The sequence below is a fragment of the Thrips palmi genome, unplaced genomic scaffold, assembly GCF_012932325.1.
Source record: "Thrips palmi isolate BJ-2018 unplaced genomic scaffold, TpBJ-2018v1 HiC_scaffold_18, whole genome shotgun sequence".
NCBI classification, from domain to species: domain Eukaryota; kingdom Metazoa; phylum Arthropoda; class Insecta; order Thysanoptera; family Thripidae; genus Thrips; species Thrips palmi.
Window position 1 is genome coordinate 8053553 of NW_023144627.1, and position 139967 is coordinate 8193519.

The following is a 139967-nucleotide window of genomic DNA, read 5'->3' on the forward strand; positions in this document are numbered from 1 at the left end:
AGGCCGAAGCCTGTCGGCTGCTGCCGCCCGGCCAGGCCTAGCAGCCTTGGCGCAGCCTTGGCGCAGCCTTGGCGCAGCCTTCCAGCGGTGGGCCCCAGTACGAGCAGAGCCGGTCCCTGCATGACGTAGTTTCCTTACTTAGTGCGCGTGACAAGTGCTAACCCGCCAACATGAACGCCAATCCAAGATGTCAATCAACTTAGTGGGCCCATGGCTGTGTGTGTTTGCAGCGGCTTTGCTTCATTCGCAATGTAAGTTTCGTTCGTTTCGTTCGGGGAACGGTTTGCCCGACAAACACTTCAGCCTCGTCACAGTTCCGCGGCACCTCACCGGCACCTGTTTTGGTCTGCACTCTTTTCACTTGCGAGCAGTTTGTGCCCCATGACAATGGTTAGTCGAAATTAGGGTCCAATTTTCGGGAGTGTGAACTACGTGACACGACTTGTTCATGGATTCCAGGTTATGTTTACCCTGGGTCACCGTGGGTCCTGAGGCCATGTCGAGAACGTCGAGAACTCTAGTCGTCTGTTGTTTTGGGCCACAGTTTGGCGAATTCTGTGATGACCGGTATGTTTGCCGAACTCGGTCCGTCGGGTGAAAATTTTAATGCACGGCTGCGGTGGCCCACAGTCACCGTGGGTCTGTCCCGCCGATAGGACCGCATCTGAGCCATGGCCCGCTACAGGGCTGGGTAGGCAATCCCGGACACTGCCCTGCTCGACGGGACAGTATCACGGAGTCGCAAGGCGTCCGCGGTCCGCGTGTTTAACCAGCGGGTGGAAACTCTGTTGCCAAAAACGGCATGCAAAGGTTTTTTGTGCAGCTTAGATCTCGGAACCCAGAGGTGGTAGGTGAAATCCGAGGTCATATTTGGAATCCTCATAAAATTTCACTCGGCGTAGGACATGTTTAGTGCCAGGGGCAAAGGAAATGGTCAGTCATTTTGCCATGAGAAAGTAAAAAAACAGGTGAAAAACGCTCTGGGACCAGGATCGAAATTTACGCTTTATCCCGAAAATAGCTATTTGGTCATGCTTAATGTGAGACAACGGTATGGCCAATTCAAATTCTGAGTACAGATATGAATTCAGCGTGCTTTCGTGTGTGCATTCCACCTATAAGTTTCAAAGAAGGAGGGCCTGTACCCTTTAGAACACGCAGTCAACGGCAGACTGTTTTGTAATTTTATGCAATACAATCGCTGCATACCCTCTCACAGTTTCACGGCAACGGTTTTCTGTTATTTTGGTGTGTTGACCACTCCCAGGCAGCGTAATGCACAGGAAATTTCCTCAGGATTTAGAAAATGACCTCAGAATTTACCTACGAGGTCCCGTTCTCTTGCATTAAGTGTTACCACAAAACAATGCAACGTTTCGATCATGGTCCCACAACGTTTTTTCTCCTTTTTTTCTTTTTCTCTTTGCAAAATGACCGACCATTTCCTTGACCTCCCGCTCTAAACATACCCTACGCCGAGTGAAATTTTCTGAGGATTCCAAATATGACCTCGGATTTCACCTACCACCTCTGGGTTCCGAGATCTAAGGTGCACAAAAAACCTTTGCATGTCTTTTTCGGCAATAGAGTTTCCACCCGCTGGTTTAACCAAAGTCAGTCAGAAAATAGGTGAGAGGAAAGCCCAATTCAAGCCCAAAATAACCTGAGTGGTGAAACCCAGGCGCGCTGCGAGATTGAGAGGATTCGTGCTACTGGTTCTGCTTGAGTTTGGTTCAACTTCGCCAAATATAAAATTTGTCTGGGGTTCCCTGTCTGCACCGATAAACGCTCGATCCTAGCCAAACGTTCAACCCATCCTCTAAAAACCGCGGTTTTTCTCTCGAGGCACGGTAGTTCCACCAAATCACACTTTTTCTTTCTTAGTTTTCCAAATGCGAAACTGCTTCAGTAGACCCCGGCGACAGCTGCTGCGAACCTTGCAAGCTACGAATTTCTTTTTTCAATAACCGCATTCCCACTGCCTGCTCGTTGGCTGACGGCGCTGAGCTCACGCAACTACGCATGGTGTGTAGACATTTTATTTTAACCTTTAATAAGAATATTGATTTGTAGATTTAATGTTTGATTTTTATCTTGTCATGATTAACTACTCTGGTAATTTCTGGAATAATAACTCTTGATATATTTAGGTGGACCGAAAATTGTGTTTGTTGAATGTTGATAAGCAGCTTATTTATATTGGTTTACTTAATGAACTAAACTGACTTATTGAGTGTGAATGCAAGTGTGTGTGTGTGAGAGAGACCCCGGCCCAAGTCCCACTGATAAAAAGGCAACAATAGCAAGTTTTTTCTGTACCTGCTTCATGGGAAGGACAAAATCTTAGTGATGATGTTGACTTATAATCAATACCAATGATTTTTTGCTGTCTTATCCCTGGAAGACCGCCTTTTTTCGAAAACAATAAGTTGTTGGTTGGAATATTGCTCGCCGAATCTGCTATTATTGACCTGTGCAGCAGATATCGGAAGACACTTTGCTATTGTCCCATTTCCCTGAACTGGATTGCGTGCCCCGCGCCCCATACCCTCAAACCCAGTCACCATTACCAATTTTATTTATTTCGCATAACGTAGGGCAAGCATGTACTACAGTAATACTTTATTTTTATTTTACCCGAAGGTGAGTGCAGTGTACCTCCGCTTTGTTTCTTTTTCTTTGCTGTAGTGTAATAAGTTTAGTTTTACGAAAATGATGAATGCAGCAATTAAAAACTAACAATCAAACCAAAACACTTAATCAGAAATGCCTCAACTTTACGCAACTTCAAACTTGGCGTGCACTTTCGTTCGAACTTGTAGTCTTGAACACTAATCGCGAGACATGTTTGCTGTCTCACCGAGAACATGTCTCGGCCCCCCTAAGAGGCAGGGACGAGACCCTCTGTGCCTACCTTGCACGGCCCGGTGCTTTGCAAATGAATTTCCGAATACTTGTTAAATTAATACCGGTCTAATGTTTTGCTTCTCGTGGAAAAAACCTTTATTTCTGTAAAGGCGAGTCGCGCACCGGAAACTCCAATTGCGGTAGCCAAGTTGAACAACTCACTTGCTGCACATCGTTGTTCGTGTTCACGCTGCCACGCGCGCACTGTAATGCATGTGCCCTGCTGGCAACCAAGTAGTTTCGTACATGCGTAGTGTAAATCTATGTGCTCAACTCCATGCTGAACAAAAAATATTGGTTTCGATCCATTGTGTATACGTTTATCACAGCATCTCAAGAGGATCCGCCACACATTGCCCATCTGTATTCTGAACACACTCATCAACACATCATTTCACTTGTCGCTTTGCACACGGGAAACTCGGGGCAGACTCTGTCGTTCAATGGACTGTTTGCACTCAACTAATCTAAGGACACGTAAGGGCGAGAATTCACCCGTATGAAGGCAAGGCTTGCGCTACTTAGGTCAAACGGTGGGGATAAGCACGACTATCTAGACTTTTTCACCAGAAGAATATTTTATTGTTTATCTCACTGAGACCAGTTTCATTACCTGAAGTCCGGATTTGACCTTTCTCGAGCTCTTCTAGACAGCCTGTGGTTGGCTGGTTAGCGGGGTGGAAAACAGCTCAAGCGGACACTCTTTTAGAAACTGAATTTCAGTTGCGGAATATATTGGTGATGGATGCTTTCACTACCTGAGGCAAACTCGTTGCTTTCTCCGCTGTTTGGAAAATGAACGAAGAAGTCAGTGAGTGTGGACGCCTGGTCGCCGTGGATCGGCTTCCCTCATTGAGGAATTTGTGACGCCATGTGGCAATAATTTTTCACTCACTTGTTTTAGTGAACTGTCTGCCTGACGATGCTTCTCTCGCGTCAATAGAGGCATAAAGTGTGCGAACTGAGGCTTCCTCAGGTCAGTAGAGACTTGCATGCCGAAGAGCTGGCGCTCACTCGCTTTTTGATGCATGATACCGTGGTCTGGGGTCACTTTGTAGGGACGTTTCTCGGCGCGGGACGTGGGGTGCCCTAGAGACTGAGATGGTGAGAGGAACGTCCTTGCCGCTATTGGACTAGCGTAGAAAAGGGAGAACTGTGGTCACTGGGAGAAGATAAATATGCTCAGTAGTGAACCTTTTCTGGCTTTTTCTTGCAATGGATGGAAAGTTGCTGGCTTGTTTTTCTTGGCTGCTGTCTGTTCTCACCAGCCCCCCCTCCTTCACGCCTGCCCCACTCTCCCGGACACACCTGGAATTGAGAGAGTGTTTTCTGGAGCGCATGGAAGCGAACGGACCTGTAACCTGTCCTGTGTGTTGGTTGCACGCTGCAGTGGCGGCTGGCGTCTCATCGCCCCAAGAGGATGAGGACCTGGACGCAGACAGCTTCCAGGAGCAGTTCCTGTTGGAAACGCCTCCTGTCGGCTCTAGGCTCGGCTTCATCGCCATCCCTGATGAGAGCGACGACGAGGAGGCGGCCAGAACGCCGCTCAGACCGTCCGCACCGCCCGCACCGTCGCTGCTGGTCGCGGAGAAGCGGGCCATCTCTGCACGCGAGCACAAGATGGACCAGATGGGCGCCGAGTTCAAGTCGCCCACATCCCCCGAGGAAGAGAAGGGCGCTGCGGACGAGAAGCACGCGGAGCACCGCAAGGACGTGGATCGGCTGACGGGTGGCGTGGGCGACGAGGACGAGGCCAGCACCAGCGACGCCAAGAAGCACACCTCGCGATCCACCAGCCCGGTCAGCAGAGTGGCGCAAACGCCACCCACCCTGGAGCTCGTCATCGGGCACAAGAAGGTGCGCACGCGCGACGCCAGTGCCTCCTCGGAGAGCAGGGTCACCTTGTACGGCTCGCAGGACGTGGAGATCTCCATTCGGTCCGAGTCCCACATCAGTGTCACCAGGAGGGAGTCCACCTCGACGTCCGCGCCGTGCGACGCTGACGTGACCGAAGAGACCGAGACGACCGTGCGCAGGGCGCCTGCGCAGCGCTCCAAGGCCGCCTATAAGGACCAGTCCAGCCCCGAGAGCAGCGGAATCTTCATCCTACCGTCCAAGAAGGACCGCAAGAGGGAGGAGACGGTCCTGTTCAGCGGAGAGGAGAGCGTGTACCGTTATGACCAAGGAGACGCCATCGTGGCCTCTGTGGACAGTCCTGGCACGGACGAGAGCGCGTCGCATCTCATCACCGACACTGGAATCAGCCTGACGCGAGGCACCACAGAGACCAGCCCAGCTCTGCAGCCAGCACGTGGCCGAGTGGACCGCGACGAGGAGGCGGAGGAGTCGGAACTAACTGATGCCGGACTGAGTCCCATACAACCTGATGACATCGGCCTGCCTGTTACGGACATGAAATTCTACGACGAGGAGGTGACTCTCGTTAGCTTTGCCGAAATGGGTACAAGTCCACATGACTACCATATCGAGTCTAGCTCTGTTGCGTTGTCCCCCATAGAGATTCCAACTTCAGAGGCGTCCGTTTACACGGACTCCATCGACACGAAAGATGCTGGTGTGAGCCCGATTGGTTCGGATGACGAATCACTCAAGCAGTTGAGCTCTCTATCGGCCTCTGCCCCCATACCTCTTGAATCAGATAGTTACATTGGTAATTTGTCGGAATCGATTGGAACAGCATCAGAGTTTGTTCGTGATGTTGACAGGACAGGTGGAGCTAATGACCAGGGAGTCGAAACACAAGCAAAAACATTCAGAAGTGAGCTTGTTATAAATGTTGGTGCAGATGAGGCTATGTCAGCCACCAAAGACTTAAGCCCACCGAAGCAGTTGGGTCCTAAAGTGAAAGAATTGCAAAAAGTATTTTCCGAGTCAATCGAAAAGGATGACGTGAAACGGGTGGCCGACGATGACTCAGAGGAAGAAAACCTGAGCTCACACCCGGGCGTGTTTAAAATTGTTGAAGAAATTGAAGACAGCTTGGGGACACCCAAGCACGCACGGCGCTCCAGCAGCAAAGACAGTCCTCCGAGAGATTTGGGCCTCCAGTTAACTTCTCAAGAAGAAAGTCCTGTGGAACTTACTGAAGCGGAAGAAGTTCTGACTCGACTTGAACACTTGTACCCCTCTTCGACAGCAGAGGTGCCAGGTGGACAGGGCGAGTTAAAGAAACCATCCCACAGTGTTACGGAAACCACAATTTCAAAAGAAATCGCTTTCTCCAGCACAGAGCAGTCTTCTGTTGAAGTTACTAAGATAGAAGCACAAAGAGAGAGTACGAAATTTATAACCGTTGAAACTGTTCGTGAAGATATTAAAAAGGAGGATCTTCTTGCAAGCTCAGTGATCATATCAATCGACAAAACAACTCACGAGATTAGCCAGGTGGGCACCACAAAACAAGAAACAAAAACAGAATCTTCTTCAGTGGAACAAAACTTAACAACGGCTGTGGACGCAATGGAAAAGCTTCGAGAAACTGTAATCAAAGGTATTTCAGAATCTTCTGGATCTGAGAAGGAACAAACCGAAACCATTCATGTGTCGCATGCTGAAACAACGTCTTCTCATAAGTCACCAACTGAAGTAAAAGACTCATTGCTAGCGGCACAAGAAACTCTGCAAAGAATCCAGCAGACTCTAGATGCAACAGACTCTTCATCTTTAACAACTGCTGCTGGTGCTCAAGAACCATTACAGCTGTTACCTGAGACGCCGCGTGATCTTGAAACAAACCTTGCGTCTGCGAAAGAAACCCTTGAGAGAATTCAGAAGTCCTTGGATGACAGAGTAACAGAGAGAAGAGACGATAAGAAGGCACCTGTGGGCCGCCTAGCTCCAGACGGCTCACCCGAAGTGTTATCACCAAGCGCACAAGTTGAAGAAGACTCTGCAAGCACGGAAAGCTCCGCGACCCTATCTGTGCTAGAAGTCAAGAGTGAAGCCAGCACTCACCGAGACACAGTTGGTCCTAGCATTAAGGATGCCCCTAATGTTGATGAATCCCTTGATGTAGGATTTGGTAAAAAAGACCCAGGTGACCCCAGACCACGTAGCTTACAAAAAGGTTCAGATAATGTCGTAACCGAAAGAGATGTATCAGATTTAATGTCTGAAGTGGCTGAATGCACTAGACAGATAAAGCAAGAGGTCCGCCAGTTGAAACCAGACTTGACTCCAACACCAGAAGGGGCAGACTTAGGAACACTCAATTTAGCTTTAGCAAGGGCAACGGGCATGTCGTTAATACCAGAAGTAACCAGCCAACAAGCCTCTGACTCACCGTCTACTAAAGGTGAAGTGGCAGAGGACGTAGACGTTGATACTAGACCACGTTCATCTCCTGATGAACCCACGGTTCTGAGTTCAAATGTTGGCACTGGCACTCCATCTGAATCTACACCAGATGTAGATCCAGTCTTGGAATCGCTTGAGGCAGTAAACAAAGAAAAAGTTGATGAAGGTTCTGAGAAGGGAGGTGATTTAGCTGATGGTATCAGGGTCATAGAAAGTGAGCTCCGTTCCGCTCTTATTGTTGGAGTTGCTGTAGGTCAGTCAATGGCCGTTGACGCCGCTTCGATCTCATCAAAAGATACTTCAGAAAGTAAAGGAAAGACTTACGTACATTTAGTAAAAGGTGAAAAGGACAAGGTGAATGATGTTATTAAGGGGTCGGGAGACAAAGAGATACATAAAAGCATTTTGTCAGTACTGCCAGATCTTAAAGTAACTACAGATCAGGATATTGCAAGTAAGTTTGATGAAAAGTTAGATAAACTTGCCCGTGACACAGCGACTGCAGCTGAAGAAGTTGATAGAGCACAAAAAGAGGTACAAGATAGTATTGCAGATGCTGAAAGCGCAATAAAAAGTTTAAAGGGGGACTCCTTTGACATTATGAGCCCTATTGATGAGGCACAAAAACATGTAGACAACACTAATTTAGATGGAAAAATACTTTCTAAGCCTGTCCAGCTAGATACGTCGACAGTAAGGACGGTAACGCAGAGTCTACTGGACGCTGAAAGAGGACTTACTCTTGACAAAACTACTGAAACAAATTCGCAAATTATTGAAGAAACACGACGTGGAAAGGATGAGTTAGTTGCCGTTGGTAACACTGGGTCCGCGCTTGCGCAAGCCAACTTAGAATTACAGAAAGAAAAAGACGTAAAAGATCAAAAAGTAAAGAAAGAAATGTTGAAAGCCGCGGAAATTCTCCAAAAAGAAACAACAGACAAAACTGACGAACAAATTATAATTGAAGTCGAAGAAATATTAGAAAAAGATATTGAAATGCCTGCTGGCGATTCTCAAGAATCTACCCCAGAGGCGAGGCACAAAATAAGAGGGAAGGTCAAAGAGGCTAAACGTGCTGTAGGAGGTTTCTTTGGGTCCCTTATGGGCCGCTCTAGGGACTCAGATTCCGAACAAGAAAGCAGTGACTCCCAAAGACATCCCGCTCCCAAAAAGTCGAAGAAAAAGAAGCGGGAAAAAGATATTAAAGAAGAAGTATCTACCTCAGAAACAGTAGAAAAAGATGCAAAACCAAATACCTTACCAGAAACAAAAGACACTGCACTAGATGATAGACAAATTACACAAGCGTTCCTTAAGAACGAGACAGAGATGTATGAACCCAGTAGAGATGACTTATTGTTTGCAGACGACGCAGACGAACAGCAAAAATCGGGTGAAACCGTAAAAGCACAACAAACTGAACCAGAAGAACAGAAACAGGATCACGGAAAGCACAAAAAAGAAAAGGAACCTAAGAAAAAGATAAGTTTCTTTGGGGCTCTTAGAGGAAAAAGCAAAGACTCTGATGAAAAAGAGCAAAGCATGGACACAAGCAGCAAAGGAGCAGAAACAAAGCACACTGAAACACAAGAAAAAATAACAACAGAAAACGAGAGACAGGAACAAGAAAAACAGCTTCCCAACTTAGATGCAGATATCGTAACTGACTTAAAAGCAACGCAAGACTTCCTTCAAACAGAGCAAAAGCTCTACGTTCCAGAAAAACAAGGGCACACAGATGAAAGGGAATCAATAACCGTGACACCAGACACAAGCTTACAAGCAACAGAAATCATTGATGAAACTCATGACAAAGATAAAAAAACAGAGGACACTAAAATCAAAGTGAAAGAGGCTAAAAAGTCAGTAAGTGGATTTTTCGGGTCTCTTCTGAGCAAAAGTAAGGAAAGTGACGAGCCTGAAGCAGACAAAGAATCGGAACCTAAGAAAACGGGCAGGAACAAAAATGAAAATGCAGAAGGGGATGGTCAAGATACAGATATCAGAGCACCAAATGGAAGTGAAAAAGAGAGTTTGTCAATCCACATAGAAACTACGAAAACTTTTCTTGCGAACGAACAATCTGCTTACGTTAAAGAAACAAATGAAACAAAAGTACCATATTTAGAGGAAACAAAGGTCGAAACACATCAGAAGAAAGAAGAGACCGAAAAAATTGGCAAAGAAAAACAAAAAGAATTAAAGAAACCTAGTGGCGGATTTTTTGGATCACTTTTAGGGAAAGGAAGAGAAGCCACTGATATAAGCCAGAAAGACAAAAAGACAGGAGATAAATCCATAAAAAAGCAAGGTGGAGACATAACCACGCAACACACAGTAATACAAGCAGAAGAATTAAAACAAAAACAAGAAAATACAGAAACAACTGTCAGCAGGGACATCCAAACCATATCCGAAACCAGCGAAATACCAAGAACACAGAGGGAAAGCCCAGACCAAGAGCAAGTCGCAAAAGCAATGACCGTATCAGACACCACAGATGACACTAAAAAGAACAGAACAAAAGACAACCTCGAAAAAACACGAATGTTCCTTACAAACGAACAAGAGTCCTACGTAAAGGACGAAACGATAAGTAAGACAGACAAAAAGGATCACACCGAAGAAGTAATAACAGGTGCTACAGACAGCGTCGAACACGAGAAGGACGAGCTAGGCAAGAAGAGCAAAAGTAAAGTCAAGGATGCCAAGAAAGCTGTGGGTGGCTTCTTCGGCTCACTCATGGGCAAGGGCAAAGAGGCAGTAGACACCGTTAGCGAGAAAGTAGAGGAGACCGCCAAGGACGCTTCCGAGTCTGTGACAGCCGAAGTTGCGGACCTGTCTCAGAAAGTTGAAGACAAGGCTGACAAAGTGAAAGCGGCATCTTCTGAGGTTGCCACTGACGTTAAGGACGCAGCTGAGGCAGTCACGGACGGCGTCAAATCTGGGGTGGAAACGGCTGTTACCGCTGTAGACGATGTTGTCACGGGCGCCGAAAAAGCGGTAGACGAAACGGTTGAGGAAGGCAAGGAGCTGGTGCATGATGTCAAAGATAGTGTGGTGGAAGCAAAGGACCACACCGTGGAAGCGCTTACAGCAGCTAAAGACAGCGTCGAACACGAGAAGGACGAGCTAGGCAAGAAGAGCAAAAGTAAAGTCAAGGATGCCAAGAAAGCTGTGGGTGGCTTCTTCGGCTCACTCATGGGCAAGGGCAAGGAGGCAGTAGACACCGTTAGCGAGAAAGTAGAGGAGACCGCCAAGGACGCTTCCGAATCTGTGGCGGCCGAAGTTGCGGACCTGTCTCAGAAAGTTGAAGACAAGGCTGACAAAGTGAAAGCGGCATCTTCTGAGGTTGCCACTGACGTTAAGGACGCAGCTGAGGCAGTCACGGACGGCGTCAAATCTGGGGTGGAAACGGCTGTTACCGCTGTAGACGATGCTGTCACGGGCGCCGAAAAAGCGGTAGACGAAACGGTTGAGGAAGGCAAGGAGCTGGTGCATGATGTCAAAGATAGTGTGGTGGAAGCAAAGGACCACACCGTGGAAGCGCTTACAGCAGCTAAAGACAGCGTCGAACACGAGAAGGACGAGCTAGGCAAGAAGAGCAAAAGTAAAGTCAAGGATGCCAAGAAAGCTGTGGGTGGCTTCTTCGGCTCACTCATGGGCAAGGGCAAGGAGGCAGTAGACACCGTTAGCGAGAAAGTAGAGGAGACCGCCAAGGACGCTTCCGAGTCTGTGACAGCCGAAGTTGCGGACCTGTCTCAGAAAGTTGAAGACAAGGCTGACAAAGTGAAAGCGGCATCTTCTGAGGTTGCCACTGACGTTAAGGACGCAGCTGAGGCAGTCACGGACGGCGTCAAATCTGGGGTGGAAACGGCTGTTACCGCTGTAGACGATGCTGTCACGGGCGCCGAAAAAGCGGTAGACGAAACGGTTGAGGAAGGCAAGGAGCTGGTGCATGATGTCAAAGATAGTGTGGTGGAAGCAAAGGACCACACCGTGGAAGCGCTTACAGCAGCTAAAGACAGCGTCGAACACGAGAAGGACGAGCTAGGCAAGAAGAGCAAAAGTAAAGTCAAGGATGCCAAGAAAGCTGTGGGTGGCTTCTTCGGCTCACTCATGGGCAAGGGCAAGGAGGCAGTAGACACCGTTAGCGAGAAAGTAGAGGAGACCGCCAAGGACGCTTCCGAGTCTGTGACAGCCGAAGTTGCGGACCTGTCTCAGAAAGTTGAAGACAAGGCTGACAAAGTGAAAGCGGCATCTTCTGAGGTTGCCACTGACGTTAAGGACGCAGCTGAGGCAGTCACGGACGGCGTCAAATCTGGGGTGGAAACGGCTGTTACCGCTGTAGACGATGCTGTCACGGGCGCCGAAAAAGCGGTAGACGAAACGGTTGAGGAAGGCAAGGAGCTGGTGCATGATGTCAAAGATAGTGTGGTGGAAGCAAAGGACCACACCGTGGAAGCGCTTACAGCAGCTAAAGACAGCGTCGAACACGAGAAGGACGAGCTAGGCAAGAAGAGCAAAAGTAAAGTCAAGGATGCCAAGAAAGCTGTGGGTGGCTTCTTCGGCTCACTCATGGGCAAGGGCAAGGAGGCAGTAGACACCGTTAGCGAGAAAGTAGAGGAGACCGCCAAGGACGCTTCCGAGTCTGTGACAGCCGAAGTTGCGGACCTGTCTCAGAAAGTTGAAGACAAGGCTGACAAAGTGAAAGCGGCATCTTCTGAGGTTGCCACTGACGTTAAGGACGCAGCTGAGGCAGTCACGGAGGGCCCCCCCCCCCCCCCCCCCCCCCCCCCCCCCCCCCCCCCCCCCCCCCCCCCCCCCCCCCCCCCCAAAAAAAAAAAAAAAAAAAAAAAAAAAAAAAAAAAAAAAAAAAAAAAAAAAAAAAAAAAAAAAAAAAAAAAAAAAAAAAAAAAAAAAAAAAAAAAGGCTGACAAAGTGAAAGCGGCATCTTCTGAGGTTGCCACTGACGTTAAGGACGCAGCTGAGGCAGTCACGGACGGCGTCAAATCTGGGGTGGAAACGGCTGTTACCGCTGTAGACGATGCTGTCACGGGCGCCGAAAAAGCGGTAGACGAAACGGTTGAGGAAGGCAAGGAGCTGGTGCATGATGTCAAAGATAGTGTGGTGGAAGCAAAGGACCACACCGTGGAAGCGCTTACAGCAGCTAAAGACAGCGTCGAACACGAGAAGGACGAGCTAGGCAAGAAGAGCAAAAGTAAAGTCAAGGATGCCAAGAAAGCTGTGGGTGGCTTCTTCGGCTCACTCATGGGCAAGGGCAAGGAGGCAGTAGACACCGTTAGCGAGAAAGTAGAGGAGACCGCCAAGGACGCTTCCGAGTCTGTGACAGCCGAAGTTGCGGACCTGTCTCAGAAAGTTGAAGACAAGGCTGACAAAGGGGGGGGGGGGGGGGGGGGGGGGGGGGGGGGGGGGGGGGGGGGGGGGGGGGGGGGGGGGGGGGGGGGGGGGGGGGGGGGGGGGGGGGGGGGGGGGGGGGGGGGGGGGGGGGGGGGGGGGGGGGGGGGGGGGGGGGGGGGGGGGGGGGGGGGGGGGGGGGGGGGGGGGGGGGGGGGGGGGGGGGGGGGGGGGGGGGGGGGGGGGGGGGGGGGGGGGGGGGGGGGGGGGGGGGGGGGGGGGGGGGGGGGGGGGGGGGGGGGGGGGGGGGGGGGGGGGGGGGGGGGGGGGGGGGGGGGGGGGGGGGGGGGGGGGGGGGGGGGGGGGGGGGGGGGGGGGGGGGGGGGGGGGGGGGGGGGGGGGGGGGGGGGGGGGGGGGGGGGGGGGGGGGGGGGGGGGGGGGGGGGGGGGGGGGGGGGGGGGGGGGGGGGGGGGGGGGGGGGGGGGGGGGGGGGGGGGGGGGGGGGGGGGGGGGGGGGGGGGGGGGGGGGGGGGGGGGGGGGGGGGGGGGGGGGGGGGGGGGGGGGGGGGGGGGGGGGGGGGGGGGGGGGGGGGGGGGGGGGGGGGGGGGGGGGGGGGGGGGGGGGGGGGGGGGGGGGGGGGGGGGGGGGGGGGGGGGGGGGGGGGGGGGGGGGGGGGGGGGGGGGGGGGGGGGGGGGGGGGGGGGGGGGGGGGGGGGGGGGGGGGGGGGGGGGGGGGGGGGGGGGGGGGGGGGGGGGGGGGGGGGGGGGGGGGGGGGGGGGGGGGGGGGGGGGGGGGGGGGGGGGGGGGGGGGGGGGGGGGGGGGGGGGGGGGGGGGGGGGGGGGGGGGGGGGGGGGGGGGGGGGGGGGGGGGGGGGGGGGGGGGGGGGGGGGGGGGGGGGGGGGGGGGGGGGGGGGGGGGGGGGGGGGGGGGGGGGGGGGGGGGGGGGGGGGGGGGGGGGGGGGGGGGGGGGGGGGGGGGGGGGGGGGGGGGGGGGGGGGGGGGGGGGGGGGGGGGGGGGGGGGGGGGGGGGGGGGGGGGGGGGGGGGGGGGGGGGGGGGGGGGGGGGGGGGGGGGGGGGGGGGGGGGGGGGGGGGGGGGGGGGGGGGGGGGGGGGGGGGGGGGGGGGGGGGGGGGGGGGGGGGGGGGGGGGGGGGGGGGGGGGGGGGGGGGGGGGGGGGGGGGGGGGGGGGGGGGGGGGGGGGGGGGGGGGGGGGGGGGGGGGGGGGGGGGGGGGGGGGGGGGGGGGGGGGGGGGGGGGGGGGGGGGGGGGGGGGGGGGGGGGGGGGGGGGGGGGGGGGGGGGGGGGGGGGGGGGGGGGGGGGGGGGGGGGGGGGGGGGGGGGGGGGGGGGGGGGGGGGGGGGGGGGGGGGGGGGGGGGGGGGGGGGGGGGGGGGGGGGGGGGGGGGGGGGGGGGGGGGGGGGGGGGGGGGGGGGGGGGGGGGGGGGGGGGGGGGGGGGGGGGGGGGGGGGGGGGGGGGGGGGGGGGGGGGGGGGGGGGGGGGGGGGGGGGGGGGGGGGGGGGGGGGGGGGGGGGGGGGGGGGGGGGGGGGGGGGGGGGGGGGGGGGGGGGGGGGGGGGGGGGGGGGGGGGGGGAGGAGCTCCAGCGCCCGAGTCGGACGCCGAGTTGAGACAGCTAAAAGTGAGCGGCAGTGCAGCGTAGCGGTGGCGCGAGGCGCACTGGGGGGACGGCGTACCTGGGAGCTGTACCGCGAAAAGGTACGACGTGAGAGCAGACGCTGAGAAGAAGGTGGTGGAGCAAAGACACGTGGAAGCAGACAACTGAACACAGAGAAGCAGGCGAAAGAAAGAAGCAGGAGCAAGAAGTGGTCTTGCAATGGGGGGCAGGGCTACACGTAGGAGGAGAGACCCGGAGGTGAAGCCGAAGGACCTCCGAGTTGAGACAGCGAAGTGGACTTCTGAGTTGCAGACAAGACAGTGAAGCGGACGCTAATTGGGTGAAACGCGTACGCGTACGAGCGTCACGGGGAACGGTGACGTTGAGAGGCAGGGCGGAAGTAAGAAGGTGGGAAGCAGGACCACGTGAGTAGGAGAAGGCAACCGGAAGGACAGCAGCAAGAAGGCAAAGAAAGCAGTGCAAGAAGGTGTCAATGCAAGAAGGGCTGCCCTAGGAAAGAGAGGAGAGCACGTTCGAGGTGAAGCCGAAGGACGCTCGAGTTGAGACAGCGAAGTGCGGACTTCTAGTTGACAAGGACAGTGAAGCGGCGCTCAAATTGGGAGGACGCTGACGCGTAGACGGCGTCACGGGCGCCGAAAAAGCGGTAGACGAAACGGTTGAGGAAGGCAAGGAGCTGGTGCATGATGTCAAAGATAGTGTGGTGGAAGCAAAGGACCACACCGTGGAAGCGCTTACAGCAGCTAAAGACAGCGTCGAACACGAGAAGGACGAGCTAGGCAAGAAGAGCAAAAGTAAAGTCAAGGATGCCAAGAAAGCTGTGGGTGGCTTCTTCGGCTCACTCATGGGCAAGGGCAAGGAGGCAGTAGACACCGTTAGCGAGAAAGTAGAGGAGACCGCCAAGGACGCTTCCGAGTCTGTGGCTGCCGAAGTTGCGGACCTGTCTCAGAAAGTTGAAGACAAGGCTGACAAAGTGAAAGCGGCATCTTCTGAGGTTGCCACTGACGTTAAGGACGCAGCTGAGGCAGTCACGGACGGCGTCAAATCTGGGGTGGAAACGGCTGTTACCGCTGTAGACGATGCTGTCACGGGCGCCGAAAAAGCGGTAGACGAAACGGTTGAGGAAGGCAAGGAGCTGGTGCATGATGTCAAAGATAGTGTGGTGGAAGCAAAGGACCACACCGTGGAAGCGCTTACAGCAGCTAAAGACAGCGTCGAACACGAGAAGGACGAGCTAGGCAAGAAGAGCAAAAGTAAAGTCAAGGATGCCAAGAAAGCTGTGGGTGGCTTCTTCGGCTCACTCATGGGCAAGGGCAAGGAGGCAGTAGACACCGTTAGCGAGAAAGTAGAGGAGACCGCCAAGGACGCTTCCGAGTCTGTGACAGCCGAAGTTGCGGACCTGTCTCAGAAAGTTGAAGACAAGGCTGACAAAGTGAAAGCGGCATCTTCTGAGGTTGCCACTGACGTTAAGGACGCAGCTGAGGCAGTCACGGACGGCGTCAAATCTGGGGTGGAAACGGCTGTTACCGCTGTAGACGATGCTGTCACGGGCGCCGAAAAAGCGGTGGACGAAACGGTTGAGGATGGCAAGCAGCTGGTGCATGATGTTAAAGATAGTGTGGTGGAAGCAAAGGACCACACCGTGGAAGCGCTTACAGCAGCTAAAGACAGCGTCGAACACGAGAAGGACGAGCTAGGCAAGAAGAGCAAAAGTAAAGTCAAGGATGCCAAGAAAGCTGTGGGTGGCTTCTTCGGCTCACTCATGGGCAAGGGCAAGGAGGCAGTAGACACCGTTAGCGAGAAAGTAGAGGAGACCGCCAAGGACGCTTCCGAGTCTGTGACAGCCGAAGTTGCGGACCTGTCTCAGAAAGTTGAAGACAAGGCTGACAAAGTGAAAGCGGCATCTTCTGAGGTTGCCACTGACGTTAAGGACGCAGCTGAGGCAGTCACGGACGGCGTCAAATCTGGGGTGGAAACGGCTGTTACCGCTGCAGACAAAGCTGTCGCTGGCGCCGAAAAAGTTTTAGATTATTCAGAAATGGAGCATCATGAAATCGCAAGTGGCATGAAATACGCATCTGATTCGAATTCTCCTGATATATTTGAGAAGGTTGATGATACTTCTGCGATAATTGACGTTTTATCTCAATCCGGTATTGGCGGTCAAATTACGTTCAAAACATCAACTCTGTCACAGTCATCGGGAATGTCAGTTAAATGCGAAGTTGATATCGCTGAGTCTTTAATCGAGCGTTCTGAAGTTATTTCCTCAACCAGTGAGTCTGTTTTGCCTAGTGTTCAACGGGACCGTTCAATTGATAGTGATTTGGTTCTAGAAACGTGTGTCAAAATTGATTCAGTGACTCACGTTTTTGAAAGTTCGTCACATTCTTCTGGTGAACGTGTTATTATTTCTTCCAAAATTTCCCATATGGAACTTCCAGATATTGTCAGCAGCAAACATGATGGTGGATCTTATGGCACTGCCTTAAATAGTCAGGCAAATGAAAATGATCCTCACCATTTTGATGCCTTCGATTCTGTAACTGAGACTTCTATGTCTAGTACGTTTGTTAAAAGTTCTCTGGAAACGTCGTCAGAAGTGTTAAAATCAAGTTCTCCCATTGATCATGTTGCGTCTTCATCCCAAATGGCTTTGTCTCTTGATCGCCTTGGCTCTGAATCTACACTGCCCGAGCCCTCTGCTGTTTCTCCTGCCATTTCAAGCAGTCCGGTACATTCGGAAAAACATGACTCGTGTGAAAAGCCAGTTCTAGAGGAAATTGTGGTACCCTCTCGTTTGATTGGTGTTGAGTCGTTGCCAGCTGATTCTGGTTGCGAAGAGCCTGTTTGCGTTCAGAAAATAATAAAGAAGCCACCAGTTGATGAATTACTTGATGATTTGGCCATGGATTTGTCAGAATTCCGAGTTGTTGGCAAAGATGAGCTACACCATTCGAGCAGGAAGATAAGTCCTGTCCATTCACGTTCTCCTAGGGATTTAACATCGGTTGACAGTGCAGCTACTCCTGTCGTGGCAGACGAGGAATTATGTGTTAGGCGCGTTGCAAGGGAGCTTGACGACTCCGAACATGAATCACCTTCTGTAGATACCGTGTCTGAAAGCGAAAAACCCTTTGATAAAGTTGGTGATGGCTTTAAATCACCTCTTGATGAAACTGCACAGTTTTTGGCCGAAGAGAGGAGACTTTACCAATCGGTTGTACCTAGAAGTGACGAGAAACCTGACATTGGGGAAATGATTGTCAGCATAACCCCATCTGCGCTAGAACTTGATTTTGTCGCAAAAGAGGCGCAAGAATTGCAGTCTGAAAAGAAATCTGGTAAAAGTTCTGAGCAGGTTGCGTCGCCTAAAAAATCCCCGAAAACATCAGAAGTTGTTGTTACGGAGCAACTTGAAAAAGAGATCAGTTTGACATTTTCTGAACCAGTTGAAAAAAATGTACGACTGTCGAAAATGGAGCAGTCCTCTTCATTAAAGTCACAGGACAAACCTGAACAAATAACTTTATTACTTACGAAAGGTTCTGTCTCAGAATCGGACATTGTCACATCTTCCACTCACATTCCTCCCTCTATTGGGTTCTCAGGTTCTCATCACAAAGACGATACAATACAAGTAGAAACTCAAAGCAAAGGAAATGTCGTAAGAACTTCGCACATTTCGAGTATAACTGACATTTCTTTACCTTCTGATACTGTGGAAAGTAAAGTTAAGGTTGTTACTGAGCTGACAGGTGCTGAGGAAACGAGCTTGGGGACGACTGCACCTATTGCTGAACTAGATAACCTTATTGTAAATCAGGAAATATTAGTTGTTGATAATTCTCAAGGCAGTGCAGGACTGTATAGCAGCACTGTCTACAAATCTCCTGCCTCTGAAACTGCTGCGCGGCCAGAAGGAATAGCCTTTTGCTTGGATACTGCAGCTGAAGAAGCGTCGTCTGACGTCACCGATGTGTCTATAACAACAGTTTCCGAAGCAGCGGAAACAGGTTCAAGCTTTGAAATTTCTGATACTTCGATTGATAGGGATTCATTGACGGGGGCCGGTGAGAGCACGGGCAATGGGGATAGCAGTGTGTTGTCGACTTGCAGAATTGTTAGTGGAGAAATGCGTCCGGCAAGCCGAATTTCATGCACATTCTCTAGTTCCCAAGACATTGACTCAGAAAGAGATTCATCCGTTAGAGACATTGACGTGTTAAGTGGAACAGAAAGTAATGAACACATTGAGGAGGATATTGTTTCCACTCAAGGCTTACTCACAGAAGCGCATGACACTGATCAAGAGCACAGCTGGGTCAGAACTGAAGACATAATCTCTGACGATGCTATTGAAATAACTGTGAGAGAAAATGTTTCAACTCAGGCAAGTGATAATTCTGAGGATAGCTCTGATCTTACTACGTCACACGGAATAAAAAAGGAAACGCAGCCCTTGTCCCATGTATTAATGGAGGAAGGCCGACAAAACTTCGGCAAGAAAAAAACAGAATTTACGAGCTTAAGGACTCAAGGAAAAGACAGTGCCGAAAAGGTTCGGCATACTAGACAGCAAACGTCTAAGCCACTATCTAGCGGAAAAGCAGCGGTTTCGAGAGATGCAACAACGTCTAGGAAAGTGGCTAGCTCTGATGCGGGCAGTAAGAAATCAACACTGTCACTTGGAAAGGACGGAGTTGAAAAGTCTTCTACGCCAAAGGCAACAAAGACCATAAGTAAAAAGACATCCCTGACGGAAACCGGCAAGGATTACGTAAGTCCGTACAGACAAACTTCACGGTCCGAGTCTGTGCCGAAACCTAGGCCTATGTTCCATTACATGCAGTCCACAAAATCAAGGGATGCAAAACTTGAAAAGGAAGCCAGTGAAGTGAGCAGAACACAATCACAGGCATCATCACGAGAGGGCAGCCCACTTAAGAAGCCTGCAGTCCAGCAATATAAACAAGCTGCTCACTCGAGGCCCTCTAGCGTCTCTTCAACATCTTCGTCTGTCCGACGAGTCTCAGAGAGCAGCAGCGCGTCCAGTACTCGAAGTAGTGTCACTCGGACAAAAGTTTTGCAGCCAGCAAGTACATCTACCACTAAAACAGATCAAAAGTCTCAGAAAGAAGTTACTCGAAGTGCAACCAGTACGAGGACGCATCTGACGTCCCGTGTATCAAGCGTTGAGCAAAGCAAGTCGTCCACGGTCTTGGCAAGCTCGCAACGGACTGCAAAGAAAACTATTGTTGCAGTAACGGAACCGTCCAAAATTCAAAGACGCGCCATCCCAAGCCAAACGTCCACGAAAACTAAAGTGAAGCCGTCCAAAACGCTGGTTAAGGCGGAGGAACAGGTGCCGTCCGTTGATGTGGTTTCAGCGGAGTTAGAGAGCCCATCCGTCCTTACAGAGTCAACAGGGCCTCTAAGCTCGTTTCCGGAGTCACCGTTGGCTCCTCGGCGTGCCGCGTCGGCACCAATTCCTTCAACAAAAGACAATGTGATGAACTACCTGCACCCGCGTCTGCAGACGTCGCTCCCTTCAAGTCCCAGTAAGCTCGCGCGAGCGAGTCAGCAAGGACTTGTTACGCAGCTGCTCACCTCGGAAGTATTTACGCGAACAGTCGAATCCACTGAGGCTGTAGAAGTGGTTTACCACCAACCTGAGCGGCAGCGTCGACCAACAGACGGCGAACAGTCGTTTATTGACACCACTGACTCCTCTCTGTCAGAGTCCACAGCCATTCCTTCGTCGTCAACGTCGTCAGATCGGAGGCGTTCGCGTTCTACGTCACCCAAGGCGTCTAAGCGCTCAGACGTGGTTTCATCGGTGGATACCGCAGAAACGGTGCGTGAACCTGGAAACACTGACGATATAGAAGCAAATGGGTGTTTGGAACAGAATAAGCCGGTGGGAGTTTGTCGCGGGAGACTCTTAGAGTCACAAGGTAACATATAGTGAACAGAGGGATGTAAAGCCCAAAGCATTCTTTGCCTTTATAGCATGGCTTATGAGTGCAGTTCTGCCGGAACATAGAGCACTACCGCGATCGGGGAAAAAATGGTCTGTAAGAGCCCGTTGCAGTTTTTGCATAGTCAGATTACGAGGGGTCGCAAGCAATAGTCACGCTTTAAGACATAATCTAGAATTAAACTCATAAGGGCAGAGGAAATTTTTCTGTTTCTTCTATCTTGAGCACTGGTGAGGTCGTTTTCTATTTTGCACACAATTTGAAACAAATTTTGCTTACTTTTGTGGTGAGTAGAAACGATTTACTGAGTCTGCTGTAATTTAGTACACACTTAACACAATTCTCGAATGCTGAGTCGATATTTTTCTCATTGGGGAAGATTAATTCTGCTGTTTGCTCATAATGATCAACACATACAGGTCTAAACAAAAGCACACAAAAACAAAGACACAAAAAAACTCACAATGAAATAACTTTGCTTATATTTATATGCTTGCTCTTTTTCTCACTGTTTTCGCTTGATGTTTATGACGCTGGTAAAGTTTGTGAAAACGTGCATGGTTTTTTTGTAGTGAATGTTTTTTTGGTTTGCATCAACTTATCGGAAAAATCTCCACCATATGCAGTATGATTAAATTTGGTTTGGGGCCTCAGAGGATAAGCATGGATTTTTAAAACGAATGGGAGGAAATTGAGGGATCCCTAGCAAAGTGAAGGACTACCAGATGACCGATTTCAAAGAGCGGATATGCACAGTCTTTACGTTTTGCCACAATAACCATAACACATTGTCTTTGGAAGAAATGTGCAAAAAACGTCTGCTGTATTTTTGTTGTCCAAACCTTGAAAATGTTAACAATTTTATTTTTTAAATTATTTTTTCCCTTAATTAGGTGTACCTTCTAGATGTATCAAGCAATACCCCTGATCTTCGTGGTGAACGGAACGGGTTCGTTTCTCCGAGTGTCGAGGAAAAACTCAACGGCGCTGACAACTCGGCATCTCAGGCTGGCGCTTCTTTGGATGTCATTGTAGAAGAAGCTGACGACGCTTTAAGACCAGAACTAAAGCAAGGAGCTTTCGAAGAAATGTGTGACAACCAACTGCCCGTCGTCGCAATCAGTTCATCAGAAATGCTGTCCGGCGATCCCACAGACTCGAACACTTTAACAATCGTATTTTCTCCTGATGATCCGGGGGAACTCACCGACATTGACGTGTATGAAATGTCTGACGCCGGGGAAGAAGAAGCTGGCCGTGCCACCCCTGGTTATTCCGTTGACAAATTTGTTGAGTTTGAGAATACATTTCAAGAAACATTGAAACTGAACGAACAAGATCCCTCGCAAACCCTACTTCAATCGGACAGTGTGTCTAACTCGGGTGTACACAGCATGCTATCCATTCCAGAAGCCTTAACTGATGAGGGGCATACTGATGTTGAAGATATAGATGATGATGAAGGAGACATTGAAATTGAAGAAGTAGACTACACAGAAGATGATTTGAGGATTATTGACACAATTTTAGGAGAGTCGGGATCCGTTGACATAGCTGATCAGTTAAGAGGCACTTTGTCCCTGTCACCGTCCCCCGCAGTCACGCCTGAACCAACAACCACGATAAAGAAGATTAGAAGAACACCAAAGTCACCAAGAAAATCGCCGAAGAAGAAATTTCTCACGCCAACGGCTCTATCTGATGAGTTCTCGGGAGTTTCGTCACACTCTGAAGACGAACGGGCCAAGACCCCAGGTCTGCGTGGAAGACGTCGAAGGAGTAGATCGCCTAGAAATCTGCTGACCCCAGTTTCTCCAGGGGGGCTGACTGATGTCGAAGATCTGGAGTTGTCTTCAGCGGAAGATCCATATCAAGGGCAAGAAGCAGCCGATCTGCCTTTTGAGTTTCCAACCCACAGCAGAATCAGTATATCACGTCAGTCGTTTCTCCGACCGCTGGACGTAAGTGCACCAGACACGGAAGCGGAAGACATACCACTTTCTGACCAGGAGGATTTTGAAGGCAGTTTGCACGTACCACAGGGAAGCACCTTAGCAGTCAGCCCAGAGCCCACAGAAGCAGTAACAGATTGCGAGGAATTAAATTTTGAACAAGACGAGCTGAATGCTTTGAAGAAAATGGAGGAATATTACGGGAGTGTTTCGGTTATGCACGGAACAAGAACTCGCCATAAGTCTCATGCAAAAGTATCCAGCTGTACAAGTTCAGACGATGAACCGGAACCTAAAATGCGGACTTCTATTAAGAGAAGAGTTCCAAAAATAACCCTTCAAAAGGCAGATCAGGAGGAAAGTTCTGATCAAGAAGAGTCATTGGATGTGAAGAAAAAAAGTCCGATTGAGTGTCTTACAGACCACGAAGACCTGAGGATGACAGAGAGTGATTGTGGAAGCCGCAGGGGCTCCTCATCTCAGGGCCTTCACATCCCTGTTCAAGATGTTGGCTGCCTTACTGACACCGAAATGTACGAGGATGAGGAGTCCTTACGGCCCTGCACACCAGAGCCAGATGATGAAGACACAGACGAACGGATCCCACCTCCTGTCAGGGAGTTGACATTGCTCAAAGAGGTTGACGAAGGTCGTCCAGAGTCTGTTGTAATGCCGTTGGGTGATGCACAGCCACAAGGCCTCCTTATGCCCGCAGTGGAAACAGGTGGGATAACTGACACAGAAGACGTCCCCGGGGAGTCGGATGATGAGTATGAGATCTCTGAGTGTAAAAGTCCTGACCTACCCGATTTTGAAGGTGGAACAGTCGAGTCAAGTGATTCTCTGAAAATACAGAAAAAACGATCCAAATTGTTAGTACCCGATGATGACCAACATGATTTACTAACAGACACGGAAGACGTTTATGTTGGCAGTTCTGGAAGCAAAAGAAAGAAAAACAAGACTCGCAGCTCTGGGAGGCCGAAATTAACACTAAGCCCAGAAGTGCCTTCTCATGGTACTTCCGAAGTTGAGGAAATCGAATTAAGTGACTTTGAGTCCAGAGTTAAAGAGCCGGCGTCCAACAACAACTTGCAATATTTAAACGTGCAGCAAGTCCAAGGGGAAAAGACGGATGTGGAAGATATGTCTGGAACGTCTGGCCCCGATGAAGAAGACGATGTGACCGATGGCAGAGCAACGCCCGATTGTTTAAAGAATTATGGCATTGAAATAGTTACCACTCAAGAAGGTGATGGGCCTTTCTCTATTGAAGAAAGGCAAAATATTTTGAATAACACGGTGGGTAAAGGTCGCAGCTCATTTGGTGCGGAAAGTGCAACGGAAGGCGCAATACACACGGACGTTGAAGACGACCTCCTGACCTCTACGGACGAGGAACTTGTCCGCTCCGCTAGGGTCTCCATTGATGCTGAGCAGACCATCGTGCTCGACAAAAACATTCGGCGGTTTAACCTCGACCCACCGGAAGAAGCACAGTACGTGAAAGGGCAGCTTTTAAGCGATGTAAACACTGACGTCGAAGAAGTGGGATTTTCGGAAGAAGAGATAACAGGTCGAATCGCAGTCATTGACAGCCGTCCGGAAGTCTGCGTCTGCATGACGGCCCGCCCGGCTGGTGATCTGGAGTCCTCCGTATGCGTCTGCGTCGCCCGCGGCCACGACCGACTGACCCTCGTCAGCGGAAACACGACCAATCTTCCAGCAGGTACCAATGTTTATGTTGCCAGCGAGTATGACGCCAGAAACCAGTACTCGCTCGAGCAGCGGCCGGATCCACCCAGTTCGTATAGTTTCACCGTCCTGCCAAAACCTACTGGACACCTCACAACTGTAGTTTTTACCCCCGTCACAATTAACCTTACATTTAGGTCCCTTCTAGCGGTAAATTATTTTTTGGAGCTAGATTTTCCATTTTGCAATGAAGCAATATTTGATTTCGGTGACGTAACCTTGCTGAATGAAGGGGATTCAGTTTGCTCCGCACATAGGGGTTTTGTGCAAGGCCTTATAAGAAACTTTGAAAGTTTGATGATTAACAGAAGCAATGGTTCACACTCCCGCGGGGTCCAGCCACAAACAGCTTTCTGCACTTACACCAGGTTTGAATCGTACAGTATATGGTGGTGGTAAATAAGATTGGGAACCGGCTTTTTACTGTTTCTTTTTTATCACATTGCTCCTTGCAAGACGAAACAGAATTTGGCTACTGGGGTGCTCTTTAGATGAACGTCGCTTTGCTACATTTGATGACATGCTTTTTCGTTTCCTTTGCTAGATTTGGCTTAACCCTTGCATGTGGTTTAAAGTAAAGTCCTTTAAGTAGTGGCTTGCTTATCTGTTAAATCTTAACCAGAGGCATTAAGGCTTTAACGCAAATGAGGGTGGTGATGAACAGTAGGGCGAACAAGTAATAGTTGTCTAAGGGGTTATTAATAATAGTTGTTGAAAGAGTGTAACAGCTTTAACGCTATGAGTTCTGTTGGCTTAAAAATACAATATTTTACGTTTATTTACTGAAAGAGAAAACTTTTTCACGTGCTAGTTTAATGTAGTTTTAATATTTGTTGTTTTTTGTTGACAGGAGGAGTCGATGCTTCAAAAACACAGCCGACAACACTAGAAGGTGAGTGTCTCGTTTCTTACCAACGTCTTTGATTTGGATCTCAATAGTCAAGAAAGTTTTTGAAATCATATGAAAAATTTATCATTGGCTTTCAAGCCAAATGGTCAATGCGAACTGTTTTCTTGCTACTGGTCCACCACCATCTTACTGTATGAAAGCTTCATAGAGTATGCACTTATTTTCAGGTCATGTCACATTTGTAAAGTTGAATCTTAAAAGTACCAGTTGATCATATTTTGTTTTAGCATAGTGCGTGCCAGGACCCCACAGCGCATAGTTTTTGGTTATTGTTTTGGTTGACAGATAAACTTCTCTGCCACTGTTTGAAGCTTTCTCCATACTGAGCGTGACTTCATGCATGGTTCGTTTATAGGGCTTGAACAGTGATTGCTTTTACAGGAAAATTTTATTAGTTTTCTGTTTCTGCAAGAACGTTTTATTTGATCCAAATCGGTCAAAATAAGAACTAGTTTGCTGCCGTCACATTAACTGAGTTAATGTGCATTTATTTCCTTCTCTATTCGCAGCAACTTTGCAGCAAGTTTACATTTCAGGTTGTCGCCGTAAATTTGACGCAACTAATTGTGTTATTTGTCTGTGCAAACTCGTTACTTCTTCCTGCACTTGGAAACCATGTTGGTTTGGTAATGGGGTGATGGTCCCTTGCAAAATTATGAGTTTCTGCTACTTAAATGAGATGCTGCTACTTAAATGTTCTTTTGCTTCGTTACACTATCGAAGATTTTGATTTCGTTGTTACTAAAATGTGCAGGTAAAGCGCAGTAATAAGGTCTTTTTTAAATTTCTTCAAAAAACTGCATTTTTTGAAAGGAGTTAAAACAATTTTGGCGAAAAACGCTTTTTTGCTATAAAGAACGGTGAATTATTGGACACGGGAGAAACAAAGTTCTTTTGCAAGTGGTTCTCGCAACGCCTGTTTTGCTCACCGCGCTTGTGCTGTTATGGCTCTTAGACGCACTGGAGTCGGAGAGGGGGATTCCTGCCTGCAGTGAGCCGGTTTTCGTGGGGCCCACCCTTTGCAACTCCTGTCTCACCTCCAACTCATCTGTGTATACTAAAGTACCATCCCACTACTTAGAGACGCTAGATCCTTTCCCACGTCGTGGGAGGCTGCCTGTCCTACGGGAGGTGGAAGACGACGATAAGTACAGCAGTGGCTCTCTGCTTGACGAAAGCGATCTCTCCGCACTTGCCGAGGCAAGCATGAAATTAGAGGAGCTCGAGGAAACGGTGGGTCGAATACTCTTTCAAGTGGAGTGCGAGCAAAATATTCTTGAAGGTGCATCTCAATTACCGGATGAAGGTAATGAGGACTTCTTGCGAGGGAGCTTTAAGGAGCCTTACATTGGGGACAGACTTTATTTTGAAAGGGAAGAAAGTTACGGGGAAAGGCTATGCTCGTCATCAGATGAGATTGACAGATATTCTAAAGACCTGGACGAGCAACTCAGTGATTTAGAAAGGTGCGCGAGGGCCTATGGCGAGGGGATAGATGGTCTTGGGTGTTCTACAGGGAATGACTTAAGTTCAAGTTGCTCTCGCACAGATAATTTAAATAGTCCTCCATGCTGCTCAAGTCATCTCTCAGATGGCTTTTACGCAGACTGCAGTCCCAACGAGTTCACGGATGAAGAATATCCAATTATGAACGAGTTCTCAGATGAAAGCGACGATGAACACTCTTTGCTTGATTTACATCAAATAGCAGTACAATATGAACAAGATTTAATGAACGAGTGTGAGAACACGGGAGACGACAGCACTAACTCGTACCCGTGTTGCTTTCGGCATGGCGAAAGAGATTTCAGCCAGCCCGAGAGACTCGAACACTTCTCAAATTACGAGGGACGGGAGTCTCCCTATTATTTTAACACAAGACCTCCCGAAGAAGACCGCTATTCCGAACAGCTTTCTCATCTTTTAAATATTTCTAGTTGTAGCTTTTCGAACGTAGACATTCCTAGCTTAGTAAATAATAGCGCACCATTCCTTCCTTCATATTTGAGACTGAATGAGGATAACACAGATCAATACGACGTCGCATCCGAACAAAGTGATCTTTACGAAAGTGTTCAACAGAGCTGTAGTTTAGAGGATCTAGAAAAGTGCATTGACAAACTTGTGCTGGATGTGGAACGTGAAGAGGCACGCCTTCGTCAACAAGTGCAGGACAAACTGATGGCTAGGAAAGCGAGATACTCAATGCCCATGCCGCCGCGACCTCTGTCCGAAGTCCCTCGTGAAACACTGCAAGGGCGAGCCAGCTCAATGGATTCCTTGCTCCGTCCAACGCAGGCCTACGACATTTGGTGGGAGGGGGCGTACAGGAACATCACACGCACCCCGGATGGACAGGAAGACTCTGAGTCGGAGAGCAGTAGGGAGTCAACAGACGCATCCAAGCAAAGCACTGACTCAGAGGACAGACCAGTGAGGGCCCAGATAATGCTCCTAGTCCGGACAACGGAGCCGGGGAAGGATACAGTTGAAATCCGCAGTATGTGCCACGTAGACTCCGACTCCAACGAGTCCCAGAGCTTCTCCAGGGGCTTCGCAGCGTCCGTAAGCGACAGCTTTCCCACGTCTCCCCCAGACACGCCACGGGTGCAGAGGCTGTACGTACACTCGTCACACGTGCGTGAACTGCGCTCCTTTTCTCTAGAGGACCTGACAAGCCCTACAGTGGACCGCAGGGATGTCAGCACTCTACCAAGGCGCCGACGGCATGGCAGCCCAACCGACCCGTTTCCCCTCGAGTTTTCTCCACCGCCCTCACTCGTGCAGTACGTAGTGCCCGTGGGCGCGCAGCCTCCCGACGTTCCCTTGTCCCCATCCCCAACCCCCGTGGAATACGTTACCCACGTCCCGGGCCCCACACCTGGTCGAGGATATTGCACCTGGCTTCCAAATCCCAGCCCCCGAGGTAAGGCCTCCAGCACTCACAGCATGCCTTATCCAAAAGAAACAGTTTGGCGTGACGAGCCAGTGCCTAGCTATGGTTGTGCCTTAACCACTTATATTCCTAACTCTCTTGTCACGTTGCCACTCTTCGTGAGTTCAATCAAGATGAGCCTGCAAGACTAGCTCTTTGTTCCAACCAAAAGTAAATCGCAATCTATGCTGCAAGCCCCCAAGTGTGCTTCGAAAAAAGTGCAAACAAGATCTTTATTTTATTTTTTATTTAAATAAAGAAAAAAGTTTGCTCATCGATCATAGATGCATGCAAAACAGCCCCGGTGAATAAAAATCAATCAGTGGTCACGACAAATTCTTTCTGATTGTTTAAACTGGACTGGTTTTTCCCTCTCTTCGCTACCAGTTGCGTGTGCCACTAACGCCTTGCATGACTTACGGCATAAGAACTTTACAGACAACCCTACAAAGCATCCTGAAAGAGAAATGACGGTGGCGCCGCTTCAACATTTTTCTTTCATATTGTTAGAGTTTTAAAAACAGGGACGCAGTGGCTCAAGAAATATTTTGTTCTTTTTTATTGCAGTTTTCTTTGAGCTGTTGCGGATCATGGCACTTTTGTTATTTAGTTTGCCATAGTTCTATTAAGTGCTGTGATTACAGGAAGCCTGGAAGAAGTCGCAGAGCCCAATGCTGAATCAAAACGTACTTCCCAAGATGCATCTAGTATTCCTTCCTTCACAGGCGAAGGGAGTTCCCCAAAATCTTTAGACGGTTTAAACAGACAATCTGTTGTCGAGGAAACGATAGTGAAAGCAGCAGTAAACCCTGTGCCATCAAGGGATTCTAATGGAAAATATGACAAAGAAGTTGACAAGAAAAAAGAGAAGAAAGAAAAAGAAAAGGAGGAAAAGGAGCGTAAAAAGAAAGAGAAGAAAGAAAGAGAGCTGAAAGAAAAGGAAGAAAAGGATAGGAAAGAGCGAGAAAAGAAGGAACGAAAGGAACAAGAAAAGCGAGAGAAAGAAGAGAGGCAGCGAAGGGAGAAGGAAGAAAAAAGGAACAAAACACTGAAGGAAAAGGCAGACAAGGAAAAGATGGAGAAAGAAAAGAAAATTATCGCCAAGAATCCCCGTTTTGAGAAGGAAGGCAGCATTGAAAACAAGGGCGTCGTTGAAGATATATTTGTGAAGGCAACTAAAGATTCACCACAAGTTTCACAAACTTCTTTCGTGGTCGTACGTAAAGTTGACCCCGCTTCTGTAGCTGCACCTGCAGAATCGCATGGATCTGTTGAGGTCGTACCTACGTCACAACTACTGGCAAAGCAAACAAAAGATGACACTACAACTGTAAATGACGTTGAACAGCAACAAAAAGAAAGGGCCCTCCACGCATCGTTTGTAAGAACAACGTCACTTATCGACACCAAGGCGCTTATTGACAACGAGCAGGCACATTCATTGGCTCAACACGGACCCGCCCGGGCGTTGTCGCTGCAGTCTGCAACGCATGAGTCGGACAAACTCCAAAGCAGCCCATCACAAGAACAAATCAAAAACTCTGAACCGAAAGAACTGCAAACCAGTGACGTTACAATTCCATCGGAATCTAACACTGCTGACGTGCCAAACAAGCGCCATTCATCTTTTGACAAAGGGACATTATCAGAACGTGTCAGAGAGACCAGTCAAGATAGTGAAGAGCACGCTCACCCCGACTCTGTTTTGCCTAAGGTTATACAGCAAGAAAAAATGTCACTTGGCAGTGCCGAGGAAACGCACCAAAATATTTCTCATCCGGTGGTGAGTACGACTGCTAGGATTCAGTCCTGCAACGATGCAATTTTAGAAAATTCTAAAGGATCAGAGCAGTCACCAACACCAAGGGTGGACTTGAACATATCAGGTATCACAAGGGACATTGAAGAAATTATTAGCACGGCTGCAGCCGCTGTGAAGCAGCCTGCCCAAAGTCATCCTCCTGCAACTTCAATCATTCTTCAGGGTTCCATACCAGAAGACATCCAGTCAGAAAACACCCCGACGGGTGTTGTTTCGGAACAACTAACAGAAGTGACGACATTCCAGGTCCAACGGGACTTGCTGGAAAAACGTTCTGTGGGTAAAGTTGAAGAAATTGCTGCATTGGGAAAGGTTCAAGAAACGCACCAATACCAAGGTCAAGTCAGTTCAGAGAAAAGTTTTGTTGCCCCAAACCCCATTTTTCCACTAAGCAGTGAAACAGAAAAACGGGTTACCTTTGACGTTCCTCAGGATGCTAAAAATTGTACGGGATCTAAACTCACCAACGACACAATTTATGCAACTGACCAGAAAGATCGAGAAAAGCTAGAAGAAGAAACAACAACTGGCACACTCTTGCCTGAAAAGAACGTCACATCTCAAGTGACAACCACGTTTAAAACAGAAAAAGTACCTGTAGAACCTGGAAAACCTCCACATGTTGTGAACACAGTCACAGAGAAAGTCGTTTCTCCTACTGGCGTGCCCGAACAAGTAGTTACAACTGTAACAGATAAAAAGTTTTTTGACAGTGGAAGGCCGGATCAGGTTACAACAACAATAACTGAAAAGAAATTTTCCGAAACGGGAAGACCGGACCAAGTCACTACAACAGTAACTGAGAAGGTGTTCACAGAAATGGGTGCTCCCACACAAATTATCAAAACAACAGTTACTGAAAAAATGTCATTAGTTGATGGCAAGCCAACTGAAATCGTCAAAACTGTAGAAACAGACAGCCCCTTAGAAGAGATGGTGACTTTCCTGTCGGGTAGCACAGATATGCTCCAGAAGAGTCAGCCGCTTTTAGCAGATTTATCGGACGACCAAAAACAAACCGTTCATTCATTTTTAAAAGGAGCAGACTCATTGCCTTCGGACAGTTTTACTACTGTTACGACTGAAAGAACCGTGGCTGGTCCCGATGGAAAAACAGCAACTGTTCGAACGCAGAAAATTTTTACAACCGAAGAGTCTTTTGACGTTCCACTTCTCGATGAAGAGTTTTTAAGGGAAACCCCAAAAGTAACAGTAGTTACCAAGGAAACCACGACAATAACGTCTTCAGGTGCGCCTGAAAGTACTTCCCAAGACAGCGCCCCACCAAAGGAGTTTTGTTACGTGACTACTCCTACAATGCAGAGGCGTGCTCACTCCCAGCGGCGGACGGGGGAAGAACGACCGCTTCCGATTGACGTGTCTTATTTGCAGGACGACAACTCGGACGACGAAGAGTATATCGTGACTGAGCCTCAGGAGGATGACAGAAACGTTGAAGACAGGTATAGAATAAACTCCTCTCCTGAAATACTTCACTTGCCACATTCCGTGCGCGAAACTCGCAGACTCTCGCCAGATCCAAATAGAGTGAAGTTTCAGCTCGGGTCCCTAGATTCACAGGATTCTGTCTCTTCAGACCCAACAACGCCAATAACGCCTAGCGCCAAAGTTCACAAATTTACCGTTGAACGTGTCGAAGAAGAATCCATCGGGAAAGCTATCCCAGAAAGTAGTTCAACCGCAATGGAAAATTCCGAAAGCCAGCCCACAGATGCAGCTGTGAGTGACAAGAAGCTTCGCCGCGTAGAGCGGCACTTCGAACGAATGGCCTCGCAAAGTTTGGCAGAAGGGACCACACCAGTTCGAGACGTCGATTTCCAGCGCGTAGTCTCTCAGCTTTCTCAAGAGGAAGTCGCCCTGTCAGAGGATGAGTACGAGAATTTGCTGGCCCAAGTGACAACGCCCTCCGATGAATGGGATTCCCAGGGCGGAACAGACGATTCTCCTGAAGGTACACAGTTTCTTGCCGCATTGTGCAATGTCCGTTAACACGCTTGTCATCGCTATACGTTTTATCACAGAAGCTTTCCAAGATTCACTAGAGTCCACAAAACATCCCACGCATTGTCATGGGTCTTGTTTGGAGTTTTGAAAAAGGGTGGGTCTTTAATGATTCAAAATTTGTTCTAGATATCAGACACAATTTTTGTGCAAAATATAGAAGGTTTGGAAACAGGTTAGCTTTTCAAATTCAATTAGAGTTTCGAATCGTCGTGAAAAATTATCTTTGTACCATGGAAAACTTTGCATTTAAATAGACCTTTTTTCATTCGGTAACTGTAAAATAATAAAAGACCCGTACGTGCTTAAAACACTGTAATAATTTTCACTGTGATGCTTATATAAATCACGTGCATGCGCAAAACCTCATGCAATGTTCTTGGGGAATAAGAATTATTTCGATTCTGGGGCTTCAGATATTAAGGTCGAATCTATTGATTCTGGGAATGATTGGTTTGCTTGTTTTATTTTCTAATGACTCCCCATTGGCTTTTCCCGTCCATCTAGCTTTGGAGGCAGCCATGTTGCAAACCGCCACAGTTCACGAACGGTCACCAATACCTACTTTCATCTTCTCACAATCTTCTGAGGATCGCGAAGCTTATGTCGACTCCGACGAGGAGCCCACCCCACCTCCTGTCCCCTCATCTGTGTTTTGGAGCTTCGACGACCGGCCATTGCGCGCCTCGTGTGTCTCACTGGATGAACTGGGACTGCCGCTTACAGAGCCCACTGCAGCAGGTGAGGCTCTCTCCCACTGGGAAAACACCGACCACCTGGACTTGTCGGTGGAAGAGCCGGCGCTGCCACCTGCTTTGCCTAGAGCGCCAAATCGTTCAGCTTCCGTCGTCGAAGAGCTCCTTCTCGGTCAGGAAACTATCCCGGCTCCACTGGCGCGAAGCGTTTTGCGTTCTACATGCTTTCCTGACATACCGGAAGTGCCAAGTGCAGAGCAGCGACAGGAGCCCGAAACACCCACTGTTTCAAGACCCCGAAGCTCGCACATGTCCCTTCGGAAATCTGTTCCGCTCAGTAGGAGTCCCCTTGGTCTTCTCTTACAAGATGGGCTAGGTAGGACCTTGTTTTCATTGCGCTACAAGCCTGTGGTTGCAAAGCGTGGGCTTTGGCATGAAGGGGATTTTCTTTTGACTGTTTCGGTAGGAACCTTTTGCAAATGTCATTTAGAAACATACAAAATGTTTCATTGAAAAATAATAGGAATTAACTGTGCACAACCAGGTCCTGCTCTTCGTTGCGTTTCCGACTCGTGTGTATGGATGCACTCAAGCTTTGGGCGTTTTGTGGCACGACGTTGTTGGTTGAGATGCTTTTGTGTGTGCATGTCTGTTTCCTGTTGCGCCCCTTTTCTTGTTTGTGTTATGTGTCTCACGTTCTGATTGTTAACCTTGATCTAAGAAAATACCTAACATATTTCGACTTTGCAGGTGACTTTCTGCACTTTTTTTCTTCAGGCAGCTTATTTGTGTTGCTAATGTACAGCAGTCATCTACGCTGGCTCTTCTGCTGAAACAGCTACTACTTAAAATTGAATCTTATTTTTGACAGGGAGATGAATTTTGTTTTCTGGATCTGTGAATTATTCTGAGGTGTCGTGTTGAATTTTGCGCGTGTATGGTTTGTGTGCACGTGACAGCCACTAAAAGTTCTGTGAAAATCAATTTCACATCGTAAATAATGTCGTTGCTTTGTCTTGTGATGTGATGTTATGCACAAGTTCGATACTGTGGCATTTTGGAAAGCAGCAGAATAACTCTGCATCACTCTAGGCACTTCTTTCAAGTTGTGCATGTAAAATCCACGTTCCATTTTTTTATGTTTACATCTACGAATGGCCAAGTCAAAGCGCATGTCTTAGATACTGTTTCAGTTCTCTCCATTTATTATGTTTGATTAGGAGTAGAAACTTGTGGCTCTCGTGCACCCAAGCCAGACAGGCATGCAGCAAGATACCATCCATCTTTTTGTATATTTTTTTAATACTGTCTGTAAGTAAGGGTCTGAGGTGAACACAGTTTAAATGCACTCTCGGCTAATTGTTTTATGCCCTTTTGGTGCCAAACTGCTGGATACCAAGACAGTGCCATTCATCAGCCATGAAGGCCGATAATGGACCCCTTATACAAAACTCTGATCCTTTGTACATGTTAAGACCGCAGACTTGTAAATGCTAAAATGTTTTCCTGGGTGTGTATGAAGGCAATAACTCTTCCCAATTTGGGGTTACTGCGCGCACTAACACACTCCCTAATATCTCTTCTAGAGCGCACCGCCCGTCAGTTTGCGGACGGGTTGGGAGTCGGACAGGATGGATCAGTGGCGCAGCCCCTCTCTTCCTATCCCCTCCCCACTCCAAGCCACCTTGACAAAGACGACAGTGACCCTGACTCTGAACCAGCAATTCAAGAAAACATTAAGAGCTACTCGGAGCGGCGTGCTTTTTGGGAGCAAAAAGCGAGCTCAGGATCTGGAGAGACTCCTTTGACTACACCCATCACCACCCCTGGATTGACTTTTGAAAAGTCTCTTCAGGCAGCAGCAACAGTCCAAACGGCACCACTGCCTATTCCAAGACAAATACGAACGGAGAGTGTGGACTCAGAAGCGGAATACTTGGCACAGCATGGCCGCAACCCAGGAGTCGAGAATGTGGCGTTCAATGAAGAGGAGCCCAGTGCTCCAAGACGGCCAGCAAGGATGCATTCTGTCGATGAATACAGTGAAACGCCGCCCCCAGTTGCAGTCAGAAAAGCCATATATGAGCGATCCATTTCACTTCCATGCACTGATGTACCTGATCATTCAAAGCGAAAACGGCAGTTTGAAGACCATTTAAAGAAAGAGATGGTAGCCGAAAACTTAATGCAACAACTAGAAGAGGAGGCTGTGCCCGAGCACAAAGACCTACCACATCGAAGCTTTAGTGAAGACCCAGAAGATTCGTTGCTCTCTGACGAGGCATTTGACACGGAGGTGTGCTCAGACGTGTCTTCTGTTAAAGATTTGGCCCTTGGTGTTGACAAGAAACAGTCGTTGGAAGGGTACATGAGGGAGACAGCCGAGGCGCTTGTTGAGGAGACAATGCACAATGCTGAGGCCATTGTGCACAGAGCAGAGGAACATGTGATTCAAGATCCAGAGGAGGAAGTACTCGAATGGCACGGTGTTCAAGACCTAAAGAACCGATTTGAAGGGGTCGCTACTCAGGATACTGATCGTAGGGGGCGTGAAAACAACCTGGATGAAAAAACAAACACCGAACTGAGAAGAGAAAGCCTTGCTCGCACGCACGAGATAACAAGCTCAAAACTTGCCGAAGTAATGCAATACAAGGGAGAAAACCTAAGCAAGCCATCAGACTCTCTGGAAGTGCATGTTGACAAGAGTGAAACAGAAGACACTGAAAAGTCACGAGATCTTGACGACGATATCAGGGAATTGGAGAGACAACGTCGAGCAGATTCTAGAGTTTCCAGTGCTGACAGCAAAGGCACTCGTGGCCCAGGAGATCATCAAAGTCAGAGTTCTAGTGAAGATACTCAGTGTGAGTCAGATGTAACACCAGAAGATCAGGCTGATGGGCATTCCCTGTACCAACCCCATCAACAAATACAAGATATAGTGTGGGAGGTTGGTGTTCAGGAACAGCCAGAACCTTTGGCGGAAGAATTTGTTCAAGACATTCTAGTGCCATCCGGCCAACTGATTCTTCAAAATGGTGACTATAACGACAATTCCAAGGAGGTACTTTACAATGGCTCCCCTGCAAGTGCACATATCACAGAAGAGGAAGCGAGAAAAGTGGCCGAAGAGCTTGTTCAAAATATTGAGGAAGAAGTTTCGAAAAGGAATATAGAGTCACCAATAATTGAGACGATACGACAGATAGCCGAAGAAAAGAATCTTGAAAAACGTGAAATTGAGTTAATGGAGTCACTTTTGGCAAAGAAGCAGCGCGACCAAGGACACCTTTTTTCTCGCACAGACACAACAACATCTAGTATGGAAATAACAGATGAGGATTTACGAAGCAGTGGAGTTGAGATAGACCTTTCCCCAACTGAAAGTCAATCAGGCTTATATCAGTGTATGGACCCCAGAGCAAGACAAGAAGATGAAAAACCTGAAGCTTTACGATCAGAAGATATCGATCTCAGTGACCTCAAACCAGATCCAATTCAAATTGACGATGTCCCAACAAACGATAAAATGCACAAACATTTCTCCATAATCGAAGAGTCAGACGAATGTGACACACGTTCAGACCAATCTGATGTCAAAACAGACCCCTCAAAAAAGCAGAAACTAAATTCTGAACCTATTGATGAACTTCAACAATCCCTTGACGCCGTCAACGAAGAACTAGATGAAGAGTTTATAGTTAAATCTGAAGACACGACTGGAAACGACTTTAGGAGTTTGCATGTAGCACAGATTATTGAAGAAGAGCCAACTATTGAGTGCACATTTGAAACGTTTTCTACTGACTGCATTCCTCAGGGCTCTCCTACAGGTTCTACCACAAGCAGTGGAGGGAAGCGGACGCCACCACCAAAGCCAGAGAGAAAATTTTCTGCTCATAGAGAGGGTCGTGAAGAAAGTACTCCAGAAATATGTTTAAAGCTTGACAGGCCTGTAGACAGGACGTCAGAAAACTTTTCTATTAGAGCTGAGAGTACTGAATCCCAAAAGTCCTCGTCTCAAGATGACCGTTCTCCCCTAAGCTCTGGAGACGCAGCGAAAGAAATAAGCGACGGTTCGGGGGTTGTCCGAAGGCATGCCTCCCGCCCTGAAGCGGAATCTTCGAGCTCCGGTGAACGAAGTGGTGGTCTGCACCCAGATCGACGATCAGGGGCTGATTTTGACCCGTATTCCAGCTCTAGTGAAAGTCATTACCAATCTTTTGAACAGTCGTACAGCAGACCCTGTTCATCAGACGTTGAAGGGCTCCTAGCCCTAACCACGGGTTCGTCTGAATACGAGTCTGCTATTGCTTCTACTCGATCGGTAACTTCAACAGAGTACCAAACAGCAGTGAGTTCGCTTAGTTCCAGGGAGTCAATGAAGTCACTAGACTCAGAAAGTAGTGGACACCTTGCCAGCATCGAGGTATCTAGTGAAGCTTCCGAAACGCTAGTGCCATCCGGAACGGATCTAGATGACATGGATGACAGCAGCATTAATCTTGCCCTAGATGAAGATCTTGACCGCAGAATGCAAGAACACTGTGACCTCAGCAGAGTTAGCACACTTCAGTCAGACAGTCGAACAGGAAAGCTTCCAAGTACTGAAATATCTGATGACGATGCCGAGGACACTAGAGATCAGATTGAAACAGACGAAGAGGATGAAATACCACACATTATGAAGCGTTCTCATGAAATGACTTTCAATGCAGATACCAAGGCACGTTTGACTGGCCGCTCTGAGTCATCCACAGATGCCCCCGAAGACAAACTTGCGTCGAGCATGGATGGCGACACCGGCAGTGTGTTGAGCATGAGCATTTCCAGTGCTTCTGAAACAGTTGCTGTGAAAACAATAATAGAACTATCTCGAACGGACTCTGATAAGATGGATGCTTCTGGGACATCAGAACTTTTGACAGCGTCCGCTACATCACAGGAAATGAGCTATTCATCTGAGTCTAGGGAGGAGCCAGATGATACTCTAGCAGCACCGACCACTCCAAGAACAATTGACTCAGGGACGTCCACTCCAACACACCAGCGAGACACAACGGTATCTTCTGTTACATTGACAACAACCAGTGTCGCAGAAAATGGAATTCAATCTGCAAGCACTCAAGTTACCTCAGAAACAACATCATCCACTTCAGAGCCTCCACGTAGGTCACACAGGAGAAATGAAAGCACAAGTAATTTCTCATCTTTCATTCCACCTAAACCAGCCAGTGATTTTGATGTAAATACTACTATTAAAGAATGTACGGTTTCTGAGAGTGCAGAAAGTGAAGTAAGTTTCAGCGAACAGGCAATTTCACGAAGAGAGGCTGATGACACTGACAAAAAAAGTGTTGATGAACAGCTGGAGGAGTCGTATCAAACGGAGGCGGATCAAGCTTTTCACCGGGAAGCGCGAGAAGGCAGGTACTTGTCAGACGACGTGGAGCCAGAATTGGAACAGCTAGACGGAAGCCGGCCGCACTCTCAAGTCAGTAAGTCTGACTCCGAGAGTGGCCACCGAGCCGTGTCTTCGGGCTTTTCAGACGAGCGTGCAGACTCCGAACTGGCCGAGGTACTGCGGCAAGGCTCTTCTGACACGGCCTGCGAGGACCCTATCGATCGGCCATTGACACCGGAGCCTGCCGAAGAAGTACAGATCAAACCCGACGTGGCCGAGTTCTCTTCGGAGGCCCTCGCCAGCCTGTCAGGCTTGGACCTTGAGTACAGTCAGGCACATGCGTTCAGCCGGACTGTGGAGTACGCGTCGCACGTGAGCCCCCTTAAAGAAAAGCCGTGCGTTGCTTGGGAACACGGAGGCGAGCACGAGGAGGAAATGGCCGAGGCGGAGGCGGCTTTCCACATGGTGCCGCACCATTCACCCCACCACGGGCCTCACCATCACCACCCTATGCCCGAAACAATCATAGAGGACGATGACGCTGAGAATAATGAACTTGCTGCACGAGAAGCAGCCCTTCAGGAGCAAATAAGGCGCAGGGAAGAACACATGCGCAGTATATCACCGGCAAACATCCCAGACATCACTGTCACTGAGCACATGGCAGCCATCCTTGACAAGGATTACTTGTATCCTGACTTGGAAAAGGATGACGATGAAGTAGTAGAGGAACCTGTCAACGCAATGACTTCAGTAGGCCAACAAGCAGTGCCTGACAAGAAAGTGACAAGTGAAATGGAATCTGTCACTGAATCACCAACTAGTGAATCATTTGAAATGCTTGAAAAACCAGATCCTGTGGAGGAGCGCAGTGAGGACGCTGATGATTTTGTCATGATTGAAGAAGTTGGTCGAGAAGTCCAAGAGAGTGACAGTGAGGGACAAGGTGTTCGAATTTCATCGGCAAGCATTCCCATTCGGAAAAGAGAATCTATGCCAGACGAAGAAGAGGAATTTATTGCACAATCTCCCCCTCCCCTCACGAGACGCATCATGGATGTCAAATACTACGGCGAGGGTGGAGTCCTTGCTGACGAGGACGACCCGTTCCGTTTTGACACTGGACACGGCCCTCTCGATGAGTCCTACGAGGAAAATCCCCCTGAAGAGGAGTTTGAGACAGAAGCAGATGTGGAGGCGGGCAAAAAGTGGATTGAAATGCAGTTTGGTGGGGAGGAGCCTGCTGCTGTTACTACCGGCTACAACTACGAAATGGACTTTGAGCGGGGACCTTTAGAAGATATAAAGGAGGAGGACGAAATGGGAACGAGCAGCAAAATTGGCAGCCTTGGCAGCCAGAAAGAATCTGTTGGCAGTTTTGGCAGTGGAAGCGTAAAAGAATCCCTGAGTAGTACCCCTGAGTATGACGTACTTGCAGGTAAAAAGTATTTTACTCGATCGGGAGAACATGATGACATATCCATGAGTTCTTTGCAGGAGTTTGAGAGCCTGGAGACCCAAGTTGCCTTGGATGCAGCACACAGGCGCATGGTAGGCTCTCAGGACTCACTTAACGGAGTGACCAAGAAACGTGTCGCTGGAGATGACATTTCACTGGCCTCTCTTGCTGATTTTGAGAAAATGGAAAGGGCTTGTGTTGAAGCAGAGCGAATCGAAGTAAGAGCACGCGTCGAAGAAGCCATGCTGTCAGAAATTGACGAGGGGCACGAAAGTCAGGTGTCCGATTCCGACGAGACAATTTCTGGAGCAGCCATGAAAACCATAGGGGACTCTGATTCAGATGATTATGACAAGCGGATGTTTGAAATTGATGAAATTATCAGACAAGCCCAGTCCAATGTTGAGCGCTTTGACAAGCCTGGGAGAGTCTCTGGAGGACCTGAATCATTTGGCAGAGGCGACTCCTTGGAGGAAGTTGCTCGAGTCCCGGACCTAGAATACGATGCTCCGATTTCCCTTGTAACTAGCACAGACTCCTTAGAACTCCGAAGTAAATGCCCAGATTCCATGGTCACCAGTGCGGACTCTCTCGAGGTGAAAGTAAGCCCCAGCCCACAAATGCTGACCAGCACGGACTCAATCGAGCTGCAGCAACAGCTAAAGACACCTCTGAAGGCAGACATCATGACTGATTCTATCGAGCTCCCTACTGACCCCAGTCACTTAATAACTTCGTCGGACTCGCTGGAGCTCGAGACTACTCTGGAACGCGGCCCCGAGGCTGAAGACGAAGACGCATCCCTCGCGGGAAGAGGGAGCATTCGATCAGGGACCGGTTCCCTCTACGACCGTAGCAGTTCAAGTGGCCGTGACGGCGATCTCAGCTCGCTCAGCGCCCAGGGTGCCTGCGCCAGGATAGACCCCGCCATGCTAGGGAGCACAGACTCCCTGGAGCCCACGAGCTCCACTGCAACCCACGCCACGTACCAGTACGAGACTGATTCAAACATGTCGTCCAGTTTTACGAGTGGTGGCTCCAACACAATGGTTTCAAGCACCGAGACCTTGGAGGCGTCCGCATCCATGGGGGCCGAGGGCGTCTGGTACGACGAGACCTTCGTGGAGGGCGGTCCGTACATCCGAGAGACGTTGGAGGCCTCGGACGACCCGGAGTACTCACACGTCATCAGGCGAGTGGTGCAGAGTGCGCCTGAAATCCGAAAAGTCACATTCAGGGGACCTTCAGCTGATGCGGCCATGAAGAACTTAGTGGAGCAATTCGGCCCGGGCGACCAGACTGTTGAAACGCAGCACGTAGACCCGGACGGCAACGTTCACATTAGCAGGGTAGTTCAGCACCGAGTTGTGGTGCAAGGAGAAGTTCCAAGAACAGATCTAACGGGACCTGAGCTGGAGGACTATTTACAAAGACACGGTATGACTGAGACTGACTTAACCACCCTCCTGGCATCGACCTCCTCCTCCTCCCAGCCCGGGGCTGTAGTGGCTACTACCCAGCAACGACTAACCACCTCCCACCTAACAGGTAGTGAATCCTGCTAATTTTTGCATGCTTCCCCACTGCTTCAAACCTTTATAGTGTTCATCTAGGTGATTTCCCTGCACTGCCAGCTTTCCTGCTTGCGTCAGCTATCGTGTGTTCTTTATTTCATGAAAAACCACTATTTCACCGAGAAAATAATTTCACTTTACGGAAAAAATTTAAAAGCTTGCTGTTTATATTTGATGTTTTTTTTTCTCCAACGCGATTGGCCGGTTTTAATTTGCGACCGCCTCCTCCATTACAAAAAAACGTGACAGTCGCACGACGTGTATGAGACCACGAGACCCGTCTGCACATCCGCTACGCAGCCGCCATAACCACCTCGCCTTGGTCTACTTTGGGGGCAAAACCAATCGCGCAATTTTCTGGGACCCTGCAAACCAGAGGATAAAAAAGCACCTAGTCCAATATGATGTGAGGTTCGGACCCAGACAGTCTTGCTGCATGTTTGAGGCGCCATGAGGTTGTAGGTACGGGCGGACTCGGTGCATCGGGCGACACGTCTACCTTCCTGCACCCGTGCACTTTACCAGCATGACAACTGGCTGTCCGACCCGACTGCTGCGTCGAACAGGCTCGGGCATGCTACCGATAGCTCACCCAAATGCCAACGGCCGCACGGTACATCACATTCAAAATCCTCTCCGTGGTTGCTTGTTCTGTATTCGTTGCAGTTGCCGTTCGGATCGCCGAAGTGGGCACATTTTCAACCGTTACGTCGTAACGTACTGGTTTCAGGGGTCCTAATGGAATGGCTAAGAGACATGTCGTAAAGATGAAACAATCCAATTTTTTTTGAAAATACATCTTTATTGAGCAAAACAACCAATAAAAAAAAGATATAATTTTTACTCTTATTGTTACGATCATGTCTCTTAACCGTTATCTCGTAGGTACAAACTCCCACAGCTCCTCGGCCGTTCGTCGCAAGGCTAGCATGAAGTAGTTTTTGTTCGTAGACAGTGTTTCACTGGAATGTCGTTGAAGCAGTTGGTTTTGCCTTTGTCAATGTAAGCGTCCTTCCTTTATTTTTTCAACTGACGCCTTGTGTCTAATGGTACCTGTCTTGCATGTATGGACCCGTCTCCTCTCTCTTTCACTCCTGTGGTTGTCTATCCGTCATGCCTTTTATTTCTGAATCTTTTGTTTGTAGTGCTTATGTCCTTATTTTGAATTGTGTACGTCCCGTGTGTGCAAACTTATTTATTTTTAGTTGTTGAGTTTATTTATGAAGGATATACGACTTTTTGTTAGTGATTTCAGGATTGCCCAAGAAAACACCTGGACTTCATTCAACAAACTTGTGCATCTTGTTAGCTATAGCAGCAATACATGCTTAGGAACAACGCCTAAAACCACAAATAAAAGTAGTGACTTATCGCCAAACCTCCGCAATTTTCGAGTCGGTGAATCGATACCCGTAATGCATGCACCAATCTGAGACGCATGGTGGCCCAAGGATCCCATTTTGTTTCTTGCCATCCGCAGGCTTCCGGATCTATCGTTCCACCAGGCGGCTGTCTGCTGGGAAGATGGAATCGAAAGGCCCCTGTCGGCAGCAGCACGGTGCGCGGGTCACCATGTACAAAGTTTTCGTTCGCAACCGACAAGCTACTTCAAGAAAAGCGCATTCAAACATTGTCTAGGCGTTCACTCAAACGACTCTGCGCATTGGCGATGCATACAAAGGCAAAAGTCCTTTAGACCTTTCTTGGAGCGAAGTTAAGCTGCAATAGCCGCTTGATCGTTGTATTTTATGCCGCGCCTCCAAAATAGCACCTAGGGTGTAGGCGTAAGCCTTGCATGTGGAATTCCCTGCTGAAACTGCTTCATGGAAGCAGAGTGTGCCTTCGGGAAAGCACAATCAGTCCGACGCAGCTTCTAAATTTCGACGACTTTCGGAAAAAGAACCTCGGCCCTCGCCATGTTTCCAAACGTTTGGTTGTAAATGTGCAAAATTATTTCCTACAAGATCTTCCAAAGCGTGTACTGTGACTAATCAGCTGTACTGCGTACGTTAGAGGCGGCTGAAATCGGCGTTCTCCTTCTCTGAGAAAAGCTTTGTTGTGGCAGTCTCTAACGGATGTGGCTATCGCTTGGCTTGCGAAGGCGAAGGGGCGGCTGGTCCGGCTGTTCCGGCTGCTCCCACCCCAGTCCGTCGGCCACCACCACCCCATGACATTAGTGTTGATGACGAGCCAGAGTATGACGTTCGGGAGCACGACTGGAGGTTCAACCTGCAGCATAGCGGTTAGTCGGTGGCACGCCTGGCACGACGCGAGGGCTTTTGCTGTTATTTTTTTTGTGTGGATCTCTATTGAAAGCTTTTCAATCAGTAACAAATTGAGTACTCTGGGTAAACATAATAACTAAAGCTTGAAATTTCAAGTGGCTAATTCACTGGAAAAGATGAAAAAAGATGCAGCATTTTGCCCCATGCGTGACTGCCACTCGCCCTTTCGTCCCATTTTCGTTTATTTTCAATTTCGATAAATCTCTGATTGTTCATTCAAATTTCATCCCAATTTCGTCTTCTTTATGGCTATGCATGCGGCTCGTAGTGTAACAACTATACAGACCAAAACGGTTTCCCTGTTGAAGATTTTTTTTTCGGCTTCTATAGACGCATTGAGCTTGAGGCAAACATGATGCTGCTTTTACTCTCGAAAGCAACTGCGTAGCGTCTTCCTCGCTTCCCGACTGATGGGAGCGCCTGCGAGGCCCAGGGTAGGCAGTCCCGTTGAACGCTCCTCTGTGACGGGTTGCCTATCCTGAAGTCATCAGGCGCTTGCCACTAGCAGCAGCAGGGTGGCCACACGTAGGCATTTTGATAGGGTTGCCAACCACAGGCTGTCTACTAGGCAACCTCACGGGAGCAAAGCCCGAGTATTGTCTTGTGGGCAGGCTGCAGTTCGCAACAAGCCTTCGACACAAAGTTTTGCCTACTTTTGTGACAACACTGTGCAGTGGGCTGCTACAGGGTGAAACTTTCACGAAGCTTGATCTTCATGCGCAACAAAATGCGGCTCGCTCGATAGTCTTGCTGGCAGGTAGCCGAGAGAAACTGCTGCACTGTTCCGCAGTGAACAGAGGCAACTGCATTGGGTGGGATCAGAGTGCATGGCCTTCCCTTCTGTAAAAGCATGGTATCCATACGCTGCCTACAGAATGCTTGTTATACATTTGGTACCCCTCGAGCCCCCTAGTTGAGGGCGAGAAAAAAAATCTTGTAGGTGCTCTTTCATTTTCTTTCATTTCGATGTTTCCTATTCCTTGAATTTTCGATATTTCAGCTTTCCAGCCATGCTGGTCCGAGAGCAGATGTACTGCAGTGTTTTATGTTCCTGAAATTTGTGTAGTCATATGTGTGATTTGTTGTACATTCGTAGCCAGTTTGGTGTAATTTTGCACGGTTTGGTTTCTTTCTATTTTCTTTCGTTTTGTTTGTTTTGTTTTTTCTTCTGTTTGGTACGTTGCGTTGTTTTGATTCAATTAGGGTTCTCATAACATAGAGCGACATTAACAGTGGCACTCGTGCCGTAGGTATCTTGTATCAGTTTTCTTTAACCAAACTGTAAATAGTCAAGCTCCCTTCCGGAGACGTGTAGGACCGTGCCGTAGATGTAGACCCGCTCCCGGCGCGTCCGGCAGCGGGTCGCTGTGCTCGGCCGCCGCTACATTGCCGCCTTCGTTCTGTTGTAGCCGAGGCCCCGGAGGACGAGGAAGCGGACTCGGTGGAGGAGAAGCAGTGAGGCGAACCTTCGGCCCAGCCTTCGGCCCAGCCCTTGGCGTCACCCCGCTGTCCACGCAGCCAGATAGGCCCATTTGACTGTGCGGACACCGGGCGGTGACGCGGCGGCGCGGCGACAGAAGCAGCGCATCGCCACGGCCTAGCCCTGGCCTAGCCTCCCTCGCCACCACCAGCCGGTCCCGGACCAACTCCCCGAGTGTGACTTGTCCCGAGAGCTTCTGTTCGTGAGATCCGCGCGTCACGAATGCGACTCCCCGCACGGAGACGCAGCGTGCCCGTGGTTCCCACGACGACCGAATTGCTGTTATGTCTTTGTTTCTTCTGTATTGCCTACTGGTTTCCAATAGATTAAATACCTAGCATAGGTTGTTATCTTGCGTATATGTATACATCAAGTACCAAACTATTCATTCATATTTCCTTTGCCTCGTTTAAATTCATACACTCTTGATGTCTCTTGCATAGGAAAAAATATGTTGCCACGTTTATGTATTATTCCTTTCGTATGGGCATCAGATCGGTGACAGTTAGAAATGTTTCATATTTTACCTTGTCGCTGATAGCTCTGTAGGTATTTCGCTGTTCATGCAATAATCCGTTTTCTAAACACTTTTTAAATTCTTAATTTGGTACTGCTGCATGTATAGCTCAGCCTGGTATTTCTAAATCCAGCTGCTAGTACTTATTATGATTGAATATTTGGTGAAATAAAGAAAGGGTCACTGCTCTCATCGGCAGAAGGGTGCTTTTTAATCGAAAGTTGCGTCAACGTTTGTTAATGTGTGACTGCGAATTATTATTTAAATAGTTAATAGCTAAAAATCTTTCTATGCCATATGCTGGCTTATAATGTTGTTGTTATTGTTGTTCAAACCACGCCTTTCCTTGTAGCATCATAGCTTTTGAAATGTATTTTTGTGGTTTCTGTCCGGTTGAAGTTCAGTGAGTGAGCAGGGGAAGAATAACTTGAGGCGTAGTTTAGATGGTGTGCACTTAGGCTTGCTCAGGTGTTCTCCTCTATAAATCATAACTGCTTTGTTTTAATTATAAGAAGTGAATTTGGAGGATGAGATTAGATGAATGGAGAGGTAATTGGAGAAAACTCCAGATCCGAATGAATGCATCTGGGTGCGTTAAAATGAAAAGTCCGCAAACTCATTGAATGATTTGTGGCCATTGTGTATGCATTATATTTTGTTCTACAGCAAAACTTTAATTTGTATGAAATTGTACCGACCTATGCTTTGTCACTAATCTCGGAGGAAATAAAAACGAGTATATGAGTTATAATACAAAGGTGGGGCCTTCTTTTATTTCACACACCAGTACCTGAGTCTCTAAATATTGTCAGCGCGGCACAGCGCGACTTGACTGGCAACCAGATTTTCCACTCAGAAGCAACGTGGCGTTTGGCACGTAATCGCGCAGAGAACTGCGTGAAAGGGGAATTTTCGGCTCCGCTTGGTTGGATTAATAAGCGATAAGCGGGCAGAACAAGACCACAGGTTACGTCTGACCACACGTTGACACTGGCATGCCGCGGGCATGCCGCGGGCTGACACGGCGGCGCTGACCGCACTCGCCGGTTTTGGCTTTGGTGCTGCGTCCGGATCGCCCGCGAGTCAGACGCAGAATCCTGTGAGCACACCAGCAACAGCAGCAGCCACCCTAGAGGAGCCGCTCCCTGGCAGACGGACGGCGTGTCGGGAAGGCATCTCACATGCATGTCACACCCCACTGGCGAGACACACGCGCCCGAGGCGGCCAAAGTACGCAGCCCGCGCGGCTGGCCGCGGCTGCCCCCCCCCCTCCCCGCCCCTCCAGTCACCAGTGTGCTCGCGGTCGGCGCGGTCTCGTCCGGTGCGGCACAGCCAGGCCAGTGGGGGCCCGGAGACGCAGTGGACAGCACGGCATGGTTTTAGGACCAGGTGAGTGCGGCGTCGATCGCACTGGCCGCCGGTCACAGCTGCAGGCCGCCTTGACGCTCTCGCTGTTGTGCCCGGCGGCCAGTGGGGAAACACATCACAGTGGACGCACAGCGCCAGCGACGGCGGCAGCCTGAGACAAACAAAGATGGGCGTCCCAGGAAGCCAGCGTGTTGATTTCCACGAGTCCACTCTCGGTTTCAATGTTTTCAATAGCGCGTGTGGCGCTGAGGCGGGGCGGGGAAGACCAAGACCGGGTCAAGGCGCCCAGCGCGCCACGCGCCGCCACCGCGCCGCCGCGACTTCAAGGCGAGCGGACCTCGAGCGGACCAGCCTCCAGCGAGACCGGCCTGGAGTCGGCGTGCCGACGGCAGTCGGCGCCGCGAGCCGGTAGAGCGCTGTCCAGCCGCTCCCATTCAATCAGCCGTTGGCGCGCCGCGCGTCGTTTATCGTGAAAACTCGTGGAAACCATGCTGACCGTCAGTCAGCCACGGGGCCAAGAAAAGACGCTGGTTGCGTTTGGAGTCACCTTTGTGTGACCCGTGTTCGACGAGGAAAAAATAGAGGAGGCCCGGGCCGGATTCGAACCTCAGACCTGCGTGTCGCAACACGGTGCACTAGCGCGCGCGGCCACCACGAGTGCCCCGGTGATGACTGCTTGGGGCGAAATGACGCCACGCCCGTCGAAGGCCGTCGCTGAGCTCGAATTGTACTTATTTTTATGGTTTCTCATTTTTGCCGTGGCTCTCTGACCCGATGACGAGTCTTTTCCACTGTTTCAAGGCGGATGACTCCCCGACTTGACCGAGCGCCTCTTCCCCGGTAGACCCTAGGCTGCCCTTGGCCTTCACTGCAGGCGGTAGAATGGCCCGCCTGCTCTTCCTGGTGTGCTCCGCCGCCTTCCTCGCGGGGCACGGCGTCTCGGGCACCGCGTCGGAACGTAAGCCCCCACCCACAGAGCGCCAGCAGACCGCTGGAGGCGGCCCAAATTTCAGACGCGTTTTGAGCTCCAGAGTCGCTAAATGGGACTCGAACCGAACGTGTGACCCCACCAATGCATTGCTCTCCGAACAGGGAATCCATTGGTGGGGTCACACGTTCGGTTCGAGTCCCCTTTAGCGACTCTGGAGCTCAAAACGCGTGTAGAGTTTTGGCCGCCTCCATCGGCCTTCCGGCCTACTGCGCCACCCCGTTCAAAACACTCGAACTACTTCCACCTTTGTGTTTCCACTTCATCCACCGTCCGCGGCCGGCAATTGTTTTTTCCAGTGGCGAGCCTGGTGCAGCCTGCCGTGCGGGGAAGTCTGCTGGCGCGGCTGTCCGACGCGCTGCCCGCCGTCAACGCCTCTTGCCAGTGTAGCCAGCAGACCCGCCATGTCGTCCGGGCCGCCCTCGACGGCCACCTCTGGGCACTCAAGTGTGAGTACAGTGGGCCAAATCGGAAGGGACGAGAAACGTTGGACGTGCCATGGAGAAATGGGAACAGGCAAGCGCGATTGCCTACGCTCGACTTCACCGGCACACAGTGGGTGGAGGCGGCCAAAACTCTAGACGCGTTTTGAGCTCCAGAGTCGCTAAGTGGGACTCGAACCGAACGTGAGACCCCACACGCGTGCGGCAGCGCTGGCTAAAAGCTGTTGAGCGCCTAGTAGAGCAAAGGCGACTTCCACGGGAAGTTCCAAAGGGCAAACACACTTTGAACTCGAGCCTGGCCGAACGGGTGAAAGTAAACGGCGCGTCGCCGCGCTGGCCTGCGGATTGCGACGCACTGCTTTCATGAATGTCTATGGCCGGAGAGAAGAATAGACTCGATAGAGTCGCGCGTCGCACAGCGAGCACGTTTCGACACCTTCCTGTTTCCTTCCGAGGGACCGTCCCTCAAGGAGCGTACAGTGGGCCAGAAGACCGGTGGAGGCGGCCAAAATCCCGGACGCGTTTTGAGTTCCAGAGTCGCTAAATGGGACTCGAACCGAACGTGTGACCCCACCAATGGATTCCTCGTTCGGAGAGCAATCCATTGGTGGGGGTCGCACGATCGGTTCGAGTCCCATTGAGCGACTCTGGAGCTCAAAACGCGTCCGGGATTTTGGCCGCCTCCACCGGTCTTCTGGCCCACTGTGCGTCCTTAAAAGAGCGCTGCGTGGCTGTGCAGGGGTCGACGCCAGCGCCCGCCTGCCCGCCGGCCTGCTGAGCGGCAACGTCAACCAGCTGGGCGACTACGACGAGTGCCTGGGCCTGGACCTGCTCGTCGACGCCTGGCCCGACTACAAGGTCAACCACGTTCAATGCACACCCGTCCATTTTCAAAAATTCTTGTCGTTTCTGGAATATTGTTGTTGTTGTTGGTTCAGGCCGACTGCCCCTCCAGCGGCGTCGCCCGGCCGGCGTACTGCCTGGCGTCCGTGGCGCTGGACGTCCCGGACGAGAACCCCGCGCTGGCGGAGATCAGCAGGCTGCTGCACTCGCACACGCCGTTCAGAAGCAGCTTCAATGACGTGAGTGCCGCGACACTGTCGCCCGCCGACTCCGCCGCCTCTCTCTGTCTCTCTCGCACTCGTGGGGCTTGGGGCTGCACGATCGAGTGCGAGGGAGACAGCGACGCACAGTGGGCCAGAACACCGGTGGAGGCGGCCAAAGCTCTAGACGCGTTTTGAGCTCCAGAGTCACTAAATGGGACTCAAACCGTGCGTGTGACCCCACCAATGGATTGCTCTCCGAACGAGGAATCCATTGGTGGGGTCACACGTTCGATTCGCGTCCCATTTAGCGACTCTGAAGTTCAAAACGCGTCTAGGGTTTTGGCCGCCTCCACCGGTCTTCCGGCCCACTGTGCGACGCTCGCTGACAGCCTCCCTTGCAGATCGGGCACCGCGTGCCGCGCTTCTCCGCCGCGTACTTGGGGGTGTGCGCGCCGGCCGCCTGCTCCGGCGAGGAGCTCCGCGCCGCCATGGAGTACGTGCTGAACACCGCCACGGCCGCCGCGGCCGCCAAGGGCCTCGCCTTCCGGGCGTCCGTGCCGCCGGAGATGTGCCGCGCGCAGGGCCAGCAGGAGCCCGCGGACAGCTTCGGCGCGTGGCTGGCTAGGTGCGCGCTCTGGTGGACGGTGGCGGCCGTGGCCGTGGCCACCTTCATCGACGTCGTCTGCCTGGACAAGGAGGGCCCCGCCGCGCTGCTGCGCATCGTGCACTGCGTGTCGGCGCGCCGGAACTGGCAGCGCATGACCTCCACCGCTGGCGACAAGGACGGGTGAGGCCCGGAAACTCCAATCAAACACCCACGATGGTGTCGAAAGGGTTGCCAGCCTCAGCCTGCCTGGGAAGTGAACCACGGGTATCGCACAGAAGGCAGGCTAAGATCGGCAACCCTTTCGACACTGGTGCATCGCGGGGCGTTCCACAGTGGGCCAGAAGACCGCGGGACGTGTTTTGAGCTCCAGAGTAGCTAAACAGAACTCGAACCGAACGTGTGACCCCACCAATGGATTCCTCGTTCGGAGAGCAATCCATTGGTGGGGTCACACGTTCAGTTCGAGTCCCATTCAGCGACTCTGGAGCTCAAAACGCGCCTAGAGTTGTGGCCGCCTCCACCGGTTACTGGCCCACTGTGCGTTCTGCCTGCTGCGGCTGCCCTGAGAGTGACGGTGACTCGTGCTGCAGCGAGGTGGCCGTGCTGAACGGCGTGCGCGGCATCAACGCCCTGGGCCTCCTCGTGGCGCACAAGTCCGTGGCCATGCTGTACCAGCCGTACGCCAACCGCACCGCGGCCGTGGCGGTCCTGGGCAGGCCGTGGTCCGTCATCGGGCGCGTCGCCATCCTCTACACCGACTGCTTCATCCTGCTGAGCGGCGCCCTGGCCGCGCGCTCCCTGCTGCGCCAGCTGGACCGCACCGGCAGCGTCAACATCCTGCGCCGAATGCTGGACCGCTACGTCAGGTACGCCGAGCACGCCGAGCACGCCAGGCGCGGGTTCGACCCCGGGCGGCAGCCGCGCTTTTCGTTTTCCTCGCCGCCGTGTGACCCCACCAATGGATTGCTCTCCGCACGAGGAATCCATTGGTGGGGTCACACGTTCGGTTCGAGTCCCACTTAGCGACTCTGCAGCTCAAAACGCGTCTAGAGTTTTGACCGCCTCCACCTGTCTTCTGTCCCACTGTACGGCCGCTTCGACTACTTCTCACTTTACCCCTTTTCGCTGCAGGCTGACGCCCCTGCTCGTGGCCCTGATGGTGCTGTGCACACTGCTGCTGCCCGGCCTCGGCGGCGGCCCCATGTGGGGCATGGTGGTGACGCCGCACGCGGCGCTGTGCCGCCAGCACTGGTGGCGGAACGTCCTGTACGTCCACAACCTGTACGGCTTCGAGGAGATGGTGAGCAATGAGCAAACACCGTCGCGGCGCGCCGCCGCGCAAATACTTGCAGGCCGTACACTATAAAAATTCGTTTTTTTCCAGTGCCTGACGCACACGCACCAGCTCGGCATCGACATGCAGTTGTTCGCCGTGGCGCCGCTGCTGGTGTACCCGGTGTGGCGGTGGCCGCGGCTCGGCGCCGGCCTGCTGGCCGCCCTGGCCGCCTGGTCCACCGCGCTGCGGCACGGCGTCGTGCTCGACAACAAGCTCAGCACCATCGTCTACTTCGGCGTGCCGGTGTCCGACATGTTCCGCACGGCCAACCTATCGTACATCCTGCCCACGCACCGACTCACGGTGTACGTCATGGGAGTGGCGCTGGGCTACGCGCTGCACCGCGTGCCCGAGTCCTTCCGCTTCTCCAGGGTGAGCACCTTGACGGCCACCTCCAGGATGCCAGAAGACCGGCGCAGGCGGCCAACACTCTAAACGGCGCTTTGAGCTCCAGAGCCGCTAAACGGGACTCGAACCGAGCGTGTGACCCCACCGATGGATTCCTCGTTCGGAGAGCAATCCATTGCTGGGGTCAGACGTTCGTTTTGCGACTCTGGAGCTCAAAACGCGTCTAGAGTTTTGGCCGCCTTCAGCGGTGCTCTAGCCCAATGTGGGTCGACCCCTTCCCTGGCGCGTGGCTTGCTATTGACGCTCACGGCCTTGTCGCAGGCGTGGGCGACCCTCGGCTGGCTGGTGTTCGTGCCGCTCGGGCTGCTGCCGGTGCTGGGGCCCTACGAGACCGGCACCCCCGAGTACCGCTACGACGCCGGCGCCGCGGCCCTGTACGCCGCCTTCGCGCCCATCCTGTGGAGCGCCTTCGTGTGCTGGGGCACGCTGGCCTGCGCCAGGGACGCCGGAGGTAGGCGGCCCACAGTGAGCCAGAAGACCGGTAGAGGCGGCCAAAGCTCTAGACGCGTTTTGAGCTCCAGAGTCGCTAACCAGGACTCGAACCGAACGTGTGACTCCACCTATGGATTGCTCTCAGAACGAGGAATCTATTGGTGGGGTCCCACGTTCGGTTCGAGCGTCTGGAGCTCTGGCCACCTCCACCGGTCTTCTGGCCCACTGTGCGGCCGAAGCGGGGAGGGAAGTCCCCCTCGTTGTGTTTGTCTGCACCTTTGTGTGCCGGACTCCTACAGTGTGCGCATGTCTCACACCTTTCCAGGACTGCTGCAACGCCTCGTGTCGTGGCGCGGGTGGTCGGTGTTCGCCAAATTCGCCTTCGCGCTCTACCTGACCCAGTTCCCCGTCTTCTTCTACAACGTGGGCACCACCAAGCACGTCGACTATTATAACATCCGCCACTTGGTGAGGCTACTTGGTTACTTCGTTACTTGGTAACGAAAAAAAGTAGGTTTCCGCTAGTTTTATGTGTGACATTACCATCATCTGTGTGACTTCTCCCTGCAAAGCTCAACATCGGCGAGTTCGCAGTGATCTTTGCAGCATCCATCGTCCTGTCCCTCACCTTCGAAATGCCGTTCCTAGAACTTTGGAAGTTATTCACAAAGGAGCGAAAAGGTTTGTCACCCTCTCCTTTTTCTTCACCATAAAACGCTGCAGGTGGATGAATGTTTTTTATTGAATTTATGGTGTTTTGTTAACAGATGCCAGCCGAATGGAACACAGCAAGCAGAATGGAAAGGGTAATTTAGTACAGAACGGAAATGGTGTGCTGAAGCAGAACGGAAATGTTATTTTAACACAGAATGGAAATGGTGCGCTGAAGCACAATGGAAACGGTGTTCCAAGAAATGAAAATTACACTTCCACCTCAAAGAGAAAAGCTGCTTGAATATAGATTTCTCTGCAGTTTTTTGGCAAGTCATAAGCGTGTTGATGTGATTAAAAGACATTGGTCGTTACAGACCCAGTCATGGGATACAGGAAGACAAAACAAACTCAGATAGGTGTAAATAACAAATATCATATTTATTGCATTTGGAGAAATAAAGAAGTAAATGTTACAATAGAAGTAGCAATAGCTACCCTCTGATTGGAACCATTTTTGCCAATTTTAGATGACATGTAATCATGTTCCAAAATGATCATCAGAGTAACAATTCATTTAGTCATCTGCAGACTGAGAAAAAATAAAAGAAGTCCATCCCCAAAGATTAAGTCTTAGGGTATTTCATTTACTTGTCCGATGCATTTATTTCCCCTGATTCATTTTCACATATAGCAACTGTAACTGTTAGAACATACGCTTGCTTACAAAAACATTCAACAGGCTATGTCCCATGACAGGGATCCACTCAGCTATTAAATAAATATGAAATTAACAGTGGAGTTCTTATCTGTCTGCTGCTCTTTATCTTTACAAGCCAGTAAAGAAAAGTAAAGAGGACACATTGACAAGTTTCTTTGTCCATTTGGTCCCTGTGCAACAGAATCAGAAACACAAAACAATTTGTTCAGAATAAAAATCTTCTTTAGAACGACAACAAGCTAGCCACAAAGAACTAGTACCTCCTCAACAATAGATCACAGGGTGGCAATGAGAATTAATATTTTACACCCTTGCCCAATCAGTTCCAATTATTGAGTAGGGATTTCAATGAGTTAATAAGGCAGAGCAATGCAATACACAAAAAAAAAAAAAAATTGGACCCTGACACTTACGATACACATGTAAAAAAAGAAGGAAAATCTTTTCTCTAAAAATAAGCAATTAGTCAGTTTCAAAAATATCAACATAAATATAACAGCACACACACTCACATCTATCACACATGTATTCTCAATTAGAGGTCTTTGGTTTTAAGACACCTCAGATACAATCAAGTACCAAAAAAATATTCATATTATGCATCATCATTCTGGATTCTGCCTCACACAATCTCAAAGTTGTTGAGAATATATTTAAAGATAAACTGTGAAAAATTATGAATGCACCCATGTGTTCCTGATACAGAGCAATAGTTTCAGTACAAGTTAAATACTCTGAATACCCTGTTGTACATATATTATTCGTTTCTTATAAGACCACTGTGGCAAGGTGAAAATTTAAAGCTGATTTCTACATAACTTTAGGACCACTCACAAGCCATGCATTAAATACAGAGGTCAAGTTACATAACTACTGCAAATATAATGAACTACCAATTAAAACTACTAAAATTTGAACATTTGAAAATATATTATGCGAAGCGTGAAATATAAATTTGGTTTAAGATAGAGAAATTATGGAGCTGACTTTTCCATGTACAGTATTTGAGGCAAATTTTAAAACATATGGTCCTTTGGGAACAACTATTTTGGGTTTGATATAGTCGATTTGTAGTGTTTAGTAAAATATATAGAAGTTGACAGTAAAAGAAAATAAAAGTTTGCTCCAATACTACCTTTTAAAATGGTCTGTTTAGGAGCCATTCAACAGTAAATTATTATCATACAATCCACAGAAAAATTAGCTTTGCCAACTTAAATGTGATAAAAATATAAAAATTGCAGTACAACAAAATATACTTATGACAACCAACAGACTAGGTAGTAGTTCGGATCAGGCTACAGGTCAAATTTGTTTCATTCATTCATTCAGCTTTTCTTCTGAACTTCAGTTTGATTTTGAGTTAATTTGGCACATGATGCAGAAAACAGTACAGTACCTGTGCATCAGTAGCATTCATCTGTCCACTCTTTTCTAGAGGGCCGAGGCACAGAAGATCTGGAACAAAATAAAATTATCATAAAATCATCACACCATCACTCTTTGGCAGCTGCAATCTAAAAAAGGGGGAAAAGTACTGCACCTGACTTTCGGTGGAGGGATTCTCGACAAAGAAGCTGGTCGTGGGATGCCTGTGCCAGCTGGCCTTGGCAATCCTGATGATCCTGGTCCTGGTATGTTGGTTCTGACCATCGGAGGACGAAGCCCTGAACGAACCGTTGGCCTCGACAAGGATGGGACAACAGAAGGAGCAGGTGGGCGCAAACCTCTTTCCTGTGGTGGCAACAAATTTAAAAACATGAAATTAGAGGACACATTTTAAGGATGTAACTATGTAAAAAACAGAAAGGAATGTGGCTCCTAACAAATTACCTTGGTCTTAGGGGGTGGTATCAAACCGTAGGTGTTTTTCCGCTGAAGCATTCCATTAGGACGGTAGGATAGTCTTGAATCTAAAACGAAAATTGGAAAGAAAGACCGAAATCAAACATAACAAATATGAACATAATTGCTACAAAAACCATCAAAATTTATGTTACGCTTACCTTGCACTTGGGCTAAATTGGATCCAGGCAGCATAGTGCTTGAACCAAATGGACTGCCAGCAGGGCTTGAATGTAGAGAGCTCATAGGACTTCGAGATGAATGGTCCGATAAATAACCTCCTGTTTGAATTTCAGAACTCCCACTGGACCTTCCACAGTCAGGACCATTACTTCGTAAAATTGGAGATATGTCCTCAGCATAGTCAATAACTGGGGTAAGAAATTAAATTAAGTGAAATTCAGGCACTGATACAAAACAAAATAGTCAGTAACATAAAAGGAGTTCTGTACATACCCTTTGCTAGGTGACGGTGAACTGGTGTGGAAATTACAAGGCCTAAGAAATCAAGAATAAGACAACAAAATTTTAAAAAGCATTTAAAAACAGAGAAAAGAGGAACTGTTTAAGATGAAAGTACACCGTAACCATGCCCTGAACAAGACAGAGGTAGGCGCATGAGCTTACTTTGTTCCTGCAGTCTTGCTATGTGTTGCACATCTCCTACACTCATCAGACGGGTCGATGATGTGTGGCTAGATTCCGAAGCACTACTTAGTTGGTCATCATCAGCACCTCCACTGTCAGTAGAACCCGGTCTTCTCAGAGATGAGACATTCCTTTGAGAACCACTGGATTCATTTGCATCAAGGGAGAAGGTATTGTTCAAAAGAGCACAGTTAGGGTTTTCTTCATCTTTTCTGTACGTATTATTTAAATTTTCATTGGCCGATTGATGTTGCCCAACAACCTGATCACAATCCTACAAAATAAAAAATTTTCTTAGAAAAATGTTCAGGAAAAAAAAAACGTACTCACATTGCGATTAAAGTGAACACAAGCTACAAAATTGAGGTAAAGATAGCTTACCTTGTTTACCATAGGTACTGGTGGAGGTGATGGAGTGAAAGTTCTGTTAAGTTGATGCATTTTTGGACCCGATAACTTTGGTTTAGTGTTTACAATAATTGTATCCATTAGATTAGCATCAAGAAGAGCACTATCAATTAAACTTGTACTAAAATCTGTTGATTCCAAGAGGGTTGAATGCATTTCCTGTTTAGGAAGCAAAAGAAAAAGGCAAGTAATAAACAAAAGGACAAAACCTTTCAAAATTTATCAGGCTATAGATTTACCATGTTTTCGGGCACATCATTTTGCTGTGATGAGACTTTTAAATTTGAATAATTAACATTTTCAACGTAAGCTGTCACAGTGTTGCCATTATCAATTTTCGGCGTTAATACCAAGTCATCAGAAATATCATCATTTACTTCTGATAGAACTAGGCTCCCCTGGTTTCGTCAAAGAACAGAACAGATAAATAAAACTTTGCAGACTGTATATAAGCTATAGAAATAAAAACATTTAAGATTCTTACTCTTCTTCTTTCTGTTTGAGATGATACTTTTTGTTTCTTATTGACTATTGAGAGTTGAGAGTTGATGTCACCAGTTTGTGAATTATCCATACTGCAATTTAACAAAGAGCTCTCCAAGAGAGTGCAAGTTAGGTTGTCGACAGCCATCTCATTTGATCCCGAGGCCCATGGATATTGTGCTACCGTTGGCTTTGACAGACAAGACAATGACTCCAACAACTCCAAACTTGGGCGGCCCATTCTCTTCTTTGGTCTTGTAAATGTCCTTGAGTCTATGTTTCGTCGACGATCTGTAAGTAACAGATTGTAGCAGATTAGATTCAGTACATAGGTTGTTCTTAGCACCTGTTTAAAAGGTTGAAGTTTAATTATTAGGACAGTTAACATGCGATAGTTCAGTTCACCAAGTTTGCTGATTAAATATATTTTTGATTCTTTAAACTGTTTTGACTGTATTAGAATTATTAAAGTTTAAAAAAAACATTAATACCAGTAAATATATAGTTTTCAATTGTTAATCCTGTTTACTAGATAGATAAGGATTTGAGTGATCATCCTAGGGAACATGTATGATGCAAAAATGTGTCAAGTGAGCTTTAAAAATGAGGAACTATTAGTGTCAACCACTTCCCTGCATGCAGTAACACTCAAAAGGTGAGTGTAGGCAATAATTAGATTTATTACATTGGTAACCCTTCACATTTTGAGCCCAGAACCATGTTGAGCGCTGAGCAGCTTGAAAGATAGCAGTAACTTACTACACAGAGTTTAATGAAACCGTCTTTTCCTAGGGGAGGGCCTAGGACCTAAAAAAAGGTGACACTTGGTATCAGTCTCATGACGAAGGTGGCATAAACCCAAATTTATTTGTTTTTGTTTTTTAAGATTGTTCGAAGTCTGATTTGACATTGGACTGGACAGTGAGAGGAGAGTAAGACCGCTGCATCCGGTTTGTCCCGCCCCTCGCCCCCCGCATTGGCTGGCTGTGCGTGCACTGTGCGCGAACCGTGCGTGGGAGCAGGACGACGAGACACATTCGGGTCAGGCCGCTCCGGAACGCAGCCGGGCTGTAAATATAGCACCGGCAGCAGCGCCAGTCCAAGTACACCACGGCGGTGCACAGTGGGCCAGAAGACCGGTGCAGGCGGCCAAATCTCTAGGCACGTTTCGAGCCCCAGAGTCGCTAAACAGGACTCGAACCGTGCGTGTGACCCCACCAATGGATTCCTCGTTCGTAGGCCAATCCATTGGTGGGGTCAGACGTTCGGTTCGAGTCCCATTTAGCGACTCTGGAGCTCAAAACGCGTGTAGAGATTTGGCCGCTTCCACCTGTCTTCTGGCCCACTGTGCAGTGCAGCGGTGCAGCGGTCTGGCGCCGAGCGGGCGGCGCGCAGATAGGAATAGCAACCCCACAACAACCGAGGCGCGTTTGCAGACAGACCCACCTGCCTTCCGCATCAGGCCCTTCAACCCTTCAGGCCCGCCAGGCCCGTCAGGGGGAGGGGAGGAAAGGAGCGCACTCTCGGGCCGCTTCAGTGAGAGTCGGCAGGGCCTCGGGCAGGGCTGCCAGGGGATGGGATGGAGGGAGTCGGGGACGGGAAAAGGAGGCCGCTGGATTGGCAACGGGAAGGACATCTCAGTAGATAATTTTATAACATACTTAACATACATTTACACACACACACACACACACACACACACACACACACACACACACACACACAAATGAAAAAAATTCTATGTGGTGTACCACCTTTCCCTTTTATTCCCAAAGTACCTAGGTGGCGGCACACTGTCGCGACCGCGGGAGGATGCGGCTGGCGGACACACCCACGCTACGCTACTGCCGGCCTGCCGGCCAGGCGACCACGCCCAGGGGACCCGGGGGGACTTCCCTGATGATGCGTGGGCGGCCAACCGGACCGCGGCACCGCGGCGGGGATCCCGAGGGACGCCGGGACGCCGCACAGTGGGCCGGTGGAGGCGGCCTAAACTCTAGACGCGTTTTGAGCTGCAGAGTCGCGAAGCAGGACTCGAACCGAACGTGTGACCCCACCAATGGATTGCTCGTTCGGAGAGCAATCCATTGGTGGGGTCACACTTTCGCTTCGAGGCCCATTTAGCCTCCACCGGACTCCTGGCCCACTGTGCGCCGAGCGCCTCCCAGGAGTCCGATCGCGACAACTCGCAGCCGTTCGGATTTAATGGCCACGCCGTTTACGGCCGAGCCCCGCGTCCACCCGTTTCCGGGCGCCGGCATTCCACGCGACCTTTCTTTTGTCGCCATTTGCATGGCAAAAAAAAGTCCGCTGTGGTTTTCCCTGGCGACTTTGGGGAGAGGAGTTTGAATTCCTGATGAAGTGCGAAGGACGAGGGATGGATGCCCACCTTGCTCGGCGTTGCACACGGCGGCGTACAGGGCCGCGTTGTGGGCCACCCCGGCCCTGCGCCGCACCTCGTCGAACACCTCTTGCTCGGCCCGGGAGTCCGCCTGCCCCGCCTGGCCGGCCGCGTTTCTCACCAGCCTGGAAACAGAACGCCATTGTCTGGAGAGGGAAGGGAGCCAGCAGCTACGGCAGGGGAGCTAGGCAACCCGCGGGTACAGAAAAAAAATACGCTAAAAAATATTTTACATTTCAAAAATTTGAAAAAAAAAAAAAAAAAAAAACACTTTAGCTAAAAGTATTTAATATACATTTTTTTAAAGATTGGAAATATTTTTCTGAACAATCTGTGGCTAGTTGCAAACGAATCCGGTTCACAAAACGCTGCTTTATCAGCAACAGGCCCAAAATGCAGGCAAGACCCAGAGGGCACGCCACTCGTCACGGCGCGGAAATGGGAAATCTCAGGCAAACATTGCCGGCGCGCCGGAGCAGCTGGAGCTAGCTGGAGCCGCGGACCGGTCCGCCCACCGCCAGCCCCTCGGATGGACTGGACACACTCTCCTTCCAAAAATGACAATTCTGCCCTCTGGAAAGGAAGCAGCGGGGTCAGCGAACCAACCCACTGGCAAAGACGCATCACAACGCACTCACAAATTGTGGTTCAGGCGATTTGAAATCAATCGCGGGGCCCCAAGAAAATAATTTTTGGAAGCAGATTCACATGCATGAGGAAATCTGATCCTGACTTTTCTTGTTCCTCATCAGATAGGCCAGATGGCAAGAAGAGAAACAAACTAGAAACTCAAGTAAATTAAAATTAATTGATAGGCGGTAAGAAAAAATTGGATATACAGAACAATCAACACATCAATAATCTAAGCTGAAATGACACCCTCTATCTATATAGATGAAGGACGAAATTTGATTGACAAATTATTAAGATTAAACAAAAAGCTTTTGACTTAGGTTGAAAATAATTTCATTCATTTCAATGACAGTCAAAAACGATAATGAACATTGGCTTCGTTAAGACAATTGCTGTTCCCGTTGTTCTGGGTAAGAAATATTGAAGTGAACGCACCAGTCTAAACAAGCACTTATCTTGCCCAAACATGGGCAAGTGCCCTCCGCATCCAAAGACCAAAGAGGGAGAATGTATGCAGCTCACTGTTGTCAACAAGATGAATTACCTATAACCTTACCAAGTTTTACTGCAGAAGTCCAGGCCATCAACTGGCACCAGGTCTTCATGAGGGTCTTCGACATCGAGTTCGGAAGGGGGCGCGCTGACTCCGTTACTCGAGTCGGACGACTTCTGGATAAGTTGGAGTTCCAATTCGCGGACCTTCTCTTGAAGTTTACGAACGACGTCGCCAGGATCGGTGACGCATTTCCCGTTTTCCATTATGGGTTTGACACGGTGCGAATCCCATGCAGTTGAGGCACTCGAAGACAGGGGGCGAATAAACTATGCTACCAAAAGTTTCGATTCAAACCAAAATTTAACAAAAAGAGACAACAAATGCGCCACTTTGAGTCTCCACATCCACACGCCACCATTTACACACTGTTGACTGTCAACGCAGCCCCTGCGAACTGCAATGGAACGCTACCCCGTTAGTCTGAATGGTATGAAAAATTTATCGAATGCAACGAAAACGACATTCATTCATCGTTCATTCAGTTGTCCTTCCCCATTCATGTAATTGTATTCGGGTGGGAAAGAGAGTGCAGTTTTTCCAACGTGATCAAAATTTGTATTGGCCCTTCCACGCAGCTTGAATAAATCGAGGCAAGAAAAACGACGCTAGTCTCGCAACCAGTGTTTCAGTCATACCACACGCTTAAATAATAATTCACAAGACTTGCATTGAACTTTTTGGAATTCTCTCCAGTGAAATCTCTCTTTCATCAGCGTCAGTTTTTTTCTGAAATTTTAATGGGCCGCTGTATAGCACGCGTTCATTTGACGCGTGCAGATGTTGATATTTTTATTTCTGTTAGCTGTTGGTAGTTTACGTGCATGCAGGCTGTCGTCGGTTCTAACCCTAAAATAAAATTGATTGAATGTTTTCTGACATTGCTTAGAAGACATTTTATTTTACGTCAAGTTTAGAGACAACAATATTTTGTCAACTTGCACTGTTTTCAAATTGAAACTCTACTACACCTTCAAAAACTAATTTTAGGTGAGAACATTTGTATTAGCTGTAAATAATATGAATTGTGCCCAGGGACTAGAACTTAGAGCAAATGTTTTCTTCTTCAGGTTAAAATGCTTGAAATACTGTCACTTGTACAAAAATTGATTGTTTTCACCCATGATTTCATCTTGTGCATTTCTTGTTATGATGCATGACAAGTGATATTTTCCAAATGAATTTTGTCTCTATTATCCAATCATTACGTCACCCAAAATTTCTTTCTGTTTCAGAATGATTTCCAAACGAGCTAAGAGGCAGCTGTTGGAAAAATTTCACCGAGGCTTTGTTTACACAATGGTGGGCGTAACACTCTTCACTCTTTCCTGTGTGGGACTTAGCTTATATGGAACAATTCAGGAAGTGAAGAAGAAAGAAAAACTCATGTTTGCCGAATTACAATCTAGGGACGATCCAGAGGAGTTCCCAACTGAAACTCTTAGATAGAAACCTGTTTTCCTACTAGGCTTCTATCAAATTTCTTTGTTGACACTGGTCAAGATATTTATAGTTCAACATAGTTGGTGAACAGATACTGTGATTTGTTTTATTTTTACTTCATTGAGTACTTTGTGAGTTTTATGGTGTGAAACCAATTTATGTGTGAAACCAATGCCTCTGGATGGAAAGTGTAACTCGTCAACTTTGTAACATAGTACAATTATGCAAATCTTTGGAGAAGGCAACTTGCCTTTAAAAAGGTTGATAACAACAAATAAAGTCAAAGATTAATACTTTTCAGTCTAGATTTATTTGACCCTAAATTAATCTCTACCTTTTAAGGCAGCATCAACTAAATTGTTAAATTTAAATCCAATGTTTTCCTATATAATTATACATTTTTCCCACCCTCTTACTTATCCAAAAACAAATATCCCATTCAATGAGTAGTTAAAATTGTGACCTAAAGTGTGTTTAACAATATAAGAAATCATCCACTGAACAAACAAAACACTGAAACTCCACAAATGCAAGAATACATTAATAATAAATGTAAAGCAGTACCAACCAGTACAATCCGTTTAGAGTATTACAAATTGTCTTGTTTGGTAAATTATATGGCATGAAGAAACTTTAAAATGTCAATATTTACTTGAACCTGAGAAACGATAGATACTTACTAAATAAGTGCATACGACACTTAAACCCAATAAGAACATATTATAAACCATGCCAGAACATTAAATTTTATAATTCAGAAAGCCAACAATAAAGAGAGACTTAACATCATGAAATAAGTGGAAACCAACATATTGGCTTTGTTGGTTGGAGTACCTTAAATTGACAAAGTCATTCAGGTGAGACACTGAACCTGTTGGCCCTTTTCCCCCTCATCTTGATCAACATTGTGTTTGCGTTCTTGGAGCGATTCTTCATTTGAGTGATGATCCTGCTCTGAGGACTGAATTTCCAGAACATTCTCTTCCACATTGGCATAGGGGTAGTTTCTCTTCCTGCGCTCGGGAGCTGAAAAAAACGATAAAGATGAATTATTATAAATTCACAGAGACCAAAGACCAAAATTTTAAATGCTTAGAATAGCTTACATTTGTGAACCCATTCATGGACTAGAAGGCTGGACTGTTGAGCAAAGGACCTATGGCACACCTGGCAAGTGTAAGGCCTTTCTCCAGTGTGTGTTTGCATGTGTCTCTGCAGACTCGTTTCTTGACTAAAGACTCTCAAACAAACATTGCATGTAAACTGGCGCTCCATATGGTGGATACGCTCATGAGAGTTCAAGTTTTGTTGCTGCGTAAAAGTCTTGAGACACACTTGACACTGGAAAGGTCTTTCACCAAGATGTATTCTTTCATGTGCTGTCAAATTCTGACTCTGCGTGAAGGACTTGTTACAGACTTGGCATGTAAATGGACGCTCGCCAAGATGAATCCGTTCATGAGCAGTTAAGTTTTGACGTTGAGTGAATCGCTTCATACAGACTTGGCACTGGTATGGGCGTTCGCCTGTATGAATGCGCTCGTGTGTCACAAGGTTGGACTGCTGAGTGAATGACTTCAAGCAAGTTTTGCACTGATATGGACGTTCACCTAGGTGAATACGTTCATGAGCAGTCAGATTTACTTTCTGCGTGAACATTTTCATGCAAACCTGCAATCATAAACAAAGCAATGATTCGCAAGAGTCTTTAAATTATGCATTACAGACTAAAAAATGTATTAAGCAAATATAATTACTTTGCACTGAAATCTTGCTGCTTTTGAGGAGCCATTTGGAGAGGTAGCACTAACACCACCAGGTGAGAATGATGAAGAGTTTTCGGATGCCCACGATGTTGGTGTGGTGGTTGCACTATCCTCCTGCGAAACAGACTAATGTAAGAGTATAGAAAACACATCTAGTAATCCCTAGAAGTTCAAGATGCTGAAGATAGTCTCCTCTTACCTTCATGGTCTGCTGAACATAAGAGTTAACATCTGGAGGCTCTTCTTCATCAAACTTGCAGCATGCTCTGCAAGATTTAGCACAGACCACTTCTCTGTCACCTTTGACAATTTTATCAGTGCGCAAAACCTGTTGGTGAGACTGGCGTCTTTGCTGCTGTTGAAGAGGTTGTCTTTGTTCGTGAGGCTGGGTTTGCTGCTGGTTTCCTTGCTGAAGTTGATGAGGAATATTTCCTTGCTGCTGCTGCTGGTGCTGCTGCTGGGCTACTTGGGCATGGTGCACATTGTGACTTTCCTGAGCGGACTGGTGTGGTAACTGCGAATGAGATGGGTGAATGTGGAGTAGCACCGATTTTGGATCCTTGCCGTTATTGAAATCAATCACCTATGAAAACAATAAGGTTGTGATTAAATTTTCTCGTGAAAAAGGATCTCCATGATATATACGGATTATCAGACTAACCGCAGCAGGCTGATGGGAGATGCCCCTGTCGTTTCGATGCTGGTGTTCTTGGTGATGCTTCTGAACTTGGGAGTGAGAGTCTTGTACAGAATGATGAGATTGCGATGGGTGTATTTGAAGCAGAACAGCTTTCGGATCCTTAGAAGCATTAAAATCAATTACCTGAAAAATTTTAAAAATGGAAGTCATACCACATTAGACACCTCAGGAAAACAAGTCTTAGACCACACTTACGGCAGCAGAAGGGGCCTGATGAGGAATGGCGTTTCGGTCATTGCGAACAGGTGCCAGTTTGCCGTCGGGGCCCATAGCCATGAGACCCATGTACTGCCCAGAGCTGCTAGCAGCATTGACGACATATTGGTAAACATCGTTCTTGCTTGATGATGCCTGCTACATTAAAAAAACAAAACGAATGGTCACATACGTGCCATGCAATCTATCAAGTTTTGCTGTTAACAACCACAGATGTATAAAAACTTACATTTATGTTGGGATTCATTTCTTCTCTCTTGCCACCAGCCAAGGTTGGAACACCTGATGATGAGGGCATAAACAGGGGGTCTCGTACCTGCATCAGTTTACCATCACTGCCCACAGTTACGACAAACTGTCCACCAGATGCTCCATTAACATTATCTTCCATAGCATAGTGATGCATTGATTTGTCTGCCATTGGAATACCTGCACATCAAAGAGAAAATCATTTTAAATAAATCTTCAGTAGTGGACTCACTGTGAATTAAGATTATTGTAGAAACTCTATCAAGACTATTACGATATGTATGTTTGTCATTGTGACAGCAACCAAAGTTGAACACAAATATGACTAAATCAGTCATTAAAGCCCACTATGTTATTCAACTTTAAGCAAGAAACAAACAAATGATTCTCATATTGAAACAATAGAAATACAAGTATAAATTAGATGGTTGCTAGTAGCTTTCAAAGACTGACTGAGTTGTATCCAGGGTACATAACCAAACAACCTGGCACATACCATCCCAAGGAAAAGGAATCAGACGCTTTAGAAACGCCCTACAACCTATGATTCTATTCAAATAAGCCCATAAGAGAGTGCCTTTTCTATTAGACGCGTTATAGAAGAACTAAACTTAAGAAGGGTCTATGTGGCAAATAGAGCCTGTTGTTTACATAGTACCGACCCAGTAAGTAAACAAAATTTCGGACTCACCAATCAAACGCCATGTAACGGCAGAATCACGCGAACAGCCACCTCCCACAGAGCGGCGAAAGTACCATCACCAAATCGGAGGAGAGCGGGGCCAAATAAATAGACGAGGCTTCAAAGCAGCCGTTCATTCATTGCAACATGACAGCTGATTGTCCTGATTGGTGACTTTGCCTGCCCGAGGTGGATCGGCGAGAGACGCCTTCCCGTCCACTTCCCGGACCAAATGAGACTCTGGAGCACGCACTCAACCCCACCGAAGCAGAATGAAGCAAAACAATGATGCGAATATCCTTCCAAGGGTAATTATTGACAACAATATTCAAGCGAAAAATATGGGGACAGAAACCAAACAGTCGCCCACAAACACCGATCGAATCGATCGACAAGGCGGTGCTCGACCTGCGCAAGGCAGCCACCTAAACAAAACGAAAAAAGCTGATCCTTTTTTCCTAATTCGATGTAATGAAGTGTTTTGACGTTAAATATTTGTTGAAAATTACTACACATGGATTTTCATTTCACCTAGAACGAACAAATTCACATATGAAATGAGTTTTGATAACCAGTATAAATTTCTCATACGTGGCGCGTAGTTCAAATTTCTGTGTCATTCCCTACATTAAGTTACATATGCACGTGAATTTCATTGTCGTTGGTTGTCGTTCTCCTTGTTTTTCTTTTATCTTTGCGTATACTGTGGCACTATCGACAGGATTTTTTTTTTTTTTAGTGAAACTGGGTATACTAACTGGGTGAACTGGCTTGTGTCCAAGGTGTCCATTTTGGGAAACAATTAGGGTTTATATGCGTAATCAGTCATGTCTTATTCATTGTTTTTAATAACTTTATTTTGACAAAATTCAAATAGAAACAAAAGATAATAACAAATTTGGGAGTATGATGATTTTGATGTCCTTGTATGTGAAGCAGCATGAGATTCAGGGCTTTTATGGATCTCATCTGCCCAGGCCCAGAAATGTATGGGTTTTACACAACCTCATGCCATATTAGATTCGTATTGAATTGTTATAAGGAGGGTGGAAGTTTTAACTTCAAAATAAACAATGTAATAATAATTTTTAAATTGACTGCCCTTTGAAACATAGAGAGCGCAGAAGCATTCCTCTCATAACTTAAAATTGGCTGAACATCATTAAGAATTTTGACATTGAGTTATCATTGCTATAAAATACAGATACTAACAAAAATTTGCATGTTCAAAGGCATGTTTTGACAAAATTAAGGCCATATTTTTCACATTTCTTAGAAAGTCAAGAAGACCCACAGACGCCTCTCACAAAGTCTCTGTGCAACTAAAAAACAAAAACTTTGTGCAGTTGAATAGGTTTTCTCTAAATGTGTTGTACTATGAGGACATTCACATGCAATTTTTTTCTTGCACCCAGGTAAGCCAAGGGAGGAGTTCTTTTTAAAGCGGTACATTTTCATAACTGTACTTGCAATCAATGTACAAGCACTATTCCTTTACTCTTGGTTTGGAAGATAACTGAAATCTCAGATAAAGTGAGAGACATCATTATGTACAGTGCAACAAATAGATACATTTACAAGCTGATAGGAAGTGAATGATAGCACATGTTTGATTATCCTTATAATACTTGTGAAAAAAGGAAAATGCTACACATAGCAAGTTGCTATAGCAATTGGGATTCACTAGTTCAAACTGGATTTCCGGTTATTATGGATACAGTTAAATTTAGGTGTCCATAGGTACTGCTGAGCAGCGTTTAAATAGTAGTATTTACAAAATGTGCACATCCCTGAACTAATTTAAACATTATATGAAACTTAGAAGTTAATTTTTGTTTTGTACATTACGAACTTTGAGTCAATTACTACGTTCCACAGGCATTTTCTTAAGTCTAAACCTTTCTGTTTTTCAGAAACGAAATTCCTTTGTAATCTCAAATACTGACCTGTTTTAACAAAACCTGATCTTCAGGTAAATTCAATGAGCATGCACACCGTTCCTTAGGAAATAAGTTTAGAAACGGTCACAAAGGAACTGTCATTTCAGTTTTGAAAACATTCTTAGAAAGCGCCCCATGTTTTTAGTTGAAAATTTCTTACTTACAGATTAGTTAAATAATATATGGATGAAAATAGCTTCAAATCATTCTGGAATCCATAGATCTACATAACTATCCACATTTATCAACAGATATGTCCCAATTAGCTTGCTTATTTATTTAAGTGGAACAAACCAGACTTATTTGTTTCATATGTCCCAATAACAACTAGCAGGTCTCAAGAATTCCTCTTCCCCTGATTTGATTTTAATAAATACTAAGATGTAAAATACACGACTTATATCATTGCCAATCCAACAAAAGCAACTGAAAGAAACAAAAAGATAAGGAAACAAGAGTTGTTTCTTAAATCAACAATACTGGAAATATAATTGTAAGTGGAGCTTAGACATAGTGGAAATGTATGATGCAGGTGAAACCACAATACAGATACAATACTGTACTGATGGCATATGAATTCAAGACGTAGATGAGTCACGCATAAAATACCAAAGTGGTAATGGGGGGGAAAAAAGGTTTCTAATGGGAATGTTTGCAGTCAATGCCCTAGTAACACAGGAAAAAAAATATCATGCAGATCATTTATGATGCATAAAAACTAATCAAGAGAAAATTAAGCTATGTTTAACTGCCCTTCGTCACACCGTCAATCAGCAGTAATGAACACAGAAGGCTTCCACACTCAAATTAAATAATTGTAACCATTCATCTTCCATCTTCATAAAACTTATAACTAATACAGTATTTACAAACTTTCATTCTTCATTTATAAAGAGGATCTTAAGCCTTTGAGGCGGGATTGCTATTACTGTAATAATTATTATTATGGTTTTTATTGCAGTCAGTACACTTGAGTCGATGTCTGAGTCGGGTTCAGCCACGGTTGGATCTGCACGACTGGCAGCACTGAGTTTGATAACGCTGCAGCCTGCACAGGTTCATGGCGCGAACTGTTGCGCAGTACTGAGATTCGTCGCGACACTCGCCTCCTGCAACAGAACCGAGAAAACCGTCACGATCAAGGGTCAAACCGCGCTGATAAGCCGTTTGAGGGGAAGGGGAGGGAGGGGGTGTGCAGCTCACCTTGGGCGCAGGGAAGTCCCTTGCACGAGCAAGGAGGAGAGGGGGGAGGGGGCTTGCCGCTCACCTTGGGCGCAGGGAAGTCCCTTGCACGAGCAAGGAGGATAGGAGAGGGGGGAGGGGGCTTGCCGCTCACCTTGGGCGCAGGGAAGTCCCTTGCACGAGCAAGGAGGATAGGAGAGGGGGGAGGGGGCTTGCCGCTCACCTTGGGCGCAGGGAAGTCCCTTGCACGAGCAAGGAGGATAGGAGAGGGGGGAGGGGGCTTGCCGCTCACCTTGGGCGCAGGGAAGTCCCTTGCACGACTTCATGACCACGGGCCTGGGTTGCTCTCTGCACGCGTTCCCGGCCGCCTTCTTGGTGCCGAACCACACACACTGTAGGATGCGGTGTTTCACCCCCTGGCCGTCGCAGCGAGCCCCGCACTGGAAAAGACGCCCAGTCACAAACACGACGACAAAACCTCGGCGGGGTTGCTCTCCGCATCAATGACGGATACTACACCGAGGGGTGAATCACTCGGCGTTCTGGTGTACACATGAGTACATGAGTACGGGTGAGTACACCTTGCTTTACTCATAAATTTCACAATTTTAAACGTTTTAAGGCTTTATTTAGCGTTTTTAACGGCAGTCGACGTTAAATCAGACAAAAAACTAGAGAATTTCACCTTTTTAAAACTTGTGAGTACACTGAGTACGGGCAAATTTGTACACATGAGTACACTAGTGATTCACCCCTCGTACTACACTGTCTAACAAGAGCAACAGTGCGTCACTGTAAAAACATAACAAAACAAAAGAGACCACTGTGCACTACCTCTGACCACTCGCCGACTCTCCAGGTGCCTTTGCAGCGGTCGTTGTAGCACTCCAGGCGCACGGGGGGCTTCTCGGCCTCGTCGCACAGCAGGGGGTCTACCAGTGTGTCATTAGGCAACTTGCACTCAACGTCTCTACGCTGCATGGCTGCAAGACAGAGGGCATCACGGCATTAAGGCGGTGCGAAGCGCGCAGCGACAAGCAGTCCGTTATCACACAGCAGCAGTTCAAACGGCCGCCAGGCTCAATTTCCAAAGCGGCCTGCATAACATTTTTAAAGTTTTTTTTTTTTTGTTTTCAGGAATATTGAGATAACTACAAGCTAAAGCGGGGACAATTCTGCCGACTTTGCGGTGCTCGTCAGACGGAGATACGCAGACCCGCAGCACCGCTAGACTCTCCCGAAAGAGAGAGAGAGCGAGAGAGAGAGAGCGAGAGAGAGAGAGAGAGAGAGAGAGAGAGCATACCGGTGTTCCAGGCGAAGCAGCGGCTGTCCTCGCAGGTGGACCACTCCCCGGCGCTCCATCGCGGGCACTCGTCGCTGCCGCAGCGCTGGAAGGTGGAGGGCGGCGGCAGGCCGGCGTCGTCGCACAGCGCCGCGTCCACGGACTCGGTGGCGGGGCCGGGCGTGCCTGCAGCGCCGCGGGTGGCGTTGCCCGACCGGCGGACCGTGCACTGCGCGCCGCGCAGCTGGAACCCGTTGCCGCCGCACGTCTCGGAGCAGTCCGACCACGGCGTGATGACCCACTCGAACTTGAGCTCGGCCGCGGCCGCGGAGCCTGCCGACAGTGAGCCGTCAGAGTGTCACACCTGACGGGCATCCCGAGAGGGAGCACACTGGGCCAGAAGGCCGGTGGAGGCGGACAAAACTCCAGACGCGTTTTGAGCTCCAGAGTCGCTAAATGGGACTCGAACCGAACGTGTGACCCCACCAATGGATTCCTCGTTCGGAGAGCAATCCATTGGTGGGGTCACACGCACGGTTTGAGTCGTGTTAAGCGACTCTGGAGCCCAAAACGCGTCTAGTGTTTCGGCCGCCTCCACCGGACTTCTAGCCCACTGTGGGGAGTGAGAGAAGCAGAACAACCGTTCCACTCACCCTTCCCCAGAAGCACCCCCGCGCCGACGGCGGCCTCCGTGGTGGTGGCGGCGTCCTGGTCTGCGGCGACCGCGGCGTCCGCGGCCGGGGGACTGTCCGCCGGGGCCGGCCGCTGGTCGAGCCGCGACAGCAGGGGCGGCAGCGTGGACAGCCTGTCCGACAGGACCTGCAAAGTCGGCGAACGGTCAAGGTCGAGGGTTCAAATACCGCGACCTTTTTTTTTCAGCGTGTTAGTGGTGGTGCTCACCTGGCGGATGAAGGAGAAGGCCACCACCGACTGCAAAGGAGAGCAGAAAGCAGCCGTCACAAAACCAGCACCAGCACCAACGCGGTTACACGAACGAACAGACAAAACAGAAGCAGGGTGCGACGTCGGCCCAAGGTCGGCCATAGGTCGGCCAGCTCGAGGCTCTAGTTCACCTGGAAGTGGCGCACCAGCCCGTGCAGGGGCGGCGCGCTGCGCGTGGCCGACGACGAGGCCGTGGCGTCCGGGTAGGCCGTGCTGCCGTCCTCGGGGTCGCCGTCGTCGTCCTCGTCGTCCTCGTCGTCCGGGGTGCTCGGGTACTCGTTGCGGTACGGCGGCCGCGACACGTGGCCGTTGTAGTTGTTGTAAACGTTGTTGCCCTGTTAGTACCCACACCAAGCGGGCGTGCGAACACAGACACCGGCATGCACGGTCAAGTCACGCAGTCACAAACATGCACCACACGGAAACAAGGTCACAAACATGACGAAAGAACACGGTTAGACGGAGACACGGTTAAACGAAGACACAAAGTGGCGTAGCGGCGAGACCTGGGACTTTGCCACGACCCCGACGCCACATGCGGTCCACACAGACTAGGCGTCGTGGCACAGTGAGCCAGAGGACCGGTGGTGGCGCGTTTTGAGCTCCAGAGTCACTAAATAGTACTCAAACTGAGCATGTGACCCCACCAATGGATTGCTCTCCGAACGAAGAGTCCATTGGTGGAGTCACAGGTTCGGTTCGAGTCCCATTTAGCGACTCCGGAGCTAAAAACGCGTCTAGAGTTTTTGCCGCCTCCGCCGGTCTTCTGGCCGGCCCACTGTGCGTGGCAAGCCCGAGGTGCATCCCGGAGTGGCGCCGGAGTGGCACACTGACCTGCACGGAGTTGCCGTCGGGGCGGGGGTAGCTGTACTTTTTATCGGGGGACGGCGTCTGCTTCCTTCTGGTGTCGAAGCGCGAGGTTCCCGTGGGCGGAACCTCGTGACTAATGTCGTCCCCCGCACCCGGAAAAACCCGCCCTGCGCGCGGAAAAGCAGGGTGAGCAACATTTATAGAGAAATGTTAAAAATAAAGGGGAAAAAGCTTGTTTGTTTACCTGTATCTGCGTGGCGGTCCCGGTACGTCGGGTCCTGTTGCGGGGTCTGCCCACCCCCGACTTCTTCACTGTTCGGAAATTTGCCGGGAATGTTCTTGACCACCACCGTCAGGTCGGCCGAGGAGTGTCCGGCTGCACAGTGCCACAGTGCCGAATTAACAAGTGCTGAACGAACAGGGTTGTTTCACAGTGGACAAGGACGCACCGACGCAGGAGTAGCGACCGCCGTCGTGCATGCTGGCGTCCACGACCTTGAGCACGCCCTTGTTGGAGATGTGGTACTTCCTGGAGGGGTGGAGGACTTTGCCGTCTTTCTGCCAAACTATGCGGGACCTGCAAAGCAACGCCCGGTGCGTTAAAAGCACGTGTCGCCAGGGGGAAAGAAAGCCAAACAACAACAACAGCAAAAAAAATCAAACAAAAAAAAGACAATCTCAACAAATATAACACGTCGTCAACAACAAACAGCAACATTTACAATCATTACAACAATGGCACAACAGAAAGCTTATATGCAGTTTGCAATTACAGCACGAACAATCGTATAGAAGGATAATATCACGTTCAAGTATGTATAAAAAAAAGCTGTACGTACACATAAACACAATAAATAATTTGGAATTAGGAAAAACAAGACGGTTTGTACAGCAACGTGAGCAACACTACTAAGAGCATCACGGACTTCACACTGCGTTCGATTTTAACGGGCAATAGATGCTTTTAGCCCTCTGCAAGGGAGACCTCTACGCGGGGTGCTGGTATTTCTTCCTACACCAACGACGCGGGGCCTACACTGGAGCGGTTGTCGGCATCCCTAAACCTGCTGGCACCTAGTCCGAAATTCGCGCTTAAAAATCGATTTTGTTTTTGTTTTGGGTTATGGTTTGAATATGAACCCATGAAGGTTTGAGGTGAAAGGCGAACGCCCTTAAAATTCTCGAGCAGCTCCCAACAAAGCTAACAACTTTTTTTTTTTAAATAAAATTTTGATTTTTTAAAAAATAAAGATTATCCACGGAGTCACCCTTGCGCTCATTGCAGAGCACTAAACGGAAACTAGGCGAGAGCTTCACGCAGCGCTGTTATGTTTCAATCCCGCGGCGAGTTTAAGTTTCCGTACGCCTTTCAAAAAAAAAAAGTACTGCAGCAGAGCGAAGCGTCTCCCCCTAGAGTGAAGCCCCTTACAAACTGAGGCTGCCCGCCACGCAAGAAAAAAAAGGTGGTTGCCGGAGCGACTTTCGGTTGCTGAGCCGAAAATGGCGAGCCGGCAACGGCGTTTTCTTTCCCGACGCGACCTTGGCCCCACGCGGCCCCGCGGGCATCTCAAGGCGAGTCAAGGTCATGCAGTAAGAGGCGCGAAAACTGCGCGGCGCGTACCCTTCCTCCGTCCCGGCCGACCCGGCCGTCCCGGACAGGTCGGACTCCTCGTCATCGTAGACGACTGTGTCGTTCGCGGAGGCGGTGGGGGGCGGCGGGGTCGTGGCCTTCCCCCACCACAGGAAGCGCCTGTGCCTCCCAGTGTGGGCGTCGCCCCAGGGGCTGCCCCAGGGAGAGCCGCCGGCCCCGCCGCCCCCGCGCTCAAGGGTCAGCAAGAAGTAACCGTCACCGCCTTCGCCATCGTCATCATCGTCAAGGTGCTGCGGCCTGGGAGAGGGACAGGAAGGCAGGGGTGAGAAAGAGGCAGACACACAGACGGGCAGACAGAGAGAGAGACAGAGAGACAGACAGGCGGATGTAATTCGAGACGGAAACCAATAGCTACGCACGCTGCTCAGTGGGCCAGAAGACCGGTGGAGGCGGCCAAAACTCTAGACGCGTTTTGAGCTCCAGAATCGCTGTATGGGACTCGAACCGAACGTGTGACCCCACCAGTGGATTGCTCTCTGAACGAACAATCCATTGGTGGGGTCACACGCTCTGTTCAAGTCCTGTTAAGCGACTGGAGCTCAAAACATAATAGGGTTTTGACTTTGACCGCCTCCACCAGTCTTTTGGCCCACTGTGCGCTGTTCAGTTCCGAGGGAAAGCAAGACAGCGTGCGCGAGAACGACCCGTTGGTTTCCCCGTCGGTTACGACAGAGGGAGAGAGACAGGAGAGCGGGCAGGACCGAGGAGAAAATGATAACGCGGAAAAGGCAACAACATAAGATAAACGACGAGGGCGACTGCCGCACAGTGGGCCAGAGGACCGGTGGAGACGGCCAAAACTCTAGACGCGTTTTGAGCTTCAGAGTCGCTAAATGGGACTCGAACCGACCGTGTGACCCCACCAATGGATTGCTCTCCGAACGAGGAATCCATTGGTGGGGTCACACGTTCGGTTCGAGTCCCATTCAGCGACTCTGGAGCTCAAAACGCGTCCAGAGTTTTGGCCGCGTCTTCTGGCCCACTGTGTGCCGAGGGCGCACCTGTTGAAGCGCTTCACCGGGCACCGGATCTTGAGGCGCGTGCCGAGGAAGATGTGCACCGAGCCGCCGATCTTGACGGACATCTGCTTCTGGGTGGGCTTGCTGTCCGTGACGTGCAGCTCGTCGTTGGCCTCGATGCGCGGCCGCGCGTCGTCCGGCGAGCAGGCCTTGGGGTTGCAGGGCTTGCGCTCCACGGGCTTGGCGTGCGCCGGGCACATGGAGGCCGGCCGGGACACCACGTGGTTCTGCGCCATGCGCTGCGTGCACGTCACGTGGCGCGTCTTGGTGCCGCCGCCGCACGGCCGCGAGCACTGCGAAACAACGAGGGTGAGTCTGTGACACGTCTGTGACACGTCTGTGGCACGTCTGTGAGGACAGCCCGGCGGGTAGGCAACACGCTGTCGCGGCGCACGGCTGCGAGGCGCGTTGCATACTCTCCCGTTGGCAGGGGCCCTGCTGAGGGTAGGCAATAACAGTGCCGCCGCACAGTGGGCCAGAAGACCGGTGGGGGCGGCCGAAACTCTCGACGCGTTTCGAGCTCCAGAGTCGCTAAATGGGACTCGAACCGAACGTGTGACCCCAGCAATAAATTGCTCTCCGAACGAGGAATCCATTGGTGGGGTCACACGTTCGGTTCGATTAATGCTTAGCGACTTTGGAGGTCAAAACGCGTCGAGAGTTGCGGCCGCGCCTCCACCGGTCTTCTGGCCCACTGTGCGGTCGGCCCATACGTCGTGCATCCAACTCACCTTGCTCCACTCCGAGGCGTTCCAGGCGGGCTGGCAGTCCAGCACGTTGCAGTAGGAGCGGTCTGGCGGCGGCGGCGCGGGGCAGCGGTTGTTGGGCACGGGCACCAGGTTGGTGTTGGTGACCTCGTGCAGGCACGTCACGTCGCGGATCTTGATGCCCATGCCGCACTCGTCCGAGCACGTGGACCAGTCCGTCACGTTCCACCGCGGCGGGCACGGCTGGTCGTTGCAGGTGCGCGTCCGCTGCTCCGGCTTGGGCTCCTGCAGGCACGCAAAGCAGGCCACCGTCACGCCACTGCCAGCGCCTCCCGCTGGTTCGCAGTGGGCCAGAAGACCGGTGTCGGCCAAAAGCCTAGACGCGTTTTAGGCTCCAGAGTCGCTAAACAGGACTCGAACCGAACGTGTGGCCCCACCAATGGATTCCTCGTTCGGAGAGCAATCCATTGGTGGGGTCACATGTTCGGTTCGAGTCCTGTTTAGCGACTCTGGAGCTCAAACCGCGTCTGGGGTTTGGCCGCCTCCACCGGTCTTCTGGCCCACTGTACAATGCGTCCTAACTTACGTGTCTACACTGGTAGGGGGCGGCGGGCTTGCCGTCGTCGTCTCGCACGCACTGGATGATGGACTCCTGGACGCCTGCAACCACCAAACACACCGTTGTTGTTGTTTTTGTTTCCTTTTTGGCAGTGTGTTGCCTGCGGCCGGAACTGACCTCCAAGGCAGGACTTGCTGCACTCCCCGAAGCCGAGCTCCTTCCACGAGAACGTCCCCTTGCGGCCGCCGATGCGGGGCGACTCGGCGGTGTCCGCCATGGGGTGGTCCTGCCTGCTGTCCAGCCTGGAGGAGAGAGAGCGTTATACTCGGCGGAAGAGAGCAGACAGACAGACAGACAGACAGACAGACAGACAGACAGACAGACACACAGACAGACAGACAGACAGACAGACAGACAGACAGACTGACAGACAGACAGACAGACAGACAGACAGACAGACAGACAGACAGACAGACAGACTGACAGACAGACTGACAGACAGACAGACAGACAGACGACTCACGTGTTGGCCAGCGGGCAGAGCGACACAGTGCAGGAGCGCGACTCTGGCGGCTTCATGCCGGGGCACTGGTCCTGCTTGAGGGTGGTGGTGCCGCGCGACAGCTCCAGGAACAGGCGGCAGTACACCTCTCGGTGCTGGACGCCCTCGCCGCACGTCACCGAGCACGGGCCCCACTCGCCCACCACGAACCTCTTCGTCATAGTGCTGGACAATTGAAATTTTTAGAATGTTTTTTTTTTTTAATTTTCTAAAAAGATGTAAATTAGAGATTTTTTGAACACTTTGGAGAAAATTTAAAACTTTTAGGTTAAAAAAAATTATTGCAATTTTTTAAAGATCAAAGCACATCAAGCTGCTGAAAAAAAAATCCACAAAATCTTTTTTTGAGAACATTATGTAAAAAATTAGGTCTTTTAAAATCTGTTTTTTTTTAAATATTGTAAGATTTACAAAGAAAACTAGGTACCTGATGCAGGGCGGCCCGGAGCAGGTCTGCTTGTCCGGCGGCTTGGGCCCCGGACACTCGCGGTCGTCGATGCGCGCCCTGGCCTTGGTGCCCTCCAGGTACACGCGGCAGTGGACCTCCCGGTGCTGCCAGCCCTCCCCGCACGTGGCCGAGCAGGGGCTCCAAGGGCCGGGCAGGAAGCTGGAAGCAGCGCACGCTCGAAACACGCTTTCGGAGACGCCAGGCGCGGATCCAGGATTTTTGTGACGAGGGGGTGACGCGCACAGTGGGCCAGAAGACCGGTGGAGGCGGTCAAAACTCTAAACGCGTTTTGAGCTCCAGAGTCGCAAAGCAGGACTCGGACCGAAAGTGTGACCCCACCAACGGATTCCTCGTTCGGAGAGCAATCCATTGGTGGGGTCACACGTTCATGTCGAGTCCCATTTAGCGACTCTGGAGCTCAAAACGCGTCTCGAGTTTTGGCCGCCTCGGCCCACTGTGTAATGTGGCGCTTTTCGCCCACTTGAGGCAAAGTAGATATGTTTGCCGGCCTTCCAGGTGGCCTACCTGGTGCCCAACGATAGTGACCCCCCTTACTTCCCCTGGATCCGGGCCTTGAATACGTCATCACACATGCCTAAACAACAACAAAATTTCTTAACAACATTTTTCTCGCGGTTTTGCAACAACCCCGAGCGACGAACAGGTAAAGAATTTGAAATACTGTCATACTGATAAGAAAATGAAATTAGACGCTATGATCATTTTGTCTATAGAATACGGGTGCTATAAAAAGACATGATATAATCTACGTTCACTTGAATCTCCGTTGTAAGAACCAAAGAGGTTTCAGATTAATGTATTACTATCGATAACGAGCCAAAATTCCTACCGTATACTACTCGGGACGCTGTCAGAATGCGTATTTCCTTCCAAATACATTATTTTGCATAGAAACAATAAACGATGCACTATGGAATTTCAAAGTAAAAAATCAATCTCGTCTCGCATGCTGTAGTTACACAGATTGGACCAGAACGAAAAGGGGGAAACAAGTAAGATTGGTATGGAAAAAAAAACCTATTGTGAGTGCTTCCTAGAAGCACAAAATCAGTCAACAGGGGAAATAATAGTGTTGGGCTGAAAAAGTCTAACCAAGTATTATTTTAAAAGTTTGCGACATGCGCGGTAGTGCTGCCAACTGTTTTCAGAGTTCCGAAATACTTCGATCGTGAGCAGCCCTGACCTTGCATTCACCACAAAACGAGTTTCACGTGCGGGGGCGTCCAACGAATGGGGTATGAATGAAAAATGGGGTGAAAAAGTTGTCGTGAGAACAAAAATTTCTAAATGCAGCAAAACAATTTTGAAAAAGACGACGCTTGAAAATCCGGTGGTAGCCGCTTGGATCAAGTGCACAGCTAGACGAAAACTTAGGACCTCGTGAGTTGTGAACATGCTACTACCAGTGTACCAACATCAACCTCAATCATCACTCTAGGAACTCCGTACGCCAGACACGGCGAGAAAACTCTTTCCAAGCACTTTCGCATTAAGACGACGATGTCGGACGATGTAAACCAGACGAGTCAGAAACGCTGCAGCAAATTATGTCGATCTTTCCTAACTGCTAGAATGCACTCTCACGCATGCGGAGTTGACATCTTCAGACGTACACTACCGAATTTCTAGAGTAGCTACGAAACAGGGTGAGCCTACCACAGGGCACCCCCTGCTTCCAGAAAATGCATGCGCTAGGAACGCATTCCAAGGTGCGATTTCGAAAGTGGGCCTAAAATGCAGTGAGAGGTCCACTTTACTCAGTGAAACCAACAATGCACTCGCACCGCGTGCTCTTTGAAAGACTTGAAAGCGTGGCAAACAGTCGTAAGAGAGAGCAGATGGCAGTGGCGACGGTCATAGTTGGTTCAAGAGAGTAACGTGCACAGAGGTTGCCGTCCGAAACAAACAAATCTAACAACCATGACGATGTGCTTAATGAGACGAATCATGAAACTGGCGAAGGAAGGCGAGGTTTACCTCATGTACACCCAACCACACGAGAAAAACGTTTTGTGTGGGCTGCAAGAGACAGGGAAGGGGTCTTGAGAGCGGAGACAGACAGTGAGAGCGAGTGAGAGAGGAGTCACGTGGAGAGAAAGGAAAGTCCCTTCAACCGGTGCCGAAAACTTTGTTTTTTAAAACACAAGCTCGCTTGTTTGTCTTTCATCTCGAATACAGGCTGGAATGAGTATTACAGGGAGACTGTTCCGAGCACCGGTAGAAGAGAGCAGCCTTCCTTCAACGCGAGTCCCCTTCTTTCCATCCTTCTTTCCTCCGTGTTTTGTTCTTTGCTTCGGCCTTCCAGTGTACTCACGCCCGGTCGGTGTTGGCCCCGCCGACGAGCCGCTCCGCGATGGCCGGCATGGGCGGGTAGGGCCGCAGCAGCGGGTCGGTGTAGTCCGAGTCGGTGTCCGAGTCCAGGTCCGGGTCGAAGCTGTCCTGGTCGTCCTCACCCGATTCTGCCATTTCAAGAAGCCTCGTTCTCAAACCGTTCCTTGTCAACAAGCTCACTAGATACTAAACCCAGATTTCTGATTTTTTTTTAAAATTATTTATTTTTAGGTCAAACCTTTGATCAGAGCTTTTTCTTCGTCAAACAAGAAAAAATTGGATCAAAATGTGTGTTTTTTTTTAAACCAAAGAAGTTATATAGTTGATCCAAGAAGCCATTATTCTGGGTGACCCCCACACTGTGGCAAAAAGCTACGGAAAATTCTGTAAACAGCTTGTGGTAATTCTCCGTAGGCCCCTTATCAATATTCTCCGTAGGCTCTTACAGTATTTTCTGTAGGACTGCACAGTATTCTCCGTAGGACCGCACAGTGATCTCCGTAGGACTATACAGTCTTCGAGGTCCTACGGAGAAGACTGTGCGGATTTACAGAGAATACTGTGCGGCCCTACGGAGAATACTGTAAGAGCCTACGGAGAATATTGATAAGAGGGCTACGGAGAATCCTGGCAAAAAAATTAACAGGATTTTCCGTACCTTTTTGCCACAGTGCAGGCACTGTGTTACAAAACATCTAACCGACAATTTAAAAAAAAAAAAAGAAACAACTTTGCAGATCGTGGATGGAATTAAGTGTTGCTGCTGGAGTTTCACTTTGTACTTGTGCCCGGGTACTGCGCCTAGACTGTACCTGAGGTGGGCAGCAGCGAGTTGTAGGCGTGCTGCGGGCACGGCGACGGCGCCGCGCAGGTGCGCGTGAGGGGCGGCTGTCGCAGCGGATCGCAGGCGGTGTCGTCCAGAGAGGAGCCGTAGCTGTCCACACACGCCAGCGGCCGCGTCTGGATGCCCATGCCGCAGCTCGCGGAGCACTGCCGACATCGAAACAAATCAAAAACATGTCAAACTAAAAAAAAATATAAATGTACTTTTTATTGTCTTTTTAGCTTTGCCTGCATAAAAAATGTCAAACTATAAAAAACTTTAAAAAAAAGAATTTCTTTAAAAAAAATTTTGAGTGCTGATGATGGTTTGTTTCCTACACACCAACTCGAGTCCACTCGCAAAATTCCCCCCAAAAATGAAGGAACCCCCCACCCCTTTTTTTCCAGTGCCAGTGTTTGCCCGTGTCCGCCACGGCGCGCTGATGACAGGCGCGTAAATTTTACACTACTTTATTTACAGCGGGCGTCCGGGTCTGGCGGGCTGGCGCGGCGGCGAATACACAAGGGGATCGATTTCTGATGCTCGGTGGGGTAAAAATCGAGGGGGGGGGGGGAGGGGCCCCGATATAGGGGCGTCATTTGGACGTTTGAGGGCAGTGGAGTCGACATGCATTGACCTCCAGATGTTATCGGCCACTAGTGCCGGTGCTCGACTAAGCGCGCGTTAACACACTGTTGAAAAACAAACACAAGATACATTTCGACTTCCCGGAAAACGTGGATTCGATTCAGCTTTCCTCGCTATTCCGCAGCGCGAAAGTTTTTTTTTTTCAGAGTGCGCAGAAGGCAAGCGTGACTGAGTTTAAAAGTGGCGAGCGAGCGAGGAGTGACGGACGGACGGGACACATCAAAGGAGGAGTTGTTCTGTTGGCAACAGTTGGCAACAGTCTCGGAAAGGGCCGCGGGCAAACTCACGCGCAGCCACGCACGGATTGCCAACCTACCGCCAAGAGATCCCCTCGAAGAAAACAAAAGCAAGCTGGATGAGGACTCCATTGGTGGGGCCACACGCGCGGATCGAGTCCCGTTTAGCGACTCTGGAGCTCAAAACGCGTCTCGGCCGCGTGCAGCCTGCAGCGTAGGCCGGCCCGTCGCGACGCCGTGCGAGGCGCGTTGCCTACCCACCGCATCACAGGCGCTACGCTGCGCGAAAAGACAAAGTCTCTCCGGTTTTAACAGTGCCGTCTGCATTCGGGGCGTTGGCGCGGTTGGCGCGGTTGGCGCGGTTCGGCGTGCTCGACTCACCTCGCTCCACTCCCCGGAGTCCCAGGTGGGACATTTCTCCGAGGCGCACGGCTCCTTGTGGCGGGGCTTGGCCGTGCCGTAGCACATGTCGTCCGAGACCTGCCAACAGAGCGGGGATTAGGTTAGCCACTGCCAAAAAGAAACAAGGACACGTCAAACAAGCAAAAATAAAAATTAAAGCCAATTTGGGTTTTAAAAAATTGGTAAACAAATTGGTCAAAAAAGTTTTTGGTGAAAAAACTCTTGAGGAAAACACTTTTGGTAAAAACTTTTGATAAAAAAATCATTTGTTAAAAAAACTTTTGGAAAAAAAAACATGGTAAAAATTATTTTGGTGAATAAACTTTTTAGTGAAAAATAACCCTTGTTTCAGAAAAAAACAATTGTTCAGGTGATTTTTTTTGACAGAATGCAAATTTTTGGTTTAGAAAAAAAACCATCAGTGGAGGAGCACCACAGAGACCAAGCAGATCCCAGGGGCAGGACCGAGCGAGTCAAATCGGAGTATGGCGTACTTGAAACTAGCGGCGCGGCTGGCGCGGCAGTTCCAAGCCTCCGAGCGGTACCGCCGTGCCAGGCGGGCCAGGCGGGCCAGGCACAGCACGCAGCCAGGGGCGCAACCAGGGGCGGAACGAAATGCCGCAATCTTAACGCACCATTTGCCACCACCACTGCGACCCCCATTCCCCCCCTTTTCCCCGCCCCACCCCCAGTCACTCAAGGCCCGAGCACGCTGTTACCCATCCGACAAATTCAACAGTGAGAAAGTTATGGGAGCACAAGCAGAGCGGGCGGGGAGCAGTACCCGGCATAATGGGACCAGTGTATACACTCGGTAGCTCCGACTGGTTATCTGGCAGTGCCTTGTGTGAGTCTTATTTCTATTTGAGACCGCATTGACCTTCCCCGACTTGGCTAAGCCTCCCCCTTCTCTCTCTCTCTCTCTCTCTCTCTCTCTCTCTCTCTCTCTCTCTCTCTCTCTCTCTCTCTCTCTCTCTCTCTCTCGCTCTGCTGACGCCAATCCCTTCCCCCACCTGATAGTTTTATTGGTCCCAATATTGTCGTTTGTTCGCCCCTGTGGTGTAGGATCAGCAGTTGGGCCCCTCGCTGCTTAAGTCGCCAGCTTGAGAAGGCACTGCCGAAAGACGCCTCCACTTTTGCAGCGGAGTGTACCGGACACTGCCGAACCCAACCCGAAGGATTCCTCCACTTCTGCCGCGGAGTGTACCGGACATTGCCGAACCCAACCCGAAGGATTCCTCCACTTCTGCCGCGGAGTGTACCGGCAGGGCATCAGTACATAACGCGGCGTCACGGCCCACAAACGTCTCAATGCAGGCCAAAGTCGTTCCAGGCGCCATCACTGGAGAGAACGGCCTGTCTGTCTCTCTCGCACTCACGGGGCGGCATGGGGTGCCCGCGAGGGTGCGAGAGAGACAGGCGCAGTGCCAAACCAGCCGGCAGCGCGGAGGGGGAAGGCCGGTTGGGTCAAGGATGGAGCGGGGCCGAGGCGGGCACGGGTAGGTTAGGTTAGGTTAGGTTAGAGTTTCGTCAGAGTGAGGTTGGAGTTAGGTTTGGGTTTGAGTTCGGTTATAGACCCTGACCAGAAAACGAAGACCCGTGGGTTCTCGACGGTCGATGGCTACCTGCAATGCTAACCAAAAGGCGGCAGATGCCTTAAACCGCGAGAACTCAGGGGCCTTCGTTTTCTGGTCAGAGCAGAGCAAAGTTGGAGTGAGGTCAGGTCGCGTGAACTCATCGCTTCGTCGCGAGCTCTCCATTATTAGTCCGCGCAGTGTGCACAGCGCGCGATATGCAAACGATGCGACAGCCTGACAGTTTGTACTTCAGGTAGCCTTGTCTGCAGTCAGCGAGTCGGACTGGTGGCGGGGCGGGGCGGCGGCGCGTGGCGAGCAGCGGACTAGCCGTTTTCGTCGCTCTGTCTCTCGCGGGACGCCCCGCGAGTGCGAGAGAGACAGAGCTACGTAAAGGACTCACACACACACACACACACACACACACACACACACACACACACACACACACACTCTCCTCACTCCGCACCGATTGACTTGGCAGCGGTCCCCGTGACGTAACACTGCCGCCGCAGACTGACCTCAATCGCAACACTTACTTCCTACACGGGAAAAAAGACGAAAAAAAGACAAAAAGGGAGCTGCTGTCTTGGACGGGAAAGAGAGAGAGAGAGATTGATTATTGAGAAAACGGCGGAAGATTAAACGTGGAGGGGGAAAGGAGCAGGCAGACGAGGAGCCGACGTCAGTAGTCAAAGGCGGGAGAGAGAGAGAGAGAGAGAGAGAGAGAGAGAGAGAGAGAGAGAGAGAGAGAGAGAGAGAGAGAGAGAGGTGACGGAGCGAAGGGACGGGCGAACGAAGAACTAGGGAAGGCACTCTGTTTGGCGACAATAGGAAAATCGTGAAGACAAATGCAGATGTATGCGGCTAAAACAAAGGGCGTCTGGGGGATGAGGCACTGGGAGGGGAGAGAGAGAGAGAGAGAGAGAGAGAGAGAGAGAGAGAGAGAGAGAGAGAGAGAGAGAGAGAAGAGAGAGAGAAGGGTGGGAGCGGAGATACCGCACTCGGTGTCAGTCTGAAACAAGAAGAGTACTCTTCTGTCGCTGCTCGCGTGGCGCGCGTCTTGCGACTTATTAACTCAAGGTTGAGTGCCGAGCAGCCCAAGGCGTGTGCGAGACAAAGACGGACTGCCGAGAGAGAGAGAGAGAGAGAGAGAGAGAGAGAGAGAGAGAGAGAGAGGAGAGAGAGAGAGAGAGAGAGAGAGAGAGGTAGCCATTCCCCTGATTGACTGTCTTTGTTCCTTCCACTTTGTCCTCTGCTTTCAGATTTCTCATACATCTTGCGGACCAATTTCTCATATTTACATCGCTGCGCTGGCCGCGGGGGCCGCAAGCTGCAAGCGGCAGCGAGGCTGGGCTCAAAGGCCGGCACGCCGAGACAGTGAAGATGCAGCCACAGCCCTCCAATATCCAGATGAATAGCCCCTCGCAGTGGAGGGGCACGGCGCACAGTGGGCCAGAAGACCGGTCGAGGCGGCCAAAACTCCTGACGCGTTTTGAGCTCCAGAGTCGCTAAACTGGTCTTGAACCGAACGTGTGACCCCATCAATGGATTCCTCGTTCGAAGAGCAATCCATAGGTGGGGTCACATGTTGGGTGCGAGGCCTGCATAGCGACTCTGGAGCTCAAAACGCGTCTCGAGTTTTGTCCGCCTGCACCGGTCTTCTGACCCACTGTGCGGCGGAGGGAGGCACGGGCCAACAGATCCTAATCGTGGCTCCGGTTCCACCTGGTGGAGTTCCAGCCCCCCCCCCCCCCCGGGCCCCGAGCGCGCGACGTACAGTCTTCTCAAATAAATCTTGGCGGAGCCTTCCTCAAGCACGTGTTCCTGGTGGATTAGCCAGAGCCTGGTGGACGAGTGCGTCAAGCAGCTGGTTTCCAATCGGTAAGTCTAGGTTCAAATCCAGTCCAAATGATAGTTTTTTTTTTGAAACTTTTTTTAAAAAATTATTGCATTGTAGATTGACTGGTGGTGGCACATTTCCGCTGCAATATCGTGTTGCAAAAATGCAGCCTGAAAACACGGGCATCCTCCTAGCTGCGTTTTGCGGTGTAGGGGAATGGAGAGGGGAAAGGGGGGGGGGTTGCAAGTCTTCGGCCGCTCCTCCAGTCATTATCCCCCCACTATTACTGCCGCAACAACACGGCAGACGCCACGTCGTCGACGGAAATATATGCAAAACAATTCCACCATAAGTTTGTTCGAACAGGCTGAACCAGAGGGGAACCCCGGTGCGCCCTCTTCGCTCCCCCCCCCCTCACCCCACCCCTCCCCCCGTCTCTGTCTCTCCCTTGTCCTACGGGCACCCGGCTCTCTCATATCTTCCTGACTCCGACTTCGTCTATCCTCGTCTATCGGTGTGGTGGCACGTCGCGTGAGCGAGAGAGAGAGAGAGAGAGAGAGAGAGAGAGAGAGAGAGAGAGAGAGTCAGTCTGAGGCGCCCTCCTGGAGGGTTGAGTCCTGAGCAAACAGACCTACCCCCTCCCCTCCCCTCCCCACGCCCCACAGCCTATCGCTACATGTGTTCAGCACACCGTCAGACCATCAGCTAGTTATTACACTGGCAGTACCTCGCCCTCGCCCACCAGGAGTTCGGCACACTGTGAAAAAGGCGCTTCGTCAGCAGCGGTAGAAACGGGATCTAGAGACCCGATTTGTGGTTCGGTTGGAGGCTTCTTTCTGATGTCGACAGCATTCTCGACGTATCTTTCTCGTCGGAGTGACGGGCCAAGAAGGGCAAGGCAAGCGGGGACGTCTAGCAGACTAGCAGACTGCATCCATTAGAAATATGGAATGACTTAAATTGACTTTTGTTCCGTTGTTTGGGGGGAGCCATCGGCTGGGGCCAGCCCCGGGGAAGGACTTCCGTGTGGACTTTTCCTTTTACAGTCCTCTCTCTCTCCTCTCTCTCTCTCTCTCTCTCTCCATCGCTCTGCCAGTTTATTCTGCGGATAGTGTTATCTGTTTTCCTTACCCCCCCTCAGCAATCCGTTCCCGGGAACCTCTTTCCCGCGTCCGCCCTTGACGAAAATTACGTCAAAAAAATGGTAACAAACGACGAGAAATACAAAAACGAAAAAAATGGCATTTTTCTCCAGGAAACTAGAGAGGGATTAGCGCCTTCCAGGGAGTCGATAACGGTGCAGGAGCTATCGGGCGCCCAGGAACAAAGATAGGGGCTTCATCTCGGCAGTCCGATTCCTGGGCTGCTCCTGGAGGAAGTGCTTTTGGATGTCGAGGGTTCAGCCTTCAGCCCCTCGTCGCGCCCCGCCCCGCCCCGCCAGCCCACGGCAGGGGTCATCTACATGCGCAGTCTTCTGCTCCGCGGAACAAAAAAAAAAAAAACATGTAAAAAAAACCTGCGACTTATTTGGCGGGTTGGCCGACATCGCTCGGGCGCGTTCGCATTTCGTTTCAAATTTCCATAATCATTTGTGAGAGCAGAGAGTCCCGCAAAAGTTAGTTCCATACTGTCGGAAGAGACCCGACTCGCCGTCTCGCTCTCTCCGTCCGTCCGCCCGATCGCAGTTTACAAAAATAAAAAGGGGGGGGGGGATTTTCCAGGATCGGTCAAGAGCGTCCGGAATCGGAAACGCTGTAAAACACACAGGGTGTCACTGGAATTTAAAGTGGGGAATGCATGGCTTTAATCAGAGTAATGGGTCGGCAGGCGGTGCAATCAGGCTGCATGCGTTATGTGCATAAATACAGTGTTCTGGGAACCCTGAACCCTGGCCGCCCTGGTGGGCAGAGCGATCCAGGAGGCCCCGCAACTACGAGGAAAAGCTGCACTTCAGAAATCTAAAAAAAAAAAAAAATTCTGATACACTTTAGAAAAGAGTTAATTTTGGCCAAAACAGTACGTTCGTAGCTGCTTTCAATCCTAAGAATTTTTTTGACAGTGTGCCCATTTTATTCGCCAAGAGACTGCGTGACACCAGGCAGTCGCACCTGAGCAGGCGGCAGCGATCCAAAGACACTCAGATTCGACAGTCGAAACTTCCCTAAAGACCGGGCCGACGCTGGCAGGGCCTGGCCGTGGCGTGCCGGGAACACTTCGGGGCCTCAAGGTTTTCTGATTGAAAGGTCGTGGTTGGAGCGGTGGGAGGGGAGGGAGGGGGGCTCCTCGGGGTGGCCAATCCATCAGAGATGGTGTGATGGGCCCAGACCACAAAACCGCGCGCTCCAAGGGAGGTGCCGGTGGCTCGCCCTGCAGGACGAAATTGAAAGCAGAATATCTTCACCTCGGCACCCGCCTGGCTGGGGTGCCCCGGCGGGCTGGCTGGGGGCAGGCCCCAGTATGTACAGTAATCGATTTCGCATTACAAGCCGACTACCAGTGCCCCGGGCAGCGGCAGCAGGGCCTCGGGGAAGGAAATCCTGCGTAATTAGAACGTGTACTACACGCAGACAATTGCCTTGCCAACGCACAGTGGGCCAGAAGACCGGTGGAGGCGGTCAAAACTCTACACGCGTTTTGAGCTCCAGTGTCGCTAAATGAGAATCAGAGTGGACGTGTGACCCCACCAATGGATTCCTCGTTCGGAGAGGAATCCATTGGTGGGGTCACACGCTCGGTTGGAGTCCCCTTTAGCGACTCTGGAGCTCAAAGCGCGTCTAGAGTTTTGGCCGCCTCCACCGGCCTTCTGGCCCACTGTGCGGCAGCCTGCCGAATATCACAAACTGAGGAAAGTCAATCAGGTTTACCTCATTGCACGCCAAGAAAATAAATGATTTTTTCAAAAATTTTCTTCATGAAGTTATTTTTAGCTTCACGTACGCGCAGAAGCTGAACTACAGGAGACAGTCTTGTTCGTCGTGAGTCCAGTGTGGCGTCATGTTTTTAAGGTGGGTTTTTCCTTCGGGGGCAGGAGGGGTACGCAAGCCACGCTGTCTAAAGTAAAAAAAATCCGAAAAAAAATGTGACACTTCTGACGGAGTCGACGCCGCAGCGAGAATGGTGCACGACAGCCCAGCGGACGGGGCGGGAAGGGAATATCGGAGTGAGTCGACATCTGTCTCTCTCTCTCTCTCTCTCTCTCTCTCTCTCTCTCTCTCTCCCTCGCGCGCGGCTGAGAATCCTCGCCTTTCGATTGTTATTCCGACCCCGTCCGTGGGTTCATTTAGATTTAAGGTGGTCTGTGCATCAATCTGGTTTGTTGGCGCCCCTCCCTCCGCCATCACCTGCCGAATTTCGCACGATTTTCCCGAACCCTCTGTTCTCACCCCCCCCCCCCCCCCCCCCCCGCCGTGCAGTTCGCACTTCGACCGCAAGACGGCGGTCCCGGCGACCGCGGTCACTTTTCGTATAAAATAAGCACGTCGCGTGCCCCCAAAACACAAAAACAAAAAAAAGGTGGAGTGGATTTTTTTCACTTGACGCGGGAGTCGAACCCTTGTCATTCCGGCGGTGCGCGTGTGGATGCAGGGATGCCCCGCCTAAATAATGCATCGCCGGGGAAGTAACCAGTGGGCCGCCGAAGAGCAAAGTTCGCACCGCGAGTCGAGAACGAGATCTCGAGGCGGGTCGACTTGACCGCCACGCACTCGAGCCGCCGAAGGCCTTGCCGATGGCCGACCCCCCCCCACAAAAAAGGAGCGTTACGTAATTAAACGGACGTTACGTGATTAATGGACACGCGTTGTAATGCACGCGAGAAGGGGCGTTCCTTTCCATTAGAGCACTCAGCGTGCCTGTGTTGCGGTTTCGGATGAATTGGTTCGGGTTGCAACACGTCCCCCTCCACCTTGGCCCCTCCCCCCTCCCCTTACTTCCCACAAGGAACCTTCGACTCATCACAGCAGTTCAACGTGGAGCTCGTCCCTACACTCTGCCGCCTGACAAAGAAAAAAAAAAGAAAAATTTTTCGGGATTTGAACCGGCGGATCGAAATCGAAAAACCGGTGCCTTAACCCACGCGGCCAACCCTCCGCGTATATCCACCGTTTTCCCGTCTGAATGTTGCAGGATCGCCGCTCGTCTTCCCGCAGGATTCCCTCCCCTTCCACTGCGATCCGCGGCACTGCATGCACTAACACGGGGTGGCGTGACTCCGGGAGGTAAGGCCCTGCCAGGCCCGCATCCCCCCCCCCCCCCCCCCCCCCCCCGCCACGCCCTCCCGGTGCTAAAGAGGCCCGCCTGTCGATTCTTCCAGTCCAGACGACAATCCGCTCCACTCGACTACCTTCGCAAAGTGCCGCCAATCGTTTTGGGGGAGTCATGGCCAAGGTTCAAAACCCGCCTTCTTCCTCTACCCCCTCCCTTTTTTTGAAAGGGAAACAAAGGCGAGGAAAATGTTGCAGCGTTATGTAAATGGCTCTGCAGCAGAGTGACGTGCTTGTAGGCCGTGGCCGTAGTGGGCCTGTGGGCTTGCACCCGGAGGGGGGAAGGGGGGGGGGATGGGTCGAGCCTCCCCCTCAAAGTTTTAATAGAATATTGATGCGGCTCCGAGTGGCAGGGCCATTATTTCGATTCCGAATTATCTATCTTCGGGGAAGTGGTTTCAAAGAACACGGCTCGCCTTCCAGCCTTCCAGTGCCTCCGGCGCCCCCCTGGGCTTGCCCCTGGGCACCGCTAGGCCTGTCAGTCACACGAAAGCGACAAAACGACCAAAATCGCGACGCAACAACAAAATGGTGGTGACTCACCTTGGTGAGGTTGCCGCTGATGACCTCGGCGCAGTAGACGTCCCTGTGCCGGACACCGCCGCCGCAGGAAACGGAGCACATCTCCCAGGCCTCGGCAATCCACCTGAAAAAAAAAGCGAAAAAAAAAATTGAGTCCCCGTTGAGATTTGAACCGGCGCCGCTGCGCGACTTGGCCGCCGAAGCCGCGCGGCAGTTAAGTCGGGGCGGGTCTAGACTTAAAGGGGGAACAACAACAGGGAAATAAGAAAGGGGAAGCGGCACGCGAAGCAACGCGAAGCAACGCAAAGCCACCACATTCCTCGAGGACTCCGGGAGCTTCTGCCTGCTTCACTGTGATAAATGGCATCACTACCTTGCTGCAAATCACGACCAGCCCTTCCCACAGGACACGCTGTCCGTCCTGGGACCGTCCTTCCTGCTCTGCGAGCCGCCCAACTGCGGTCACAGTTTAATTTTTTTTAAGTTTAAATCGACAACCCTGGCGCTGGCGCAGTGATGCCACCACATAAGCAGAAAAACATTGCCGCGCTGCACAAGGGCTGCCAACCTCAGCCTGCCAACGAGGCAATGTCTGGGCTTGGCTCTCGAGAAGGTGTGTCTGGCTGGCAGGCGCGGGTTGGCACAGTGGGCCAGAAGACCGGTGGAGGCGGCCAAAACGCAAGAAGCGTTTCGAGCTCCAGAGTCGCTAAATGGGACTCGAACTGGGCGTGTGACCCCACCAATGGATTCCTCGTTCGGAGAGCAATCCATTGGTGGGGTCACACGTTCGGTTCGAGTCCCATTTAGCGACTCTGGAGCTCAAAACGCGTCTAGAGTTTTGGCCGCCTCCACCGGTCCCCTGTCCCACTGTGGTTGGCCGCCCTGCCGGTGCATCGCGGGGATTTTTGGGCTTTCGCCTGCTTGCCGCTGCTTGCGTGGCAACACTGAGGTGGTGATTACTCTCCCCAAGACGGGGAGAAGGAGCCATCCCATTCAGACGGAGCTACCCCCGCGTCTTCCACGGTCTACCACCGCCACGGCTGGAGAGTTGACGTGTGAAAAAATGCGCCCCTCAGAGACACCCCCCCCCCCCCTCTCTGTCTCTCTCATCGCTATTCCCTTTCGCGTGCACATCAACACGTCACCACCGATATTGCACGAGGAAGAAACAGAGACGGACAGACAGTGACATGATTATCGTATGTGTATGAGTGTGCGAGAGAGAGAGAGAGAGAGAGAGAGAGAGAGAGAGAGAGAGAGAGAGAGAGAGAGAGAGAGAGAGAGAGAGAGAGAGCACGTGCAGCGAGAAGGCCTAGCGAACACGCCGCGATTCCCCATCATATTGCCTCCAGGGGCGACCACTGTTAATGTGACACGTCACTGACACACCTGTGACACTTTCAGCACCGCCAACCTTGCCACATTTTATTAGCGTCATTTTTCATTCTGGAAGACTATTCTCAACTACCCTCCGGCGAAAACTAAAGCGAATACGCATTGGGATTTGCGGCAACACCCGGAGAGCCACAGACGGGCTCATTTATTTATTTACTTGGGCCGCGAGACTAGACTGTGTGCCCCGGCACCCCGGCCCGGGCTAACTAAATTACTTTCCACAGCCAACTTTTCTTAGCTCGCGTGCCGAAGTCCAGACGCTGCTTCGCCACTTCGTTTCCCACTGTACCGAAGGCCGGCGCGCAGACTCAGCAGTATCGTTTATGGTTCCTGCCGGCCAATCACAGAGACAGGACACAGTAGTATTTACGAGCCGTTTCTTCTGGCTCGTGCGAACCGCCGAGAATCGCTGCGAATCACCACGCCAAGACGTGTCTGATTTACGATTCGCTGTGCCCAGTTTCTGACTTCTTGTCCGAAATGCGCGGGGGCTGCTGTCGGTGAAGCACCGTGGGCCAGAAGACCGGTGGAGGCGGCCACAACTCTGGACGCGTTTTGAGCTCTAGAGTCGCTAAATGGGACTCGAACCGAACGTGTGACCCCACCAATGGATTCCTCGTTCGGAGAGCAATTCATTGATGGGGTCACACGTTCGGTTCGAGCCCCATTTAGCGACTCTGGAGCTCAAAACGCGTCTAGAGTTTTGTCCGCCTCCACCGGTCTTCTGGCCCACTGTGCGACGACGGAAGGGGATTAGAAACTCACTTGGCGGGACAGCGGTGCGTGTTGCAAGGCTCCACCTCGCCCTCCGGCCGCCGCGTCTGGTCGCACAGCGCGTCCTCCACCTCCAGCCCGGTCACTCTGTTCTTGCACACGTGAGACGCGCTGCGGTACCCTGCACAAAAACAACACATTTTTTTAAAAACATTGCTACAAATGTTTACCTTTTTTTCTGAATATTTTTTCTTATTTCTCAGAATCAAGTTTTTAAGTTTAAAGAAGAAGTATAAAAAAATTAGAACCAAATTTTATAACTTAAAAAAAAATCAAATTAAGAACCAAATTTTAAATTTTTGGAGAGCCAGATTTTTTTTTTAAATTGCAAAAGTTACTTTATTTTGATTTTAATTTTTGAACTTTTAAGAAGTCTCCTTACCGCCGCCGCACGCTTCGCTGCACAGCGAGGAGGGCACCGTGTCCCAGTGGTACAGTGGCGTGGCGCACGACGAACCGTCGCCGCCGCACACGCCGCACGCGTCCACCGTCTTGCGGGACCCGATGCGCAGGTCGCAGCCCACGTGCTGGAACAGAGAAGCAGTAGTACCAACTTTCAAAAAAAAAAAAAAAAAAAACTTTTGTTGCGGGGGTTGCAGCCCACGTGCTGGAACAGAAAAGCAGTAGTACCAACTTTCAAAAAAAAAGTTTGTTGCGCAGGTTGCAGCCCACGTTGTAAGCTGGAGACTAAAAAAGAAATTCTAAAAAAAGGAATTTTTTAAAAAAATAGTGAAAATTTGCGTTACGTTTAGTGGGTACGAAAGTCGGGTACCATACTTGGAAAAAAAATGGCGGACACTTTCCCAGAAAGCCACCACGACAAATAAAAAAGAAAAGAACAGAAAACTGCATCTCTCCCTTCTCCCCGCTTGGCTATACGCTGCTACGAGGGCGGCTTGCTAAACCGGCTAAAATCATTAAAATTACGCTCCGTTATTACGACTTCTTTCATGGCCTCGCCGCGGCGAGCCATCGGCTCAGCGGACACCCCCCCCCCCCCCCCCCCGCGTTTGGAATAACAACAAACGGCTCCTTTGCTTAATTAAGTGCAGCGCCAAAGCGAGAGTCGTTTTCGTCGCTCCGTCTCTCTCGCGCTCATGGGGCGTACCGTATATGTGCGAGAGAGACGGAGCGACGAAAACGACTCTCTGCAGGCCGAGCAGTCAGCCAGAGGCGGCCAGCCGGAGGCTGCCTGATTGCGCCAATTGAGGCCTGGCCATACCGCACTGTCGGTCTGTCTGTCTGCCTGTCTGTCTGTCTGTCTGTCCGCTTGGCGGAATCTGAGCGCGGACTCAGTCAGACCTCCTTACGCACGCCAATAACAGCTCCAGTCAACGAACCCGCCCTGCCTTGCCATGTCCACGACGCGCCACTGCCCTCTCCCTTTATTGGCCCCGTTGGGGCAGGCCGCCGTCGTCCTGGCAACCGGGACGGACTGCCTGGAACCGTACTTTGGCAGCAGGCGAAATTCTGACAAGTCGAATCGTGGTAAATTTAAACTACACGCGCCAGAAAAATTAAGAGAAAAATAAGTTGCTGTTTTTGACACGATTTTGGATGGCAGGGGTCGCAGTAGGCGCTCCCAAGGGAAAAAATCCCTATGATTTCGAAGGGACGGTCCCTTTCAGCTGATACTGTGTCTGTGTGTTTGTGTGTCTGTGGGTGTGTGTGTGTGTGTTCCGTTCCATATCGCCCAGATAACCAACCGTCTAAAGGTAGACGTACTTTGCCCCTGGAAGTATGCAAGATGTGCTGCCTTGCTCACTCACCCTCACACACACACGCGCACACCACACACACACAAACACACACACACACACGCGCGCGCGCGGCGTCGCGGCGAGATTCCGCGAAACGCCCGTCGAGGCCTTCCAGGAAAAACTTGGCCCGGATGGGGCAGGGTCTTAACTGTGCGCTTGATGGCGGGGCCGGAGCCGCCCTGGAGCCGCGCTGGAGCCTCGGGGCCGGGCGAGTTATGACTGCCGTTCGACACGGATGAGTTGGCGATGGATGTGGGGGACAGCGCGAAGAGTTGGCGTGTGTGTGTGTATGTGTGTGTGTGTGTGTGTGTGTGTGTGTGTGTGTGTGTGTGTGTAAAACTAAGAAGAGGGGTGGGGGAGAGTACCGAGGAAATACCGGAGGAAACGAGAACCACTTCCAAACCGACGTGCGTGCGTCGTCGTCGCTAGGCCAAGGCTCTCGGCCTACGGCTGGAAAAAAAAAAGAAATGGACGGAAAAGAGAAAAAAAAAGGTCGATTTGATCCAGCTAGTTGGTTTTCGGACAGCGATGACAAGAAAGAGGGCCGATCACGCACGACGAAAATCGGGAAAAGTCGTCCGGTCACCAACTCCACACGAGATTCCTGGGCCCACTTTGAGGCATAGGTCACATTTTAATCCATGATCCTAAAATCTATTTTACGTTAAATTTAAGATGCCTCGCCGCAAAAAAGGTAATTTCACCCTCTTCAAAAAAAAAATAACATTACCTTTTTGGGCACGCGGCCGGTCGTCGCCGCGCGTCGCTTCCCGAAGGCAGAATTACCCTCTCCAGCCGTAAAAGTGGAGGCACACTGATCGTTTCCCAGTGCGTCGCCACGCCGTCGCCACGTGACCACCGAGGCGCCCTACGCACAGTGGGCTAGAAGACCGGTGGAGGCGGTCAAAGTCCCGGACGCGTTTTGAGCTCCAGAGTCGCTAAACGGGACTCGAACCGAACGTGTGACCCCACCAATGGATTGCTCTCCGAACGAGGAATCCATTGGTGGGGTCACACGTTCGGTTCGAGTCCCATTTAGCGACGCTGGAGCTGGGGACGCGTCTAGAGTTTTGGCCGCCTCCACCGGTCTTCTGGCCCACTGTGCGGCCTGCACGCGCGGCGCGGACGGCCTGCACGGCCTTGGGATGGCCTTGAGGACGGCGACGTCGCGCCGCGGCCGGCAGTATAACCAGATGCAAGGCCCTGGCGCCAGGATGCAGTGTAGGCAACCTCCGCGGCGCCGCGCGCCAAAAACGCGAGGCACTACACTGTAAGCAGGCTGCGTAGGCACGCTGCACTGTAACAAGGCGAGCAGGGCGGGGCGGCCCAGCGATCGCGACGCTCCCGACTCAAGGTCGTCCATCACACTGGGAGCTAGAGGCTGGAGGGGGGGAAGGCCCAGCAACTGCACCCCGGGGGGCTCACTAGCATATCACTTCATTATTGAATGGATGAATTTGTCAGGGAGACAAGTTGTTCTCGAGATACAGAGGCCGTGGAAGCAGTGTCGAAGTGTTTGTGTGTGTGTGAGAGCAGAGCAGAGAGAGAGAGAGAGAGAGAGAGAGGAGAGGAGAGAGAGAGAGAGAGAGAGAGAGAGAGAGAGAGAGAGAGAGAGAGAGAGAGAGAGAGAGAGAGAGGGAGAGAATAGAGAACAGTCCCTGCCCCTTGGTTGGAGTACCGTAGGTGTTGCCGCCAGGTACCGGGTTGTGGCCTCCTCCTCCTCCCCCTCCCCTCTTCTGCAGCGCATCCCTCACGCCGTCCGCTGGCTTCGCTGGGCTCCCTGGACGCCACTTGGCCAGGGCATCTTGGCACTCGGTGCCGGTGTGCCGGCCGCTGCTGACGTATCCGTATCCACACCATCCACACGGCCCCGTCTTTCGTTTCCTGTCTTTCCGGCGCCTCCGACTCACGCGACGCCTTGTTGGGCGTCCACTTGGAGGGGCCACCTCACAGTGGGCCAGAAGACCGGTGGAGGCGGACAAAACGCGTTTTGAGCTCCAGAGTCACTAAACAGGACTCGTACCGAACGTGTGACCCCATGGATTCCTCGTTCGGAGAGCAATCCATTGGTGGGGTCACACGTTCGGTTCGAGTCCTGTTTACCGACTCTGGAGCTCAAAACGCGGCTGGTGTTTTGTCCGCCTCCACCGGTCTTCTGGCCCAGTGTGCGCCTGGAGGAACTACCTGGGTGGCCTACCTGTGTGGCCCGGACTCACGCCTTGAACAAGGCCGGATTTGAGCGGAATTATTGACTCAGGGGATAGGGCGGATGGCGGCCGAGGGGGTGGCCGACTACCACTGTTTTACTGTCTGCCTCTCCCTCTTTACCCGCCCCTCTCTCTCCCTCCCTCCTTTTTTCTCCCTCTCTCTTTATCGCCCGCGCCGCCCTATGAATCTCAAGCAGCCGATGCTCCTGGGATGGCGACTTGTTCCAGCCAGTGAGGCGTGGTGGCGGCGGCAGTGGCGGCGGCAGTGGCGAGCACGCCTTGCGGGTCCCCACCGGAGGACTGCGGTTCGAATCCCGGCAAGAGCAACGTTGAAGATTTTTTTTTCATGCCATTTTGAGCCGGCTGGCGCTTCGTACTTCATGGCAAATGAGAAGAGTACGGCAAGAGCGGCCTGTTCGGAACACGAAAGTCTGGGTTCAAATCCCCACTTTTTGAAGGTTTTTTTTTTGTGCTTACCTGGCACTTGCCGTTGATACACATGTCCAGGCTGCCGGGCCGGCACCGCGTGCCGTCCTGCGCCTTGGGGGCCAGCACCTCCACGATGGGACCCGAGCCGACGTCCACGTGGTCCTCGTCCTCGTCGTCGTCCTCTTCCTCCTCCTCGTCGTCCCCGTTGTCGTCGCCGTCCTGGCGGCACGCGAGTTACAACTTTTCCCCCGGCCCGCCCCCCAACTCGGGGCAAATTCAATTGCCGGCGACGGCCGAGCCACGGCCGGGCGATACGCGGCGAGTCACTTAAAAGGTACGTCGAGCTTGCATAATGGAAGGCCGCCGTGCCGCGGGCAAGCCGGTGGCGACACTTCTACAGAGGGATGGTCGCAGGGACATCTAATCCAGAGATGAGACCTCAGAGTCGCTAAATGGTGCTCGAACTGAGCGTGTGACCCCACCAATGGATTCCTCGTTCGGAGAGCAATCCATTGGTGGGGTCACACGTTCGGTTCGACTTCCACTTAGCGACTCTGGGGCTCGGGTTACTCGAAGCGAACGTGTGACCCCACCAATGGATTCCTCGTTCGGAGAGCAATGTAATGGTGGGGTCACACGGTCGGTTCGAGTCCCATTTAGCGACGCTGGAGCTCAAAACGCGTTCAGAGTTTTGCCCACTGTAGACCTACCTCCTTGCGGTGGTCCCGGCGGCCGCGCCGCTTCCGGGCACGGCGTCGCCGCCCCTTGCCGCGCGTCCGGGGCGCGCCGTCGGGCACACCGTCGGGCACGGGCTCCCCCCTGCAGACCAGCGAGCACGGCCGCTGCTCGTCGTGGTACGGCGTCCACCGGTAGAAGCGGTTGTGTCGCTCCTCGCGGTTCCACGCCTCGCACTGCTGCGCCCGGAAGTCCACGGCGTCCTGGCACGGCTGCGGGCACACCGTAAAAAAAAGTTTTAAAATTTTTTTTTTTTCATTTTTTTTCTCAGTACAGACCCTAGTGGTATTTAAATACCACAAGGGTCTGTGTTAGAAAAGACAAATACCAAAAATCTGGAAACAAGGTTTCAAAAATGGGTGCTTATTTACATACGAAAAAGGTGAAAAAAAGTAAAAAAAAATTAACAAAGCATAGTGACAGTAGTCAGACGTCAGGCTGTGACCGTGACTTTGGCACACTCCCTCTCCAGTAGTGCAAATGGAAAACAAAATCGAGTATAGCAGCGTCGGTCTTTCCCGTGAGCCAAGCACAAAAGCAGGGGAGGGGGAAGGGGGGGGAGGAGGGACGTGTAGACACGCATCCACACACGCAGAGCCGTTGACTTTCGCAGCGCGGTTCCAACACCCATTTTCCCTTTTTGAAAGGACACACACTCTCTCTCTCTCTCTCTCTGTGTGTGTGTGTGTGTGTGTGTGTGTGTGTGTGTGTGTGTGTTGTGTGTGTGTGTGTGTGTGGTGTAGCCTCCCCCTGTGCCTCATACTATTTGCTCAGTCGCGACAGGCCGCTCGGTTTCCCCCCTTTGCACCAATTTGCTCCCATTTAGCGACTCGCATGTGCACACTCACGCTCGCTCACACACACACACACACACACACTCCAACGGGGCGAGGCACTACTCTCTTTCCGCGCCGAGTGGCCCCACAGAAGTGAGGACACTCCACTGTACAAAACAACAACAACAACAACAAGAGGGCCGGCGCCTCGCGAGCAGAAGACGAGTCCGAGGATATTTAAATCCGGCGCGCTGGTTGTGGCCGCGGCAGAAAAAGGCATCGCAGATAAAGGGGCAGTTAGGCTACTTTAGTATTACCGCCGCTGTCGGCGCGGTGGGGCGTGGCGTGGCGTGGCGGGGGCGGGGCGGGGCGGGGCGGGGCGGGGTGGGGCGCGCCAGCCCGGGGTCGAGCCGCCCCATTATCCCGGCAGAAGTCACTTCGGAATACATTAATTGTTGCCGCTTTCGTTCGGGTCGGCTAATTGGCGCAGCGTGCAAACCTCCCTTATTTTCAACCCGTCTGCCTGCGCCGCGTTAGCGCAGTGGTTAGCGCGTCCGCCTTCCGACCCGCGAGACCCGGGTTCGACACCCCCTCCCGCCTTTCTTTTTCTTGGCGTTCTCTGTTTTTTCTTCAAAATTTACACTTTGGCGAAATGTTATTAATGTATTGTGTATGGGCCGGGGAGCCTAGGGTTCGCTATTGCATAATTGAAACTCTGAACTTTTTTTCTCGAGTTCATACCAAGAGGTTGGCAGCATTGTAACCCCCCGCCCCCTCGCGGCCGCAGCTGGGTTGTCGCTCCGCGTACTCTGCGATTGCGGCGTGTCTAAACGCTCACTAGTCGCGCCTCCAGTGAGCCTCTAATCCGTGGTCATTGCGAGAGAGAGAGAGAGAGAGAGAGAGAGAGAGAGAGAGAGAGAGAGAGAGAGAGAGAGAGACACTCCGGATTAGAGCAACACGAGTCGGGCCGCGTACTGCATGAGTTCCACCCCATCAACACACAGTTACTACCACTACCCCCCCCCCTCCTCTCTCCAAACTTCCTCCATCCTTCCCCTTCCCCTCTTCATCGCAATTAGTTCTGTTCGCGCGGCGCGAGGTTCGAATCGGCAGAACCATTTCAAATCCACGCGACTCAAAAAAAAAGGCGGAATTCAAACGTCCGGAGCCAACAACTACGGGTAAAATCGCTTTAAAATTAATTTTTTTTGGCGGTGCCTTTTTTTTGCAGTGCAGACGGCCATGCCGCCAAAGCGTCGCGCCCCGCAAACGAATTTTTAATCACGGCCGCTCTTGACTTTTGCTCCTGACAGATTGTGATTGCGTCCCACAGAGGTGGGGGGAGGGGAAGGGGGAGGGGAAGGGGGTGGGGAGGGGCAAGGGGGATCGCGACAGTTCCACTTTGGTGTCTTGAACGTCGCCCAGTTCCCTTGCTTTCACTTCCCGATGTTACCGAGCCAAGTCCACCCCCCTCCCCTTCTAATTTGACACGGCGTCGCCGCTTGCATGAGAACAAACGCAAAGCGGCCGGGCGCGACAAAATTGATTTTAAAAAGTCGTTGAAAAGCCATTCTTTTCTTTTTTGTTCCACATCGCCGCGGCCGCGGATAAAAATTGGTTTCGATTCGGCGAGCCGCGAGAAAAACGAGGCGGGAAACAAACCGACGCAAATCGCAGCGAGAAACGACATTTCAATGCGGTGTGGTGGGGGCGATTGCAGCCACTGCAAGGCGACCGAGTCCTTGGCCGGAACGTTGCCCGCGAGCGCCTGCAGTCGACTGGGTAGGCAAGCCGCCCAACAGGCGAGTCCGCGGGTTGCCTACCCGCCGGAACGCAGGCGCCCGCACTGCACTGCGGCTCCGAAGACCGGTGCAGCCGGCCGAAACTCTAGACGCGTTTTGAGCTCCAGAGTCGCTAAACAGGACTCGAACCGAACGTGTGACTCCACCAATGGATTGCTCGTTCGGAGAGCAATCCATTGGTGGGGTCACGCGTTCGGTTCGAGTCCCATTGAGCGACACTGGAGCTCAAAACGCGTCCGGGATTTTGACCGCCTCCTCCGGTCTTCTGGCCCACTGTGCGCTGTAACAAAACCAGTTTGTGCTGTGTGTCAGTCCTTTACCTGCATGTTGCAGATCTTGTAGCGCATGGCCTCGCCGCGGCAGCCCTTGGCGGACTTGCACCGCCGCAGTTGGTACGAGGCGCCGCCGTCGCACGACCGCGAGCACGTCGACCAGTCCGACCAGGTGGACCAGCCGCGCGGCGACAGGGGGCGCTCCTGTGGGGGGAAAGACAGAGCACGCATTAGCTCGGCAGCAGACACAGATTCCAGAAGGTGTGACAAAGAAAAGGAGTCTCAAATTTTTAAAAAAATGGTTTGAAAAAATAGAGACAGACGAGGGGTTGCGTGGAAGATAGACAAGGCACAGTGGGCCAGACCGGTGGGGGTGGTCAAAACTCTACACGCGTTTGACTCCAGTCGCTAATGGACTCGAACCGAACGTGTGACCCACCAATGGATTGCTCTCCGTACGAGGGATCCATTGGTGGGGTCACACGATCGGTTCGAGTCCTGTTCAGCGACTCTGGAGCTCAAAACGCGTCTAGAGTTTTGGCCGCCTCCGCCGGTCTTCTGGCCCACTGTGCAACGGGGCTCCGCCAGATACCCCTCCCCCCCCCGATTCCGAACGTCTGCTCGAGTTTTTGCCCGACGAGGTCGGCGTGGCGTTGCGGGCCGAGGCTCGCCGAGGCGGGCGAGATAGCGGGGGAGAGCAGAAACAGACGCCTTCTGATTGGCCAATGCTGGCCAATGGGCCAAACGCATTTACTGGATAAGCGTTTGCCGATTGCCACCACGGCCCTGGTGTGGCAGCGGAGGGGCCGCCGGTTCGAATACCCCTTCCTCCTTTTTTCTCGCGATGCTGTATGACGCGAGAAACACCCCAGCGGAGGGGAGAGAGAGAGAGAGAGAGAGAGAGAGAGACTGAGGGAAGGCCCACTGCTTTATGGGGGACCCCTAATCCCGACCAGGTTAGCACCACTTCCCGACCAGACGAGGGACCGTGGAGCGGGGACGGGGGCTGGATGAGTAAGAGACAGGAAGAGAGAGAGAGGGAGAGAGATGGAGAGAGAGAAGGGGGTTGCCTGGTCTTTGTGGTACAGGGAGGGTCTGCGGAAAACGTCTTCGGGCCCTAAAAGGTGTGAACCCGCACTGCGCTACCAAATAAAACAACTGCTGGTCAAAATGTTCAACGATTATTACTGCGACGATGATTATTATAAGGATTATTATTGTTATTATTATTATCATCGCTCTGGACTGGCAGGCATTGATTTGTGAGCCTCAGTATCAGAAAAGTTGGGCTATGAAGGAGAACACTGCGCCCATTCCGAGGCAGTCAGCGGCAGCCCAGGCTACTCGCAAGACCTACCCGCCCAAAATAAATCAAGCAGAAAAAAAAACTTGCAAAAAAGAGACAGCCATTGATGCTATCTCGGCCCGAGTCCTTAACCCCATCACTCGGCCGCTTTTCGCGTCACGTGACGAGTCTGCATACGGACGCTCCGTCTCTCTCGCACTGCTGGGCCGGCCCGCAGGAGTGCGAGAGAGACAGAGAGAGACTTCTATTTACGGCGGTGCGGCCAGCAGAAGAATACAACAGCAAGCACACATTGTCGCCGTTTCGACGCAGCGATAAAAGTTACACGCGCACTGATACGGGCCGCCAAGACTTTTCGGACGAGAGAGAGAGAGAGAGAGAGAGAGAGAGAGAGAGAGAGAGAGAGAGAGAGAGAGGGGGGAAGACAGGAGGGGGAGGAGGGCAGTAGTGGGCCGAGATAATTTCGGGATAATTTTAACCCTTCGCGATGGGGGGGTCGACGACCCCGCCTTGCTACTGGCTAAACAGCTACTGTACTGCATTTAGTTTGGACACACACACACACGCCACCAGCGAACTATGTGCTTTTTCTTGCGAATGAATACTGCGGTCAGATAAACTTGTTTTGTTCTTAAGCCCCCGGCAGACGCGAGGCTGGAGTCAAGACAGTGTAGAGACACGAAAAGCGGAAGCGGAAATCGCAGAGCGAGTCATAGATCGGGCCATAGATTGGGTCATAGAGCAAGAAACACAAGCGGAGAAAATTTGAGCTGCTCCCGGTCGGTGGGCCCTTCGCGGCGCGTTGGCGGGCCCTCTGTAGCCGCGGCACGTCCCAGGGAGGTCCTGGGAGGTCCTGGGAGGTCCTGCGAGGACCTCCTCCTTAGATAAGCGAGCCCTTCAATCACGGACACCCCCTCCCCTTTCCCTGCCAGGGCGGGAGGGAGGGGGGCATCTTACGGTGGAACGCTAGCCACCACCGGAGTCAAACACCTGCCAAGTTCGTACGGAACCACAGTGGGCCAGAAGACCGGTGGAGGCGGCCAAAACTCTGGACGCGTTTTGAGCTCCAGAGTCGTTAAGTGGGACTCGTACCGAACGTGTGACCCCACCAATGGATTGCTCTCCGAACGAAGAGTCCATTGGTGGGGTCACACGTTCGGTTCGAGTCCCGTTTAGTGACTCTGGAGCTCAAAACGCGTCCAGAGTTTCGACCGCCTGCGCCGGTCTTCTGGGCCACTGTTTTTCAAAGACGAGAGCCCCCCTGCCGGCCGTCCGGTCACCGGTTGCACGCAGCCTCGCCCATTAGCAGAGCACTCTGCTGGAGCGCTTGCCCCGCTCCGCTCCAGCCGCTGGATTAAGCCGGGCATGCCGATCCGAGGCGTCGATTTGAGGAAAACAGTTCTGTAATTGACTAGGGCGACTCAACTTGTACCCTCGGTCTGCTCTGGTCTGCTCCGGTCGGCCCCGCCAAACTTTTGGGGAGCGCCGGCGGGGTCGCCTCCCCCTCCCCTCTGTCTTTCCCTCTCCCTCTCTCTCTCTCTCTCTCTCTCTCTCTCTCTCTCTCTCTCTCTCTCTCTCTCTCTCTCTCTCTCTCTCTCTCTGCCAGCAGCGTGACCATCCCCTCTCGATTCGCCACCCCTTTTTTTTCTCGCGAGAAAGCGCACACTGTGAAATCGTTGGCAGAGATTATACACAAACTGAAAATTCAATTTCCCACCAACATGACGATTGAACAGTGGGGGAGTCCCCTGTGGGACACGAAGTACATTGTCCAGCCTCTGGCGAATAACAGCATCCTGGGCTACCCACCCCGGGGCCAGCCTGGCCGGTCTGGCCGCCTGCCTGCCAGTAACTGCAGGAACAAAAGAGTGCTGAGGTCGGAGCCCAATGGCTAACCGGCCCAGGGGGACTGGGGCCGACCGGGGCCCGGGGCGGGGTAATGAAAGCCCGAGGTTGCGTCGACAGACTCCACCGACTCGCCGAACCCGAAAGTTTCCGTAACGACGCGGCCGGTCGACCGGAAGTCGATCCTCCACAAGACCGCCGACAGTCGGTCGCTTGCTGGCCGGCAGCGCAGCGGCGCACAGTGGGCCAGGAGACCGGTGGAGGCGGCCAAAACTCCAGACGCGTTTTGAGCTCCAGAGTCGCTAAATGGGACTCGAACCGAGCGTGTGACCCCACCAATGGATTGCTCTCCAGACGAGGAATCCATTGGTGGGGTCACTCGTTCGGTTCGAGTCCCGTTTAGCGACTCTGCAGCTCAAAACGCGTCCAGAGTTTCGGCCGCCTCCTCCGGTCTTCTGGCCCACTGTGCGGCGGGCCGCCGAGGTGGGCGGATGCGTTTGACGACAGGGACGCTAAGAGAATTAGTTTTTCGCGCGTGAGTACGCCCCGCCGCCACCGAGCACAAAGCCACCACGGCCCTGCAGGGGGGACGCGAGCCACCTCCCAGTGGGGCAGCCGGTGGCCAGCCCCATCCCATTGTGCGTGCGTGTGAATGGCCCTCTCTCTCTCTGTGTGTGTGTGTGTGTGTGTGTGTGTGTGTGTGTGTGTGTGTGTGTGTGTGTGTGTGTGTGTGTGTGTGTGTGTGTGTGTGTGTGTGTGTTTTGTCCAGCTGCCCGGATAGGGCCTGGACCAGCTTGCCGTCATCACGCCGCCCACCCTTCCCTCATTTAAATGACGCCCGGAGGCTGGCCAGTCTGGCAAGCCTGCGGGCTGGCCACCCTGTCAATGAGTCGCCTGCAGCACAGTGGGCCAGAAGACCGGTGGAGGCGGCCCAAAACTCCAGACGCGTTTTGAGCTCCAGAGTCGCTAAGCAGGACTCGAACCGAACGTGTGACCCCACCAATGGATTCTTCGTTCGGAGAGCAGTCCGTTGGTGGGGTCACACGTTCGGTTCGAGTCCACCATCCCCCTTTTCCCCCTCCACGACGATTTCGCCGCGATAATTCGCTTCCTCTCCGGACAACGTCCGATTAACGACCGGAACGTCATCTTCTTGCGCTAAGCAACATTCTGGCGACCACTCCTTTTTTTTTATTCGTATTTTTCTTTAATTTTTTTTTTTTGCGGTCGGCGAAAGTAGGCCAGCTTGGCTCCGGCAAGACGCAACGCGCCCCGCCAGGAGCCACGGTCCGCAGCACCCCGAGGAGCACCCCGGGGGAAAAAGGGGGGGGGGGGGGGCACCGCCTCGACGGACCGTCTGTTGAAACAAGCAAAACGAGCCGTCCGAGGAAAAAATGGAAGTGAGCGACTGATTTTAGTTTCACCACTCGGACTCACGTGCAGCAGGTGTGTTTCGTCGCTCTGTCTCTCTCACACTCGTGGGGCGTTGCGAGTCGGTGCGAGAGAGACAGGGTTGCGGAATCAGTCTGATGGTCGGCGGCGCGGTAAGCAAACCACCCGTGGGGTGCGGACCTTGGCTCGCCTTCGCACAGTGGGCCAGAAGACCGGTGGAGGCGGCCGAAAGTTTAGACGCGTTTTGAGCTCCAGAGTCGCTAAACAGGACTCGTACCGAGCGTGTGACCCCACCAATGGATTCCTCGTTCGGAGAGCAATCCATTGGTGGGGTCATTCGCTCGGTTCGAGTCCTGTTTACCAACTATGGAGCTCAAAACGCGTCTAGGGTTTTGGCCGCCTCCACCGGTCTTCTGGCCCACTGTGCTACGGCTTGCCTTCCCTGACCTGCCCCGGCAGCGCGGCACTCTGCCTGGGCTGGGCTCGCTGGGGGCGCACCGGCCTCCCTCTCCTCGACGCCCCGCCCCGCCCCGCCCCGCCCCGCCCCGCCCCGCCCCGCCCCGCCCCGCCCCGCCCCGCCGTGCCCTGCGGGGTGTCCATTTAAGTCACTTTGTTGGCGTTGGCCGCGCTGGCCGCGCTGCCCGGGGAGGCCCTTTGAAAAGGACGCCTCTGCAGTCCGAGCACGGCCTTGTCGACAAGGCCCCGCACGGCACGGGACGGACCGCGCCGTGATCCCCGTGCTAACGCAACACATCGCCGCTATTGAATTCTTGATGGCGCGTGCCGAGACACCCCACAGTGGGCCAGAAGACCGGCGCAGGCGGCCGAAAGTCTAGACGCGTTTTGAGCTCCAGAGTCGCTAAGCGGGACTCGAAGCGAACGTGTGACCCCACCAATGGATTGCTCGTTTGGAGAGCAGTCCATTGGTGGGGTCACCGGGGGTCACACGTTCGGTTCGAGTCCCGTTCAGCGACTCTGACCGGTCTTCTGGCCCACTGTACACCCTGCTCCTGTCCCGCCATTGGTAGACTTTAACTCCCCTGGCTTACATGTGCGCGCTCCCGGCGGGTCTCCAGGGCCCAGGGCGTCACGTCGGCGGAGGTGTTGGCGGGCGTGCTCCGGGTGTGGTCCTCGGCGAGCGTGTCCGACGGCGACGTCCAGGTCTCGGTGGCCAGGCTCATGGCGGTCGAGTCGGCGGCCACGCCGCCCGCGCCGCCTGCCTGCGGAGACAGAGAGACGACATTAGCACGGAATTCCTCGGAAAGTCGGTCCACATTTCACATTTTTCGCAGTTCTTTCAAAAGGAAACACAAGGTAATGAATGCCAGCCCCAATTTGTCCTCGGCGGCCCACTCTCCTCTAGCCAGCAGACTGATTCCGAGGGTCGTCGCTCTGTCTCTCTCGCACCCATCGGGCGCCCCGTAGGGGTGCGAGAGAGACAGAGCGGCGGCCTGCAGAGGTCACGGGTCATTCCTTATTGAAGCGCACTCCAGCCGAATAACGGCGCAAAGCGGACGCAAGCGGACTAAAGCCTCATCTCAGATTGGTTCATCTCGTTGCCCAATCCGGGACATTTTCCCCCTTTTTCCGAGCCGCGCCTGCCCGCCCTGGCACTCCACTGGAAAAGGAAATAATGCATGGCTTGAGGGGGACCAAAAACGGCGGCTACACTTTGAACCCACACAAGAAAACATGTTGGTATTTATTTTCGAAGGCCGATGCAAGCGACACTGCGTGGCCGACCCACAACAAAAGGGACTCACAAAAAACCTTCGTTGTCACGAAGTCGCTCCTTTCGCCCACCGAAAACGCACTTCTCACACCACCCTTCAAAAAAAAAATAGAGCAAAAAAAAATATAATAGGAATAAGAAAGTAAGGCAAAATTACGAGGAAATAAAATGCAAATTGCAAATGACATTTGCATGACATTCGCTCGGCCAGTGAGGCCGGCGAGAACTGCAAGCGGTGTGGAAACGGCTGCCAAGGGATGTCGCTGGTCGCCGCCTGGCCGTCGCAAGTCCATCGATCAGGGAGGGGCGCGGGTTCGACGCCCGGCAGCCGCCTTTAAAATACCGCTTTTTTTCGTGTCCTACTTGAAACACAGTTGGGACAAATGGGACTCGAACCGAACGTGAGCCCCCACCAATGGATTGCTCTCCGAACAAGGAATCCATTGGTGGGGTCACACGTCCGGTTCGAGTCCTGCTTAGCGACTCTGGAGCTCAAAACGCGTCCAGAGTTTTGTCCGCCTCCACCGGGCTTCTGGCCCACGCGGCCCGAAAAGGCGCGCGGTTTCTGGCAGTGGCTCGCACATGCTTCGACCGTCCTCGCCGGCTCCGTCGGCCTCGCCTTCCAAAACCTCCGACCACCACTCTGCATTCCGAGTCTTCTTCTTGCTCCTTGATGGAGGGCTCGGGGGATCCGTAGACAAAGTGTAACAAAATTACAACGCGACCCGCCGCAGCCATGGCCACACCCAGTAGCATTATGGCTTTCCTGGAGGGGAGGGGCGGGCAGAGCGAGAGCGAGAGAGAGAGGGAGAGAGAGAGAGAGAGAGAGAGAGAGAGAGAGAGAGAGAGAGAGAGAGAGAGAGAGAGAGAGAGAGAGAGAGAGAGAGAGAGACTCTGACGTCATCCCCAAACTGAACATACACGTTTCAACTCTTCTTCACGGCCAGGAGCAACGGCAGTTTCATTAAATTTCTCGCTCTAAATCCCAGCGGCAGCTGCGCGCTTGCGTTACCCCGAGCGGCCACGTTACACACGTCGTCTTCACTGCGAGGAAAATTCAAATTCAAACCGAATAAGCTGTTCGCTTTGTTGACGTTAAGTGTCCTTGACGTCACTAAAAAAATAAATCACCTAAATTCCAGTAACTTGGATAACCCTTTTTTTGGCAGTGTCAGATTCATCTTGAAGTCCCTGCTCTGGGTGTGTCGCAACGCAGGGTGCCACCTAGGACCGAGGTCTAGGGCAAAGGGAGGCCGGCGCCAGCAGAGGGAGGGAGAGAGAGAGAGAGAGAGAGAGAGAGAGAGAGAGAGAGAGAGAGAGAGAGAGAGAGAGAAAGGGGGCCGTGAAGGGGCGGGGAGATGGACAGAGATAGAAGGTCAATAGCGGTCGTGGTGAGATCTGACCCGATAAGCCGAGATAGGACGGCCAGAGGAGGGACAATAACACGAAAGGGGTTAAGAAGGATCCTCGCCAACGGACGCCGAATTCCGCGGCATTTCGTTCGATAAATTCCACGACTGCCAACCGCCAAGTTTAAATCCGGGTGTCACTGATAAGCTGAGACAGGGGCGCGGCAGCGCGTCACGCTTGCCGCAGGTAAACATACGAGGTAATAAACGCCGAGGTAGCGAGGTTGGCAGCCTTGGCGATCCACCATCGCTCTGTTGGCAGCCCTGGCGATCCACCATCGCTCTGTTGGCAGCCCTGGCGATCCACCATCGCTCTGTTGGCAGCCCTGGCGATCCACCATCGCTCTGTTGGCAGCCCTGGCGATCCACCATCGCTCTGTTGGCAGCCCTGGCGATCCACCATTGCTCTGTTGGCAGCCCTGGCGATCCACCATCGCTCTGTTGGCAGCCCTGGCGATCCACCATCGCTCTGTTGGCAGCCCTGGCGATCCACCATCGCTCTGTTGGCAGCCCTGGTGGTCCACCATCGCTCTGTTGGCAGCCCTGGCGATCCACCATCGCTCTGTTGGCAGCCCTGGCGATCCCTCCGCGACAAAAGCTCGCCAATTTGAGGCAACGCAGTTTTACCTCGCCCAACACAATGCCCAGCGAAGAGCAAGCTTGCAAATTAGAGCCTTTCGAGTGTCATGACGCTCCTGTTGGCAACAAGGGAGGAGGGACAAAAGGAAGGAGAAGAAAGCCCTGTCCGTCCTCGCCGCAATAACTGTTGGGACACGTTCAGGACACAAATGTCAGTTATGAGGTCGGCGCGGAGGTAAATAGAGGGGGAAGATCGTGGGGAGAATCCTGCGGTAGGCCAGCTCGAAGCGTTGACGCCCGACAAGCACACTGCAAAAACAACGCAAGCGCACAGAAAAGAAAAGAAAAACGGCGAATTTTTTTGAGGAAGTCTAAAAGAGCTCAACTTGCGATGCACAGTGGGACGGAAGACCGACGCAGGCGTCCAAAACTCTAGCAGCTTTTTGAGCTTCAGAGTCGCTAAACAGGACTCGTAAGGAACGTGTGACCCCACCAATGGATTCCTCGTTCGGAGAGCTATCCATTGGTGGGGTCACACGTTCGGTCCGAGTCCCATTTAGCGACTCTGGAGCTCAAAACGCGTCAGGGGTTCCAACCGCCCCCACCGGACTTCTGGCCCACTGGCAGTCCGTTGTAAGATTTTACAGCCCGAAGCCTCGGCGCGTATCGGTTCCGAGCCCTGTCGTTAACGCGGCCCCGTCCGTTAATCCAGACGGCGAGATGGTGAAATGGCATTTGCACTTGCCGGCCCTCTTTTTCTGCATGCCATCTTTTGGTTTTCGAGTTGGCAGTGGAGCCGCTCTCCTGGACCCGATCCAAGTTTTATGCGTTGTACTTTTATTCGTATGGGACCTCCCCCACCCCTCGGCCGTCCATAATGGAGGGTGCAATTGAATGAGAAGCAAGACTGGAAAGAAGGAATTAAAAATGACTGCTTTCTGCTTTCCGCGTGTGCGAACCGTATCCCCAGGAGTGCGCGGTGCTCGCGGCCCGCTGTGTTTTGTTTCGTGTTTTCACCGGGTCAGCAGAGAACGTAACGAGTAGAGTCCACTCTGACCACCAACGGACTCTTTCAACTCAACTGTGTCAGTTAAATCCTGTGCAGGAACCTCGCGAGACTCAAATCACGAGGAAACGGAAAGAGTGGATGCGGTGGCCACGAGAGAGAGACAGTCTCTTTTGGCGAGAGGGTGTGAGGCGCCCCTTGTATGACACTGTGTTGCAGTCAGGACCTCAAGCACTATTTTATTGCCCTGCCCCAGCCCCCGCCCCCACCCCCGCCCCCAGCCCCCGCCCCCAGGGCCCCCGCCCCTCGCGGCCCCGGCTCTAGTTCCCAGCCCCACTGCTGTTTCCTATGTGCTTGTGCATGTCTTTCCGACCCCGTTCGGCTGCTTTCGGCTCCAACGACTGCCAGCCACACACACACAAACATTGACTGCACGGAACGGAAAAGTGCAGGGCACTGCTCGAAGCTTTCCGAATCAATTTGGAATCAAAACGGAAAATGCTGCAGTTTACGTAAAAGAAAATCGTCAGAAGATTGTTAGGAAGGAAAGGATAAAGTTTGGAAGTGGGCTTAGACCGTAGGGCGCTGCTGATGATGTAGACTTTCTCCAAGCTGATCAGAACATTCAGAATAGCCAAGACATTGGTATGGTTCAACAACACAGAGCTCAACCCAGCCAGACCTTGGCATGGTTCAACAGCACAGAACTCAATTGTGGCAGACCTTGGTATGGTTCAACAACACAGAGAGACAGACCTTGGTATGGTTCAACAACAAAGAGCTCAATTGAGCACCTCAAATTGGCTTTCAAAGCTTTTCGAGGTAGGGACATCCGCATCAGCGCAATCACCCGCGGTTCCCTGTACGCGACTGGCTGCCTCCTGCCCTTTCGTCTTGGGGCCCCGAAGGCCCCGAAGGCCCCGAAAGAGGGCCGCTGGGGCGTGTCGCGGTGGGGCCGAGGGCAGCCGAGGGTCGGAGGGTAGGGAGGCGTGTTTGAAGAGATGAATGTGGGCGATAGCACCAAACCGCCCCGCCCCGCCCCGCCCCGCCCCGCCCCCCGCCCGCCCCGCCCGCCCCGCCCCGCCACGCCCCGCCCCGCCACGCCCCGCCCCGCCCGCCCCGCCCCGCCACGCCCCGCCACGTACAACGAGGATCGGAATAATAAGCAACGACTACAAACACTGCCGGAATAGTAAGTGGTACCTTGGCTCGTCATTCACTTTACTTTTCTCACTTCCCCAGTCTGCTAAACGAGCCACCCCGTGCTTTCAAAATTCAAAAACAAGCAGACTTTAGATCTCGAAAGGGAGTGATTTAAGCACAGTTCAAGGCTGCTGTTGTGTCTTTCCAAGGCTTTGTTTTTGTAGAGAGTAAAGCAGATTCTTTTGGCAGTGTAGGCGGGCCATTCATTCTTGCAGTGTCGATAAGAACGGCACGAGCCAGCCTGTGTGGTCACGCTTCACAGCGAGACAGGTGCGGGCCGGGAGGGGAGCCGGAGAGAGAGAGAGAGAGAGAGAGAGAGAGAGAGAGAGAGAGAGAGAGAGAGAGAGAGAGAGAGAGAGAGAGAGAGAGAGAGAGAGAGAGAGAGAGACAGAGAGAAGAGAGAGAGAGAGAGAGAGAGAGAGAGAGAGAGAGAGAGAGAGAGAGAGAGAGAGAGGGGGAGGACGCAGTGCCACATCTTCGGCATATCTTGGCGGCAAAACGGTTCCGCTGCAGAGGGCTGCGATAAGGCAGGGAGGGCGGTCGGACAGGTGGGTGGGGCAGTCGGACAGACAGTCAGACAGACAGACAGACAGACAGACGGGCAGGCCTAAGCAAGAAAGATCACTGCGCCTTGTCCCCACGCGACGAGTCTAAGCTCATGTTCCGTTTAGCACTTTGCAGGGGCGGAGCGGCGGGGCGCGCTCGGAGAAGCGGCGCAGGTTCAGGCGGAAACTCCGGCAGTGGGCGTGAAAAGTCACCTTCGGACTCAACGACTCAACCAGCGCTCCCCTTTCCAGTGTGGGGCCGCAAGCTGCAGCTGCACCGGCACGATATATGCTCGGCCAGACTCGACGCTGTGCTGGGCGAATTCGAGCGCACCGCGTGCAGCGGCTTCTCTCCCCTCCCCTCTCTCCTCTCTCTCTCCCCTTTCTCTCTCTCCTCTCTCCTCCTCTCCCCCCCTCTCCCTCCCCCATTATCATCGGCTGTTCACACTCCGGCATGTCTCTCTCCTTTTTCCGCTGACACCGAATCCCACGTTCGAAATGAAACAGCGCGTCTGCTTGTAAAGGAAGCGCGGGAACACGTGGTAGAGACAATGGATCAGCCCGACTGACCTAGGCCGGTTGTGTTCGTGTATGCAGATCATAGACTCCCCAGTTCCGGCAGCGCAGGCCCGCACGGGCCGAGCCGTAGGCACAGCCAAAAAAGGGCCGCCGCACAGTGGGCCAGAAGACCGGTTTTAGGCCGGGCCCAAAAATCTAACGCGTTTTGAGCTCCAGAGTCGCTAGACAGGACTCGATCCGAACGTGTTACCCCTAATTGGGTTGCTCCCCCGAACGAGGAATCCATTGGTGGGGTCACACGTTCGGATCGAGTCCTGTTCAGCGACTCTGGAGCTCAAAACGTCAACCGGTCTTCCGGCCCATCGTACGCCGTGTCTTGAGGCCCGAGGATCGAGCCCTGCTATTGAAACAGAGTCAGCACACCGCGAAACCACCGCCTCGTCATAACTGCTCCCCGCTGGCCGCTCTCGGCGCCCCTCACACGCGTAGTCTCCCCGCAAGCCACACCGCGAATCACGGAGCTCTGTCTCTCTCGAACCAGAACAGGGCGCCCCGTGGGTGCGAGAGAGACCGCGCGACGACTCTCAGTGTGCTGCCTCCGGGCAGAAAGCAGGCCGCAGCAATGGAGCCCTCTTCCCTGTTCGGCGGCCAACGCAGATAACTGAATTAAAATTGAAACTTTCACCGCGGACTGTTATCCAACTCCGAGAACGTTTCCTTCAAAGCGCACAGCGGGCCAGAAAAACTCTGGACGCGTTTTGAGCTCTAGAGTCGCTAAACAGGCCTCGAACCCAAACGTGTGACCCCACCATGAACTCCTCGGTCGGGGAGCAATCCTTGGTGGGGTCACACGTTCGGTTCGAGGCCTTTTTAGCGACTCTGGAGTGCAAAACGCGTCTAGCGTTGGCCGCCTCCACCGGTCTTCCAGCCCACTGTGAGGCGGCGCCGTGAATCTTTCAGCGCCAACTTTCCCTTTTGCGGAGGCCTGTCCGTGCCACAAATGTGGAGGCCTGTGTCGCCCTAACTGACCGAAAGTCGGAAAAAGTTTGCGGGAATCAAACATTTATAAATCGCGCGTACACACGTTCGTCGGCGACATATCAGGCCGTCTGGTCCGTGCGTCCGCACCCCGACGGACGGACGGACAGACGGACAGACAGACAGACAGACAACAAACAGACAGACAGGGCAGACAGACAACAGACAGACAGACAGACAATTCAAATTTAATTCAATTTAATTCAATTTGTATTTTTTTTAAGAAAAACTTAAACAAGGCACTTACAGATAGAAACATTAACATAGAAATAAACTGCCAAAAAATAGAAAAAGACAACCCCTAAGCATGACTGCTTGTCGGGGGTGGATTTACTGTCTTTCTGTCATAACAAACAATAAAAACAAACAAACAAAAATCTTTTACAAACAAAAAATCTTTTACAATTTAAACTCCACCTTTCTTTTTGTTATTTAGATTTTTCAATTGTTTGTACTTAAAAAATATTTTTTTAATTTTGTTTTCATGGCACTTTGACTATTTATTTTCCTTAAATCTATTGGCATCTTATTTAGTATTTTTGGCACGACCACCTCTGTCAGTCTATCACCATACTTATTCATACCTATCTTATATTGGAAACTCTCATTTCTTGTTAAGTATCTATGTTGTACTATATTTCTAAACTCTTTCTTAAAAAAATTTTCTTTTTAAAACTTTTAATTTGTACAAATTCTCTAATGTTAAAATAGTATTTGGTAATGGAACTCTTTGCTTTTTCTTCACAATCTTTACAGCTCTCTGCTGTAATGTTTTAATGGGGAGCAAGTTTGTATCCGAGGCAGATCCCCACACTTCAAGCCCATAACTCATGACTGATTCAAAGAGGGCTGTATAAGCCATGTTTACTATGTTATGTGGGGAGCAGTTACTTAATTGTGATAATTTATACAGGCAACACCTCAACTTCCCTCTTAGCATTTTAACATGGCTTTTCCAGTTTAGGTGTTTATCAACTATCAACCCTAAATACTTCACTGACTCCACCATTTCAATATTCATTTTGCAGGTGCAATTTGCAATATTACTGTGTATACACTCAATAGAATGAAATCTTGGGTTAAGATCTCTTCTTGCAATATAAGGAGTGGATATATGCATTACTTTAGTCTTTGTTCCATTCATTATGAGATTCTTATCATGACACCATTTTTGGTACTCAGTAAACTCCTCCTGCAGTCTTGCCTCAGCTATATCTAAGTTTTTGTGTACAGAAATTATCACAGTATCATCTGCATACAAAAAATATTTACATTTTTTAAAACACCTTTTTAGATCGTTTATATAAATCAAGTACAGCAGGGGACCAAGAAAACTGCCTTGTGGTACCCCAAATACTTAAGTTTTACACAGCAGCTGTCAACTCCTGCCACACTTACCTTACACATTCTGTTTTCCAGATAACTTTTAAACAGTTTGTACGCTTCTCCTCTCACCCCAATATTTTCTAAGCTTTTCAATAATTTTTCATGACTAATGGAATCAAAAGCCTTAGACAAATCCACAAACATTACAACAACATGCATACCTTTATCCAAGGACTCATTTACTATGTCAGAGAAATTTTGTAACAGATCAATGGTACTCTTTCCCTTCTGATACGCATATTGGTGTTCATCAATCACTTTGTACTTTTTGAGGTATGAGAATAAATGTGTATACATATATAGCTCAATTGCCTTGCTTATAGTTGATAAAATGGAGACTGGTCTATAATTACTATATTCACAGGGTGATCCAGTTTTATAAATAGGCCTGATTGGGGGCAATTTTGATTTCATCGCAAAAAATTTCCCTTTTTTTTATTGAGTTATTGATTTGTTTTGTAATATTGGAGCAACTAGTTCGATATTGTCACTTAGGTGTGATACCTTAATTCCATCATCACCGGGAGATTTTTCTTTTAAAGTCAAATAATTTTTACACATCCTCTATTGTTGCTTCTGGTAAAAAGAAAGAGTTGGTTATTCTGTCAGTTGCATTCTTCAGCAAGAGTGTCGGACATTCATGCATAATACACTCAACCTGATCTTTGAAAGTATTGACAAAGTTATTGGCAACCGTTTCTATTTCTAAGATACCCGAAAAATTTTTTTGTAATTATGTTGTCAATATTTTCACTCACTTTGTTATTTAATACAGAGTTTACCAGTTTCCAAGTAGCCTTAATATCATTTTTACATTTTTCAAATTGCTCCTCCATATATCTTTCCTTGCTTCTTTTAATAGAGTAAATTTTTTTATTTCTGAGACCCTGATAAACTTGTCTCAGCTCCAGTTTTTTTAAGTAGCTTTCTTTCGAGGACACTTTCCATCTTTTGAAGGCTTTATCTCTCCCCATGCATTAAGCGAACAATCTCATCAGTTATCCAAGGTTTTTTTACATGTCCATTTACTTTTCTCTCCTTCATTTTAACCCTTATGGTAGCAGACGAAAATGCCTCTCTAAGTTCTAAATAATTTTCACTTGGACTTTCCGTCATATTATTTTTGACACTATTTAAGTTTTCCTTCCACCTCTTTTTTACAAGTATGTTTTTCATTTTGTTTTCACTTTTTCCATCTTCCTCACATTTATTTTTATTTTCTGAAAAGAGAGCAGAGCTCCTACCATATAGTGATCACTAATTTTACATTTTATTTTTGCAGGATACACATTTTTTTAGTTAACACTTACCGCAATATGATCAATACAGGTTTCACTTAAATGGTTTCCAGCATATTCCTCTCTGGTACATTTGTTAATACAGTGCCTGATTTTATTACTTAATAACATATCTATATAATCACTTGTGATTTTACCTTCCTGCAGAATATTAATTTTATGTCTCCTATTATTACAGTATTTTTCCACTTTTCCGCTTGCAGTAGATCATCTATTTCCCCCACAAAATCCGCTGTCTTACCATAGGGGGGTCTATACACAGCCAATATTGTTGCTTGTCGTCCTCTCCCATCACAACTTCCACACAAATTCCCTCAAAATTTTTCGGGGTTACACTGATTTGTCTAGAAGAGAGAGTGTCTCTTACAAACCCGATAGACCACCACCTTCACAATTACTTCTGATAACATTTATACTGCTAAAGTGATGTAGCACATACTTTTCAAAACTATTTCTTATTCTAGTCTCACTAAGAACTATGATATCTATCTTTTCCAATACTTTATCCAGTAGTATACATAGTTGATCCCAGTACTTATGAATCGTTCTTATGTTTAAAGTACAATGCACAAATCACCCTCAGTCTCCTTTTCACCTATCCATTCCTCACATGTTGAAACTTCTAAAACATCATTAAATTCCAATCGTCCACAACAAAATCCGTATTCATAGCCATTTTATTTTTTCCCGTTGTATTACACAAGTGCAACACCAAGGAGACAAATTACCTTATTGCTTCGAGGTTTTCCTCCGTCACAATCTTCACAACTGGAGAGTTTTCACCTTTCCTAGCAAACAGTTTTTTCCCTTTTTGATCCAGACAAATTTCCAGTTATTTTATTTGCTAATTGTTTGGCTTTGTACTTTAGATACCCAATTTTCGGCGAAACTTGCTCCATGATGAATACCTTGCCACCCTTTACCAGAGTAGATCACATCGTTGAACACTTCCTTTTGCTTCTTTTTTTTCAGTATTTCTTCCCTGATCTTGCGTGACCGCAGTTCCACCCTATTGGTTTTGGGACCCCAGGGCGTTGCGTAGGAATTCTGTGAGCTGCTTCGATGTCAGTCTTCTCAATGTGCACATCGAGATGCTCACACACTCTGCACACAATGTCCTCCACTTTTTCACCATTTTTTTTAATCCCCACCTGATAACACAATGTTTCTGTTTCTGGAGTGGTTTTCTAGATCTTGGATTCTCTCTTCCTGCCTCAAAAATTTTTTCATCCTTCTCGGCGCACTTGTTCAACAGATCACTCACTTCATTTTTTAGTGATTTCACCTCCTGGACTAACTCCACGATCTGCTTTTTCATGTCCTCATACTCCAGACTCACAAAATTTTTGCCCTTTAATGCTTTCATTCAGATCGTTTTTCATTTCCAAGACGATATTCTTGAGCTCAAGTATGGTAGCCGCTGTCAGGTCTTGCTCGCCAGCACTCAAACTCAAGTTTCTCTTGTCACTTGAACCACTCCTGTTGTCTGCTTTACAGCCGCTGCATTTCCAGGCCATCTTTCTGTTCATGCCCATCGACTTGTATGATGACTCCGTGATGCCAGCACATTTATGATGTAAATCACTGCCACAGCCGTGACAGCGTACATTCGCTCCGTCAGCAGAACCTCTTGTTTACAAATAGGGCAGGTGCTAGCCATATTCACTTTCGTTATCCACACGTCGAGACACTACGTTCAGTTTGGCACCAGATTCACATTCACTTTCACGAAGGCACACCTAACCTCTACAGGTGGCGTCCAGCCGGCCCACTTGTTTTTTTGGGAAAAAAAAAACCCCAAAAAATTCAAAGTACGATTTGCTACCAATGTCACACGTACTATCAGTTCCACTCTACTCGTCCACCACAAGTTGGAGCCACTACTTCTCCCCCATCCACAAAAAGCCAGTTTCAAGATTCAGTCTTTCGCGCGCGTCCACTTGACCACCAGACAGACAGACAGACAGACAGACAGGCCGAGGGGGCAGCATGTAGTACAGCGGATGGAGAAGCGAGATGGCGGGGATCCGCATCCATGATGGATAAGTACGTGATATTTGCATCTCATCTCCTGATTAAATGATGGCCGTTTGCCCGGCACCACGCGGCGGCGCACGGCAGCACACTGTGCTGGCCTCTCTTCCCGCCTTTCCGCGCTTCCGGAGGCCAGCAGACTCATTCCGAGAGTCGTTTCCCTCCCTCTGTTCTTTTCGCACCCCCCAGGGCACGCCCCGCGAGTGCGAGAGAGACAGAGCGACGCCTCCTCTCGGAGTCGGTCTGCTGCCGCATATGGCGGCTTTTCGGTTCCAGAAGGACTGCCGAAAACGAACAGGATCCATCTGTGTGTCCGTTTACCCGCCGTGGGCCGCTGGTGTGCCACAGTGGACCAGGAACCCTTGACGCGTTTTGAGCTCCAGAGTCGCTGAACGGGACCGGAACCGAGCGTGTGACCCCACCAATGGATTCCTCGTTCGGAGTGCAATCCATTGGTGGGGTCACACGCTCGGTTTGAGTCCCTTAGCGACTCTGGGGCTCAAAACGCGTCGAGAGTTTTGGCCGCCACCGCCGGTCTTCTGGCCCACTGTGGTGCGGAGCACTCTCGCGTCTGTGACTTCTTTTTTCGTCGCTGCACCGGGTGCTCACATACGGACGGGAAGTTGTCCCAATGCCATGACAAATATTAGCGACTCTGAAGCCAGTTGAGCCCAGGTCGGGCGGCGCGGGGCGGCGCGGTGCGGCGCCGGGCTGCGTCTGCAAAGTCAACAGAGTCGAGGGCCGCCCCGCCTGGCCCCGCCCCGCCCCGCTCAGCCGTCTCAAGACTAATCGACTGTCAAATTTTTCTCGTCTGGCTGCAGATCCCGTCCGTATTTTCCTGCTCATATTTTTCTGTCCTCCTTTTGTTCCCTCCACTACAAATCAATAACAACTCCCATAAATATGGACTCGTGAATGTACCGCTTTTCTTCTGGAGTGATCCTCGCACGGGTATCAATGCAGGGGTGGTAAGCTTCAACTTAGCGGTAAATTTGAAAAAAAAAAAAACGTTAACGCTAACGCTAACGTGAAAGCAGATGATGCTTATGAGAATGTTTATTGAAATGTATGAATGTGACATTTTATCAATTTCTATCAAAGAGTAAACACTCGGAACTCTTTTTTTTTTGACAAATTTCTTACGCATGGTAATTCATGAAAATGTCAATTTTAGTAAAACTTTTGAATATCCTAACGTGCCATTGTTTTGTGTTAAACATGTTCGCAATGACGGTGGGACACTCATATGTCCGATACCACTTGTGTTGGGTATCATTTTCGTTGTTTCAACGCGAGGATGCACAATTTGGTGGCTAATCACATAAATACTCAATACCCGTAAAATTTGTGTTCGGTACTAGGGCAAGGCGCCTTGCGTCACGCGGCGTGTCAGCCACATCTCCAAGCGGGGCCGGGCGGCCGGCGCGCCACCCGAACCCAACCTCAAGATGCATAAGCAAGAGTGGCGCACACTGCCGACAGCCGACGCGCCGCTTCTCGAGAGGGGCAGGGGTTCGGGGGGCGCTGTACCATGCGTTCTACGCACTCAAGGCTCAAGTGCGTGTGTGTGTAGACTGCTGCGGGGTGTGGCGGGGCGCGGTGGGACGTGGCGTCTCGGCAAGGGAATGGGCGAGGGGGGCAGCTACGCGATGCGTGCTAGCAGCGTCTCGTGACGACGCGCAACGCGAGGGACGCACTTCATGAGTACTAGATAACTGGGTGTCGAAGTTATACGCCGCGCGCGCAACCCGAGCCCCCGCAGGCGCCCCGATTCATGGTGCGGCGGGCGACGGCGCGGCGCGGCGCGGCGCGGCAGACTGCGGGCCCTCCGCTCATAATCTTCTAGGCAGGCCAGCCAGCCGCTGCCTTGCCAGCGAGGCGCTCGGCCTCTTCTAGGCTTGCTAGTCAGGCAACGAGGCTACTGCTGCCTGGCTAGCCGGAAACTCGGTACTCTCTGCACGAGAGTACAAGCACGCTGATACGTGAACGTATCATCTGCTAAAAAGTTCTTCGTTTTGGAAAAGGAGATTGCTTGCCCTTTTCCGCGACGTTTATGAGAAATCAAGCTTGCAAATTTCATTCTTTTTTTTTTCGTTCCGCTCTTGTCGGACGCACCCAGCGAGATTGAAGCAGGCGGGCTGAAAAGAACATGCAGTAGGCGGGGAGAGTAATGGATATCATAATGAGACTGCTGCATCTCCCGGGACAGTGCGACGAGTGAGGAGAATGAGTGACTCTAAATTGAAATTGGAGGGGACGCACTTTAAAAGGGACGGCGGCGCGCGGTGAGAGCGATTTCCGGCCGAAAGAGAGAGACAGATGGATTCATACTCTCCCCGCCCAAATTATACAAAGTGGCATGTAAATTAGAGATAAGTTGGTAAAAAATGTAGTTCATCTCCTTAATACAGAGTACGGCGGTAACGACAGAGATAGCGGCGGGCTAGCGAGAGACGACGAGATAGAGATCTCTCTCCCCTCTGTTGGCGTCACGGCAGCCGCATCGCTCAGGGGGCGGCCCTGAGTGGGGACAGCCAGCGAGAGAGAGAGAGAGAGAGAGAGAGAGAGAGAGAGAGAGAGAGAGACAGAGAGAGAGGGGGGGGGGAGAAAGCTGGACAGATTTCACACTTAGTTGAACCCCAGAAGGCAGGCCCAGTTTTAGTTACCCTTCTTTCCTGGGATGTAAAGGCCATGCCGCTTTTCGCGTTGGCCGATTCTGGGACTGGGAAAAAGCGATACAGCGAACGGGTGTTGCGGCTGCAACCCACCACACGGCCACCACACTGTGAGTCCAAGGGTGGGGGCCACTGCCGCACAGTGGTCCAGAAGACCAGTGGAGGCGGACACAACTCCAGACGCGTTTTGAGCTGCAGGGTAGCTAAATGGGACTCGAACCGAACGTGTGACCCCACCAATGGATTGCTCTCCGAACGAGGAATCCATTGGTGGCGTCACACGTTCGGTTCGAGTCCCATTTAGCTACCCTGCAGCTCAAAACGCGTCTGGAGTTGTGTCCGCCTCAACCGGTCTTCTGGCCCACTGTGTGCCGAGGCCCTGGCCCCCGATCGCACAGGGATCACTCCCCGCTGCCCTCAAGACCGCCGCCCCGAGCGATAAACTTCCCTCCCGACTAAACATTGGTCACCCTCTCCCCGCCTCCCTCGGAGGGAGAAAAGAATCCTGGACGAAACCCCGATCGCTTTATGCCCTACCTCTGTAAGCAATGTGCAATGCGGGAGAAAGCGGGGGACGAAACCCAAAAGGGTTCCGCGCGGCAGGACGGGTTGGGACGCACAGTGCACCAGAGGACCGGTGGAGGCGGCCAAAACTCCAGACGCGTTTTGAGCTCCAGAGTCACTAAATGGCACTCGAACCGAACGTGTGACCCCACCAATAATGGATTGCTCTCCGAACGAGGAGTCCATTGGTGGGGTCACACGCACGGTTCGAGTCCCATTAGCGACTCTGGAGCTCAAAACGCGTCTAGGGTTTTGACCGCCTCCGCCGGTCTCCTGGCCCACTGTGGGACGCCTTCGGGGTCCGCAGCCGATACCGCTCACGTTTCGCACTCTCACATTCGTCAGGGGATGATGCCAGAGTTATAGCTGGAGGCAGATAAGACAAGGCCCACATGCCGGGGATAAGCCCCTCCAACACGGCGGGGCGAAAGGAGGGGGGAGGGGGGGGGGGAGCAGAGCGAGATTCGCAGGGATTGTCAAGGCTCGACTGTCACGCCCAACGCACAGGCACCAGAGTCGCGACACCCGAAGGGCGTCACAACTTCCAACAACCCGTGAACGGTCTTTCAACTGCACCGTACACTGTGAAAAGAAAAATTTGTAGTCAAATCCCTTTGTGTGAAACAAATTTCAAAATTCATGTATAGGAATTGGACCACACACTTTGTGGTCACTCTATAGCTTGAATAGTGGATGACAATGACACCGAGCGACAGCCAAACTTTTGACAGTGTGAGACGCGTTCAAATTAGCCTCGGCAGCTGCCGAGTATTTCCCCGGCTCGCTGGTGTAAGGCGGCCTTGGCCTGCCGGCAGTGCCCTACAGTGGCGTGGCGGTGGTGGCGTTTTGTCCCGTCCTTTTCATCCAGATTTCTGTGCTGCCCTTTTTTTTGGCCGTCTTCCCCCGCGGCTGATGAACAGTGTCTCCGTACACTGCAATCAGGAGAGATTGCAGTGGCCTTTTGTGCACACAACGCCCCGGGCGGACCCGTGCCGAGCATGACCACGCAGGTCAGGTGTGGGAAGACCGGTGGAGGCAGCCAAAATCCCGGAAGCGTTTTGAGCTCCAGAGTCGCTAAATGGGACTCGAACCGAACGTGCGACCCCACCAATGGGTTCCTCGTTCAGAGAGCAATCCATTGGTGGGGTCACACGTTAGGTTCGAGTCCCATTTAGCGACTCTGGAGCTCAAAACGCGTCTGGAGTTTTGTCCGCCTCCACCGGTCTTCTGGCAAATCCACTGTGCCACGCGTTCTCTCCATCCTAATGTACTGCAGAGAGGCGCTCCCGCGCTGACCCCTCTTCCCCGGAAGGGCTTGAAAAATCCCGGCGGAGTGGCCTGAGGTTTGAGCGACAAAGGACGCCAACAAAGACTCTGCTCCTTAATTCATTCGGCCAATCATCGCGACGGCGTACACCCACACACTGCCAAATTGTTACGCATTTAGGGCGTCATTTGGGATTCCCATTGAATTGCCCCTTGACTGTGCCGCCCTTCCTCCACTCCGCGCCCAATGTTTCTTTCATGCCACTCCAAGACGCACCACACCTCGACTCATCCAGCGACCCACAGTGGGCCAGAAGACCGGCGGGGCGGCCAAAACCCCCGACGCGTTTTGAGCTCCAGAGTCGCTGAACAGGACTCGAACCGAACGTGTGACCCCACCAATGGATTCCCCGTTCGGAGAGCAATCCATTGGTGGGGTCACACGTTCGGTTCGAGTCCCATTCAGCGACTCTGGAGCTCAAAACGCGTCTGGAGTTTCGGCCGCCCCCGCCGGTCTTCTGGCCCACTGTGGGACGGGGCGCATTCCGAAATAACGCGTTAACAAATTCCAGTGGCGAGTCCAAACCCCCAGGATAAAAGCGCCCTTCCGTTTTTGGGGTGCCAATTCCGGATCGGGTTCGGAGACCTCCCCTCCCCCTTGCGTCCCTTGCGTCGCGCCGCGGCGGCAGAGATGAGGCCTGCCTGACGCTCACTGATTCCGAGGGTCGCTCTGTCTCTCTCGCACCCGTGGGGCGCGGCGTGGCGGCGCGAGAGAGACAGAGCGACGAAAGCGACTGTCAGTCTGCAGGCTGTGCTGCGCGGTGCTGCGCCACCCAACGGAAAGTAAGAGTCGAGCGCTGCAGGGACAGTGCAGTAAGAGCCCCCCCCCTCCCCCCCCCTCCCCCTCCCCCCCCCCCCCCCCCCCCTCCCCTCCCCTCCCCCCCCCCCCTCCCCTCCCCCTCCCCTCCCCCTCCCCCCCCCTCCCCCCCCCCCCCCCCCCCGGCCCGCGCAGCCCCCATCGACACCTCCAGCCACCGTACGTGCCAGAAACAAGAAGCCGACGGAGACGAAGAGAGAGAAAGAGAGAGATGCCCTGACTGACTGACTGCTCGGCGTGAGAGTCCCCGACGGAGAGCGCTGATTGGCTGGGGGAGGGACAGGCCGATAGAGCGGGACAGGGAGGAGCGCTTAGGGCGAAAGACACCTGGGTGTTGGGCTCGACTTCATCGCGAATTTGGGCTTCATGTGGGGCACATCCAGAGACAGACGGACAGACGGGCAGAAAGACAGACAGACAGACAGGCAGGCAGGCAGGCAGACAGGCAGACAGGCAGACAGGCAGACAGGCAGACAGACAGACAGACAGACAGACAGACAGACAGACAGACAGACAGACAGACAGACAGACAAACAGACAGGCAGACAGGCAGACAGACAGACAGACAGACAGACAGACAGACAGACATGCAGAGAGAGGTGGATATGCAGCCAAACTTTCCTGCCTAAAAACAACAGTGACTCCTTCCCGCCCTCAATTATTCCAGTGCAGGTTCCGACCCGATTCCCAGAACCCGTTTGGCCGTTTCCGTCGAGCAGCGTTCGAATTCGCGGCTCCCCAACTTAGAGCGGACTTGCTCCGCGGTTCACAGTGGGCGCAGGCGGACAAAACTCTTGACGCGTTTTGAGCTCCAGAGTCGCTAAATGGGACTCGCACCGAACGTGAGCGGAGTGCATCGCTACACCGACCCCTGTTTTGACCTACCCCTGATTTTTTTTCACCGACCCCTTGAAAATATCTTTTTTTTGACCGACCCCTTGGAACACGAAATTATGCCGTTTTTATTACACCGACCCCGTATTTGACCGACCCCGCATTTCGACGAAGCAAAATTTCACCGACCCCTAAAATGAGCGTAAAAATTGTCCCTTCTCGGGGACCACCCATCGGAACCCCCTCCCCATGACAAACCATACTGCATGAGAGATTTCTCATCCATGCTTGGGCGCGCCGCGTATGAGAAATAGGGATTGCGTAAGTCGCCTGGTTCAAGAATAGTTAGGCCGTTTCAAGTCCAAACGTACCAAGAGGAGGTTCTTAGCCTAATTTGAACACGGCGCGTCGAATGGGCGATGTCAGGTGGGCAATCCGAACAACACAATCAGCTATTGATTGACTTTGTACGCAAATATGCGATGATGTCAGCGTGTTGTGCAAAGCGCCGGGAGGGTAGGCAGCCCACCGCACCCACGCCCTTTGCGGTTGCCTAACCACCGGCGGTCGCCCTAACGCACGGCGGCACCCCCTCAGCCCCGAAGGACGGCGTCGGCCGGGCGCTTCACCGGAGGCTCGGCGGCTCCATGGACACGCCCGTCCACCCCATCAAGGCTGTGTCCAAGGAGGGCGTCGTCGCGAACCCCGCGCCGGCGGGGACGGCCGGCACAGAGGCACCGCGGCATCAAGGCCGTGTTCAAGCAGGGCCTCGTCGTGAACCCCATGCCGGCGGAGACGGCCGGCACGGCGGCACTCCGCCATCAAGGCCGTGTCGAAGCAGGGCCTCGTCGTGAACCCCATGCCGGCGGAGACGGCCGGCACGGCGGCACTCCGCCATCAAGGCCGTGTCCAAGCAGGGCATCGTCGTGAACCCCATGTCGGCGGAGACGGCCGGCACGGCGGCACTCCGGCATCAAGGCCGTGTCCAAGCAGGGCCTCGTCGTGAACCCCATGCCGGCGGAGACGGCCGGCACGGCGGCACTCCGGCATCAAGGCCGTGTCCAAGTAGGGCCTCGTCGTGAACCCCATGCCGGCGGAGACGGGCGGCACGGCGGCACTTTGGACACCCGTATGTTCTGCCCGCCAAGGCCGCGCCCAAGGAGGGCGTTAACGCTAACTTCGCGGGCAGATCTCGCTGAACACAGGGTGTTCCAGGCCACCATGGATGTGTCCACGGACGGCGTCATCGTGCTCTTCACGTGTTTGGATGGCCGGTGTGGCGACCTCTCTAGACACACGCCCTTCCAGGCCAACAAGCCCGTGTCCAACGAAAGCGTCGTCGTGAACATTGGAGGTGGTACGGATACCTTGGGATACGCAGCGCGGTGGCTCTCTCTCTAGGTCCAGGCATGCTAGAGCGTCATCGCGATGGCTAGTGCGGCAATGTTGTAATCACACGTGCGTCTAGACTTCTTTCCCAAGAGGCTCTCACCTAGACTTTTCGGTAAGATGGCTTGTGTATCTACCTACCCACCTGAAGTTTTTGTGTCGCTCTGATGCTTCATAAGAGCCGTGTTACAATGATATTTGGGTTTCAAAAAATTACTGTGCATACACGAGACATGATGGTGACAAGAGGATGTTTTCCAACTTTCAAAAACAATTTTATTTGTCAACACAATACATTTTAATGTTGCAATAACGCAATAGCAAAAATTATTGCAAAAGCATCGATTTTAAAAACTTAAAAAAGTATCCTTTACCTTACTTTGTTGCATTAGTCACTTAAATTTCTCCTGTAAACTCTGATAAAATACCTGTCAGGTAAAGAAAGTCAAACCAACAAAAAAGGAGGGATAAATGAAATCATAAGTTAGAGCATCAAGCCGAAGTTCTCATGTCAAGCTGCTTCCTATCTAAAACACATAAACACACATATAAACATGTAAATAAATTAGTGAACCAATAAATAATGAAGAGGTCACCGGCAAATCATTGACGAGCTCACACAGATTTCAAGAACACATCCACGATAGTAATAAGTTAGATTAAGTTAGAAATGTTAAAAACGTACCTTAAGTCACTCAGCTTCTCCCAGAAAGCATCGCTAAACTCCAACGTGTAGCCTTGCAGCAATGCTGGCCGGGGTACTAAACTACGACGCCGCCACCGCGAAGAACATAGGTAATCACGTACAAAGGCCTGCGCCGACGCCAACCGCGTTGCTGCGCCGCCGTCCAGAGCAGCACCGAACCCCGCCGACGCCCTCCGCGACGTGAAGAGGCCCGTGCTGAACCCCGCCAACAAACTGCGTGCTGAACTGCGCCGACGCCCTCCGCGACGTGAAGAGCCCCGTGCTGCTGCAGGCTGCGCCGACGCCCTCCGCGACGTGAAGAGCCCCGTGCTGAACCCCGCCGACGAACTGCGTGCTGCACAGCGCCGACGCCCTCCGCGACGTGAAGAGCCCCGTGCTGAACCCCGCCGACGAACTGCGTGCTGCACAGCGCCGACGCCCTCCGCGACGTGAAGAGCCCCGTGCTGAACCCCGCCGATGAACTGCGTCCTGCCACCCCGGCGACGAACTGCGTGCTGAACAGCGCCGACGCCCTCCGCGACGTGAAGAGCCCCGTGCTGAACCCCGCCGACGAACTGCGTGCTGCACAGCGCCGACGCCGTCCGCGACGAAGAGCCCGTGCTGAACCCGCCGCGCGCATGCTGCACGCGCCGCGCCCTCCGCGACGTGAAGAGCCCCGCTGACGAACTGCGTGCTGAACTGCGCCGCGCCTCCGCGACGTGAAGAGCCCCGTGCTGAACTCCGCGCGCGACGACCGTGCCACCGCGGGCCGAGCTGCTGTGAACTGCGCCGCGCCACCGCGACGTGAAGAGCCCCGTCGCTGAGGCGCCGCGACCCGACCGAACCCCTGCGTGCTGCACTGCGCCGTCGCCACCGCGACGGAAGAGCCCCGTGCTGCTGAGGCTGCGCCGTCGCCACCGCGACGGAAGAGCCCCGTGCTGCTGCAGGCTGCGCCGTCGCCACCGCGACGCGAAGAGCCCGTGCTGCTGAGGCTGCGCCGTCGCCACCGCGACGCGAAGAGCCCCGTGCTGCTGCAGGCTGCGCCGTCGCCACCGCGACGCGAAGAGCCCCGTGCTGCTGCAGGCTGCGCCGTCGCCACCGCGACGCGAAGAGCCCCGGCTGCCGCGCGCGAAAGGCGTGCGCCGTCGCCGCGCCCCGCGACGCCGGAGAGCCCCCGACCTGTGAGCTGCCCGCGCCCTGCGACGGAAGAGCCCCTGCGCTGATCCGCCACCGCGACTGCTGCTGACTGCGCGCCACGCGACGCGAAGACCCCGTGCTGCTGCAGGCTGCGCCGTCGCCACCGCGACGCGAAGAGCCCCGTGCTGCTGCAGGCTGCGCCGTCGCCACCGCGACGCGAAGAGCCCCGTGCTGCTGCAGGCTGCGCCGTCGCCACCGCGACGCGAAGAGCCCCGTGCTGCTGCAGGCTGCGCCGTCGCCACCGCGTCGCGAAGAGCCCCGTGCTGCTGCAGGCTGCGCCGTCGCCACCGCGACGCGAAGAGCCCCGTGCTGCTGCAGGCTGCGCCGTCGCCACCGCGACGCGAAGAGCCCCGTGCTGCTGCAGGCTGCCCCGGCGCCACCGCGACGCGAAGAGCCCCGTGCTGCTGCAGGCTGCCCCGGCGCCACCGCGACGCGAAGAGCCCCGTGCTGCTGCAGGCTGCGCCGTCGCCACCGCGACGCGAAGAGCCCCGTGCTGCTGCAGGCTGCGCCGTCGCCACCGCGACGCGAAGAGCCCCGTGCTGCTGCAGGCTGCCCCGGCGCCACCGCGATGCGAAGATCCCTATGCAGCTGGCCCCATCGTAGCCACCGCGTCTGCAGCCGACCCTGGTGGAGGTTGCCCTGGTAACACTGAGATACGGTCGGGTTGCCGCCATCATTTGCGATGCATCGTCTGTGGCCTGCACGATGAACCCAGTGCCTTGGACTGCCGCCCCGTAGTTCTGGCAGACGCTGCTTATGTTAAGTTAGTAATGTTAAAAGAAGTCATGCAACACAGTCAAGCACAGTCAAGCAACACAGTGGAGTCGTTCATGGCTGGGCACAAAAAGAATGATTAGCTTTTTCAAATTTATTAGATGTGTTCTTGAAATCGTGTGTCCCATTTAACTTGTGCAAGAGCATCTTGTTACAGGCAACAGAACAAAAGCGTTAATCACTATTTAATTAAGAGAAAAACCACACTCCGTCTTGAAGATAGCTGATGTAGCACAGCACATTGATGAAACCACAGGCACGCAGTTGAGGGCAGGTTCTGAGAGACCCCATTTTAATTTGGCATAGCGGCCTGGAACAGTAACAATTCAATTAAAAGAAGTTCTAATACCGTTATAATACCACATACCAAAAAACATTGCAATTTTCATGAAACCACGTTAATCTTAACTAATTTTATTACTCATTTGATCCTCCCTCTGCAGAGAGATTGACTGAAAAATCAAAGCAACAGTGCTAAGATGTATTTTATCTCCAAAACAACTTCACTTCAGTAGGCGACCCACATTTTCTAAAAATATAACAACTACGCCTATACTGAAATACCAAACCAACCACTAACATTGATTTTGTAGCAATTAAATAAGTCTTACTGATTTAAAATAAGGTTGTAACTCCAAAGCTCCCACCAAAAAAGCAAAAAAAAACAATTCAATCCCAAACCTACTTTGCTTAATTGAATCAACAAACGTTAATTGATATTAATGAAAGGTATTTTGAACGTAATGTTTCTAAAAGAAAAAGTTAGAAAGATACTAGGCCAAATTACATTGACAAAGCCAGAACTGTACTGTTTACAAAGTGTGATGGAATGCAGTTTCTGTTTCTGTTGCAGTTGAGGGCACTTGTCCCGGAAACAAATTCTCACATGCCAACAATAAAACTAGCCGTCCAAATTTTGAAGTTTTTGTTGTATCACATATCACCTGCAAATCTATCAGTACCCATATCTTCTTGATAATCCCTTTCAATGCTCACTAATTTTCTTCATCACTTCTACTGCTGTGGGGATGACGATTAAACATGTCCAGCTCAGACCTCTCTCCTGCATTGCCGTCTGGGCTCAGCATTTTCTTTGCGTACCTGGGAAACAAAAACCAAAAGAAACACATAGGAATCAAACGAAATATTTAAGTAGACTGACAAATTAGGGTGCTGATTAACATGCAAAATCACACTGCATTTGAGGATTCAAGGTCTGAAGCAGTCAGTGACACTGTCATCCAAGTGAAGGTTAGGATCTCATGACATTTCTTACACTTTAGCAAACATGGATCTATAATGCAAGACCTGGGCAACTTATTATTGTTAGATGGAAACTTGGCATCCAGTAATACTTAATTACTCTGGAGAGTTGTTCTCTTTAACCTCACTTTGTGCCAAAGTTGGGGAGACGCAACGAATACACAATCAGTAAACACACAAGACTAATGAAATGATCAAATATACGTTACCCTTGGGCACATTTCACGGTCACGTAGTTTTCACATGTCAAATCAAGGCAAAACTTGACAAAAATTGCTTTCTCACATGGCGCAGCAGGCTCCTGTGGTTTTCGGCTTGGGTTTTTGGGATTTTGGTATACCCTCATAAGACAACACTTCAATCTGAAATGTATTGTCCTTGAAAGTAGGCTAGTTCTGAATTAAAAATGATTAGGCTTTTAATGTCATACATTTGAATACAACAGAAAGCATTTTACGTCAGATGTAGTCTCTAGTCTTACTCATATTTACCAAACACATTCGTGAGTGGAGTATTAGCAGTTGGTACCACCTGAGTGGCGCTGAATTTGAACTCAATGATTTTTCCACAAAGGAACGAAGTCACCTTACGCAGCCACGTATCATCTTCGAACTTCAAAACCACTTACAGTTTTGAAACTCAAGGACAGCGTTGACGCCGTGGTCACTGGCCCCTCTCTCATGGTGCGGCAGGTTGATAGGGAGTCGGGAGTACACCGATGCAGCCGAGCGATTCAGAAGATCGCTTTGTCGCTCTGTCTCTCTCGCACCCTTACGGAGAGTTCATGAGTGCGAGGGAGACAGACCGACAACGGGATCTCCGGAATAATCATCCGGCAGAGCAGCAGGACTACGTCATCGCCGCAGAGAGTGCTCGGACGGCAGCCCCGGATGCCGCGCTCACCCGCGCTCCGCTCCACCGAGGATGTGCACCTTGGGCACCGGGAGAGGGCCTCCCCCCCGCCAAATGGCGTCTTCGTCGGCGAGCACACCCTCGCTGGCTAGGAACGCTGGGCATGAGGACAGTGCCAGGCCTCCGCAAGGTGCTCGACGCGGCGGTCCTGGGCCAGTGTGGGAGTACCACGGCGGCGGCCTCCTCCACCAGCAAGGTGCCCGATGACGCCATACTTTAGCACGGCCTCGGTGGCGTGCCTAGGCGTGAGTCTGAAGTGCCATCCCGCAAGTCCTCCGAGGTACTCGATGACGCCGTCTGTTCGCGCGTGAAAGCCGCCGCGGTGCCCGGGGTGCCCGACGACACCTTCGTTCATCGAGCACTGCCTTACTTATTGGCCTGGGCTGGCGAGTGCCCGGGGAGCCACCACACGGGCCTTCCCTGCCCGAGCTGCCCGGCACGGTCTAGGAGGCCTAGGTGGCGGATACGCACGCGTGGACGGACCCTTCGCGCTGGTCGTCTCCGCCAGTGAGGTGCCCGACGACGCGGCTCAAGCCATGGGGGGCCTCCGGCAAATTAAGTTCGTTGGCGTCGGTGCCCTCAGACACTTCCTCAAGCATTTAGCCGACGCCACGCGACGCCGTCCTTCGGGGCTGCAGGGGTGCCACCGTAATTTTGGCATCATCGCCTGGGTGGGTGAATGCAACGGGCTCTCCCCTCTCTTAGCCCCGTCTCGGTCGCACTCATGGGGCATTCCCTCGGGCACGCCTTAAAGGTGCGAAAGTAACAGAGCGACCGAATGCTTTGCTGAATCGCTTAATGCTAACCATTGCTAAACCTAGGTGGCCTGGACGGGCGTGTGCCTGGAGAGAGGCGCCGTCACGGCGCCGCCGTGCAATGAGGCATCACCGCCGGTGAGGTTCACGACGGAGCTCTTCTTGGACTCGGCTCTGGTGTCACTTGGCAGGGACCGTGTCCGGAGTGCCTCCGCACAGGCCGTCCAGGCCACAGAGGTTTCGAAGGACGCCGTCCTCGAATGCAGCCGTAATGGCCTTGAAGGGCGTGTGTCTTCCTACAGCCACCATGCTTGCCATGCTGGCCCGCGAGGAGCGCGCTGAAACCGTCCTCCGCCGTGCCGGCCATCCCTGGCACCTCCGCCGGCGCGAGGTCCGCGTCGACACCCTCCTTGGACAAGGCCTCCATGGGGTGGACGGGCGTGTCCATGGAGCCGCCGATCCTCCGGTGCATGACACTCGCTGAGGCGCCTGGCTGGCGCCGTCCTTAGAGGCTGAGGGGGTGCCGCCGTGCCGGCCGTCTCCGCCGGCATGGGGTTCACGACGACACCCTGCTTGGAAACGGCCTTGATGGCTGAGTGCCGCCGTGCCGGCCGTCCCCGCCGGCATGGGGTTCACGACGAGGCCCTACTTGGACACGGCCTTGATGGCGGAGTGCCGCCGTGCCGGCCGTCTCCGCTGGCATGGGGTTCACGACGAGGCCCTACTTGGACACGGCCTTGATGGCGGAGTGCCGCCGTGCCGGCCGTCTCCGCCGGCATGGGGTTCACGACGAGGCCCTACTTGGACACGGCCTTGATGGCGGAGTGCCGCCGTGCCGGCCGTCTCCTCCGGCATGGGGTTCACGACGAGGCCCTACTTGGACACGGCCTTGATGGCGGAGTGCCGCCGTGCCGGCCGTCTCCGCCGGCATGGGGTTCACGACGAGGCCCTGCTTGGACACGGCCTTGATGGCGGAGTGCCGCCGTGCCGGCCGTCTCCTCCGGCATGGGGTTCACGACGAGGCCCTACTTGGACACGGCCTTGATGCCGGAGTGCCGCCGTGCCGGCCGTCCCCGCCGGCGCGGGTTTCGCGACGACGCCCTGCTTGGACGCAGCCTTGGTGGGGTGGACGGGCGTGTCCATGGAACCGCCGAGCCTCCGGTGGACACTCGCTGAGGCGCCCTTCGGGGCTGAGGGGGTGCCGCCGTGCGTTAGGACGACTTTTTTCATTACCGCCGGTGGGTAGGCAACCGCAAAGGGCGTGAGTGCGGTGGGCTGCCTACCCTCCCGGCGCTTTTCAAAACAAGCTTGCATCACCGCATATTTGTATACCAAGTTAATCAATAGCTGATTGTGTTGTTCGGATTGCCTATCTGACATCGCCATTCGACGCGCCGTGTTCAAATTAGGCTAAGAACCTCCTCTTGGTACGTTTGGACTTGAAACGGCCTAACTATTCTTGAACCAGGCGACTTACGCAATCCCTATTTCTCATACGCGGCGCGCCCAAGCATGGATGAGAAATCTCTCATGCAGTATGGTTTGTCATGGGGAGGGGGTTCCGATGGGTGGTCTCCGAGGAGGGACAACTTTTACGCTAATTTTAGGGGTCGGTGAAATTTGGCTTCGTTGAAATGCGGGGTCGGTCAAATACGGGGTCGGTGTAATAAAAACGGCATAATTTCGTGTTCCAATGGGTCGGTCAAAAAAAAGATATTTTCAAGGGGTCGGTGAAAAAAAATCAGGGGTAGGTCAAAACAGGGGTCGGTGTAGCGATAGCTACCCGAGACATCACCAATGGATTCCTCTCCGAACGAGGACTCCATTGGTAGGGGTCACACGTTCGGTTCGAGTCCCGCTTAGCGACTCGGGAGCTCAAAACACCTGCGGGATTGCAGCCGCCTCCACTGGTCTTCTGGCCCACTGTGCTGCTCAGGCGGTGACGCCCGCTGCCGAAATTCCGCGGTTCTCTGCCCTGACAAAGCGACGAGCGTTCGGAATCACAACAAACGGCAGATTCCCAAAAGTCACCCTGTCTCTGTCGCACTCACGGGGCGTCCCCAGGGGTGCGAGAGAGACAGGGTGACTTTGCCCCAGGCTGCTCCTCGACCCCGCCGCGTGGGGCCTGGCGGGGCCTGGCGGGGCCCTCGGTGGGGTCCGCGAGTGTTTGTCGTGCACCGCGGCGCGCACCACCTCGGGGCAGACACAAGGACTGCGTCAACACGGCGGAGGCCGTGGTGGAGGCCGTGGTGGTTTGGGCGGGGCGGGGCCGCGGCGGCGGAGGCCAAATCATGGTCAACGATTGGTAAACACGGGGAGCACACACAGCGCCGCCTGATGTGGTCCCGAACTCGCACCGCATGCGCACCCTGCGTCGCTCTGTCTCTCTCGCACCCGCACGGGACGCCCCATGAGTGCGAGAGAGACAGAGCGACGAAGCGACGCTGGGAGTCAGTCTGCAAGGACCGGCGGCGTGCCGAGCGCCTGCACTGTAGGCCACCAGAGCGCGCGCCAGTGCGGCGGGACTGCCTACCCGCCGATCCGCGGGCGCTGGCCCCCTTTCGTACACACGACGGAGTCTCTAGCGTAGTGGTTAGCGCGTCGCGCTGCTAATCTGTGTGGCGCATGTTCGAATCCCAACCGGTGGCGCCATTTTTTTGTGCATTTTTTTTTTGCAGTTGCGTCAACTTGTCATTACTTTCTGCGACTTTTCGGACGGGTGTCTGGTCTGCGATTGGGTCGTTTCTCCTCCTCCGACGGCACCACTGTAAAACAGATAGGCGTCTCGGCGGCCCACTGTGCATCGGGTCGGCACGCCGGCGATGCTGGCTATGCTGGCCGCGCCATCGACAGCCTTGTCCAGCATTCCTCCACTCCAGCAAGGATTCTCCAGCATTCTCCAGACGCAGTATAATCTCCGCTTCGCACGCGGCCATCACGGTTGCTTGATTAGCGCACTGCCAACAGGGACTGCTCGAGATGGGGAGGGGGAGGGGAGGGGAGAGGGAGAGGAGTAGAGGGAGCGCTACAACATATTTTGCCGGCGCCTCCACACATTCTTGACGAGCCAGATTCCACCCTCGGTTTAAACTGCTGCCTCGCTCCCCCCCCCTCTCTCTCTCTCTCTCTCTCTCTCTCTCTCTCTCTCCTCCTGGCCGCCTCGACAGTCCACCGCGTCCGTTCAATTCCCACCTGCAAATCATTGTCATGAAATCGCGTTCACACTGCACGGCACTTCAGGCGTTTTGGGATTCAGAAATGCACTCGGAGTTGGGCGACCCACTGCGGGTGCAGCATCAAACCGCGACCCGACCGGAGCGCCTCGCTGACTTTGACGAATCGCAAGTCACCCGAGACGCCGTGCTTCCCTCCGTGCTTTCCGCGGTGCATCCCATTTCCCTCATTCGTCATCGGCAGACTGATTCCGAGAGTCGCCGCTCCGTCTCTCTCGCACTCGCGGGATGTCCCGTCTCGGTGCGAGAGAGACGGAGCGACCAAAACGACTTTCAGTCTGCTGCGCGCGTCTCACAGCGGAAACCGTTTGAGTCACACTGCCGTAGGGATGCAAAATTACCGGTAATTTTCAAAATTACGTAAAAAACGGTAAATTACCGTAAATTACCGGTAATTTTGGTAAAAAACGGTAAAATTCGTTTCATTTAAATGGTGTGCTATATTTTAATGATTTTGTTGAAACTAAGTAGTAAGCATGGTTTTTTTTGGGTCAGAAATGATTAAATCTATTGAGAAGTTCAAAAGAAACACTTCCAAGGGAAAAAAATCACCAACGTCCCTAACTAAAGGGATATTTCGCGGCCCCTTGGTATAGGGACGGTCCCCATGAAATGGCCAGTCCCTATGGATAGGGACAGTTCCCTTGTCAAAGGGCCGCGAAATATCCCTTCGAGTAAGGGACATGCCGCGGAGTGTTCAAGTGTTCAAAACATTTACCTCTTGAAGATCAATGTACAATATAAGAAACGCTTTGTTGAGTGAACTTTTGACGCTGATCAAATGGTAGTGTCGCCGACACTACGTATCTACAGACGTTTGCAAGATACCTTTAATAGGTGTGTAGCAGGTTTGCTTACCTAAATGCGTCACCTAAGTGCGTCACCCTTTTCAGAAAATGTACTTGAGCGTTTCTAAATAAGCGTTTTATCATTAATATGGGGAATTGAAAGTGTATTTTGCAAAATACCGATAAAATTCGAATTTTACCGTTAATTACCGATTTTTCGGCTCTTCGGTAAATTACGGTTATTCACCGTAATTTACCGTAAGTTTACCGGGTAATTTACCGCCTTCGCATCCCTACACTGCCGACTGCCGGGCCGACAGGGCGGTGACGGCCACGCGGCGACGCGCTCGGAGCGTCCCGGTGACTCACGGCGGTACAGTCACCGCCGAAAGGGCGCCAAATGCCGACAGCAGTGGGCCAGAAGACCGGTGGAGGCGGAAAAAACTCTAGACGCGTTTTGAGCTTCAGAGTCGCTAAACAGGACGCGAACCGAACGTGTGACCCCACCAATGGATTGCTCTCCGCACGAGGAATCCATTGGTGGGGTCACACGTTCGGTTCGAGTCCCTTTCAGCGACTCTGGAGCTCAAAACGCGTCTAGGGTTTTGACCGCTTCCTCCGGTCTGCTGGCCCACCGAAAAGGCGCGCCCAGAATGTTGCCAACCTCCGCATGCATGCACTTTTCACTTGGTGAGAGAGAGAGAGAAAAAGAGAGAGAGAGAGAGAGTGAGTGAGAGAGAGAGTGAGTGAGAGAGAGAGTGAGTGAGTGAGAGAGAGAGAGAGAGAGAGAGAGAGAGAGAGAGAGAGAGAGGCCATTCCAGCAGCAGCAACATTCCGAGTGGTGGCGGGCCTGGCCCACGGCCTGGTGGTGGTGGTGGGCCTGGCGGCAGTGTAGTGGGCTGGATGGCAGACGCGCAGGCGTTCGCGGCTGACCCTGTATCTCGGCCAGCGCCACGCCGCCACGCTAGCGCCGCTAGTGCTAGCGCCATCCCCGGCGCCAGGCGGCTCGGCCAAGAGCGGTGCAGGCGCCGCGCTGGCGCCAAAGCCCCCTCCGCCCCCTCCACGCTCCGGTCCGCGCCGGCGGTGGGGGCGGACTGGGGGCCGCGGGGGCGGACGGGGGGCCGACGCATGGGGCACGAGTTGGAAACCCGCCGATTTCGACTCCGCGGACTAAATTGAATCGGCGACTCGTTTTCGAGGGGAGGTGTCGACTTTCCGCGAATGCACCACGGCGGTGCCCGATCGAGATATCGAAGTGAAAAGGCGGTGCGTTTGCAAGTGCCGCGTGACGTGGACGCGCAGTGGGCCGGACGACTGGTACGCGGTCAAGATCCCGGACGCGTTTTGAACTCCAGAGTCCCATTTAGCGACTCTGGAGCTCAAAACGCGTCCAGAGTTTTGGCCGCCTCCACTAGTCTTCTGGCCCACTGTGAGACACAGCCTGACTCGCAGCGAGCAAGTGCACCGCGATTATGTTCCACTCCACGCACTTGTACTTTATTCCTTCCGGATCCCTCTCCCCTCCCCTTTCTCTCTCTTTTCCGCAAAATCTCCCCTCTTCCTCGCCACGCCTTGCGCCACGCCATCCCTCTTCCCATCACTCTATTAGTCCGCTGCAGACTGATTCAGAGCTCTCTCTCTCTCTCTCTCTCTCTCTCTCTCTCTCTCTCTCACGCGGCGGGCCGCACTGGCCACCGCGACGCGTGGTCACCCCCAAGCTTCCCGGCCGCCTCTTTAATTTTATGGCCAAATCCGAGAGAGGACGTCTCCCAAGTTGTCGTCCTCCTCGCCGGCCTCGCCCTCGCCTCGCCCCGCTGGCATCGGAATTATGCTCACTACAAAGTGAAGCTCAACTTTGTCCGAGTGGGGGCCGTGTAGACACGCATGTTGCAGTAAATCATCTCGCGTTCGTGTGTGAGTGTGTGTGTGTTCGCGCGCGCTTTCCTGCGGCCAGCAGAGAGAAGCACAATCAGATGGAGGAACAACAACAACCCCCGTATTAGCAGACGACAGGCAGACGGACGGACGGACGGACGGACAGACGGACAGACAGACAGACAGACAGACAGACAGACAGACAGACAGACAGACAGACAGACAGACAGACAGACAGACAGACAGACCGTTCCTTCCCCGGAGCTCGCTGCATGCCAGAGCGAGGCCGCGACTGAAAATTTTCGCCCACTTCCACAAACATCAGGGTAAACAGGCCCGACGCGTCCCTGTTTGTGCCCGGCCTGGCCAAGCCCGGCCCGGGCCAGACTTCGCGCAGTGGGCCAGAAGACCGGTGGAGGCGGCCAAAACTCTACACGCGTTTTGAGCTCCAGAGTCGCTAAATGGGACTCGATCCGGACGTGTGACCCCACCATGGTCCATCGGAGAGCAATCCAATGGTGCGGTCACACGTTCGGTTCGAGTCCCATTTAGCGACTCTGGAGCTCAAAATGCATCTAGAGTTTTGGCCGCCTCCACAGGTCTTCTGGCCCAGTGTTCTTCACCGACACTTTTCTTGTTCCGAGTAAAATTGTCCACAGTTCCCAAATTTTTTTCTAATTTCTAATAAATCCTCCCGTTTCGCACAGATTCCTCGCCGATTCGGCCAAGTTGCGCAGTGTCCCCCCCCCCTCCCCTTCCGCCGGCCCGTCGCGGAATGACGGAAAGGGCGCAGCAGACCGATTCCGAGAGTTGTCTTCCTCGCTCCGTCTCTCTCCCACCCTCCTCGACGCCCCGCGAGTGCGAGAGGGACAGAGCGACGAAAACGACTCTCGGAATCGGTCTGCCGCCGGCGCTGCATCGAGTAGAAAATGAACACAAATGAGCATAAGGGGGCGGGCCGCCCTCGCCTCGGCCCTCGCCGTCCTCGGAGACCAGACAAGTGGCAGGACCAGTGCCAACCAGCCCGCCCCCGAGCCGAGCCGAGCCGAGCCGAGCCGAGCCGAGCCGGGCCGGGCCGGGCCGAGCCGAGCCGAGCCGAGCCGGGCCGGGCCGGGCCGGGCCAAGCCGAGCCGAGCCGAGCCGAGCCGAGCCGAACCGAACCAAGAGGCTGCAATCCAAATATTTCGCTCAGCACTTCCTGCCATGGCATGCATGTCGACATCTTCACGGCCCCACACTGCAGCCCGGCCGGCCCAGCCTCCAGCAGGAGCAGAGCGATGCGCACACTGTAAAACTTTGCGTTGTCACTTGACGGCTGATTGCGCTTAGCAAGAATATCACAAAATCAGTTCATGGCTGTCCCCGTGGGCTGCACAGTAGGCCAGTAGGCACACTCGAACCGAACGTGTGACCCCACCAAAGGAATGCTCTCCGAACGAGCAATCCATTGGTGGGGTCACTCGTTCGGTTCGAGTCCCAATTAGCGACACTGGACGCGTTTAGAGTTTTTGCCGCCTCCGCCGGCCTTCTGGCCCACTGTGCACGGAGAAAAAAAGTTAGTTGTGACAGCGAAAAAGTTAGTTAATTTTTCCGGAGCAAAATAAGTTGGTTATGACAACAAACTTTTTTCTTGCCGTCGCAACGTTAAGAAGATTACTAGTTGCAACAAATTTGTAGCTTCAAGGAACGAGAAAGACTTGCTGCTGTAACTAGTTTCTTGACTTCAAGAGCGATTGAGTTTTAGTTCTGAGAACGAAGCCAATATTGTTCTGAAAGCAAATATATTGGCTCATGTAGGCAAAGCTACAAGTAATGAGTTCGATGAGGGACGGAACTGAGCCACGTGATGTGCAGGTTCTCTACAGATGTGGTTATTTCTGAAGGTGCGCGTCCCCGGGGAGACCAAGCATAAAACAGTTGATCAGTACAACCGACTTACAAAATTTTAACGGGCGGAGGTGAATGGAATAATACGACCCATCAAAGGATGCAGCGAAGTCATGACTACTTCAGCTACACATCAACGTGAAGTGGGTCTCTGCCCAACCAGATTCACGCTGTGAGCTGCCCGCGCGAGCGCCGGACCGCTGGACGATCGCAGCTTCTGCAAAGTGTTCAAGTCGCTGCGACGGACCATGACAGCATAGGCAGATCGGCAGCGCAGTGGCTTGCGATGTCGCGTCTCAAGACGAAGAGTGCGGGTTCAAATCCCCATCCGGGGACTTCGATGTGCTCGATTCTTTTCTCCGAGCTTGCAGCTCTGATGCTGACGTCACAGGGACATCGTGCCTCTGAGCACGGTTGCAACCCCTTTTAGGCGAGAGCCTCACAATTTCGTCGTTACAACAAAAGAGGCGTGAAGCAGTTGTAACGCGCTGGGGTAAACAGGTGTTTCGTACAGGCTCCCAAAACTGTGACACTGATGACAAAAAAAATTTTGCCGCCCTAGCAAATTTTTGTGAGTGCCGGGAACTAAGTTTATGCATTCGTAGAACGAGGTTTCATGATGATCATTACAAAATTGATGACGTTAAGACTACATTCATAGTTTTGTTGCATCAACTAATAGAAATCGTAGAGAGAGCAATGCTGTTTGTTGAGACAAGCGAATGATTGGTTCGATCAGCTAAGCGTCTTGGTTTCGGAAAAAGTAACTAATCTCTTAGTTGTCCCAACGAAGTGTTTGTTGCCACAGCAAAGTCTTTTTCTCCGTGTGCGGCCGAGCGCGGCCCGTAGTACAGTTGCCCACCCACACCACAGGTGCTGCACGCTGCCTGACACTGCACCGGCAAAAAAGGCTGGGACCTTGTCTTGGCTAAGGTGAAGGTAAACATCGGGAAGTGTGTCACCGCCACCCCCTGGCTGCCCCTGGCTGCCCCTGGCGCGGGCCACCGGGCCCCAGAGGCCCCAGCCGCGGCCCTCGGGTCGGCGACTTGGCAGCTGCAGACTCATTCCGAGAGTCATTTTCGTCGCTCTGTCTCTCTCGCGCCAGCACGGGCCGCCCCATGAGTGCGAGAGAGACAGAGCGACGACTCTCGGAGTCAGTCTGCTGGCCGCGTGACGCCACGTCGTGAGTGTCAACTCGCCGCTGACGGCGCCGTTCGCGCCGCACCGTTCCGGGCTCGGTTCGCAGTGTAGTGACAGCACCTCCAGCCTCCAGACTGCCCACTGTAAACCGGAGGCCATCGTCGGGACGCGGAACGTGTGGAAGAGCCTTCCATTCGATGAGAAAACGACACTGTCAAGACCGCCGGTTTTTGCCTGCCCTGCCTCCACCGGTCTTCTGGCCCACTGTGGGCAGTTTTCACTCCGAGCTCGCCACTCATCCTCCATCCCCGGCCACACCTGGCCGTTAACAGGCCGGGTCACTATCACTGCCTTATCACGGCTCAGCCGGCAAGTTTTGCAGTGGGGGCTCGGCCGGGGCATGCTGGCCGCGCCGACCACGCCGGCCGCAGTGACAAAAGCAGGTCCAACTCCTAAACTCGTGTGTTGTGTGGACAATGAAAGACAGGGGAAGGGGGAGGGGAACCGGGCCCGTACCGCACGGGGCCTCTCTGTGCGGAGTACCGCCCGATAACGCTAACAACGGCATTGGTCAGCGCCCCCCCCCCTCTCTCTCTCTCTCTCGCTCTCTCACTCTCTCACTTTACCCTCCTCTGTCTTTACCAACACACACACAATCACCACTCGACCACCAACTCTTTATTCTCGTCACCTCTTTTCGCCGCACCTACCACTACAATCTCTCCCTCTCCTCTCCCCCCCCCCCTCTCTCTCTCTCTCTCTCTGTCTCTCTCCCTCTCTCTCTCTCTCTTTCTGCCTCTCCCTCCCACTTCCCTCCCTCACACACGACGACGCATGCACTCTATTAGAGGCTGGCTGCCCTGTTATTTTCGACGCCCCCGCCGCCGCGTGGGAGTTTATATTTTAAAGTGTACTCGTGTTGGCGCGGTTTTAAAAAAAAATTCCTCGCCCGCCGCCGCCGTGTCAAAAACGACCATCATTTATCGCACGCGGCTCGTTTGCGTGTGTGTGTGTGTGTGTGTGTGTGTGTGTGTGTGTGAGGTGTGCGCTCGGTGTGTGTTCTACTTTCACCCCCGCGCGTGAAGAGCCCTGTTGTTGTTGCTGCTGCTGCTGTAACGCTTGTTGTTGTTGCTGACTGTCGAACACTGATCCCTTTCCATTAATCATGCTACAATGAGAGGCGCGTTCGTCCGTCCGACACCGCACGTGTGCACACTGTGGGCCCGCGGGCGGACTGGGGGCGGACTGCGGGCCCCACACTGCGAGGGGAGGGGCGGGGCTTCGTCTCCAAGGCACTATAAACACATGAATAAAAGAAGGCCCCCGACGCCTCCTCCTCCCGAGGCAGCCAGAGGCAGCCAGAGGCAGCTCCTCGCGGCGCGGCTCGCGAGACGTCGTCCTGAGCGGCCCTTTCGAGGGCCGCGGGGACCGTCCGTCAAGCCAAACGCCGGCACCGCCCGCGTCGCCGCGGCCGAGCGCGTTAAGGCGTCAACCTGCAGCCTGATGCCTGGGGTTCGACTCTCAGCAGCCGCTTCTTTTTTTCTCCCTTAAAATTTTGGTAATCATGCGTCAATTTCGGACCGCTGTACCGACTGTTCAACAGT

The 139967-nt window shown here is 52.0% G+C and overlaps 6 protein-coding genes and 1 long non-coding RNA gene across 11 annotated transcripts; 3 read left to right on the top strand and 4 right to left on the bottom strand.

The window, feature by feature from the left end:
• Positions 1-4245: 4245 nt before the first annotated feature.
• LOC117644674 lies at positions 4246-45773 on the top strand. The gene is made up of 8 exons (XM_034384285.1): positions 4246-11967; positions 12208-12508; positions 14843-20179; positions 24761-24802; positions 28400-31549; positions 33881-40708; positions 42836-42976; positions 44429-45773. Exons 1-8 carry the CDS (start codon positions 4246-4248, stop codon positions 44476-44478), a joined length of 23571 nt encoding a protein of 7856 aa, XP_034240176.1. The 3' UTR covers positions 44479-45773.
• A 538-nt stretch (positions 45774-46311) lies between these two features.
• On the top strand, positions 46312-52945 carry LOC117644383 (O-acyltransferase like protein-like). 2 transcript variants are annotated; one of them, XM_034383794.1, is made up of 13 exons: positions 46312-46405; positions 47186-47342; positions 47672-47821; positions 48555-48673; positions 48754-48897; positions 49263-49648; positions 50059-50334; positions 50600-50768; positions 50853-51176; positions 51474-51663; positions 51970-52112; positions 52217-52325; positions 52412-52945. In XM_034383794.1, the coding sequence occupies exons 2-13, from the start codon at positions 47267-47269 to the stop codon at positions 52597-52599; spliced, it is 2274 nt and encodes a 757-aa protein (XP_034239685.1). In that variant the 5' UTR covers positions 46312-46405; positions 47186-47266; the 3' UTR covers positions 52600-52945. The 2 variants fall into 2 exon arrangements, with proteins under 2 accessions (XP_034239685.1, XP_034239684.1); XM_034383793.1 differs by lacking the exon at positions 46312-46405 and adding an exon at positions 46789-47111.
• Positions 52718-60422, bottom strand: LOC117644384. 2 transcript variants are annotated; one of them, XM_034383795.1, is made up of 11 exons: positions 59991-60422; positions 58790-58926; positions 56402-56691; positions 56157-56315; positions 55891-56076; positions 55489-55783; positions 55318-55359; positions 55023-55232; positions 54850-54929; positions 54560-54750; positions 52718-54474 (listed from the first exon to the last, which is right to left on the bottom strand). In XM_034383795.1, exons 1-11 carry the CDS (start codon positions 60191-60193, stop codon positions 54423-54425), a joined length of 1845 nt encoding a protein of 614 aa, XP_034239686.1. In that variant the 5' UTR covers positions 60194-60422; the 3' UTR covers positions 52718-54422. The 2 variants fall into 2 exon arrangements, with proteins under 2 accessions (XP_034239686.1, XP_034239687.1); XM_034383796.1 differs by lacking the exon at positions 58790-58926 and having other exon boundaries at positions 59991-60187.
• Positions 60423-60666: 244 nt separating this feature from the next.
• On the top strand, positions 60667-61726 carry LOC117644387. Its single transcript, XR_004587662.1, has 2 exons — positions 60667-60977; positions 61223-61726. It is a non-coding gene; the product is annotated as an uncharacterized LOC117644387 (long non-coding RNA).
• On the bottom strand, positions 61722-65435 carry LOC117644386 (zinc finger protein 883-like). Of its 3 annotated transcripts, none has more exons than XM_034383798.1 (8): positions 65053-65435; positions 64342-64541; positions 64092-64247; positions 63858-64019; positions 63396-63779; positions 63188-63322; positions 62537-63101; positions 61722-62456 (listed from the first exon to the last, which is right to left on the bottom strand). In XM_034383798.1, the coding sequence occupies exons 2-8, from the start codon at positions 64531-64533 to the stop codon at positions 62284-62286; spliced, it is 1767 nt and encodes a 588-aa protein (XP_034239689.1). In that variant the 5' UTR covers positions 64534-64541; positions 65053-65435; the 3' UTR covers positions 61722-62283. The 3 variants fall into 3 exon arrangements, with proteins under 3 accessions (XP_034239689.1, XP_034239690.1, XP_034239688.1); XM_034383799.1 differs by having other exon boundaries at positions 63188-63310; positions 64092-64250; XM_034383797.1 differs by having other exon boundaries at positions 64092-64250.
• A 443-nt stretch (positions 65436-65878) lies between these two features.
• Positions 65879-96117, bottom strand: LOC117644791 (protein madd-4-like). Its single transcript, XM_034384410.1, has 25 exons — positions 96083-96117; positions 95421-95591; positions 91359-91503; positions 90968-91097; positions 88829-88931; positions 80586-80684; positions 79310-79487; positions 78481-78625; positions 76125-76304; positions 75659-75862; positions 75313-75437; positions 75163-75236; positions 74601-74861; positions 73852-74162; positions 72821-73087; positions 71649-71776; positions 71444-71575; positions 71224-71366; positions 70521-70724; positions 70348-70377; positions 70101-70266; positions 69469-69780; positions 69000-69148; positions 68458-68605; positions 65879-68092 (listed from the first exon to the last, which is right to left on the bottom strand). The coding sequence occupies exons 2-25, from the start codon at positions 95442-95444 to the stop codon at positions 67977-67979; spliced, it is 3774 nt and encodes a 1257-aa protein (XP_034240301.1). The 5' UTR covers positions 95445-95591; positions 96083-96117; the 3' UTR covers positions 65879-67976.
• On the bottom strand, positions 95767-104681 carry LOC117644675 (ADAMTS-like protein 3). The gene is made up of 4 exons (XM_034384286.1): positions 104550-104681; positions 99006-99161; positions 96172-96319; positions 95767-95792 (listed from the first exon to the last, which is right to left on the bottom strand). The coding sequence occupies exons 1-4, from the start codon at positions 104679-104681 to the stop codon at positions 95767-95769; spliced, it is 462 nt and encodes a 153-aa protein (XP_034240177.1).
• Positions 104682-139967: the final 35286 nt, after the last annotated feature.

Coding starts and splice junctions, on each gene's coding strand:
- LOC117644386 (XM_034383797.1), bottom strand. CDS start 64,533: ATGGCAGACAAATCAATGCATCACTATGCTATGGAAGATAATGTTAAT. Junction 63,323..63,395: donor ATGTTCAGCAGACCATGAAG/GTAAGAGGAGAC, acceptor CTCTTACATTAG/TCTGTTTCGCAGGAGGATAG. Junction 63,102..63,187: donor CAGCAAGATTTCAGTGCAAA/GTAATTATATTT, acceptor TTATGATTGCAG/GTTTGCATGAAAATGTTCAC.
- LOC117644384 (XM_034383795.1), bottom strand. CDS start 60,193: ATGGAAAACGGGAAATGCGTCACCGATCCTGGCGACGTCGTTCGTAAA. Junction 56,692..58,789: donor CGTGTGCAACGCCGAGCAAG/GTGGGCATCCAT, acceptor TGTTACTTACAG/ATCGTCGACGAAACATAGAC. Junction 55,784..55,890: donor CAGTACCTATGGTAAACAAG/GTAAGCTATCTT, acceptor TTTATTTTGTAG/GATTGTGATCAGGTTGTTGG.
- LOC117644675 (XM_034384286.1), bottom strand. CDS start 104,681: ATGAGCCTGGCCACCGAGACCTGGACGTCGCCGTCGGACACGCTCGCC. Junction 99,162..104,549: donor CCCGCCGGGAGCGCGCACAT/GTAAGCCAGGGG, acceptor TTCCCCCCACAG/GAGCGCCCCCTGTCGCCGCG. Junction 95,793..96,171: donor GGGGGAGCCCGTGCCCGACG/GTGTGCCCGACG, acceptor TCTCTGGATTAG/ATGTCCCTGCGACCATCCCT.
- LOC117644791 (XM_034384410.1), bottom strand. CDS start 95,444: ATGTGTATCAACGGCAAGTGCCAG. Junction 74,163..74,600: donor ACGCCTCGGAGTGGAGCAAG/GTGAGTTGGATG, acceptor GTTGTTTCGCAG/TGCTCGCGGCCGTGCGGCGG. Junction 69,149..69,468: donor CTGCTTCGCCTGGAACACCG/GTATGCTCTCTC, acceptor TCTGTCTTGCAG/CCATGCAGCGTAGAGACGTT.
- LOC117644383 (XM_034383794.1), top strand. CDS start 47,267: ATGGCCCGCCTGCTCTTCCTGGTGTGCTCCGCCGCCTTCCTCGCGGGG. Junction 48,898..49,262: donor TCAGAAGCAGCTTCAATGAC/GTGAGTGCCGCG, acceptor CCTCCCTTGCAG/ATCGGGCACCGCGTGCCGCG. Junction 52,326..52,411: donor ATTCACAAAGGAGCGAAAAG/GTTTGTCACCCT, acceptor TTTTGTTAACAG/ATGCCAGCCGAATGGAACAC.
- LOC117644674 (XM_034384285.1), top strand. CDS start 4,246: ATGGAAGCGAACGGACCTGTAACCTGTCCTGTGTGTTGGTTGCACGCT. Junction 11,968..12,207: donor CTTCTGAGGTTGCCACTGAC/GTTAAGGACGCA, acceptor ACTGACGTTAAG/GACGCAGCTGAGGCAGTCAC. Junction 20,180..24,760: donor GAGACTCTTAGAGTCACAAG/GTAACATATAGT, acceptor TTTTGTTGACAG/GAGGAGTCGATGCTTCAAAA.